This window comes from Pezoporus wallicus, unplaced genomic scaffold (assembly GCF_028554395.1).
Source record: "Pezoporus wallicus isolate ANWC-B61680 ecotype Strahan unplaced genomic scaffold, APGP_CSIRO_Pwel_v1 contig_2384, whole genome shotgun sequence".
NCBI lineage: Eukaryota > Metazoa > Chordata > Aves > Psittaciformes > Psittacidae > Pezoporus > Pezoporus wallicus.
The window spans coordinates 1-122,627 of record NW_026640488.1 but is presented as its reverse complement, the minus strand read 5'-3'; the positions used below and the strand labels follow the sequence as shown (position 1 = coordinate 122,627).

The 122,627-nt window shown below is 46.6% G+C and overlaps 6 protein-coding genes and 1 long non-coding RNA gene across 11 annotated transcripts; 2 read left to right on the top strand and 5 right to left on the bottom strand.

Annotated features, from left to right (window-relative positions):
* The first annotated feature begins 62,590 nt into the window (after positions 1-62,590).
* On the top strand, positions 62,591-65,728 carry SPINK2 (serine peptidase inhibitor Kazal type 2). Its single transcript, XM_057419124.1, has 4 exons — positions 62,591-62,718; positions 63,029-63,066; positions 63,354-63,463; positions 65,564-65,728. Exons 1-4 carry the CDS (start codon positions 62,670-62,672, stop codon positions 65,607-65,609), a joined length of 243 nt encoding a protein of 80 aa, XP_057275107.1. The 5' UTR covers positions 62,591-62,669; the 3' UTR covers positions 65,610-65,728.
* Positions 65,729-77,548: 11,820 nt separating this feature from the next.
* On the top strand, positions 77,549-86,034 carry HOPX (HOP homeobox). Of its 3 annotated transcripts, none has more exons than XM_057419100.1 (3): positions 77,549-77,980; positions 82,628-82,803; positions 85,364-86,034. In XM_057419100.1, the coding sequence occupies exons 2-3, from the start codon at positions 82,660-82,662 to the stop codon at positions 85,439-85,441; spliced, it is 222 nt and encodes a 73-aa protein (XP_057275083.1). In that variant the 5' UTR covers positions 77,549-77,980; positions 82,628-82,659; the 3' UTR covers positions 85,442-86,034. The 3 variants fall into 3 exon arrangements, with proteins under 3 accessions (XP_057275083.1, XP_057275084.1, XP_057275085.1); XM_057419101.1 differs by lacking the exon at positions 77,549-77,980 and adding an exon at positions 82,248-82,387; XM_057419102.1 differs by lacking the exon at positions 77,549-77,980 and adding an exon at positions 82,296-82,414.
* Positions 78,629-84,256, bottom strand: LOC130604528 (uncharacterized). Its single transcript, XR_008973481.1, has 3 exons — positions 84,107-84,256; positions 81,964-82,114; positions 78,629-80,142 (listed from the first exon to the last, which is right to left on the bottom strand). It is a non-coding gene; the product is annotated as an uncharacterized LOC130604528 (long non-coding RNA).
* Positions 86,035-87,216: 1,182 nt separating the features above from the next.
* On the bottom strand, positions 87,217-95,169 carry SPMAP2L (sperm microtubule associated protein 2 like). Its single transcript, XM_057419098.1, has 8 exons — positions 95,062-95,169; positions 93,105-93,155; positions 91,966-92,088; positions 90,266-90,403; positions 89,831-89,951; positions 88,600-88,731; positions 88,124-88,299; positions 87,217-87,514 (listed from the first exon to the last, which is right to left on the bottom strand). The coding sequence occupies exons 3-8, from the start codon at positions 92,037-92,039 to the stop codon at positions 87,400-87,402; spliced, it is 756 nt and encodes a 251-aa protein (XP_057275081.1). The 5' UTR covers positions 92,040-92,088; positions 93,105-93,155; positions 95,062-95,169; the 3' UTR covers positions 87,217-87,399.
* Positions 95,170-96,774: 1,605 nt separating this feature from the next.
* ARL9 (ADP ribosylation factor like GTPase 9) lies at positions 96,775-101,681 on the bottom strand. 3 transcript variants are annotated; one of them, XM_057419143.1, is made up of 4 exons: positions 101,472-101,681; positions 100,919-101,087; positions 98,049-98,224; positions 96,775-97,161 (listed from the first exon to the last, which is right to left on the bottom strand). In XM_057419143.1, the coding sequence occupies exons 1-4, from the start codon at positions 101,622-101,624 to the stop codon at positions 96,982-96,984; spliced, it is 678 nt and encodes a 225-aa protein (XP_057275126.1). In that variant the 5' UTR covers positions 101,625-101,681; the 3' UTR covers positions 96,775-96,981. The 3 variants fall into 3 exon arrangements, with proteins under 3 accessions (XP_057275126.1, XP_057275127.1, XP_057275128.1); XM_057419144.1 differs by lacking the exon at positions 101,472-101,681 and adding an exon at positions 99,765-99,839 and having other exon boundaries at positions 100,919-101,046; XM_057419145.1 differs by lacking the exon at positions 100,919-101,087 and having other exon boundaries at positions 101,472-101,590.
* A 1,427-nt stretch (positions 101,682-103,108) lies between these two features.
* Positions 103,109-117,226, bottom strand: SRP72 (signal recognition particle 72). The gene is made up of 19 exons (XM_057419071.1): positions 117,076-117,226; positions 115,972-116,092; positions 114,025-114,148; positions 113,072-113,215; positions 111,865-111,976; positions 110,684-110,715; positions 109,952-110,076; positions 109,805-109,862; positions 109,497-109,628; positions 109,004-109,132; positions 108,427-108,499; positions 107,782-107,846; positions 106,755-106,850; positions 106,217-106,320; positions 105,537-105,614; positions 104,778-104,915; positions 104,478-104,515; positions 104,010-104,169; positions 103,109-103,366 (listed from the first exon to the last, which is right to left on the bottom strand). Exons 1-19 carry the CDS (start codon positions 117,182-117,184, stop codon positions 103,192-103,194), a joined length of 2,013 nt encoding a protein of 670 aa, XP_057275054.1. The 5' UTR covers positions 117,185-117,226; the 3' UTR covers positions 103,109-103,191.
* A 2,789-nt stretch (positions 117,227-120,015) lies between these two features.
* Positions 120,016-121,864, bottom strand: LOC130604536 (leptin receptor overlapping transcript-like 1; the record flags this gene model as incomplete). Its single annotated transcript, XM_057419118.1, has 2 exons — positions 120,016-120,448; positions 121,622-121,864. Coding segments are annotated over 2 exons (360 nt in total), but the record flags the coding sequence as incomplete, so codon positions are not given.
* Positions 121,865-122,627: the final 763 nt, after the last annotated feature.

Below are 122,627 nucleotides of genomic sequence, written 5' to 3'. Positions count from 1 at the left end.
ATCCTTAAACATCCTTCTTTCCTTCACACATGTGCTATTTCACTTGCATTTCTTATGAATCTTTTCCCTTCTTTTTTTAAGACTGTTTCACTTAGCAGGGTTTATGCGGTGATATAAGCAAGGCAGAAGGTGAACACATGTAACGTAGACTGCACCGTTCAGATGACTGGGGAGATGAGAACTGGGGCTTGTTGAATTCTTTCTGGCATAATTTCACCAATTTACTGCTCATGAATTGCCTACGAACCTACTTTTAATCCAGCTGAATATCTGCTTGATGTGTATCAGCCAGTGGACCCTCAACTTCATCTGGATGTCAATGCATTTGTTATTTAGGCTGTATGACTGATCACTGAAGTCACCCATTATTTCTTCCAGCTCACTGCATAGTAATAAACCACAAATAAGACCAGTTCCTGCTGAGACAACCTGAGCTTGCCCACAGACCTGAGGTTCTTCAAATAAGACAGCCTCTCCCCAGGGGATACTTGGCAAGTTATGATCAAACCTCTGCAAGCTGAACACTGAGTGTTTTGAATTTCCACAGCAGTAATGCCATGAGCCAGAGCCACAAGATTATATAGAAGCAGGAGGAAATACTTCCTGGAGAAGTGGACTCTGAACAGATGGTAAGGAGATGAACCCATGTCATGCCCAAAATTCCCCAGTTGTTTAAAAAGGCATAGCTTTTCCTGGGCTGGTGTGTTGTATAGGTTTGGGCTTAACAGTGAAGTCTGGAGATCAAAGGGATGTTTATGGGTAGGTATTCCTTCAGTCTCTTGCTTAATAGGAAGGAAGGAAAACATTTATGTCAAGTCTGGATTTTCATATTCTTGTCACAATTGTTATTATATATAAAATAGAAGAACTGCATCATCATTTTCTTTCTGCATTGCTGTTCTTCACCACATCAAGGGCAAGCCAGAGGAAAGACATTGCAATATTGCATTGATTTGATGAATATGAAAACAAGTCAAAGTCCCTGGGACACTATGATGGCTGCCAACACTCTCGTTGCTTGATGCATGCTCTATGACATGTGCTGCCTTGAAAGCAAGATGGACTGGCCATACAGAGAGGATACAATATGTCCCAGACAAATCCAGATAAACTACCAAATTTGGGAATGCTTCATGGAGCCCAGCCCACATTCCAGGCCTTGTTGAGGTGCACTCCTCTTGACTCATAGCACCAAGTTGCAAACTACCCACAAAGGCCTTTGGATTCTCTCTGTAATTAATTACCCACAGGAAAACCTCAGAAGAGAGAAGGGAGCAATTTAATGCAGCTCTCAGAATGACACAGGATGCTGAAATGCTGAAGAGTTAAACCCTTCCCTTCTTCTCACCAACCTGCCCCTTAACGGAGCGTCCCAGAGGCCATCCCTCTGAAGGGAAAGGTTTCAGCTCCAGGACAGATGGTGATTTGGGGGTTAGTTTTCCAAGCAATGAGTCTGACTTCCTTCCACCTTGCAGGTTTTATTCAAAAGGCAATTACTCAATAGAAACCTTCCCATCAACTTCCATGGCAATTTGAAAGAGGCCTCATTCTGTTGCTGGTCTTCTTGAGATGCCAATCCTGGGACATTGTCTATTCCTCTGTTCCCCAAACACCTTCTGATGTCTTAAGATCCAGATCTAAACAATAGCATCTCTTGTGTGCAAGACTCCCTCCTTCTTCCCCCTGCCTCCATGCCATGGCTTTATTCATGTTACTAGTTTGGTACATGACAGGAGAGGTTTTCTTATACAACTCTGTATCCACAGTCATCTTTGGTCACGTCCTATTTGGTTGGTATTCCTCCCAAATACATCTGTTCAAAGGGTCTGAGAATAATTTAAGTCTGCTGAGTGAAGAGGAACTTCTGCTATGAGGGGAATTCCTCCTCCCTCCTCTAGCCTACATCTCTAGTAAGTGAGTCCATCTCATTCTGGGCTTGCATTTGTAACCATCTGTGACATTTAAGAAAAAGCTGAATGAATTCATCATCACAACATGGTATGCAGCAAAGAGCTCATAATTTCCCAGCCATTTACTTAAATTACTATAGAATAAGTGAATGAAACTAAATTACAATGGGGAAAAGGGAGAAAATGGCCTTGTTGTCTTTGATTTCAATACTCCACCTAAATGCCTAATTTACTACCTCATTACATCTGATGTGTTCAAGAAACAGGAAGAAGAGGGGCATATGTGTGCTTTAAACCACTTATCTAATAAAACCTTCTGCTGATTTTGGAGTGGGAAGACTGGGAAATAAAAGGTATATTTTTCTCTCCCAAACACATACTGCTAACTTGGCTTTTGGTGTACATTTTCCCTATTCCCCTAGCCCATCCTACTGTCACCTCAGCATAAGCTTCTTTTCGATGGGCGAGTAAGTCATGATAGAGCATATTGTCCTGCCATGATGAGAAGTCCAGTTTGGCCAGATATTGGTCTGTGCCTTGGCTGCTCTGTGAAATCAGCCTCTAGCAGAAAAGGAATCAGCCAAAGCTCAACAGTGGCCTTGCTGTCCAGGCTGTGAATATAAAAATTCCAAGCTGTGGCTCAGTTGTGGAAGTGACGGCCTGCAGCCAACTTGCTGCAGAGCAGATAGCATCAGGCCTGAGAAGACAGGGTTTTTACTCCGGATGGCTTCTTCCAGCTTTCCTGACTCAAACCACTCTGATTCTTCTGCTGTCCCGACAAACAACAGCTATGTGGACACGGCAGATTTAAAACTGGTGGATTATTCCAGACCCTTGCCAACATACTGCTCCTCGCCAACCTAGTCTCTGCTGCCTTTCTACAGACTTTTGCAATTGCTTAGCTCAGTTTAAAGGTCCAAACTGGAGGGCACACCTCCTTGTTGAGGGCTGCTCCCCCAGAGCCCTCTGGTGGCAATGAGGCAGATCCAAGTGAAGGCCTTTACCTCCCTGAAAGACGAGGATGTGCGGAGGTGCTCTGGGTAGGTTTTGCCATCCCACAACAGCACAGTAAGGGCTGAACTCGGAGCTGCCCTCACAGCAGACACATCTCTGCTTGGCCAAAGCAGAAATGTTTACAACACAGATTAGCTGATGCAAAGACCGCAAACAGTCTTCTGTTCTGAGTATTTGTTGCTGTCCTTTGCTCGGTTTGCCAGGGAAGAAGTTCTAGCAGATGCTGCCAATGTCTTTTCACGCTTCATCATCAGACAAAAGGGGAGCAATACAGTAATTTAAATGGGTTGGGAGCTGAAAAAGGCTCATAAATTTTAACAGAAATGCATTTCTGTTCAGTTAGCATGAAGGCTTGCATACGATAGAAATTCCTGTGGGAAGACCAGAATCTTAGTTGGTGCTGAACATAAGGACTGTTTGGTCTTGACTTGTCCGCTGGACAAAGTGTCCTTCAAACTGTATGGGTATGCTGTTCCTGTGACTAATTAATTATCTGTGCTGTTAAAGATGCAGATTTACATTTACTTGCACCATGCAAATTATTTACTTCATAAGAGTTCTTGTGATTTTATTTCACAGGATTGGGGAGATGTGATGACGTTCTTAGTTTACTTAGTCCAACCTCTGTTAGCCAAAGAAATTCCATCATCATCTGATCTTGGGAGGAGGGAAATGTCATATGTAATGGAGATGAGAAGATGAATTTTCCAGACAGCATCTTATATTTTTCCTCCTGAATCACAGGTTGTCTTTTGCCTCTTCAGGAACACTTACTTATTAGAAGACAGTCAACAACGCTTTTAGTGCATCTCTGAGCACACTGACAGCTCACACTTGGCCTATATTCCTCTATAACCCCCAGATGCTTTCCTGAAGAGCTGCTCAGACAGTTATTTTCCATTCATAAAAAAAAACATAGCTCACATGCTCACAAGACCTTTCATTCCATCCAGCTAGTGTGGCATTGGGAATTTAACTTCTCCTGAAGTGCAAAGTGCTACTCCTCTCTTTTATCAAATTTTACCTCATGGATTTCAGAGCTTCTCTCCAGTTCAACAGATCGTGCTGAGCTTCTGATCCTTGCTGTCAAAGTTCCTGTGATCTACCCCCACAAATTAAACAGCAAGTCCCTTGGTCCTTTGTCCAACTTATTAACAGAAATTTGAAATGTTGACTAGACTGTGATTTATCCCTTATATCCTGTAAAGCCTTTCCAGTTTGACGGTTAACTCTTTTTCTTCTTTCTTTAGTAAGGGTGGTTATAGAAGGCATGTCCAATGATGAGCAGCTGAGGACTTTGGGTTTGCCTAGTTTGGAGAAAAGGAGGCTGAGGGGTGACCCCATTGCTCTCTGCAGCTTCCTGAGGAGGAGAAGTGGAGAGGGAGGTGCTGATCTCCTCCCCTTGGTATCCAGTGACAGGATGCATGGCAGTGGCTCAAAGCTGCATCAAAGGGTTTTTAAACTTGATATTAGGAAGTGTTTCTTTACCAAGAGGGTGGTCAAACACTGGAACAGGCTTCCTCAAGAGGTGGTTAATGCGGCAAGCCTGTCAACTGTAGAACCGTTTAGGTTGGAACAAACCCTTAAGATCACCAAGTCTACCTCTTAACCTAGCACTGCCAAGTCCACCACTAAACTGTGTTCCTAAGTAAGTGCCACATCTACATGTCTCCAGGCTAGACACACAGTTTCCTCAGCTGTTCCTCATGAAACTTACGCTCTAGACACTTCATCATCTTTGTTGCTCTTCTTTGGACAGACTCCAGCACCTCAATGTCTTTCTTGTAGTGAGGCGCCCAGAACAGAACACAGTATTCAAGGTACGGCCTCACCAGTGCCAGATACAGGAGGACAATCACTTCCCTAGTCCTGCTGGCCGCGCTGTTTCTGATACAGGCCAGGATGCTGTTGGCCTTCTTGGCCACCTGGGCACACTGCTGGCTCATGTTCAGTTGGCTGTTGATCAACACCCTCAGGTCCTTTTCCACTGAGAAGCTTCCCAACCACTCTTCCCCAAGCCTGCAGTGTTGCATGGGGTTGTTGTGGCCCAAATGCGGGACACGGAACTTTGCCTGGTTGAATATTATACAGTTGTCCTTGGTTCATTGGTCCACCCTATCCAAGCCCTTGGTAAAGCCTTCATTCCCTCTAGCAGATCACACCAACCCAACTTGGTGTTGTCTGCAGACTTATTGATAGTGCACTCAACCACCTCATCCAGATGGTCAGTAAAGATGTTAAACAGAACTGGCCCCAGCACGGAGCCCTGGGGAGTACCACTTGTGAGCAGCCACTAACTCCAGTTTAAGAGGCATTTGGACAATGCCTCTTAACATGCTTTAACTTATGGTCAACCCCGAATTGGCCAGGCATTTTGACTAGATGATCATTGTTGGTCCCTTCAAACTGAAGTATTCTGTTTTGATTGTTCTGTTCTATGCCATTCTATATTTTTAACAAAAGTCTAACTTGAGCTATAATTCCTGACTTGATCTTGAGACTGTCACCTGGGGCAATCTCAAAACATCTTCTGTCAAGGCATATCGTGCTTATGACCTGCCCTGATTTCAAGGCTAACTGACTTACCATATGAGAAAATTAGGTTAACTTGATATAATCTCCCATACCAGCCATAAATGTATTGGCAGCACTGAAGTGTTTCCACAGAGTTTTGTTTTCATGCAACATTTGCTGTTAATGGCTCTTGGTAATCAGGCTGCTTTTCAGTAACTGCTTTGGTTACTGAACCAAAATCAAGCACAGGTCTTGATTATGACCATGTGCAGTTTATAGGTGCATTAAATGGTAGGACAGAGCCAGAGGAAAACCAATTATGCATTTTGGTTGCCAACATGACATCCACTGCTTCTTGCTTTCCATCCCAGAAGCCATCAAAAAGGATGTCCCTTCAGCAAAGTGTGTGGCTCTCCTTTACAACATCTATGGCTACTACAGGCCATCAATAAGCATAAGGCTTTTATCACAGCATTCTTTAACTTCACATCAAAACCCACAAAAAAATATGCCTGAAAAAAAATATAAGCGTAGGTATTTTCTTTTCCATTACAAGTGGAGATAATTCATATGTTTCCATCTGTTAGTGAGTGATATTGCCCCAGTAATGCACAAACCCACTCAAAGACAGGAATCAATCACACTGAGAAGAACTTAGGAGGAAATAAAATCTGAAAGTGTTTTCCATTTTTTATAGTAATTAAAGCACAGGGTGAAGTGATATCTAGTCCTGTTCTGTGAACTAGCTTTTTGCATTTTCTGCTATATTCGGGCAGGTTTGGGAAGCTGTTAGCATGCAGATAATAAAAAAGGAAGTAATTCCAACTAGATTCAATCTAATGCCCATGTCTCAATGAAAAGGAAGAAGCCATAAAGCACAGGGAACTACCTGAACAATTCCTTTGTCTTTTGCTGCTTAGACTTTGGGTTGCCATTTTTCCTGCCAGCTCCCCACCTACATTCAAATCTTCATGGCAACTGACTCAGCTGTTTGCAAGAGCAAAGCCAAGGGCAAATCAAGCCATTGGCCTTTCTTACAACACTCTAGTCTCTTTTCTGAGACTTCCAGCTACCCACAAGATTATACTTTTCATCCACCACACAATGTGCATTTGCCCCAGCTCATGGCAGTGTTTGTTGACAGGGGAAGGTTTGCCCACCAATCCTACATGGAAACTAGGATTAAAAAAGGTCAATCTGGGCACTTGAGCACTGAGGTCCCCCAGCAGTTTATACAGCCACCGAGTTTTGGATGTTTTTTTCTCCAACTCCCAGAGCGATTGCAAATTGCAGCACAAACCTTGGAAGGCTTGAATTTGTTTTTTATCTGGAGCAAGGGACAGATTTTCCCCCACCTTTCAGAAGCCACTGGACTTCTTTTGGCTGAAAAAAGTCAGCCCAAAGCAGAGGGTGACACTGAGAATTTCACTTCTGACATTCTAAGTTAGATGCAACCCAAATAGGTTCTTAGAAGCATCAGGCAATCATAACAAGAGGCATTGCAACCAGTACAGCCTATAATACAGCTGTAATACAATCAGTTCCCATACAGTTTGCTCTTGCAGAGTGATTGCTCAGTTATTATCTTGTCAGCTCACTAGTAAGTCAGAGCAACAGCCCACATCTAGCTAGAAAAACTTAGCATTTAAACAAAAGAAATCAGCATAGGGTTGTGCTGCACCATCTGATTTGGACAACAACCACAACATACAAAATACAGACAGGAATGATTTCCTATGCTCCAAAAGCAGTCCTGCCTCTCCATGGAGGTGTAGCAGTTTTTCTCTAACCAGCAGCTTACTGTGAAAGAAGGAGGTCTGCTCCACCTCTGTGGCCTTCAGCTGGTCTCTAAAGCACTTTGCCATTGTTATTTGATGCTCTGATTCAAGTCCCTTGCATGCCTAACATGGGACATGGCCTTGAGTAGTAGTCTTCTGCTTCTCAGCAGTCTCATGTCTCTCTCAAGTCATTTTCATTAGCAGTAATGCTGGGCTGGGCTTGGTGAAACCCAGATTCAGTCAGAGCCCCAGTGCACAGAAACTTTTAGGCAACAACTCAGGCTGGGGTTCAGTTATTAGAATTTCTTTTTAAACAAAGTGAGACCTCACCTGCAGTATTGTGTGCAGTTCTGGTGTCCTCAACATAAAAAGGACATGGAACTGTTGGAACAAGTGCAGAGGAGGGCCACGAGGATGATCAGGGGACTGGAGCACTTCCCGTATGAAGACAGGCTGAGAAAGTTGGGGCCTATAAGAGAAGGCTGCGTGGAGACCTCATAGCAGCCTTCCAGTATCTGAAGGGGGCCTATAGGGATGCTGGGGAGGGACTCTTCACTAGGGATTGTAGTGATAGGACAAGGGGTAACGGGTTAAAACTTAAACAAGAGAAGTTTAGATTGGATATAAGGAAGAAGTTCTTTACCGTGAGGGTGGTGAGGCACTGGAATGCGTTGCCCAGGGAAGTTGTGAGTGCTCCATCCCTGGCGGTGTTCAAGGCCAGGTTGGACAGAGCCTTGGGTGACATGGTTTAGTGTGAGGTGTCCCTGCCCATGGCAGGGGGCTGGAACTTGATGATCTTAAGGTCCTTTCCAACCCTAACTCTTCTATGATTCTATGACTTCCAGAAATACCCTTGAGTTGTGTTGGAACTAAAATACCTCCTTCACAGTTTCTTCTGAACATACATGTATGAGGAAGCTGAGCACCCGTTGGACTAGCTGGTGTCTTTTCAGCTTAGCCACTAATGCCTTCCTTCCCCTGTGTGCTGACACAGCTCTCCGTGGGAAGATTTCTCCCTCCAAAGGCAGTCCGGACTGATGAGAAGATCCCAAGCAGAGGTCAGGAATGAAGAGGTTTGCAGCACACAAAGTTTTTCACAAGAAGATTAGAGCAGGTTTTACAGAGGCCAAGTCACAGGGACAGTAACTGATCACACCCTGGCTACAGAAGGCTGCATGGCTGGAGGAGGACCTGTGCTCACAGGAAGCTCTGCATTCAGAGTGAACCCTGTGGGGTGGCAGATACTGAAAGGGTCTCTGGTGCTGCTCCCTAAAAAGCACTTTATCCTGATGTCAGAGTTCCTAAGGCAATGGGAAAACTGAGTCAGCACAATGGTAAAAGGAGTGGGGCTGGCATTGAATGCATCTCCATATAAGCCATATGAAGTATCCAGCTCATACTGATGCCTTCCATACCGTCGCCATGCACTTCAGGTGATCAGAAGGATTTCAGCTCTTGCCACCAACTTTTAGGGGGGGTTGTATTTCATATTTTAGCAAAAACTCTCTTTGGGGGTATTGGTTATAAAGTACTTTTCCAGTCATTTGTTCTCACTTTTTCCAAAGTGGCAGTTTAGAAAGAAGGAATTCAAGAAGCAGTACAACTCTCAGTGACTAAGGATAGCCACATCACCCCCACACTGCATTTGAATTTCATGGCTGCCACTGTTCTCCTCAAAGGACCACAGAGCTTATAGAACACCATAGGGATATTCCCTGTCGTCAAGATCTGATCCACTTGATTTGGGAAAGAGTAGCCAAAAGCATATCTTCAGTCTCAGCCAGCAGGTGCCCAGTGTCCCATCTGCTTGTGGGGCTCATTCTGTCTTCAGATGCACTACTTTTTCATCACCTGCTCTTTCAACATTGTCATTTCCATCAGCAATTTTCAGCCTTCTTGGGGGAGCTATTGGGTCTGTTTGCCATCTGTCTTTCTCCTTCCCCAGAGAACATTTGGACATCTGTCCTCCTTCTTCCCCTGAGAACACTTGGACAACATTTCATTTAGTAGTGGTGGTTTTTTAAGTAAGTTCAACATCTTTTGATAATAAATTGCTCTTGATATCCCTCGGAGACACTTCCATCTCCTTTGGTGACATCTTGCTCTTTCTGTGCATTACCATGGCTTAATTTTCATCTGCACTCTTGCCATTTCATTGGTTTGCATTTGATGACAGAACAACCCCTGAGTCATGATCCTATTACTCTTCTGGAGAGTGCTTACTATTACCCGAGATTACTTTTCCCCTTAGCACCTTAGCATTACTCTTCTCTCATTTGCATTCTAATTTTTATGTGTTCTCCAATTTATTCCTTGATTTTCACTTCAGATCTTTACTTCTGGCAATCCCCTTTCTTTTGCCCTTGTGAAATGAAGTTAATAAAACCTACCAGAGCTTTTTAGATAAGGTTTTTTTCCTGACTAACTTGTTATTGGTTTTCTTTGAGTGCATAAAAAAGATTGTGTATACTGAATACAGAAACGGACAAATACAAATAAAACCAAAGGCTCATCTAGGTTAAATAATTGGAAGAGGTGGACAAGATTGTACTGAAGGTGATATACAGAGAAGGAGAGAAGGACAGCACATGAAAGCAAAATACCAGAGCGCTTTCACTTAGCCAACTTCTACAGACAAAATAAAGTAGTTAAATTCTTCTAATCTGATAAAAATATAGAATTGGACAAACATATCACTTCATCTAAGACTCAGTTTGGCCTCTCCACCTTTTCCATGTTGGGATTGGCAGAATTTTCAAATTTACTTTAAAATATTATTTAACAACAACAACAACAACAACAAAAAAACAGCTGAGATTTCCTCCATCACATGCCTCCAAAAGCTGAAGCTTGACATAAGTACTTCTGAGCTGTCTGCTCAACTTCCGTGGTTTCTTCGGATGACACCAAAGAGAGATGTCTCCTCCTTCTATGTCCTATCTCTTTTTATTCTTTCTTCTTCTGTCACCAGTCCTTCTCAGAGTGGTGAAGTGCTCTCCATAGACAGATACTGCCAGAGCATTGAGCCTTATACACCATGGTCCTCTGCTATCATCTCTTCTCTCCCAGGTAACTTATTCCCCATACTAGGACACGGTTTGGGGTCTGCTTGATGTTTCAGTGCTTTGAAGCAAGAAGTCACAACAGACCCCTAAAAATATTTAGGTGGCTGGATGTGAAAATCATCCCTTGGACACTGTTACTTCAGTTACAGAAGGGCTGTTAGGCTTCCATTGCCTAAATGTGCTGATTTAATGCATCAAAGAAGTCATACCAGTGGCATTGCAGGAGATAGCTTTCTCTGATGATCCACAGGGCTCTAAATCAGTGTTTGATACCCTGTGGCTCTTCTGTGCTTCAGATACTCAAGATGTGTGTTGTGGTCTAGCCATGGTATGTGTTACAGCTTTTGTTGAAGTGTGGGTGCTCTACTTGCTCAAGAACTTGCAGGTTCTTTCTGCAGTCCTGTCCTTTCTAGCAGGCAGTCTGGGAGAGAAACACATTGTTAGTAGAGGAGCTCCTGAAAACAGAGTGATTTTCACTCTGCTACATCTTACAGAGAAGCCCTGCAAAAGACACATCTCTTACCCTCCCAGCGCTACTGTCATCCAGACAGCAGTGTACAAACACGAACTATTCTCCTGAGAATCCTAAACTCATCCACACCAACAGAGCCAAAACTGTTCCCCAGCTGTCACATTTCAGTAGAGAATCACAATTGTACCTTACATTTTTGTTTTGGGCTTGTGAGGGCTTTTTTCCAGGGAGAGAGAATACATTCTCTAATCGTGTATTAGTGTTCAAGCACCAAGCTGGTGAACTCCTTTTGGCTCAGGTGAGTGACAGAGAGAAATTCCGACTCATTTGCAACAAGGAAGGAAGCAGAGTGTACTGTGTGCTCAGAATTAGGGGCAGCAGGCAAGATTACAGCTGGAAAGGCTGCCTGCTGAGAGCACAGTGTATTTAGAAGCATCTAAAATTATTTGTGTGACTCAATACTGTTTTCCTAACACAGAGAACAGCATATGGTAACTCTCCCCCTTAAGATGCTCTTTTTATCCTCTTTGATTTCTTTACTTGTAGATATGGAGGAAGAAAAATAAAGAAGAGGGGGATTTTCTCTGCTGTTTACTCTAAAACAAACACCACTTTGCACTTCTGCAAATTCAAGGTGTTTTGCAGATGAGCTTGGAGATGTTGGACTTTGACCTGGGTTGGTATCACATGGTCTCTGCATTGTGTGGTTATCTCTAAGCAGTTCTGACTGAGCTGAAGGGTTTGTTTGTCCTGGAACAAACCCTTTTCTTTTTGTGAAAGACAATTTTACACAGCCAAAGCCATAGTAACATGTGGGCACCGTTACCAAACCTGGAGTGTCTAATGCAGCAATTGTGGGAGCCAGGAGGACCCAATAGCAGCAGCACTGTGAAATATTATGGTCAGACGGTAAGGACTGTACTACAATTTATTCATCTTCATTTTACAGAGACCTCTGGTGATCCAGGACTACCAAATAGCGTTTAATCTTCTTCCACTTTTCTGTCAGCTTCTGAAACCCTGTTCTCCCGTCACTCAGAACAGTGTGCCCTTTCTGACAAATCTCATCTGATGGGATCATCTAGAAAGTGACACCTTCTCTCATTGTATAGAATGCAGAAAAACTACTGGATGAGCTGCCCCAGGATTTAATCTTTCCCAGGTAATAAGGGTAGGTACATCCTGTCCTTAACCTGCTTCACATCTGATTCCAGCAGTTGCATTAGCTTCTGTCTACTGAATCACGCAGGGCTTTGCTCTCAGGAATGCTCTGAGGGTTCCCAGTGGTTGGAGCTACCTCTTTGCCAGCTCATTTGAGCCCAGAGCTTGCTGAGAAGCTTAAAGGAAAGACAGTTTTGTAGAATCATGGAATGGTTTGGGTTGGAAAGGACCTTAAAGCTCACCCAGTTCCAACTCCCCCTGCCATGGGCAGGGACACCTTCCACTAGACCAGGTTGCTCAAATCCCTGTGCAACCTGGCCTTGAACACTGTGAGTGGGCACAGACACTGCTGTGCAGTCATGATGATAACATGGCAGTGCCTGAGCCAGCTCTTCCCTTCAGTGATTCATTATTTCCCCTTTTATCTCCTTCCCTAACCAGCTTTGCTGACAAAATTAGCAGCTACCTGCTGTATGCTTAGTGCTACCATTTGCCGCACAGAAGAAAATATTAATTCATCATAAATGGAAGCAAATGGACTCACATTAAGCAGGAAGCAGCTTATACTTGCATTATTGCATTCAAAGTGGGTGGTATGCTTTGACTCATCTAATAGAGGCCATCACAGAGAAGATCCTGCTAGGAAGAACAGAGGAAGTCCAGATATGGATGAGAAAGTATCTAGTGACACCAGGAACCATCTCTAAATCTGCATGAGTATCAACCACAGTGTGTTTATTTCTTCAGATCACCTTGCACATCATGTAGCTATCTGGGACGGAGCTCCTCCTGATCCACCCAAGCCACAGAAAAAGGCAAGTGGGCCCACAGCAAGAGACATCTTAACCTTCCCCATCTCCACAACCACCTGCAGTCCCCAGCACTGGTACTCTGAAAGCTAAAACTGCAGAGAGGAGGAAAATCCAACTGAGGAGGAGCATGGATTAATGTAAAACTCATGTAGCTGGATAGCCTCCCTGAGTTTTGGATTTTGTCTGGGTACTTGTCATGTATCCAGGATCTACTGGTGGAAAGAATCTACTTTCCATTCATGGAAATGACTCACTAGCCCTAAAGGAAAGGCACCAAAATGAGAGCTATCTGCAAGCAAAGGATTGGAGGCTGTTCATGTGTGCAACTGACTGCTACCTGCTTGCAGCCCAAATATTTGCACAGAGATCATCACACCAATTAGTGAGGCCTTCATCAGGTCCTTTTCCAAATGTCTTTCAGTCATACTGAGGAGGATACAAGGGGTCACAGAAATGCTCTTCTTTGGGGGCAGACAAAACAATTGCTCCACCTCCCAGACATTGCTCCAACACTACCTTCTTCCCCTAAATTGCTTTCCCCATAATTAGAATCCCAACAGAATCACATTTCAGCCCACAAAGTAACAAGCTCCAGACGCGGCTTTTCCTTCTTGCTCATTCAAGGTCAGCTCCTGTCCTAAGGCACTAGCTTACTTTTTCCAGCAGTGTTACAAAACCATGGTAATGGGATCGACCTTTGCCTGCAAGCTGCTAATGACTTCCTGGGAGAGCACCCAGGGAATGGATCCACTCTGGTCTGCGTGCCGCTGGGGGAATTCATTCACTGGAAGAGCATTGCTTCACTGACTTTCAGCACTTCCACGGAAAAAAGGGACTCAGCAATGGCTGGGTGAAACCCACAGCTTGCCACAGGGGCCGGCTGTTGTCAGATGTTGTTATATCTCACAGCACTGCACAGCCACTGCTTGTCCCTAGCAGACAGGGTGTTTTCATTCAACAGATATTTGGGAGCAAATTACCTTAGGCAAGCATTATTATTAACTCTGGTTATTCACCACTGGTTTTGCTATTACTCTGCACCTAAGAGAGGGCACAGTGACTCAGATCCCAGGAGGCCAGCGAAGGAATGCACAGACCACAATACAAACAGGCATGACCTCACAGGCAGGAGCAGCAAGGTAGGTATGGTCCAAAGACCTTGCATGCTGCCTGCAGTCCAGAGCTGGCCATAGAACCTTCCTAGGACATATGGCAGGCATGCAAGAGGAGGCTGCATCCCTCATTTTGTGTGATTCAGATGAGGAAAAGAAAAGGAAAGGAAGAGGTTTTCCTGAGAACATCAGTCACAAATAAGACTGAGCCATACTTGGGTGTTAAGCTGCATTATGAATAAGGTCTAGCAATTGAATTGGCTCTTTTGAAAAATAAATAAACCAAAAGCACGCTGAAATCAGGCCTGTTCCTATTGACATCTTGGACCCAGCTCCTTTCTGAGCTCTGACTTGCAGAGACATTCCAGAAGTCCAGAGGATGGAAGAGATGGACTTCTCTACTTTGTTCTGATCAACCTGATCTAGCAATTAGGGTGACCCTGCAAAGTGCAGGGTTTAGAGACAACTCTCCAGAGGTTCCTTCCCACCTAAACCTCTTTCTGATGCTATGGTATTTCCTAGTGAAAACTCTATGAAGGGAAAAGAACAATGCTTTTAGTTTTGCCAGGTTTCGTCTTTGTGCACAGGTCTTTTTAGCCTCTAACAGCTAGAACAGGCCTCTCAGGAAGTGTACTCTCCTCTCCAAAGGAACAGGCATATTCACCAACTCTTCCAGTACTGCTCATTAGCACCTTTTCAGTGTCATGTATTCTGTGCAATTACTGGGTAAGCAAAACATCAATAACAGTTTCTCTTGTCCTTCCGCTGAACTTGCAGAAGGACCAGTTTACCCTGGAATGACTCAACAGGCTTGCAGCCATTCAACTGACTACGGATGCACAGGGACCTACAAAGAAGGTCCGACTTGAATAGTGCAAGTCAATAAACATGGGAAATCAGAGCACTTGTTTTTCAAGTTACCTGGTTTATTAACTCAACAGTATGGTCTGGTTGCCCAAGAAGACGGCTGTGAGCCAGGTCTCCTGAATTGTCAGGGCCCTGAGTGCACATAAACACACTCCATATGCATAGAAACATACTCCATCATAAACAGTGGCTCCATTTAAGCCCAGCCCTGGCCTTCAGCTCCTGATAGAGCTGTGCTCTGGTTTTGCTCAGCCACTGCTATGCCTGAGCCTCACCACAGACCCTATTGGTTGGGGCTTTCATCTGCAGGCTGGCTTCCTGACTTGCCCTAGGGCATGTCTTGGCACCATGAACTTGCCTGATGATCTTCATTCTTGGCTGAACCTGGCTGCTATCTAGGCCTGACTAACTGGGTACTGTGAATTGGGCCCTGGTTTGCAAAGCCCTTGCTTTGCCACCTGTGTCCATGCTTGGCTCCTGGCCTTTAGGGATGACCTAAGGCTGGCCCTCACAGCTCCTGGACACTAGCTCTGCTACTGAGATCCTTGATGCCCTTGGAGAAATTATTCCCATCCTGCTTGCTTTAGTGCTGGGGCTCTTCAATGCAGCAATTGATGATGAATGGGAACTGCAGCTCAAGCCAAGTCCAAGTCACCAAAGAAGCCACCCTGGTATGTGGTTGTCCTACGGCTGTCTTCGATTTAGCATTAGTTTCGATTCTTGTTCAGGATTAGTCCTAGACATAGCTATTGTTCATGTAGTGCAGAAAATGGTCTTGTCACATCTTGTCTCATCAGTAGAGGGGAGAATCAGGAGCATCAGAGTCAGGCTGAGCATTGTGAGCTGAGCACACAGCACCAGGAGCCTGTCAGGAGCTGAGAAGTCCTTCATGGAGGCACACAAGGTGGGCACAGGCTAAAGTGAGACTTTGATTTTACTATCTATCTTTATCTGTGGTTTGAAGATAAACAAGCAATTATTTTAGTTTTGTGAATGTGCACCAAATATATGGCTTTCTCTTAAGAAAAAGGATCACCTTTATCAAGATCACAGACCTGGTTCTAATACTGCTTCAGCTTTCAAGCTCACTTGCAATCCCTTTTCTCTATGAAGAGGTGGTGGTATTCTTGCTACGTGTCCTGTCATTGAGGTCTCCCCGTGCTGGCAGACTTTTACCTGGGCTGAGAGCTCCTTTCATTTTTCCCCCACCTATGAAACACATATTTACAGCTGGTGGAGTCTTCAAAGCCAAAAAGAAAACAGGGAAACCAAAGCCTAGACTACTGTGCCAGTGTGACACATTAGATTTGCTTATGAACCCTTTCCCTTGTGTCTGATGGATCACCTGACATGCAGGCATTCAAACTGAGCGAGCTGATGCAGTTATTTGCAGATGGGCTTCATCTCATCCTAGGGTAGGTGTATAAGCTGAGGAGATGATTCATTCTCTGCAGGTATTAGTCTTTACAGTCTTTACAGTCCTACCATAGCCTTCAGAAATTGTGCTTTGTTTTTCATCAGCACCTGCTTAAAAGAAGCAAGTGTGAAAACAGTAAAATTGATGACATTGAAACAAACTTCATGAAATTTGGAGCTGCTCATCTAATAGCAAAGGAAAGCAGATGTAGGTGTGCTATGCTACACTGCCTTCCTTCTGCCACTCAAAAAGTGGGAGAACAAATGAAATTTTAATGCTATTGTAAATAGGAAAAAAACCTGCGCTGGCAGGAAAGGGTTAAGTTCCAGTGGAGTCACCCAAAAAGCAAGACCATGGGAGCTTTTCAAACCTTTATTTTTCTTTCCATCTTCTTTCCCCAAATCTTTCTCTGAGTGGCAGTCTCTTTTTCTTCACTCCCACAATAATCTTTTTACTTGACCAAGGAAAAAATAGGTGCTTACAAAAGCAAAGAACTACCTTAAATTGCTTGGGCAGCAGGAGTGGTTCAATTAATTGCCTTAATTTAGCAGAAACATCAGGCATGCTGTTTACATCCTGTGAGATGCAGGCTGCCATTAGGAATGGAGTAAAGAAGGCGAATGATTATCTGCAAAGACTCAGCCACAGACTTCAGCAAGAGTAAGATCTTCAGCCTGTTGCGATTGAAACCACTCTGCCAAATGCATCTGCTCAGACAGTCAGAATTTCAGATTAACACAGCTTTCAGGTGCTTATAGGAGCTTTGATCTTAGGAATGGCAGCAAATGGGTATGATAAAAAGAATCTAATTATCATTATTATTACTGCAGGTAGAGTTAGACTGCCTGAAACTGGAAAGTGTTCCTGGACTTCATCCAGATATGTTTCAGCAAGGACACAAGGACCAGAGGTAACATGGTACAAACTGAAGCACAGGCTGGAGCATTCATCCAGACTCTGATTGATGGGATGCTCCAGTGAAGGTGGCTGAATGGCCTAGAGACCCCATCCTGACCCACAGCACATAAGCTGGCTCTCCTTTCTTGGAATCAGTTGTAAAATGCACATTTTCCCCAAGGCTCTGGATGGTGAAGACCTGAACCAGAATAAAGAAAGTGAATCCAAAAGTAGTACAGACACAGTGGGAGCCATTCCCAAACCTCCTGGTGGGTTAAAACGTCAAGAGGGCAAGCCGTGGGGTCCAGGAAATCTTTCCCATGTTTAACAGACACAAAGTGGCAGGGAGGGAGCAGATCTAAAAAAAATAAGTCATTTACCAGTGCAAGGACCAATTCCTTCTGTCTTCCTCTCTGCATCTGGCTTTGTTATTCTCTTGAGCAGCCCACCAGCACAGAGCAAGCAGAACTGTACAGAGTGGGTGGGTTGGTATGGGTCACCTCATACATCATCTGCAGCTAACTGCTGTGACTGTATGGAGCTTCCAGGCTGCAGGAGGTTTAATTAAGAGGAGATGTATGTTGCACTGGGGACAAGGCCCTTGCCTTGGCATGCTGTGCTTCTATGGCATGCTTTTGACACTGAACATAAATGATTTTATTTCTTCCTACCATCAATTCTTGTTCCAATAAAACCAGTGCCTGATGGGCCCTGTGAGAGCACAAGTCCCTTAATATGGTGAGGAAGCCACTTTGAGATCCTCAGCCCCACTTGTCTCTTCTTGCTTGACAGGAAGGATGTTTTTAGCCCACACCATTCTGGAGCCTGCTTCAGGACAAAGCAGCAGAGACGTGGCAAAGCCTGCTGAAGCGTGGAGCCCCAATGGGAAGCCCAGAACAGCTCCAGCTTACTGGGTCACAGCCGCCACTTGAATGCTACTCTTCTGGGAAGCATCTGCTTCCCCACGTTTCAATGTGCTGCCACACAGGAACATTCATCACATGCAGGCAGCAATGCTGAGCTAACATTAGAAAGAATAATTTCCGATAGACTAATAAATTAAGGGTGTCTTTTGCAGGACCTTCCCCTGTGCAGGTCGGGAGGTGTTTTGGCTTTAATTTAGGCATGACACACCAGTCATCTCACCTTGTGCCTTCCCTGATGTTTTCCAGCTCTCCCTTCTCTATCTTTCAGACACTTCAGACACCTTCTTTCATTGTTGTTAAAGCCTAATTAACAACAATTTCAGTCCTCTTTCTCGAGGAGGCAGCTCATGTACACAGCTACCTGATCGGGCTGCTGTAAATGAATATGCAGAAAAAAGGGTTGCTCTGCAGTGAATCAGGGGTAATGATACACTGGGAGAACTGTGCTGACACTGACCACTGAGGCCACGGCATACGCTGCTGGAGAGCATTAGCAGAGCCCATTCAGAGGTCTGCCTCTCTCACTGTTTATTGACGGTATGCTGTTTTCCAAGCTCCCCTCTGAACTGAGGAGAGATCTCTTAATTTTAAAATGATGGATTGCTTCAATGCCTCTCACTTCTGACCTTCCAAAGGAGCAGAGTGGAAGCCACAGTGAGTGCCTCTTTGAAGGCTGCGTTGCCCACCACATTAAGGTGTATCTTTATCAGGAGTGACCTCTCATTCCCTGAGTGGACAGAGATCTTCCACTGCCTGGAGTTTATTCTCAACGCCATTTTTAATGCATTCTGTGCTAAGCTAGGGTATGACAGCCATCAGCCTGAATTCAAACACTGTATGTAATGCTTCACATCACCACAATTAGAGATCTCTCAACAGCCTTGGTCCTGTCATGTTCCCATGGCCATCATGTTCCTCACTTGTAGCTCTCAGCTCTCAGCTCCCACAAAGCAGCCAGTACCACCAGCTTCTGCATCTAATAGCAGCCAAGGGGAAAACCTAAAGTAAGACTTGAGACCTCTGACAGTTCTTTCGGACTGTTTGGCCCTATGCTGCCTCAGTGCCAGAGACCGTAAAGGGTCTGTAGCCTGCTCCCCAGAAAACCAGATCCCAGAAACCTGTCCTCCTCCTGTCCAGGACCTTTGCTGCAGACAGGCTGCAGTGTTGAGTCTCACAGCCACTGCCTCATACACCATGGTGGCTGGGACCTTTCTCACCTGATTTCAGCCATCTCCTTCAAGCTCAGTATTGAGAAATCCCTGGAAAGAGACAGGCACCTCCAGCTGTGGAATTTTGTCCCCTACCCAATAGGTAGGAGGAAAGAATTAAACACATCTAAGAGATGAGGTAATTGGATTAAAAAGTTGGTCCGCATGCTTCTCCTCTAAGATGCAGACTCCATCTCTCTTGGAAGTGACCCAGCTGTAGTCAGTCCCTCCTTTCCACAGTCATCTTCTGGCAGTAGCGTAATAGATGAACTTCTCTTGGGTTCCCTCAGGCTTTCTCCAGGATAAGGCTGGGCTCTGGGACTATGTCAGGCACTGGCTCCTCACAAACAGGACACAAGGGGATCAGACAAAGCTCCACCACTGGTGGCAGTCCCAGCCCGATCCTAACTCTTTGGGCTCAGTGACCCCAGGCAGTGTTGAACTTTTGCCTCAGCCTGCTTCCCAGCAGTGTATACACATCCCCATGTGTATCCCAACTGGACTAATCTAGTTACAGAAAACGTCTTGGTAGGTACCCCTTGGCACCAGCTATGACCTCTTTAACACATTCTCGTCAACCTAAAAGCACACGCCAGAAATAGACTGTGTCAGTGACTCAGAAAGGGAAAGAAACAGAGAAGAGTCATTCTGACTCAAATACCGAGGTGGGCCTTGGGAGGATGGCACATGGGACTCTTTGCACCAGCACTCAGGGCTCTCCATGTCTCAGCTGCCAAAGCTCCCTCCCCCAAATCTGCAGCATGCTGGCAGTGTTGCTGCTTCTCTCTAGCTCGAGGTGATGCTGTGCTGACTCTGCAGTGTGACTCAATGGCATCACTTCTGCAATGGGTCTTGACCATGAGCTGAAGTCCTAGTAGCCTTATTTGGGTTGGTAAATAACATGGGTCAAGGCCCACTGCCTGTCCTAGAGGACAAGCAGCTCAACAGAGCTCACATCTGTACAACTAAACTATCTTCTGTCTACATCCTGGGAGCACTCCCTGTCCTGTTGTTTCACCTGAACTATGTCTAGGTACTGCTGCAAGATGGGACAGTTGGAGCTATAACAGAGCCGTGGATGGTCTCACAATTGAGCTTGCAACCCAGATCTAATTAGGAAAGCCAAGATAAAGAGCACTCATGTTAAACTGCTTCTCTAAGTAGGTCTGACTCTTGTTAGCACCCATCTCTCAGCTAACAAGCACCTTCTCCACATAGACTTGTGTGGATGACCCCACTGCTCCACTTGCTGAAGGCACAGCTGAATGGGAGGCTTTTCCATGGGAAAGAGGAGATAATTTGCAAAAAGATAAACAGACACGGAGACAGCAGGTCCACAGAGGATGCAAACACATCCTCACCTCTTACACAAACACATTCCACTTCCCATGCTTCCCTCACCATCTGAAGTGGAAGTCCACAGGAGTGTTAGTTCCTCTGGCTGCTTATGAAAGATCAGCAGAGCTCAGTCCAGGGGTGGCACTGAAGGAGCAGAGCGGTACTCTGGCTCTTGGATATCCACCTCGTCTATTTTAATGTCCTTCTTTTTACCATCTGGGGACCATGGCTGAGGAAGTATCTGCCTCAGCCATCACCTCCCTTCAGCTGAAGTCAGGAGAAAATTGTTCCTTTGAACTAGTTAGAGATATTCTGAGACCAGTTTCATGTCCGTGACCATGTACAGCCCCTTCCACATTCAAAATCAAGACACGTGGTTGTCTGTGACCTGAGCTGAGCAGAAGAGTTACCTGTTTTCAGACTCTATCCCAGTGCTTGATGTTTTACATCGAGAGGTTTTGACTCAAAACAACTATAGCTTTGATCAATGCAACCTCTAGCTAGAGATAGGGAAGCCTGGAACAGAACTGGCATCCTTCTACCAAATACCAGATTCTGCTTCAAAACAGGAAGGGTCTGGAAGATGTCAGAGTATTTTTAATGTATCATTTTCCCTTATCACCTTCTGGGAAACTGACAACACACCTGAGCTGCACCTTTTCTAAAAAGTTAAGCCTGGGCCAGGCAGGTACCAAAAGCATTGTTGCTTGAGTGAGTAAGGTTTTGCCTAAAGATCAACCCCACCTTTTAAATGAAAGCATCAAGGAGATCTCTCTGCACCCTTCTGCGCCTGGACCAGTACAGCTCTTTCAGGGAAGGAAGCCAAACTGCTGCCCATTTCCTCATTCTCAGGAAATCAGAGAGATTCTTGAAATTTGTTTAATTCAGCAATTTTGGAGCTTCTGGTAGTATCCCTGGTCATACAGGTAGTAGGTATGCATGTGCACAGACCCATTCCTCTGACCTGTTTCTGACCTTGATTATGCCACAGTTAATCCAAGTGAGCCCATTGCTAGCCAGGAGGCGCTTCAAACTGATGCTGAGATGACAAGTGTTTCCTCTGAGAAGCATAGCATCATGTAAGCAGCACAGAGCAAAACCAAGCACAGCAACTTTCTGCAGTGTGCGTCTGTCGCCCCTTCTTGTGACATCCCAGTTGCCGGTATGAGCCCTCATCATGAACAGTTCCTTGAGATGGACATACAATTGCTTTTGTTATTGCCATCTGCAGCTTAACCACAGCTGACTCTTAACATTCTTCACTGTCCACAAAGGAACTACAGCTTCTGCAGTCTGAAAGTGTGTCACAAAGGTTTGTTGCTAAATGGAAACTAAACCAGTCACAAGGCTCTCAGTGCCAGAGCGAGCATGTCGCTCCTTCTTACTCCCCACTGGGGTGGCTTATGATTAGCACAGCCCAACCAACAAAGCAGTGTCAGACTGCAATCACGCTTCCAGAAGTTATTTACAGGCAGGAGCAAGCACATTTTGTGTAAACTTGCATTGTGGTCTGGCAGGTTACCCCTGCTTGCATCTGCTTTGGGATGGACAAATAGTGTCCTTTGGTGAGTACTTTTTCCCATCTCAGTGCAGAGCTGCAGCCTTCCTACCTTCCTACTATTCCCTTCGCATTTTGGCCAGGCAAGAGAGTGAAGAGCAGAGAGGATCATCTAACTAACTGCTCTTCCTTCACTCAGACTGATGTGAACTTCCACTTACCCCATGCCATTTCGTATTTCAGCAGACTAATGCAAAAGACATGTTTATTACCTTAGCAAGATGCTAGAAAGAGAGGGAGGTGGAAAGAAATACACACATTTTTGCTGGGTGTCCAGAGACAACAGCAAGAGCTGTCACTTAAGCCAGCATGGGAGGGAGGGCTGAAGACGCTCTGTATCACCTCTCACAATCTGGTGTAGGACTTACGTGGGGATGGTCATTTTACGTGGGAAAGCACATCTTCCTCAGTCATCGCTCAAGCCTGACCCAGAAGGCAAGGGAACAGACTCCAGGGCAGCACATTTGCTAGGGGAAGAACCAACCCTTTGGCTATTTTAGGTCTCTTCCAAAGTTTAGGTAGCAGCTGACTACAATGGTTGAATATCTGCTTTATGGCATTTTTTTGGTGTCCAGGGAGATCACATTGCCTGTGTCCTAACTTCCCTCTTTAGGCCCTTGCCAGGTAGGAAACACTAGAAGGAGAGGCAGGGGAAGGACATTAAGGTGCTGAGCTCCCACAGTAAGTGGGGCCATGCCCATAACTCGGGAAAGCAACCTCCAAACTTCTCATGTCTGAGGAACATCCCTGAGACCTATTTATTTGCTCCTCATCCCAGACACCTGACAGAAGATTACACCTGGAAGGACCACAGGTCTTACTTGCTCTGGAAAAGCTGGTTAATCCAGTTTGTTGGTTTGAAATAACATTTCCAGCTCCTTACTAAAGGAAAGCCTAAAACAAATTATCGAAAAGAAATCAAAGGCTGAAATGTCTTATATCTCACTACCCGTATTGCAAGCTGGAAGATGTATTTAATGGGGTTTTAATATACCAGAAAAGGAAAAGCCATAGGGCTTGTATTATTAAAGGCAGCAAATCCATCCTAATAAAGACAACAGATTTAATCTGGTTCTAACATTTCTGATTAGCTTTTCTCCTTATGAACACTCTGATGATTTGAACCTTGCTCTTTTACTCACTGATTTCTTAATGCAATTAATACTCATTTCAACATTGCCACTGAGAGCATCTTTTCATTTGCTTTTACAAAAGGAAAGCTGAGGTCTGCACTCCAGACATGTGAAATACAGTACCACGATGTGCATTACAACGATCAATTGATAAATTACATCAGCTCATCTTTCCCAGGAAGGATTTATTACTGATGTAAGAGGAACAAATGGTTACAGCAAGGAATGATTTGTTTTTTCTTGCTGATCTATGCAAAAGGTCTGTTCCACCACTCACTTAAATGAAAGTGTTAAGGGAAGACTACACTGTCATATGAATTCATATAGAGAAAAGCTGTGCAGCATATAGACAAAAAGATGCTCACAATGCTCTCTTCATCATTTGGTCCAGTTAGTTGTTTGCACCAGAAACAGAAGTTGGATTGTTAAATGTGTAGGGAAATGAAAGGAATAAAATCTAATTATAATTAAAAAAATACATATAACAGATGCTTTAAAAGCAAAGGAAAAAAGAACAGCTTTAAAGTTACTGTAACAAACTTCCATCCCGTGAAGACATTTTTCACTTTGTTGTCTCAGAAGATTCTTCAAGACCTTTTCATTTTCATTCTGATCAAGCTGCAAGAAAACACCAAAACCTGGAGACTCTTTGCCTGATTTCCTCCCCTTGCCATTGCCATTCTCAACAAAGGCTTGAACAAGAGCACTGATAGATATTGTTTATAGCCTTTAATCCAACTATGGACTCAGTCTCTCTCCCAGCTGCTTTGCATATGCAGACAGTTCTTTAAGGCAGTACTTCTTGTTAGATGTGTATGCATGGACTACAACATACAGACTGTCATACATAGTAGCTAGGACATCATGACCACAAATGTGGCAGGAAATGAACATCTTGAAGGGATCACACCTACCCATAACTTTGGCTGGGGAGCAGCAAAAATCCATTCTTATTAGACTCAATAGGAGGACTGTCACATGTGGTAGGGAAAACTAGCATATAACTCCTGCTCCATCTCTCCTTGAGTCTTTCTGTGCCTTTCCAAGCCAACCTGGCTATATTTTCTGTAGTGTATATAACTCATCATTTTCTAAATACTGGGCTGGGCATTTGCCTAGGAAGCCATTCCTGGCTCCCTGCCATTATTTTGCAGTAATGAGCTCTTGCACAGGAAGTCACCTCACCCCCAGGCTGGGGTCTCTCCTGGCATAAATTCTGCCTGTCTCTTTGATGGCATCAATCATTCATAGCCTTGTCCTGCCCAGAGCATCTGCTTCCCATTCTCTTCCTTAGTTTCCTCCTGACTAATTGATGAAATTGTTGAGTGCAGTTGCCTGGGACACTGCCCTTTCCTTAAGCAGTTTTGGCCTCCTTTGTGGGAGAAAGCAGGAAATCTTCACAGAACCCCTGAAGGGACAGAGAGGTTGAACAGGACCCACCTCTCACCAGGACAACAGAGGCTAAGACAACAAAATAAAGTCAGACTGTTCCTAGGCTGTCAGTGTCTAAGGGCAGAGGTGAGAGCACAAGGAGAGGAAGGACTGTGTGCTTTTCCTGTCATACTCAGCATTCAAGTGGCAAATAAACCACTCTCCAGGCAGTTTTCCCTCAGGCAACTTCTACAATGGCTCTCAAACTTCTACCATCATATGGATAGCATGGACCTTGGAGCAAGGCAGAAGTGGGCAACCACATTTCACTACCACTGCCTGCCCTCTCCCACCTCTGCTGTTCAGCAGCTAAAACCCCTGCGTGCATGATCATGATGCTCCTGGACAGCTTGAGGTGACCAACACCTCAACCAGGGAAAGGCACCACCAGGAAACATGCAGCTGATGTGAGCACAAAAACATGGCAACTTCTCTAGAAGCCTACGGCAACCCTTCCTCATCCAAAAGAGTCCCAGGGCCAGCAGAGTAATAGTTTGCAAAGAGGAGCTGAGGGCAGAGACAACAATGATATTAAAGGTCATTTTTATCTGCAAAGCTAGGAAAGAGGCCCTGAGAGCCTGAGCCTCAGGTCTGTAGTGGTTTACTACCTCTCCATTGCCCACACATTGTGCTTACTAGGTCCACAGAGGCTGCAGTGTGAGTCAAATCCTGCCTCCCAGGGCTGCCAAGGGAGTAGTCACAAACATCCTTTGCAAAGGCACCATTCATGCCTACCCTGTGCTGAAGAATGAGTGCATGATGAGATAAGGGACAACACCACAGCTCTATCATAAGACTTGATTTATGGGAAAGACTCAATAGAAGACAGCAATTGAGATGTGATGTGGTGAAGACAGCTGCCTTGCAGCATAATTTCACAAGTCGTGAGAAGCCTCTGGTGGACCAAACTATCTTTCCTGGATGCACTCTGGCTTCATTCCTACATGGAACGGTAAAGAGTGTTGGGAACACCTTAGGGTGGGTGCAAGATGGGGGCTACCTTCTTTAGCACAAAAGGGAGGAGCTTTGATTTCAGTCTGTTCATCTCACTACCACTATTTAAAGCTATTAATGCCAGTGCTTTTTTGCCATCATTCGAGTTCAGATGGCTGACAGTGCTCATGGTATCTGCTTTTCTTAGGCTGACTCTCTCTGCTTTTGTTTGGTTGAAGTAGAGAGCAAACACTACCTCTGGTAGCACAGAGATGCTTATGGTCCCATCAGCTGTTACTCACAGCAGCATAATAATCCTGTAAAATGGGACTTGAATTCCACTTAAAAAGCAAGTAGCACAACCACTGGAGGCTGATGAGAGATGATGCAAGACAGCAAAAATACTGAATTTGGTATTAGCCAGCAGAGATGTTGCAAATGTTCCTCAGTAACTTTTCTTTCTCAAGCATGCACACAAAGTGCTGCATGCACTGGTCCAGCCGGGGGGGGCCAATGGATGGATCCCAGCAGGCACAAACCCCAATAAGTGAGATGCTTTCTGACCTGCCATGGCTGTGGTTGGAAGATGGCTCGTATCTGGGGCAAATTCAGCTATTACAGCTCCCAATACCTTTGAGTATCCCATGCTCTAGGCTGGATCCCAGAATAGATGAAATCAGTGTGTGGGAAGTTTTATGCCCCTTTCAAGGGAAGTTAAACTCAGCTGCCTGGTTTATGCAGAGGGAGTCCTGGACTGAGAACCAGGAGTTCAGATTTCTAGCTTTGCTATTCACTTTGGTAGTGTTGGTGTCTTCTCCCAGTCTCTTCCCTGACCACACAACCTTTGGGCAGGGAATGCTTCCCACTCTACGTATTTACAATCCCTAGTGTTCTGAACACTGAGCTACGAGAACTCACTGTGGACTAAAACCAAATAGGAAACACCAAGTCTTTGGCTTTGTCTCTCTGGAGCTTTTGGGTTATATTTACCATTTTTTCTGAGGCAAACAAGCTTTCACATCCAGTTACATCAATAAAAGAAGAAAGAAGGGACCAGCCTATCACTGTCCCGTCAGTCCCAGAGGCTGTCACCTCTGCTTTCCATTTATATCCCAACTTCCACCACTACATAAACAGGGGGTTGCAAGCAGAGTACTGCACAGACATTCCAAAAGGAACGAAAAGGGGAAGAAAAACAGGGCTGGTGTATATATGCTGGAGCTTCCCTAACGCCCACAGAGGCGGTGGGTACCCAGCATAGGGGACAGAGGCATGCTTTGGGAAAGAAGAACCTGTTTGGTACAGGCAGAAAACTATAAGGAAGTTTTAATGAGGATTTCAGTGGATACAAATCATTTCCTGAGCAATGGCTGATGACAGCTAATAGGAATCCCAGAAACAGTACGACAGCACCTTCTTATTTTCTGTTGCCTGCAATCACAGTGTCCAGCTGTTATTTTCATCCTCCCAGTAGTATAATGAACAGTTGCATTCACATTTCTATTCCTTTATTTTTGCCAGAGATGTCACCGTTCCTCTTTTTTCTATAAACATAGGAGTGCAATTCTTACCCTTCCCTCTGTTTCAGTACTCAACTAACGTAAGGAGGCAGAAGCCAGTAAAAAGTTTATTAGCAGACCTCTCCAGAGAATCAGTTTAACATAGTTATGTGTAATACAGCTTTATTTCTTTTATTTTTCCTTAAATTAAAGAAAAAGATAAAAAAGGGAGTTGTTTAAATTTATGAGCTGATGAGACAGTGAGTAATGGTGAATCACTGTTTAATATTTTAGTCAACCATCTGCAAGGTGAGCTGTACTCCCTTTCATATCGCTACTGCTAAGAAGTCACCTCAAGTTTCACGAATAAAATCAGTCTTGCATCAACCTGAAAGGCTGTATTCAGCACAAAAAGCAATTATTGTCCACCCAGAGATCTCAAACACACAACTTTCAATGCAGGAGGAAACAAGCACAACTATAAACTGGGGTGCGGGGTGAATAACAAAAGCTGCAAGGATGAAGGTGGCTTTTTTGTTAGCTCTCAGTGATTCTGCAGGCAGAGTTACAGGAGAGAGCAGGTATCTGGCTGTGCATGGAGGACAGTGCTTATGGTTGTCTATATGCTGCCTTGTGATCACCTCATCTTCCTGTGCTTCCAAGACAGTTACTAGCACTCCAGTGGCACTAAACCTCAGGCCAGCCTGGGATTTTCCAGCCAGTTTCCCAGAGGAAGGAGACACAAGCTTCTCTCCTGTTTCATCTTCCTCCAGACCAGTGACATGTGCGGAATACCTCTGTGTCTCAGTGTCACAGCTACCCAGAGGAAAGCACAGCAGTGCTGGCAAGGGAGGAGGATGCAGCAAAGGAGGTTTGTCAGCAGTCTGACACCTACAGATCCACAATACCAGGGGACACACACACTGTGCAGACAAGTTACCTGCCCCACCTGCAGTTGCAGTGTCTGAGCAGAGAAGGTGCAGAGCCAGCTGTATCCCTTCCAGTCTCCATGTGCTACCTCTCCCACTGGGAACAAAGACTAAAACCCCAGGTGGTTCAGGAAAGCCTCCATTAGACTTGTTGTTTCCAAATTTCCCCTTCCTACTCTTCCCAGTGCTGAAATCCTCATCAGCCTCTTGGTCTTAGCTGCTTTCATGAGAGCATGGTCTCTTCCAGACTGGCTATCTAACCATCTCTTGCCCACCGCTCATACCCACCTCCTCTGCTGCCATTGACAAGAGCTGTCTTTAGCATGTGTTACCAGCAAAAAACAGGCTCTAGGCCCAGCCTCTCTGTCTTTCTTCAAGGGTATTTTTGAATTCCTTTCCTTGATTAATGTATGTTAAAAGTGACTAATTTCATACCTTCCATCTCTTTAGCTGCTTTACAACAGGGAAAAATGCAATTTCCTCTAGCTTGTCAGGTGTCACAAGAGTTTTGTGAACCATGACAATACACATTGCTTACTGCTGCACACATCCTATCACCCCCCTGAAATCTAATGGGATATGAATAGCGGTTTTGCAATAAATGTGAGTTATGAAATTACTGTAGAGAGCCAGTGCTACAGAGAAGGGTACTGAGAGACTGTGTAACCCAGCAGAAATATGGTTTTCTGTACAGCACAGGCTACACCAAAGGAAACTACATCAGTTGCTCTGGGGCTGACTTCAATGGAGTGAGGAAAACCTTCATGACTTTTTACGCATCTTTTACACCTGGAGGATGACCACTCACGTCCATTGTCTTTACACTGCTGAAAATGACAGAAAAACTCCTGGTGCATCCAGTTCCTTCACAGTGTTTGATTTATACACATACAAACAAGCAGCTTAGTCTCCACTTTGGTTTGCAGACCCTTCTTCCACGGCAAGTGCTTCAGCCACGATGCAGTGAAATCTGATGCCAGCACTAAGTCAATAGTTGTTCCTTGTCTCCCTGAAAATAACCTACTTCAAACTGTGCAATAAGAATTTTGTGAAGCTCAGGTGAGCTGATTTGGACCAGAAACACACCTCCCTCACTTTTCACACTCACCAGTGGTTCACCACTCACCCCGTTAAATAGCACACAAACTTTATTTGCCACAGCTATTTCTCAATGTCCCTTTTTTATGGGACCCTACCAAGTGAAGTAGCCTTCTGGCATGTGGTGTCTTGTCTCTATCAAAACATGGAGGCACTGTGTTCAGGTCACCTCCTGGACTTCTTACTTAATTGAACAGATTTGGCACTAATTTAGTGGTAAAGAAGTTCTTGATATTATCAAGGATTCCTGCCTTGGAGATATTATCTGGCATAGAGAAAAGCGTAGATTTGTTTTCTGAATGCTCTATTTCCTCTGTAAAAATTCACAAAGCTTGCTCACAGCTTGAAGGACGTACCTTGAAGGACAGTGACAGAACAAAACCGACCATTCAAAGCAGTACTTCTTTTTGTCTTTTCCAGGTCTTCCAAGTGAAGCAAAACAAAGAACAAGAAATCTTTTCACCCTCTCAATTTCTCTGACATCAGAAGAGATCCCCAAGCAAATATATTTCCCTGGGTTTTCAGGGGAGAGAAGCAAGAGAAAAAGTTGGGAGAGAAAGAAAAATCTTCCCTATCCCCATAATATTTAAAGAAGGAAAATGTTACGTGTTTTTAAAAATTAACACGAAGTTCTGTTATTTTGATCCCTCCCCCAAGCTGTATGTGCCTTGATGTACTCAGGAACTCCTTTTCAGAGTCCTCTCTTGAGCCACCCTTTATTCTCCATGCATTCACCCACTCTGTGGTGCAGTGAGCATGACCTGGGTGACAGTGACCATGTGGTGAGACGAGGGCTTCCATCCCCCTGCCACACCAAGCCCCTTTTCTCAGTGGATCCACCACAAGAGAGGGTGAATGCACTATCATAATGCTCCAGCTCTGGCAGGCGAGACCAGCGGAGAATGGGAAAAGATACCCTCCTACCAGCACGTACGGTCATTTTGCTTTCCTGGATTTGTCTGAATCTCTTATTGTTCCCCTTTCTGCACTCACGCCTCGTACCACACAGAGCTGTGATCTGACAGCCTTGTGTGTATTCATCAGTGCTTCAGAGCAGATGATTCACCTACTCCTCTTTATGATTTTATCTCCCATCAACTGAGAATTCAAAGCCTGCATAATGCACCATTGTTGTATTCAGGAGCGGGCCTGTCACTGTGATACAAATGATACCATGAAAAAGGTGTGATTTTAATTGAAACAGAAGGTTGGCAGGTAGCATCCTAAAGCTCAGGAGCTCGCAGATTAAAAATAACGACAATGAGATCATGTCTTCTAACAACAGAGCGAAAATAGCAATAATAAATACAATAGCCCTGACAGGGGCACTGCATGGGAAGGTGAAGGCTAGAAGGTGTATTGTCCACCCTGGGCAGAAAGTAAACAGTGCTGCTTGTTTTACATCCTTTACAACTCATTGTATCTACATCCAAGCTCTGACTCCTGCCTGGCTCCCACCCTGTGTCTGGGAAAGCTGTACTGAGCTCCAAGAGAGGAGCTCTGAGGGAATCATCTGCCAGTGGGCCAGCAGCTATACAGCTGCAGTAGGCACCCTTGGCTGGCACACAGGTATTGAAGAGGACAGGGACAGAGAGTGCATCTGCATCAGATCCAGCTCAGGCACTAGCATAGGTAAAGCCATGGTAGAAGGGCATCAGGTAATAAGGGGTAACGGGTTAAAACTTAAACAGAGGAAGTTTAGGTTGGATATAAGGAGGAAATTCTTTCCTGTTAGGGTGGTGAGGCACTGGAATAGGTTGCCCAGGGAGGTTGTGAATGCTCCATCCCTGGCAGTGTTCAAGGCCAGGTTGGACAGAGCCTTGGGTGATATGGTTTAGTGTGAGGTGTCCCTGCCCATGGCAGGGGGGTTGGAACTAGATGATCTTAAGGTCCTTTCCAACCCTAACTATTCTATGATTCTATGATTCTAGGTAGGCATGCAGAAGAATGGATTAGCCCTTCTGGCAGGGAAATCTGACATAGCTCTGTGTGACACACTAGGGACTGATGTTTCCTGCATGATCAGCAAATGCCAGGGAAGTTTGCTCCACAACAAAGTGCTCTCATGCCATAGATGGATAAGAAGCAGCTTGGGTTGGGTAGCAACACCACCTTAACAGCTCTTTGCAGCTGAGCCATGCTCTCCCTGGAACACATATTCCACCTTCAATAAAAATGTCATGTTCTGGGAGTTCTAGGCTGGTTGTTGAAAGGCACAGCCTCCAAGCTGTGCCTTCAATTCTCTCAATTCAGTTCTTTCAACATCCGAGCACCAGATCCCAGAACAGCTGTTGCCCTCTAACCCTCAATCTGTAAGCCTGCTTCTTCCACTAATTGCATTGGTGTTATACTTAAAGCCAATGAGGTTTCATTGATAAACCCACCCCAAATACCCATTTCTGCCACATGTGAAAAGCCATGTTTCTCACCCATCCACTGGACAACATCTGAGTTGCTTCCTCAGATAAACCACAGTAAACATAATTTTAGCAGCAGAAGTTTTCGTGGCAGGTGAGTGAGTTCTAGTCCATTCCCAGTCCTCTGAGAAAAATGTTGTTAATGAAGATGACACACAAATCCCTAGATGTTATTACATAAGGCCTGGAGAGGAGCACCCCACTATTCACATCTTCCTGCTCAGAGATGTCAGGATGCCCCTCTGCTGCCCCAGCCAACAGGCTGTGAAACATCCCAACACAATGGGGGATCTCTTGTGGTTCAGCTGGCTTAACACGGAGCTTATGGCTGTGCTAGTTGCAATGCCTGGAAAAAGATGGAGTGACAGAAACCAGTGGCTCTTGCCAGCTGCTGGGATAGAGTGCCCTGACCTGAGAGTGCATCAACCACCCCAGAGTGTCCAGATGACGAAATGTGTGCTTGTTTCCTTGTTGAAAGTGTTGTCACACTCCATTCTGCTGACTGAATGGTGGGGATGGAGTCCTGAATACAGATGAATGTCCTCATCTCCTCTAAATTCTGACAGAGACAGTTTCTTAGTGAAGACAGAGCTTATTCATTCTTGCAGAAGATGCATTCACCCACTGTGCTCATGCTATCGATGCTAGGTAGGTTGTAAGGCATGCCAGAACCTCAAGGGACTCACAACAACCAGCTTTTAATGTGATGCCACACACTGGTGTACAGCAATTGCTACCCTTGGCTAAGCACACGTTGAGGATCCTACAAGTATGCCCCTCTTTCACTATGACCCTTCTTCATTTTCATGGCAATGGTTGAGGCAGCATTTTCCCCTCCATCCATCCAACTTGGCTCATCATCTTGTAATGTTTTGGGATGTAAGGTCTGACTCAACTAATGGCTTCTTTTGACAATGATGGCCATAGCCCTGAAACATCTGGTCCTGTGCACCATTTTCATTGAATCAACCCTCAAGTTTGCTGGATCAGGCACAGAGCAGGATCAGGGAAGTGATACTGCTGGGGAGGGAGGGAAAGAGAAAAAACCCATTTTGTTTTAAGGGGAATCAACTCCCCAGACAAGGGTTTGATTCAGGGAGATGGAGAGAAGCAGTAGGACATACTTATGGGAAGAAGAATCTGTGACACTTCAGGTGTCATGATTTGTCAAACTATTCCCTAAGTTAGAAAGTGGACCCTCCGCTCCAGAAATGGTCCTCTTACAGAAATGAGGAGAAAAGAATGTATAACATTCTGGAGGCAACAGATGATAAACAACTTAAAAAGACAGAGGTAGTTCAAATATCCTTCTACACTGGCAAGAGATCTTTCACTGCTCCAAGCTGTGGTCCCTCTCAGGCTGGATTGATGCTTCAGTTGCATTACCAGCACCACAGCTTTTAATCACCTCTATTACACAGTAGCCTTCAGTGACTACAAATCCTCAGCAGCTCCTCTGGGCAGCTGCATCACATCCCCCTGGCTGCTCCATGGCATGGAAGAGACAGTAACCTGAAAAGCAGTGACTCAATAACCACCTGGTGTTCTTGGAAAAGGCAAGCTTTGGAACAGGAATTGGCTGAGAAACTAACATCCCACAAGGACATCCAAGAACTGGCATGCTCCTACATGAGGCAGTCAGGATAATATAACAGCATGTCGTCCTTCTGAACACAGACCAAAATTCATCCCTAGAGCTATTCAAATAAAACAAGCCCCGAAAGCAGTGTTGCTATATGGTATATATATGGTATAACTACAGCTGCAATATAACCTTCAAAGCAGTTGTCTTCTGGCCTCTTGTGTCCATCAAGATCACATATTACCTACCCACTGATCAACAGAGCAATTCAGTGAGGTATGTGTCATGTAGACCTGGCCAAGAGAGATCTGAAACAGGCCAGGTGTATGTCCATCCACTGATGAGTGATCATTGCTTGTTCGCCCCAAAGATGGCACACCCAAGAAGTCACATCCTCATTTCCTAATGAAAGCCATCCTGAAAGGCAAATCAGAGCACAACACAGTTTTTACTACAGTCCTTCCTCCTTCTAAGAATTGCTCCCTTTGCCTTGAAACCAGCAGCAGACTCCATCTTATTCTTTGGTTGGTAAAGCCAGTATTCATTGGTCAGAAGATACTACAGCTAAAAGCCACCCTCCACTTCATCACCCGAAAAAAGCATCTCACACCACCACCATTCCAATGGACAGCCCAGCATGGTTCCCAGTGTTCCCCTGTCTTCTGGGAGAAGTCTCTGTGGCTTGGAAATCCTCCGGTATGGATAGATCCGATTCGGTTCTTGTGGCTGATGGATGTGTCACCAGCTGCAACACTTCACCTGCAGCAACAGTCTCCAAAGACTACTATTTTTGGAAACACGGTCTGCTTGGAGAAGGTAAATGGGTTAATTTTTCTCTAGAAGACCCCACCAGAAGCTAAGGACTTGCCTTGCTTTACTGTCTACTACTTCACTGCAGGTGCACAGGAAGCTCAGGTAAGAGCCAGCATGAGTAAGGGGTATATGCAGGGTTTCCAAATGATGCCGCAGAGCCTTGTGATAATTACAGAGCTGGTCTGAAAACATAAGGATTTTGCAGTTACTGAGTGAGCAGGTCAAAGCAGACCGCATCTGTGCTCCATTTTCTGCAGAGAAGCATACATACCTCTGAAACAGTGCTACTAGGTCTCAAACCTTCTCCATCTGCTGCCTGCGATGGTTGCCTGGACCATAACGAACGTGTTGCCATTTTCAGCACCCAGCAGTGATTGATGCTGTGTTAAGAGGACACCAGTGGTTCCGGTCTATTTACATTTCCAAGGAGCTTGGCTGGGTTTTGTGCTGTCATTTTCTTTTGGTATACCAGCTGTGGGAGACCAAAGGGTACAAAAATTACTGTGATGCTCAAGCGAGGAAATGCTACTGTTGAGAAAACATCCTATTTATGCCACATTTTAAAAGGAACCCATCTTTAAGAGTTCTAAAGAGCTGCTACTAGCAACAAATGAGGCTGCTAATTTGGCCTGGCAAGCCGCGTTTGCTAAACACCATTTCAGGTTTTAATTCATCACATGTAGATTTGGAATTGGAATTCTACTAGCAAAACCGTCATCAGTGCGGTTTTGCAATCCCAGCTCCCTTCCTTTTCACATCAAGCCTGTCTCCCCCTCTCCCTCTGTCTTCCACAGCTGTCAGCTGTCATCAGCCAGGAAGGCAGATGAGCCAGTCCCAGCCTTGCAGATCTGACCCAATCTCCTGCAAAACAGATGCCCAGGCCCCAGGTCCTCTTTGCTGCCCAGCCACTTGTTTGGCTGCAGGAACTGCAATGTGCTACTTGCCTCATGCAAAGGAAGGAAGAACAATTACTTCTTGGAAAGCAGGCAAGGAATAAAATGCTTTGTGCATTCGCTCACCCTGAGAACTGGCATCCAATAGCTTTCTTCAACCGCTGTATCCCCCCTTCCACCCGAGTTGTCACTCTGCAGCTCCCACAGGGAGATCTCGTCTTTCCTCTCGGTTGCACAGCTGCCACGAGGTTGCTCAGAGAAGGATGCTGCTGATGGTAGCTTGACCCTGGCCATGCCAAAGTGATGGCAATTTGTGGGGAAAACCTTGAGGATCTGATTGCCCTGCTAGCTTTCCCTGATCTGCCCTCTTAGCACTCACAAGACAGACACAGTGATGTCCTCTGTCTAGGAACTAGGTAAAGGACTCCTAATTCACCTAAACAAAAAGGGCCATCCAACGTGCCATGCTGCCAGCACCCTGCTTTCATAGCAGCCAGGAGTGCATCTGTGTATACAGAGCCTGCAATGGGACAAGCACAGAGCCACCTCTTCCCTGGTGTGTCTTGCTAGGTACCTTAGGGACATCCTGGGACAGAATTAGTATGTTTAAAGCAGGGAGCTCTATTTACAGTGAACCATTCTCCCATCTTCATATGCTGGAAATCAAATGTTCAACAAGAAAGAACTGAACCAGAAATCTCTTCTGTTTCATATTTTGATATCTAATTATTAACTATTTCACATGTCTTGCTGCTATAGAGCACTGGAGACAGACATCACATTGGACCAACTTCCAAAAACCAGCCTCCAGCTTTTTTGCAATTGTGCTTTTGAGAATTAAGCGCAGACTAAGGATTGGAGGGTGCCTGTACCAAGAGACCTAAGCTGGTGGCCAGGCAAGAAAACCAGGAAGGAGGAGGGCAGGCTTCCCACCCTGCCTTTGCTGGTCATTCCCAGGGAAAGGAACTGTCTTGAAAACTGAAAGAGTCAGGAGAGCCATCTCCCAAGGCACTGGAGCCTGCCAGAAGGAAGAGCAGATAGTTCTGTTGGTTTCATCCCTTCATCTGTTGAGGTTGATTGATTATTCACCATCTTGAGGTGCATCACCAGCCTTGGGAAGCCACTGTTTGAGCAGAATACATCTTGATTTTTCTATTTCTGTGGAAGTTTTCCAGCCTGCCCTGCTGTTGTTTTTCAGAGCAGGGCTGTGACAGCAAAGTCTGGAGGAGAAAACAGAGCAGGCCAACACATTGTCCTACAGATGGTTTGCCCTTCCAGGCAGGCAAAGCTGCAACCACTAATGTAATCTTCCTCAGAAGGGCACATTGAACCCTCTCTTCCTTCAGAGATACCACTCTCCAGCCTTCCACTTCTCTGGTCCCTCCTCTATTTCACAGCTACCAAATACTTTTTCTTTCAGAGGTGACCTCGCTGGTACACACCTAATTCAGTACTGAGCAGCTTGGATTTACCTTCAAGTCTGCTGCTTCTATTTCAGGCCTGAGGAAGGACCAAAACTGTGTCCTTTATCCAGTGACAGCAGTTGCTCTAAAAAGGATATGCTCTCTCTCACCTTGAGAGAGATACCCTAACTATGTCAGGGTAACTGACATAGTCAAAATTACTTCTAAGGGATACAGTAAGTGCTTCAGCTCTTTAAGTTCAGACTCATTCAGGTTAAAAACATTCTTGGAAGAGATGATAGCCAAAACATACTCTTCTCTATGCTGTTCCTTCATACTGGTTATGCAGATCTGACACCGTCAAAAGGCTGGCATCTCTCATCTCCACCATGGCACAGGGATACAAGGACCAACTTCCCAACCCTGGTCACATTCTGGCCTGGCTGTCATTCTCTGAACAGTTTTGAACCCAGAGCTATGCCAGGCACAAAGCCACGGTGAGAGGGAGTTTGTGAATAGCTGGTGCAGGAGGTATTGTGTTTGCACAGGCCAGGGGTACACAAAACAAGTTTGGCTATGAGATCTATGAGGTGATCCAAGCCTGACATTCTCCTGGTTCTTATGATGACAAAAGTGATAAATAAAGCTCTGCTTTATACACTCATGCAAAAAAAACCCCAAACCTATAAACTGGCTGGTCCCAGAATATATGCCGGACTTTTCTCTCAGCCTGGGTACAGGGACTGGGTCTCCTGGAGCACAAATACTTAGAAGCAACACTAATACTCCATGCATCCACCAGCACTAGCATGGAGCAGGCAGCAGCCAGGAGAAACAGCATCTCCACTGTATATGTTACCACAAGGCAAAGTATAAGTTCTTGATGAGCCCAAAATCTAAAAATCATACGCCCCCACCCAACATCTAAAGCCTTAGACACAACCAGAGATTTTTATTTCAATCTTCCGCACCTCCTCTTCTTCTCCCATTGCAAACCAAGTCAATTGCTAGCCTCTCTCTCTTCACAAAAAAAAGATGGATAATTCTTCATCCTGCATCCTTATCCCTCTAATTGCTTGATTGATTAGCATAATTATGTTGAACCTAGAGTAATTGCTCTGGACCTGCCTCTGCTTGGAAAGAGCAGCTTTCATTCCCAACCTGGGAATGGACTTGTGTGCTGGCAAGCATGTCTGCCTCCTCCCCTGGTGTATGTGTCAGCCTGGTAAAAGCTGTGAGCTCTTCCTCCACACCACACTCCACCGGCTTCCTAAGGCAGGACACTAGGCTGCTTTTTGTAGCCCCTTTGCCATGAATAAGTGTACATCACTAAGAAAGCTTGATAGTCAAATGGTCAGGACAGCAATATATGAAAATCAGTGTCTGGCTGCACTTGGCTAGGATTATCTCCGTCAGATGAAGCACAATTAATGCTAATTTGCTGCTGCTGCAGCCAGCTTCCCTCCTTCTGATGTCTTATGGGAACAGGGATTACCACTGAGCTAATAAGATTGCCTCAAAACACTTGTGGTCTACTCCTGGAGACAAGTTTTACACCCAATTCTTTATAGTCCAGTGCCTCTTTTTTGTGATTTCTTTTCCTAAAGCCGAGCAGAATCACTGTGATCCCTTATTCTGAGCTGCGTAACACAAGGCCAGGTAATTTTCACCAGCAATTTCTGCCCTGACTTTGTTTACAGTCACTTTGGAAAGCCATCCTGTATCACGTTATTCCCTGCAAATGACTTTTTTCCACACAGATCAATTACCGGGGTGTCAAATGCTCTGTGCTATCACACTCAGAGGCTCTGACTTTAATTTATACTCAGACCACCTTATTTTAGTGTGGAAAACCAGCTGAAGCTGTACTTTATCCAGGTCCCTGGGCTCAAGGCACCTGCAGCAAACAAGCACCAGAAACAATAGATGGGCTAGAAATATCCAAATACCATTCAAACAGAAGGCTCCTGTGTGCCTTTTACAAGTTAGTATGCAGTAGGAGCTAAGAGACAAAATCTTTAAAAACCCCAGCTAATGCATCCTGTGGGCCACAGAAGAGGGTTCAGGGTGCACTGGTGTATCTCAGAGGTTTTTTGTGGGTGGGTTTTTTTTAGTCTCTCCTTCCTGTGATAACCTTTCACCCCACGCTTTGTGCTCTTTGTGTGTTTATCAGCAAAGCACATCCAGATGCCCTTCAAGGGAGAAATGACTCATACCTGACTCACAATCCCTCAAGCAAAGCTGCAACCTTTAGTTCCATTTCCTGGGAGAAGCATCTGTTAGATTCATCTTGGAAGATTAAGCATTTCTCACTGTCATTTTACAGATGGAGGCATTTGTGACTTGCTGAGGAAGGGTCAACAGATTCTCTGCAGTGGATGGAAAACAAACTTCTTTGGGCATATGAAGCGAGGCACTGAGGACCGTGAAGATGCTCTTCAGCAAGTGCGGTCAGCCCCCTCCCTGTACACAGCTCTTGCCTTGTAGAAGGACCTCTAGTTTCACAGTAAGCTTTCAAAAAGAAATCACGCTTCCTATGCTAAGCGTGCGACTGCGAGAAGCAGGCAGCCAGCACGCTCCCTGCCCACATTATCCCTGCGCTGCCGTGATGAACTGCCACTCAATGCAAATCACCCTCCAGTCCCTGCTCCCCTCACGGTAGTCACAGCCCTTCAGTTGCCTATCTGGCAAGAAACAAACACACTGGGAGGCTGCTGCAGAAACCGCTTTGTTTCACAGAGATGGCAACTTTTCACCCCAAAAGGTTTCCCAGCTGTTTTTGCACAGCCAAGGAGCCTCTTCCTAATGTGACCTTTCATTCCCAGAGGATGAAAATGAACAGATCCACTAAGCACATCAAACAAGGGCAGTGCTGGAAATCCTGGCATTTTTTCCTTCTATCTTCCCTCAAAGAAGCCTTAGTTCCTCTTAGGTTAACACCCCATATACAGAATTTGCTTCACATAACTTTAGAACTCTGAAAGATACTTGTTATCTATGCTGTATCCTTTTGTTATGTTCTGTTTTTTAGAAATAGATTTAGCAAGGCCACTGCCCCATCCTTTGGATACCCAGAGAAAGATCACCCGTTCCTCCCTATGGGGACTTGATCACATGGATGTTTATTCACAGACATCCCAATAAGACCAGCCCTGACATGGTGTATGGCTTCGCTTTCCTCCTTATGCTTCTCAATAGTATGGAAATGTTAATAATGATGTGTAGCCCTTGGTGCGCACATTCCTCTGCTTACCACAGTCTCCCTTCTTGGCTGAATAATCACAGATAATTCACTTGTCTGAATATGACTCAGAGCTACTTTATTTCACACAAAGCAATTTCTAATTGCATGTTGTATGTCTGTGTTACGAAACCCAGCGCTAACTGTTATTACAAAATTAGTGCAGACAACTCAAGGGGAAGGAAAACCACAGTGAGAAACCAAGTAAGAACCCACAGAGGGGCAGGCCAAAACTGTGTCAGGTTTCCCATCTCCAGTACAAGAAGCCTTTCCACACAGAGCCAATCATTTCCTAACTGCTCACACAGTGACTTAGAGGCAATGAGACAGTTGGGGTACCTCTTCCTTTACCCTCAGATGGGCTGAAAGTATTTTGGGGCCAGAATACAACGAGTCTGGCTCTGCTTGTCCTTGTATCTGTGTTCAATAAGCTTTACAGCAACACCAATGCAGAGCCATGCATGGCAGCTGTGAGCTGAGGGAGGCAGGTTCTGTCCTTTGCCATGCGTCCCATTTCCATGGCACTCTCACAGTTCCATGGACCTCCAAAAGGGCAGGTATCATGGCTGGAGAAAACACAGCTGATGCCATAGACCTGACAGTTTTTCATACTTCTGGGTAGGGACAATTGAGGAAGATGTAGCTTTTCAATGTTACTCAGCCCCTGGCTCCCTCTGCTCCAGTGACCTCCTTCAGGGCATCACCATTGCCAGACACTTCAGACAAAGTTGGGTGAATACCAGTAGCAGGCAGACAAGGGATTATCCATCCCAAGGGCTAAATTTTATCCCTACTTGTAATGTCCGGATTGTTAAATAAAACAGAGCCATGGAAAAAGATGATCTCCAGAACCTGATTGTCCAAACTACCTAACAATCCATACACAGAACATGGCTCAAAGGACAGCACACATCAGTGACTACCCCCAGCAGGTCAGTCTGGGCTCTGTGACCCTGTGTGTTCCTCTGACACCGTCCCAGCAAACTGTACTGCCTCACAGTCCTGCATACCACACGCTCTTAATTTGGGGCTATGAAAGCATTGTTCTCAGGTACTGAAACACATCCCTGTCATTACTTTGACTACTTTGAACTTGAGAAACATTCTTACAAAATGAATTCAGGCATGTCTTGCTATCCACTGAGGATGTATTTCTTCTCTGAATATCTACAGCGAGACGTGGGCAGAATGATGAGCTCAGGACAAATCATCAACCATCCATCTGCATCTATGGGGATTAGAAAGGATCCCAATTCTGTGTGAAGAAGGGAGCTGCTAGATGCTGTGAGGAAGCACCCACAGGCAAAGACCATGAAAAGGAGAAGTAATGCCAAATAAGACTCCCCATGCATGCTGGGGAGGCAGATTCTTAGCAGCGAGGAGTGCTTAGACACCTGGACAGATTGCCACAGGGCACAGTGTTTTCCATCACTATCAATATTTGTACAAAGATGAGACCTCTTCTGACAAGGAAATCAGCTTAGCCAGAAGCTTTCACGCACAAAGCAGTAAGCATTGGGTGGGAGTCAGCGATCTGTGCTATGCAGGTGGCCAGCCTAGAAGAGTTAATGGCCCTTTCTGGCTTCAGAGCCAGAGGAAATATTGTGATTTAATCAAGCACAGAAAACCCACACGGGCAAAGGCTCAGCTCTGGAAGACTGCCAACCCTCCGCAGTTGGGCTGCAAATGAAGTGCCCTGTCCTTCACTTGCACCGCTGGCAATCAGAGCAGCTGGTCCCAGGACCACAGAGTAACACAGGTGCTCGAGATTTGAGCTGTAAGCAACCAGTGAAAACAAACAGATGGATGTGAGGCAGACTTTGTGTACCTGAGGAAAGCAAACACAGGGACAGGGCTGAGTGATCATTCACACCCACAAGGGGACAGGCATGGTGGGGAAAGAGGCATCATTTTTTGTTCAAGTGCTTCCTCTCCTAGCCCCGTGATCCCCTCTGGCTTCATTCATGTAAAACACAAGAATATGAATGAGAAACCCTGTGAAGCGGAGAGGAGGAGGGGGAGAGGAGAAGAAAGGATTTCATGCTACCAGGGCAACCGTCACCATGGCAACTATTTAATTAATGAGCTGCTGATGGGCCCTACCAATATGGTTCTAGTGAAGTCATGCTGTAGTAATTACCAGAGTTTCATTCATCCTGTCCTGGCAGGGGCTGCACAGGCAAGCTCCGACAGACGGGAGAAAACAGCTTGCTGAATCAATGGAAGGAGAGCGCGTGCCTGAGAGCGTGCTCCATGGCTCCTCCGAGCCAGCTCCCCGGGCACTCGAGCATGGAGACCGCATGCCGTCCAATCCATCTTACAGTCCCACACCGCCAAAGGGCAACCCAGCTGGCCTCCTGCCACCCACCGACACAGGCAGCATTCACAAGCAGTCTGCAGAGCCAGCTCTCTCTCTCCCTGCTATGCCTTCAACCTCCGGAAGATGAAAGGAAAAGTAAGCAAATGAGCCACCGATTTGCCTTCTCTGGCTGAAGGATTTCTCTTTTCACCCAGCAGCATAACAGCTGCATGGGCATCCCACGTGGAAAAGGAGCTCCTAATAAACACAGTGAGGTCTTGAGGGGTGCGTATGTATCAAGAACTCTGAGGAGATGGGGACTATTAAGTACAGAAAGAGGATACATAAAACACCACAGATGAGCTACATAAAAAAAAAAAAAATTACTAAAGGAATTACTAAAGGTGAGCACCAGGTCAGCTAATTTACCTGTTCTCATGAAATGAGAAGATGCTCCGTAATACTGCAAGAGTTGAAAACACATCACACCACTACCCTGCATCTTTACTTGCTCCGCAAAAATCGCCAGGCTTTGTAGGATGTGGACATGATTTACACCAGTCATAAAGATAGAACATCTTACAGTTGTATTGCATTGAAAGATGTGGAAGTGTACAAACTCGGAAGTTGCAGGATATACCCGTCTTTAACACTTGCTGTCGAACACAAATTAACCTGCCAAATATTTTCATCACAACTGAGAGAAATCACAAGGATACACATCCAATTTACCTAAATCTCAGCCCACAGGATTAGCTTTGCACCCTGGAGCTGCCACCACAGTAAGAATAGCCATACATTGTAGAGAATTCACTGTACACCACTCTCACCATCCTGAAGATCAAAGATCAGGGGCAGAAGTGGTGGGGTTTATTTTTGTAGCCTTTAAACAAGCACACCTACATCTGAATTGATCATCTAGACTCCCTTTATAATCAACAGAGACAAATAAGCCCCTTTTATTAGTAGTTTCAGGTGTCTATCCATGGATAATTTCCTTCGAGAAGCACTCAGGTCTCCTCCCAGAGGACACAGCATCTATCAAATCGGTGAGTATGGTTGGAAACATGATGGACCTTTGTACCTGGAGGACCCTGTTCTTACACAGCATCCTCATTCCTATTCTCCATATGAGCACTAGGTTGGCCTGAAACAGCAGTTAAATATAGGAGCATGGTTAAGTATATGCCAGGAAACAGTTCTTGTGCTCGTATGAAATACCAGCATCATCCAGGCTGAGTTGTCTCTGAGATCATATTGGCTAATTTTCAATTGTGTGCTACTTCAGGAGCACAGCAGTAGAGAAGAGGAGGAGTAGTCTAGATCACAACCACCTTCTGGAGTATCACATCCTGTCTGTACCCTGAAAGAACACATTTATATCATAGCCTGTCTGTGAGTGACCAGATGCACACCTGAAAACAAGGTGCTTTTCTAGATGATATGCTGAAAGATGTGGGTAGGGAAGAGCCCTAGAAGTCTCTCTTCCAGGGTGCCTCTCTTCTGTTAATATTGCACAGTGATGATGCTTATATGCGATTCTGCTTGCAGTATTGTTCAAATCCCATCAAATCTAAATTCAGTTTCCTTAAAACTTCATTATGGGGCTCTAAGTGCAAACAACTCAGTCACTCTGATCCTTTTCTGGCACCACGGAATCAGTCTTTATTTCTCTGAGGAAAAAAAACTAATCAGGAGAAACCTTTGCACAGCTTCCAGCCTTACTCTTTACAACATTTAAAAATGAGATCAGCAGCAGCCTCATCATTTTTTCTTAGGAAAAGTAAACTTTATTTATTCATTTATTTACTTATTTATTTACAGAAAAAGAAAACTTTCTCACCCATGCCAGTACTAAAACATCGATAGCAAATCAGTTCTAAAGCAAGAGCCGCCAGGACCCCACAGCACGTACAGGGCCTGCAGTGGAGGTCTGCCATTTTTTCCCCTAAAAGCTCTTCTATTTATACTCATCTTGGCAGGCTTAAAAGTACCTGCCAGATGGACAGATAACTGACATCCAGAAAAGACACTCCACCAGCTGCTCTTAGCAGGGGTTGGGAAGCGTGGGGGCTGGTTAATAAGAAACCACTTACTTCCTCACGGCTGCTAGCTGCCCGCTCCCTTCCTAGGGCTTAATGGAATTTGGAGAGAGTATTTCAAGTCAGACCATCTGTCAGCACACATATGTATCAGAGCACCTTGTTTGCAAAGCACAAGTTTTGCTTCTTCACAGGAATCTTTGTTGGTATACTCTCCCTCATCACTCTGACTACCACAGTGATTCCCACAGGACAGGGTTTGACCTGGATGGTACTTAGCGCTGATGAGATGGTGAGCTGAAACCCGTGCCAGTGGACAGAGGGCTCCCTGGATAGTTGTTAGCTGCAAGTCAAGAGGTAGCCATGCCCAGCAGAGGGGTAAGAGAAGAGAACTAGCTTTCACACCATTTGGAAGCTGTCAGCCAACAGGCAGTCCTGGGTGGAAAGGCCCTGGGGGTGATGCTAGAAGCCAAGCTGAAGGACCTGGCAGAGCACTTGCTTTGAAAACAGAGCAAACCACATCCTGGCCTACATTGGATGCGTGGTCAGCAGAGCAAGAGGAGTTGTTAAAAAATCATGACATCTCTTACCCACTGCAAGAATCACAGGGGTTTTCTAAATGCACCCATATTTGTGACTTTTCTAACAGTATTCCTGATTTTATGCTCTTTACCACTTCTTAGCTTTGCTAAGATTTTCCCAGGAGGCAACGTACCAACGGTGTTTATTAACATCCTGAAAGAAGATTCTTATACCTTTCTGTGTTTAGCTTTTCCTCTGTGATTTCAAAAACCAAACACACTCTTTTCCTTTCATTGCAAGCAGGGAGCCTGGCATAATCATGGGACTCCAGAAACAGGGGCTTTAGATCAACTGCAACTTGGATGAGCCCTGAAATTCACAGGCATTTCCCACACATTTCTCTGAAACAGTGCTGTGGTTTATTCTCCTTTATAACACAAAGCAACGAGTAGGCTCCCATGACAGGTAACAGCTGAGCCCATGCGGGCAAGCTGAACAACCAGGCAAAAAGCTACAAGCATTTTTGCAGCCTATCGATCAAGAGAACTGCTGGAATAAAGCCACATACTCCTTTACACTGCACCAGTACCTGTAGTTGATAAAATCCCCTCTGTTCTCCCTCTGCTTCACAGCCCCATTTGTAAAACAGCAGTGTGATGCCATTCTCCTTCGTGAGCTCCTGAGAAGCATGATTTATAAGAGCAAGGGACTCTTATCCTTCTGCTTAGAAGTAAAGACCCCGGCCTGCACACAGAGCATTAACGTGAGTTTGACTGATGGATTAGTTTGCAGCTGGTTTTGTTCTCAAGAAAACCTAGACATCGGGCAAGTACCTGCTCTGATGTGTTAACATGGCACTTACCTGTAGTTCATTCAGTTCATGCATTTCTACCTCATTAGTACATTTGCCTGCAGAAGAACAATAAATTGAAAAAATTGTTTGGATCTTTCTTCTTCTGGGCCATGTTATTTCAGAGATCTGCCTCATACTAATAAGATATATGTGACAAACACTACAGCTCCTCCATGTCTATGATCTCATTTATAACTAGAATAATCTTCACTATGCTGAAATTAAAGGAGCTACTTATAATTTAAGGGCTGGTACTCAAATCAGCATCCACCTAATGCAATACCAGCTACAGATTCCACCTCTCCTCGAGAGTTTTGCAGACACATGAAATTTCACCCAGGAGTGCCATTTTTCTTAGAACACCAGATCTTGGAGCCTTAATTTGCTTTTTTTGTTCTCCTTTCTTTTTGTTTTCCTTTTTGGGGTTCGTTTTTATTCTAACCCTTTTCAGTATGTTGCTGTCCAGCAATATGTTGCTGCCTGCTTGCTAGGGAAGTTGTAGTAATATGTGGGTGATCATTAGCAATGAGTGCATGATACTCTAGAGGTAGAAGTCAGATGAATGAAATGGAAAAAGGCAAATCCTGCCTCCCACAGAGCTGCAGGGATGGTCTCAAATAGGGATGGTAGCGCAAGCCTCAGTTGCACTGATGTCACAAGCAGAATGGGAGGAACTGTGTGATGCAGATAGAAACAGCTCTGGAGGAGGTCAGGACTTTTTCCATGACAGCATTCAGATATCTTGCCTGAAAAAGTCAGGAAATAGCTGCTTTTTTACTGGGACAATTTGCGTTTTTTAATGGGACAAAAATCATAGGTTTGTTTTTGCATTCTTCTCATGCTTCACAGCTGTCAGCACCACAAAGGCATGCTTCTAACCCCTCAGTCCTATTGCCAACAGCCAGGGCAGTGGCAGCCTTCCACTGTAGTGTCTGTCTGGGAATGATGAAACAAGAGCAATAGGTTGTCACTAGGAGTAGGACATAACTATTAAAAGTTGCCAGCTCATGTAAGTACTCCATTGTCACTCATTTCAGCATGAAATTCGCTGTAAGGGCACAACTCAAGTGTTCTGGAACAATAATCTACAGTATTGCAATTCTTGAAGACCTCTTAATGAAGAGAAACACTTAAAATTAATACTTGGCTACTAAAGGAATTGGCTGGTTCATCAGGACTTTATTACTGTTAACATATTATCTTTCCCACATGAAGTTTAATTAATGCAATAGGAGAATACAGAGTGACACAAGCAGCAGAAAGCCCAGAAATGTCAGAAGGGGCAGCAAGTCACCCCAGACTGGTCCTGGACAGGGACAGCTCATAGAAGGCAATGCCACAAATAGAGTCAAATAGCTATTTTTAAAATGGTTGGAGTCTCATAGGTAATGTCCCTTACAGTGAGAGTTACTGTTTCCAAACAGCCCAGTAGAAACTAGGCCACATTGAAGATACTGAGAGATTAGATATCAGTTCTGGAACATTTGTTCATTTTCAGTAGATGGATCATCATACAATGGAGTGAAAAGAATCTGGAAACCTCTGAGTTCAGGATTTGGGCATTCTGGTGAATTCCAGTCTTCTTGAATTCCCTAAACTTCTGGAATCCAAAGTGGAAGGATGTTCAACAGCAAAATTTTTTGTAGCAGTTGCTAATTTATTTATGAAGGGATTTTTTGCATTATTTTACCTATTTGGGGGGGGGGGGGGGGGCAGTTTGTCAATTTTGTTATATTTTGTTGAACATTTTAATACTAGATCTGTATGTGCTCAATACAGTTAATTTCATCGCAGAGTACAGAAGTTTCTTTAAAAGTCTGCTCCTAATTGTGTATCTTGGGTTCAGCAGTAGCAGTCATTTTTCTCCTTCTTAATAGCTGGTGCAGTGCTGTGTTTTTGACTTTCAGCCTGGGAACAGCGCTGATAACATCGATGTTTTTAGTTGCTGCTCAGTAATGTTTACTCTGACCAAGGACTTTGTGAGCCTCATGCTCTGCCAGGTAGGAGGGGAAGCCGGGAGGAAGCAGAAACAGGACACCTGACCCAAACTAACCAAAGAGGTATTCCATACCACAGCACGTCATGCCCAGCATATAAACTGGGGGCAGCTACTCAGAAGGGCTAGATCGCTGCTCAGTCGGGCTGGGTATCGGTTGGAGGGTGGTGAGCGGTTGTATTCTCTTCCCTTGTTATTTCCCTTATCCTTATTGTTATTGGTGGCAGCAGTAGTGGTTTGTGTTATACCTTAGTTACTGGCCTGTTCTTATCTCAACCCGTGGGAGTTACATTCTTTCCATTCTCCTCCCCATCCCTCCGGGAGTGGGGGGCAAGGGAGAAAGAGGGGGAAGTGAGAGAGCTGTTGCATGGCTCTGAGTTATGGCTGAGCTTAAACCACACATTGTGAAGGAAGCAACATTTCCTAACAGTCTCCCAGAAAGAGCTTCACATCCAAAATAATTTCTTTGTTTCTGCAGCAACACTTGAAGCTAGGAAGGAACCCCTCAATATATCTTCACCTTTGCTTCGAGAAAAGGACCCTGGCAGGTCCAATTTCTTTTTCTTGAGCATGTACTTCTCCCAGTTTGTCAGTAAACATGGGTGATCAAAAGAGAACATTGCTTACAACTGCCATTCAACTTAATTTGGTTACTCCCTTTGTATGAAGAGAGTGAAAAGGCTGTTTCATATTTGCATAGAGCCATAAGAGGGAAATAAGGACCAAGATAAAATCATGTATGCACAGAGATATGGCAGGACAGCATGTTAAATGGAACTGCTGTGGACAGTTGCATGCTTCCTTCCTGAGCACTGCACTGAACAACAACGCTTGATGAGGGTTATGAGCAGAGGTGGTGCCTAGATCCTACAGAGGCTTCTGCCTACGATGGATCAAGTTCTAAAGTTCTACCAAAGTCAGTGCACCAATCTACTAGGAAATGAGTTGTACGCTGTGTTCAAATAAAATCGAGTCTCCTTTATCTTCCCCTGGACAGGATTGACACAAAAAGTAATTCTTTCTGATGACAAACTCTTAATTTGGTTCAATTACTTGCTGTATTAAATTGCTGAATCCAGTGATTTATTGAACTAGTCTTAATTGTGACCTTATTTTCATCCTTGTCTTGTTCCTCTTTAATTAGTTTCATGAAACTGTAATAAATTAGCTTAATAATGTGCTTGATAAGCACATACTTGCTCACTTTTTTCTTTTAGTAAAATCCATAAAGAGCATATGGGGCTGGTCTACCCCTTCAAGTCATATGAACATTTGATTCTACCCCTTCAAGTCATATGAACATTTGTTTCTGCCTAAGATCTAAAGCCCAGATTCACAGAGGCAAGTAGGAGCCTAAACTCCATGTTAATAGAACCTGCTCTCATTTTGTTATTTGATTATTTATTTTAATGAATTGATGCCTTTTGCGGCCTTCCCTGCACAAGTGAGAGGCCTTTCCTTGCTGAAGGTCCAGTGAGCCAAGCACGAAAAAATGAGTGCTGCTTTATTCTACGCAGGACCTAGGCCTGTAGGTCAGTTGTGTTGGCATTTGTCTGGTTCCCAGGCACCATATAGGCCACCACACAGAAAATAATGTCCATGGCTATCGCATGCTCTCCACAATCACACGCTACTCTAGGAAATGTGCAAGTTGTGTGGGGAAACAGTCTAAGCACTCATGCCAGAAACAAGTCTGAACTTTATAGATGGACTCATTATCAGAGCAAACCAAAATGCTCAGTCTGAAAGGTCTCCAATCCCTAATCTGTAAGAACCCATTCCTATGTCTATGCTGGACTTTCTGCACCAAATCACAATGACTTCCAGTAAGCAGGGTTCATGAATAGCTTGTCTTCTTTCCCCTTTACCGCTATTCACCAAAAAGGTTGGCTCCAGTGCCTCTTGCCAAATACCTTATCACTGTATTGCAGAAGCACTACATACCAAGACTGGGCATCCAAAAGGGTGGGGACTGACTAGGACTTACACTGTGTACTCCCAGAAGGCACTGGGACCTTCAAAGACAGCCTGGAACAGCAAAGTCCTGAAAACATCCTGTGCCTCCTGCCCCCTGAAACCCACACTTCCTATGCTGCAAGAAGGGGAGAATGCAAATGGATGTCTGTGCAGACATGCAGCCTAACTCCAGGTGCACAAAAAGAAATGTTAAGTGAAGAGCAGTGCCCACAAGCATCCTTTATTCTTTGACTGTGTTAGCCTCTGACATGGGCTGTTTTCTGTGTCCAGAACAAACAAACTAAATCCATTAAAAAAAGAAGGGAAGAATTAAAATAGGAGAGAATAAGATTCTTAAGGAGCTTCTTGAAAGAGAAATCTATCAATTGCTGCCAGAAGAGCTGCGTTATCATAGCAATGTGTGTCTAACTATGGAGTTTAAGTCATTCTTCAAAAAGGGAGGGTGTTCATTAGCTTTTGTTCCAATTTGTTGTTTTCCAGTCCCTGGAGGAACCTTGTGTCATATATGCCAGAAATAAAACCAGAGAGTCAATGTCCCCTCTTTTTCTATTAGTGTAATTCCACTACCATGCGCTCCTCAGGCTAAATTCCAGTTAGATCTTCCTCTTCCCCCACCCCAAATGAGCCCTTAGCCTCACTCAATTTTCTCTCTGTCTGACTGCCAAGTGAAAGAACAATTATTAGCAGAATGATCCTCAAATGAGTACTGAACAGGAAACAGAGCCAAACAACCAAGGCAGAAAACTGTCCAAACTACAGACAGGGTTTTCTGCTCACTTACAATTCTGCCTGGCACTGCTGGGAGCAGCCCAAACACATTCACATCACCCTGGTGCAGAAAGGACCTCTGCTTAGCAGAAGAGAGTAAAAGAGGGTCAAACAGTGCGAAGTTGATCCCTGATGCAGGCACAAAATACGAGACGTGTTTGTGACAGTCTGCAAATGCACAGGTGGATCCATACAGCCTGAGACCCATCACTTGGAGGTTTTAAATCCAGATTGAGCCAGCACACACCCCTTAGGAAAACGTCAGATAAGGAAGTCTCATGGTCCAGACCACTACAGTTGTCTCAGGTGTTCCAATCTCTTTCTATACAGCCCTCACAAAGCACTATGGCCATTTTTCTTCTTTTGAAAACTGTGTTTCTCATCTACATGATATTCCTTTGTGATGAGAGAACTCCTGAGGTCCCTGGGCAGTGACCACAGTCAACCCTGGGAACTGGATGCAAAGGCTCAGCCACAGTCAGGAGTTTTGCCTTCCAGGCAGAGAGTCACGGACAATTTAGCCCTTTATTACCATAAGCAAATGGTCATCTCCAGCAACAGAAAGATCATGCCAAACACCATATTCAATTTGTGAGCCTCCCCAACAAACAAATCAATTACCGCTCCTAGCTGGGATCATTACACAGCCTCATTCCCTTCTGCATTGTTTGCTCAGTAATATTGCTCTGTGTCTTCATTAAATAGCAGTGATTTGGAAAGAAACAACCATAATTCATATTTCGAAAGTCGCCCTCCCATGTACCCATTCATTCACCATTCCTAATTAAGTTCATGAAAGATTAATTCCTTAATGATTATGATTTGTAATGTTAATTAATTAGCTGCTTTTCCATTAAGCATTCAGAGGTTTCCAGCATTACATTGATTCCTTAATTAGCCTGTGGCAAAAAAAAAAAGTGAGTAGTGTGCTTCATTCTCTTTGTCCCTGAGGCAAATTATCTGCTGCTTGGTCTTCCAGTCCATCTCCTTTCTCATTCCATGCAGAAACCTTTTCCTCTACTGCTGCAAATGTACCTGCTTTGCTCACTCATCTTTCTAAGAGGATAACATAACCCAGGAACAGGCGCAGTTGACTCACTAAGGAAGGTGAGTCAACTACTTCCCTGGGGAGAAAGTACTTTGATATGAATCCTGCCTCTTTTCATGCTCCCCAAAGTGGATAGACCTGCAACTGAAGAGCTGCCTAGCATCCTGCTACACCAGGATGTCTCTTTCTAACATTCAGCCTGAGATAAGAATCCCCATGAGTGCTGAGATCTGCCTGATACCAGTATCAGGGATGGTATCTATATTGCAGTTCCACTTAGTCTGCCAGGAGCTCCCAGCAACTTCAGCTTCATCACAGTTTCCAAGGCAACTTCTTTGGCTCCTGGTGTTGGTGCGCTTTGGAGGATGCCCACAGTTGGTTTGCAAGCTCAGCCTGTCCTCTCTGCCCTGATGGCAGTGATAGAAGCTCCATTAGACACAAGGCTGAGGCTGCACTTCAAAGTGAAAGTTTTCAATTTCTCCAAAACTTCCAGGCAAAGCTCTAGTTCTCAGCCATGCTCTTGGTTGGGTGCATGCTCCAGGTCTGGCACCAAATGAGCACACAGCACAGGGATTCCCCTTCTAGCCCTTATTGCTTTTGGGGAGACTGAAACCAATGCCTAAGCTGCTCTGAGCAGTAGTCCCAGGCCCAAATTCCTGCTGCACTATCTGCTCCACGTCTGGTCACTAGCTGTCTGTGAAATAAGCTTGCTGATATCTCCTAGAGACTGCAGAGGTTTCCATGTGGCCTTGCCAAGGATGGTCACCGTGCGAATGGGCATGTAGAACACAGATAGAGATGGGAGTGAAAAGACAACTGAAACAGAGCATAAGTTCACATTTGAGGACTGCTGCACATCCAGTTCACCCACAAAGATTACCCTGAGATGCACAGAGAAGAGACCTTCCTTTCCTACACCACCCTGGAAGTATAGCAGAGCTTGGGACTTCCATCCAGCCCTTCTTGGTCCCCTTCATGTGGCATGTGAGACTTTGCAGCGACTGGTCACCACCTGACCAGACTCAGAGCTGGGAGTAACCAAAGAAAGTCAGAGTTGAGTTGTTCAGCTGTATCCCTGATGCTTCTCAATTGTCACTTTTACAGGTACCCCTAAGCCGCATTTCTTTCATACCACCATTCCCCAAACATAACACTTGGAGGGAATATCAGTAACTTTGGCCACCCCAAATGCAGCACCCCTGACCCAAGGTTGAAGGCCTTTTTAAGAGGTCAGAGCATATAGCCATGGAAGGGTGCAATCTAGGGACCTTGGCTTCAGCTCCACATTTCTCCACACCCCTACTCATCATCCACATGATGGATGCACCCAAGGGTGCTGCTTCACAGGCCAGATCACTCCTTGTTTCTCTACAGGCAGTATAGCAGCAGCCCTCTGGGCAACCTCAGCATTAGCCACCAGTTTGCTTCCAGAGTCTGATATATAAACCTAGTAATGTGCAAGGAGCTATTGGGAATCACAGTAAAACAGGGTCCTCCTGGACCAATGCAAGTGTGTGAGGAGCTTGCACAGTACCACTTACAGCAGGAAAAGCTCCATGCTAAAGTAGTAGCAAATACATTAGTAAGAAGACACAACTTCTTTGTCCTTTGCACATGAAAAGACTGCCATCAGCAGTTGTAGCTCCTCCCAAAGCACCATACTGTTATTATCCTGCCATTAGTTACACTTGGTTCCTACAATAAATCCATCTCATAACTCCAAGCCCTCCACCTGGAGCCCAAAGCTATCTGCACCAAGCAGATCTGTTGCAAAGGGTCCCCCTGTGCGATAAGCTAAAAAGGAAACTCACCAGCTCAGATTCCGTTCTCCAAATAATTTAAATGCATGTTTAAGAAACATGCTGTGAGACCAACACCTATTTTCCCCCTGCCGTCTTTTCTGTGGGTTTTTCTACTATGCTCATTACCATGGGGTTAGTGCCTGCAAGCAACAGGGTCCCTAAATGTAGGAAAACTGCAATTTGCAGGACCCCAGGGTAATGGCAATGTGGCCACAGGGTACAATTCCCCAGTGTGTCACATATCAGAAGCACAACAAACGTGGAGGGAACAGAGCTCTCTCATTTAGGCCACCTGGACAGCATTTATTGCAGAGGGAAAACACCAGCAGTAATCTTGCATTTGCTAAAATGCAGCTTAAGAAATATTTCCTACCTGATTACTGTCCTATACATGCGTCTCTGATCACAAACACCAGCGAAAGCCAAAATCAAGGGGATAAAACAATACTGCAAACCACACACATTGTTCCTGCTGGTGCTCAGCGAAGAGCAAACCAGTTGCAGCACACTGCAATCTCTGTGCCGGCACTTTTATTACAGCAGTAAGTGCTTCCCAGTTTAAATATTAGGTGTTTGGATGATTCCTAGTAAAGCCAGCCTGTACGGAATCATGAGTGCCTTAGGACAGCCACATCAGCCTGGTGAGGTTCTTGGTGGCTAGGGAAGCTGACAGGCAGAAAGTTCTCCTGTCAACATCATACGCATCTGTCAGGAATTCTGCACATCGGCTGGTGACAGGAACACACAAGGATCTGAGCTGAGCCACCTCTCCAGATCACCTCAGGTGACCTTTCAGTTTAGATGCTCTCTGTCACTCCAAGTGAACCTTGCCCCTGTGCCTGGTTCCTATCAGGAAAAGCTGAACAACTCAAAGCATTTATGTTCTCCTCTTCCTACCGTCATTACTGCCTGGTGACTCACTTCAAAGTATGCCCACAACCTGCTAAGCCACTGCTGCTGGAAAGCCCTGCCAAACACAACACTGCAGCTCAATCAAAATAAATACCACCTGTCTCCTTCCTCCCCTCAAGCACCAGCACAGGCAAACCTGTGAGCAGGGGAGACCCCAGCCCTCCAAAACAGAGCTTAGAATGAGACGTAACACGGAGCAGACAAATCCTGTATAAATCAGCAGGGGAAAAGAGAAGGGAGGCAGCTAGGAATGGCCCTTGCTGCCTGCTACCAGTCCTTGCTCACAGGGATCTGAAAGGCTGAGTGAGGTCTCGCATGCTCCTGACATCCTCACTCCTGCACAGCCCTGTCACTCAAGAGGCACTGACAATGTATGTTGGAGCACCCAGTCCAGTGGAATGGACAGATTCATACTGAATTATAGCTGTCTCCAGCACGGCAAGTAAAGGAAGCAGTTGTACGTTGCTGATGCTGCAGGGATGAACACGCTACATTGCAGTACAGTATTATCCAGCTGATGGCATATATGGTCCATTCATCCTAACGGATGAATGGTATGAACGCAAAATGTTGCGGACAAAACCAGTCATTCGAGCAGGGAACACAGAGCACATACTGTGAGCAAGGCTGCCACCACATGGTACAAGGACAAGCTTGTAGATTCCTTGAGCCAGAGCAGGATCAGGGGAAGCCATCCTCACGCCTCCAACCAGCCCTGACCTCATTAACCAGCCGTGGCCAAATCTTGATGTCTTAGCTGGACCAATTCATTTGGTCAGGAACTGTCGCTCTTGCACCCTTGTCTCCTCCACAACTCATTAAAATCTCTTGAGAAGAAACCACCAGATTGTGCAAAGCAGGGATTCCTAAGGCACTAAAGAGATCTGGTTGTTCTCACTAAGGAATTAAGTGAACCAGGTCAAAAGTGCCCCACAGATCAGAAAAGTCCAGGCTCAGCTGAGCCTGAGAGCACGAATAGACAAAAATATGCAAAGCTCTTGCAGTTCCAGAGCTCATATTTCTTGTGAGCATGGAACTAACCTAAAAGCATGATGCTTCAAATAACAGCTGGGGAGCCTTGGCCTCTCGTGTTGAAGCTTAGAGCAGTTCATGTAACTGTGATTCTGCTCTGCAATAACAGGACCACCTGCAAAAGAGAGAAAATATTATTTCTACATCCTTCAGCCCCTCAAAATATCCCCCAAACACATAGGGGAGAGAGGAGCTGAAAATCTAGAGGAAAACTGAGATTTTTCTATTACACGAGAATTGCCTTTGTTGTTGGAAAAGAGATCATGCAGCTAAAAACCCACTATTTCTAACACTACTTAAAAACAAGCTTTGTCTAGAATGCAGGCCTAACAAGACAAATCTCATATGCAAGATACTGCTCCAAACGTAGAGGCAATAAGAGCAAAAGAAGTCACAGCTTTGTGATGGAGGAGTATGGGCCAGGTCAGGCTGTAAGAGGGTGAGAGGAAAACAAAGCTGAGATTTACCTCCATCACCCTCAAGTGCAGGCAGTATTTTGGACATTCCTGCCTTTTGCAGGTCTTCCATCCAGCAGCATCACTCAGAAATGCCTCCAACAAGCCCCAGGCTTTGACACCTCCTCCTTTTGCTGTTCTCCTCCCTTGACCAGTGGCAGGTTTCTAGTGAAAATACAGACCCCACAGCAATGGCTGACAGTGGTGCAGGCAGTAAGATGCACACACACTGTGAGAGAGAGGTGGACATTAAAGAAGATCCTCTGACTTTTCAAAGTGTCTTTCCATACAGAAATAAGACAAGTATTGCTTGTATTATTATTAGTATTGGACCAACTCAATTTCAAGCACTGTGATGATTAAGTAACAGCTTTCCTCCCATCCCCATGGACAATTTCACAGCTGAAAACAGCTGTCGCTACCCAGCAGCCTGGCTGTTACTCTATAGCTGCAGATCATCTACAGGGTTTAGCCTTAGCACCCAGGAAAAGGTGAGCAGCATTCTTGGCAGGTTCTCTTAACCCTGTCTCCTTCTGCAGCTTAAGCAATTAAAAGATGTTTTTACAGCCTTGAGAGTCAGTATTGACAGTTTCAGCTCTTTGACAAAGCTTTTGACACAAGAAATGCCACTGGGACCAGCCACCTCCCATCAAACTGGTTATGATCCCAGGGCAAATCACTAAGACAAAGTGATCCTCTCTAGCAGGATGTGTGACCCTGCTCTGCAATGCATCATTAGAACTAGCACACACACAGACAGCAGAAGTCAAAGCAAGCACCTGTAAATCTGTCCACAACAGATCAAGTAGGCAGATGTGCTTAGCTGAGCTCAAAACTACAGCAGAAAATAAAAACTTCGGGAGGAGGAAGAAAGGGAAAACTATGTTCACTTCTGTCCATCAGGACACCCCTTCAGGAGTTTTCTGGAGGCTCCAGGGGCTACTAGAGCCCTTGTTCAAGACTCAGGTATCACAGCAATCCACATACCTTTCTTTGCCAGGCAGAAGGCAGAGAGAGATGGAGAGACATGGATTTGATGGATGGACTAATCAGTGGATAAGGAATGGGCTGGATGGTCACACTCAGATAGTTGTGATCAGCAGCTCGATGTCCAAATGGAAACCAGTGACAAGCGACGTTCCTCAGGGGTCAGTACTGGGACTGGTGCTGTTTGTCGGCGACCTGGACAGTGGGACTGAGTGCACCCTCAGCAAGTTTGTCAGCAACACCAAGCTTTGTGATGCAGTCGACACACTGGAGGGAAGGGATGTCATCCAGAGGGGCTTTGACCAGGTGGAGAGATGGGCCCATGCAAACATGAGTAGCAACAAAGTTCAACAAGGCCAAGTGCAAGGATCAGGGCAATCCCAAGCACAAATACAGGCTGGGCAGAGAATGGACTGAGAGCAAGATGGAGCTTTGAGCAACCTGGGCTAGTGGAAAGTGTCCCTGCCTGTGGCAGGGGGTTGGAACTGGATGAGCTTTGAGGTCCCTTCCAACTCAAACCATTCTATGAAGGATGCTGCTTTGTTCTGTAATGACGACTGACAGCATGAGCAGATCCTCCAGAAGTATATGGGTAACTCACAACAGCCTTTTCCCCACTTTAGGGATTGCACTCCCTAAAAGTCAGCAACACTCCTTGAGGCCATAGTATGCTGCAACACATGCAACCACCATGAGATGCTCACCCTCCCCTCCAGAGAGCACCCCCCATATTACATACAGATGGGAGGGAGCCAGGGGGATGTAAAGTGGGCAGTTGGCCAGCCAGTAAATGAATTTCAAAGGCAGGCAGGTGATAGATGGGGTTCATGTGGGAAACAGGCAAGGATAAATTGCCCATCTGTGACTGATACAGCAGAGAACAGCACAGGATGGAGCAAAATGAATGGGTGCGGAGGGATCAAGGAAAGAGAGACTGAGCTGTGTGTACATAATTGAATCCCTGAGGCCTGGATCCTGTCTTTTGGGCTACGTGGGATTGCAAATGTATGAGCACAGCTCAGCTGAATGATTCATGGGCTCTGTGTGACAGATAGGACCCCCAGAGCAATCACTTATTGCTGTGGGGGTGGGATTGCCACTGACAGGATGGTGAGGGAGTATGATGAGATGAGAAGCTTCCTACACATCTTTCTGTGCACATTTGAACCCAGCCTTTACAAAAACAGCCTGGAGGAGTCTACCAAAATTAGAGGTGATGCCACAGCTCGGTGCCTGGGACTTGGCCAGGGCTGCAGCTTGCCAACGGGAAGCAACCCCCCCTGCATAACAAACCCAGACTTGAACCAACAGCTTATTAACCTGCTTGGTGCTCACTTCTTCCCCCATTGCTAAGGAGACTAAAATGGTAGGAAAACCAGCTCTTTGCCCTCTGTTCTTCTCTGCCTTGCTGCTGTACTAGGTTCAAGTTGGCAGAAATGGCTAATTAGCAAGTGCCCACCCTTTTTAAGGCATTCCCAGTCTCACCAGAAGCAGGAGCCCTCCAGTGCCTTAGGAAAGAAGCTTTCAGTAGTGGTGTACTGAAAAGCACCTCAGAAGCACTTTTGATTGTCCTCTGCTATGTTCCTTCAAGGGTGTTGCTTGCTTTTACCCCAGTAATTACTCAGGTGGAAAGACAAGCTCCTATACTTATAGCAAGAGATTCACATGCATGGCACGAGTACAGGTGGGATGTGCCCAGTCACCATGCCCCAGACTGCCTGAAGCAACACAGGCAAGCTGCTGCTTCCTTCAGTGGATGCAAACATCCTCCCCATATGACTGGGGACTGCAGGATGTGCATGCCTGTAGCATCCTTCTCACTGGCCTCTGCTCTCCAAGAGTCATGGCCAAGAGAAAACTAGAGCAAACGCATAACCAGACTTCTCGTGTGCCACCTTCCTGCCTGCAGCAGCCTGCAGGAACCTATTCAAGTGGGAATTTTCATGCTCTGAAACTCTATTTTTTTTTCCTTTCACTTTAAAACTTTCAGCATCCATCACAACCTGTGGCAAAGTGGATATTCCACTGCTGAATCCTCCAGTTTAAGGTAGCAAGCAATCCAGTCCCTTAGCCCCAACCTTCCTGGCACCTGGACCTTTCCCTATATCTGCTTTAAGCAGCTGAGGTGATAGATCAGCTTTCTTTTGAGACTGTAAACTAAATTTATACTGAGAACTGATGTCTCTTTGCTTCTTCCCAACTTGCCCTGCCACCTAAGCCCATGGTGCTCTAGTGATTGAGCAAAGCTATCAGCAGCCTGACTCCCTCTTGGCAAAGAGACTCCATTTCGTTTAATGGTGAAAAATAGCTCTCCACTTGTCCCATCTTCATGAAATAATGCGGGTTTTTATTAGGCTCAGTGGCCTTACTCTCTGAGGTGTTGGGAGAGGCCCAAAGTAGATTTTAATCCACTAATGCAAATGTTTTCCATGAATCAGAGAATGACAGAGAATACACTAAGGTTTATAACCCAGATCCGCACCCAATTTTTCCAGAAGGTAGAAGAGGAAGGAACATATTGAAGCCCTTCCTACTGTTCCTGAGGACCCAACAAATAACAAACTGTTGTCTCTTCAGCTTTGGCATACCCATCCTGGCAGAGGTGTGCCAGCCAATCCCTTTTTCCCAACAAAAGGTGGTACTTTTCAAATAACAGGAACAAATGGCACCATCAAACACATCTTTAATACCTGTGTTAAGCTGTTTTGTTGGTATTGACATGTTGCAAAATGGTAGTAGCAAAAGCTCCTGGACCGTCTTTCACTGGAAGTCTTCATCCTTCCAGTGCCTGATACCCACTGATTTCAGGAGGATAGGCAACATAAGTAAATGTGATATGAATCAGCAGATGAAAGCTCTTGAATGTATTTCATGGACATGGACACAGAGTTATAGCAGTGATGGCTGGAAGATAATTTTGGGTCTCCGGCCCAGGGAAAGGACCACAGCCAGCAGTAGATCACCCAAGTTGTAACATTATCTAGCTGAGTCTTGGAAATTCCCAAAGACAAAGATGTCAGAGTCCACATTTTCTTTCCAAGTCTTGGACACATTTTCTTTTCAAGAAACACCAAGAGTGGGGCAAATTCCATTTTTCGCAAGGGGGCTCAATCACTTAAAATGAACATCAGAGAGGGATGAAGGGACTGAGAGCAGCCCTGAGGAGAAGGGGTACTGGTGAATGAAAAGCTGGACATGAACCAGCAACATGTGCTCACAGCCCAGAAAGCCAGCTGTATGCCAACTGCAGCTCGAGTCCTCAGCACAGAAAGACACCGACCTGTTGGAGTGGATCCAGAGGTGGACCACAAAGATGATCAGAGGGCTGGAGCACCTCTCCTGTGAGGAAAGGCTGAGAGAGTTGGGCTTGCTCAGCCTGGAGAAGACTCCAGGAACATGTTATTGCAGCCTTTAAACACTTAAAGGGGGCTTATAAGAAGGACGGGGACAATCTTTTTAATAGGGCCTCTTAGAATAGGACACAGAGCAACAGTTTTAAAATAAAAGAGGGTAGATTTAGACTAGATATAAGGAAAGAATTTTTTACAAGTAGGGTGGTGAGACACTGGCACAGGCTGCCCAGAGAGGTGGTAAATATCCCATCCCTGGAAATATTCAAGATCAGGTTGGATGGGGCTCTGAGCAATCTGGTCTAGCTGAAGATGTCCCTGCCCATTGCAGGGGACTTGGGATGATGGGGATGCAGGGGACTAGGTGACCTTTAAAGGTCCCTTCCAACCCAAGCCATTCTATGACTCTATGTAATGGCATTTATCATTCTTTGCCTAAAAGCTTTTCATTGAACCATAGAATCATAAAATGGTGACTGAAGTTCCAACAAATTACAGCTTCCAAGCACAGAGGGTTATTCCACTAAGCACAAGGCAGAAATGGATCTTCTCTGTAGGGATGTAACCTCTAATTATATATTGCTCCCTGCAGCCTATACGCTAGGATCATTATTATTTTCCATGTTTGTTAATCAACTACCTGATGTTAACAAGAAGATAACTTCTAGGAGATATGCAAATAATGCTGCAATTTTCTTTTCCGGTGACTCAGCATTCATATCAGAAATGTGTCAACAGGATACAAACGCTATTAAGAAGACCTCTGCGTAATTACCTTCTTCCTCGCCTCCAGTTCTTAATAATTTATGGAAGAAAATGTGCATTTTCTAATAGCTATTCCATCTTGCCAGAAGAAAAGCTCTTTAAGTTATCTTTTCGTCTGTTTCAAATCTCATTTCTTTCATTTTCCCCTCTCTAAAGACCTGTCTCTAAAATTTTATTCAAATCAAATAAGGCAAAGTTAAATGCTCTCAGTGGAAAGAACTCAAACAAATGAAACGAAATGCTTTCAGCACTGAGGAGGTCGAATTGGCACCAAGTTAAGATACGAGTGTCATGCTGAGAGTTAATAAAGCACCTGCAGATTACTTTTCCATATTTTCTCTGCAGTATCAAGGGGAAGCATCCAGGACGGAACACAGGGCTGAGAATGAGTTCCTGTTACTGTCATAGAGTGACAACTGAAGCAACGTTAAAACAAAGTGGTCCCATAAACCCCGTTTGCCTGGGATCAAGTGCAACAAATTGATAAGCATGTAATTAGCTCATTGGAAAATTCATCAGTGTGGAGAATGTTTTATTAGGGAGGCAGCCATTCTCTCAGGTGACATGGTGACAGTTCACATCCATCTTGTGCTTGTTGTGTTGGGGTTGCTCAGGAGAAAGCTTGTCTGGGCTATCAACAGCTGGGGCATTGAGCTTTTCCTTGGCTTGTTGTGGTTGGGGTTTTTTGACGTGCAAACACTGCTTTAAGCAAGAGCTTTGCACTTAGCTGTTTAGTAAAACGAACTTAAACAAACAACTTAAGAGATAACTCCTACTCTTGGTTTTGCTTTCCTAACCTTCAGCTGGCACCTTTTCCTTTGAACATCACACCTTCAAGAAGCAAGGAAACCCACCCATCTAATTCTCCAGTATTTAACCTCAGATGCTTCTTCCTGCTTGGAAAACTCCCTCGGAGATAAAGGTCTCCCAAGGTTGGCAAACCGATCATGCTCCCCACCAATAACAAGGAAACAGAAAAGTGCCCTTAATAGGCAAAGCTAGAGAGGGAGATCAAGCAGAGAGAAATACCTCTCTGCGTGCTTCACCAGCCACAAAACATTCTGACTGGGCATCTTGCTTAAAACAGCCAAGCCAAACGCTTTTGCTTGAAACATCTCTTGTGATGGGTAGCAATTTCAGAGGTGTGCTCTGAATGGGAATCTAGCACTGCAATCCATTTGCAGAGGTTACCTGCAGGAATAAGCACATATTCAGCATATAATACAATAACCTCCCTATGAGGTCGTGTAGGCAGGGCACACTCAGAAACACACAGGAGAAGTACATGCCAGGTTGGATGGGACTTTGACCAACCTGGTCTAGCGGAAGTTGTCCCTGCCCATGGCAGGGGAGTTGAAACTGGATGATCTGTGAGGTCCCTTCCAACTCAAACCGTTCTGTGATTCTGTGACGATTTGGAGGCTGACACAGAGGTGAGAAGGATGTGTGATGCCTGCACATATACCCATACAGGACGCATATATATATCAAAACACCTGATGGGTCCAAACCCCAGCCCACATATACAAGTATAAGCTATTTTACAAGAAACCCATACTCTAGATTTTAGGAAACTGCATGAAAACAATTCCAAAACCAGTCTCTGTACAAAGCTAACCACTCTTATAAGGGACTAACAGATGAGATGCTCTTGGAAGAGCAGTGCAACCGAGACACCCAGCCATGACAGCAGGACAGCATGCTGAGCCCTTCCAGCCCCCACTGGCCTGGATTCCCATGACTCTGGATGAAGGCCGGTCGGCATTGTTACTGGGGCTGTATCAACTTTCTCTTCTTCTTGACAGAAGACTCTCAAAGCTCAGCACAAGCCATCCCATGCCACTTTACAAGACAGGGCTTATGACCTTAACAGCTACATGGCACTGCACAAGTATATCCAACTTCCCCATGTTGCCCGTGACACCCTGCAATCAGCACGCAGTTCTAATGAGGTGAAGTCAACCAAGGAAGCCTAGGGAATGCTGGAATCCCAAACTTTTCACGCAGTGAGCGTGGTCCCAGCAAGGTTTCTGTGCTGCTCTCTCTGTTCATCGCAGCAGCAGAGCTTGATTAGTTGCTGACTACTGGTTATTTTGGGGGTCCCCCATGGAAATGACAGGGACAAGTGACCCCATGGGGACCCACTAGCAGGGCAGGCACAGACCTCTTGCGGAGGACAGCATTCGAGCACCTTAATCCCGCATCCCCAAACCAAAACAGAGGGTCCTTATCCCTTCTCCACCCCCCTGGTGGCGCCTGCGCCCTCCACAGGCCCACCAGTGGGACCACGGCCCACCCCAGCCCCACAGTACCCGCTCTCCACCCTCAGCCCATCGTGGCCCCTCAGCCCCAGGGCCTGATGCTCCCGCGCTGCCCCCGCGCTCCGCCGCGGCCGTTGCTCCCCGCGGCGCCGCCCAGTGCCGTTAGTCCGTCCGCGGCCATGGAGGTGCCGGTGCCGCTCCTGGTGCTGCTGCCCGCCCTCCTCGCCGGTACAGGGCGCACGGCGCCGGGCAGGGGCTGCCGGGGGGGAGCCGGTGCTGGGGAAGCGGGCTTGTTCTGTGCCCCGTCCAAGGGAAGGGGAAACTTGGCCCGGTACCGGGCACCAACCGGTTTGGGGGCGCAGCAACGGTGCCTAAGCGGGTATCAGCCATCGGGGCAGGGTGGAGAACCGGCGCAGGACGGTGCTGGGCACAGGCCGGTCGGGACGGGACCGGTGGCGGACACCGGCTGGCCCCGGGGGAGGTCGGGGGTGACGCGGGCGGGAGCAGAAGCCGTTAACGCCGTTCTCCCTCTCCGCAGGGCTCCTGTCGTGTCCCGGCGCCGTCGCCAGCGTCCCGGTGAGTGCCGTCCCCAGGAAGGGCGATCCCACCCGCCTCCCCCTGGGCCGCCAGGGCAGGGCGGTCCTTACCCAGAGCCCCGGGCTAGGACCGGGAAGCCGGCACCCGCCTGCCCTGGAGAGCCCCATCTCCTTCCTATCAGCCCCGCCTGCGGTGCCGCTCGGGACGGTTCCTCGCCGCCCGTGCGTCCCGCTGCCTCCCGTGAAGTGCCGGTGTTTTTCAGACGCGGATGGGTGACCTGTTTCAAATGGTGTGTCTTAATCTCCTTACGTACCTGTCTTCCCTAGCCTGACTGCGAAAAGTACGGCGTGATTGGATGCCCAAGGCACTACAATCCTGTTTGTGGGACCGATGGAGAAACCTACTCAAATGAGTGTGTGCTCTGCCTTTCAAACAGGTAGCCACCTAATTGACACCCTAACCTAGCCTAACGTAACCTTCCCTTCCCTCTATGTGAGCCGCATGCTCACATTATCCACCTGACAGCCAGTTAACTGGTAGATTACTGACATTAGCTGTGTCCCCTCAACTGCTGATCCCTCGCAAGAGCTTTTATCCTGATACTTGCAAATGGCTTATATTGGATTCAGTTAGCTGGGAGTACTCAACATTCAATTCTGTAGTTCCTAAGGAGAAGCATTTCAGAGGGTGTTTGTCTGTAGTGTTCATACAGTGCCACTGCATGAACCATTAAATGTAAGGCTGGACTATCCACACCCTCCACCGAAACCCATGGAAGATCCCACCCAAAAGGCAGCTTTTACTACAAAAATGTTTTATGTTCCAATCTCCTGTACTTCCTTTCACATGTCAAATGTTAGGAGAAAATACTACTTTGCCACTCAAATTGTCTAAATATGAAGAAAAATCTCACCTGTTATTTGATAGAGGGTATTTTATTCTTTAATAATTCAATAATTCTTTTAAAAAAATTAAAAAAAAATGCAGCTTTGAAAGAGTGTTCATAGTTATAAGCAATGGTCATTTCACTTCAGGGATTCTAAGGTACATTCCATCGCACTCCTTAGGAGGGGAGAGCAAAGAGATCTTGCTGCCCTTCTAAACAAGCTGCATAACCAGTAATTGCTGAGATAAATAGTGTCATGTGGTGATGCAGGAACAGATGTAGGGGCAGATAGTGAATAACAACACAGTCATTTCTAGATAAACTTGAGTGATTCTCAACAGTCAACTTGCAGGTCACTTCCAGCCATGTTTAAACCAATTAAAGGACTTTTTAGAAGGCATTGTGGCCATCATTCAATGATGACCAAGAGAGGACTGTTTATGGGCTTTGTTAGCCTTGCAAGACCATTTGGGCACGTGGAGAGTCCCACACACATCCAGAGTACTGCAGGAGAGGTCACTGTGGCTGATCTGTGATGAGACACCTGAAGCAAAGGTGCAGCACAAACCTTGCCCATCCTGGTTCTCCGTGCAGCCTGTATAGACCAAAGCTGGTCTTCCTCTCTGCCTTTTGGGTTGGTTTTTTTTTTGAAGCTTAGATATAATCCATCCTGAAGTGCTCAATTGCAAATCCCAGGTCTCTTCCATACTCAGTGTTCAGTAGCAGTGAGAACAACTGACCTTAATTTAAGCCTAGCCTGGCAGCACCACAAGCTCTTTGGAAACAGACACAGCAGCTTGAGCTCTGAACCTCTGCAGGGTTTAGTGCAAGGGCTGTCCTTCAGACAAGATTTTTCCTGACATTTTTACGTGTGTTTTACATCCACTGGGCTTGGTTTTTCCTTTCATATTCCTAATTCACTGCTTTCTGGTAAAAATATTCCTGATACAACTATTAGTACAGCTTCTGGGTAACCATAAGCCTCTTGAATTTCATGAGGAATAAAACAGCTTGATTCTATTAAGATAGGGAAGTGAACCGGAGATCTAGGGCAGTTCGCATTCCATCACTTTCTTTTTGTATCTGCACTTGCCTGGTAAACTGAGATTTGCAAATGGAGCACCCCAAAATATCTTGTACAGAACTTCAAAAATAAACAAAATCTAACTAAAACCAAAGAAAGCTTGGCTAAAATTTCCTTAAAGACTCCAGCATTCAGAGAAACACACATTCAAACTTTAGTGAAGCCTGGGATTCCAGGGGGAAAACTTGCAAGCATTAGAACTGGTTCCTACTTCAGGGACTGGGAATTTTGACTTGCTTTAGTGCTTTGTAACAGACACCTTACTCCTCATGGTGAGATTTGTCTTGTGGTTTGAACCTTCTGATTTGCAGATGGCTTTATCAGGTTTTTACAGGTAGCAAAGTCTGAAGTGAGTCTGTTTCTGGTAAGTTACTCACTCTGTGTGTGTGACACATAGATCATTGCAATTTGGTTACTTTGTGGTGGTTTGCCATAGGTGATGCAATTAAATGCATCATTGCATTTAATTGAACACATAGAAAAACATAAGAGATTTGCTCTATAAAATGTCTGTGTACATTCAAGTGTAGTCCTTCTCTTCTAAAATGTTTTTCTTCTACTTGCAGAGAAAATAAAAAGGATGTCCAAATTTCCAAGAAAGGAAAATGCTGATCTGGCAGGTGGTCACTCTTCAAAAAAATGAAGACACAGTCCTCAGTGCTTTGAGGAAACAATGCTTTAAATGTACCTTCCGTGTAGCCTGTCTTAATAAATAATCTTACCTGTTAAAAGCACTGTTACTGTATTAAAACCAATTTTGATAAACATAGCCATAGTACACTAGTAACCTGAAGCCCGATTTATTTTCCCATGCAAGGCAGACCATAGGGTAAGAAAGAGATGTGCTGGCTGTATACCAGCAGCTCAGTTGTTTGGAGAGGGAAACGGACGGATACCCAGTGCCATTCCCACAGCACCATCTGGGAGCAAGGAGGTCCCAGCACCTCTGTCACGGGCAGTGCTGGCAGCAACAGCTGCTCTTTGCTTCCGGGAGGGTCTGAGCCCTCAGGTGCCAGCAACCCCAGGGAAGCCACTGGAGGGGTTTCATGTGGTGGCTAGCAAACTGGAGACAGCAGCCTCTGCCCAGGGCTCCCTACTGGCAGAGGGCAGTGATCAGGGCACCTTCTGCCACAAGTAAGGGCTGATTCAGAGCGCAAGGGGCATTGGCAGGGGACACAGGCTGCCATGGGGCCCACAACCCTCTGAGCTCTGCTCCCTGGGGCACTGGTGTCACCACCCCGGGGCTGGCATCCAAGAGCTACTTCCCATGGCAAACATTAAAGCAAAACCTGAAAAGTCAAGACTCATGTAAAAGGGTGTACCCCAGAGCAGGTCTGGTGTGCCCTCCTCCAGGGCGGGTGTGCAAGCACTGGGGTTTGGTTCTTTCCTAGCACTTGTGCACATGGGCACGTAGTCTTTCTCATGTTTGTTCCCTTCTGTTCTGCTAGACATGTGTTTTCTGCATGTTGCTTGAAATGAATTTTATTTGTGTTGTCTTACCATGTAATACACAGATGGCTTCTACCTTTGATTGAAGCCAAATGGCACCTGCTGTAGCCCTGACCACAGACAAATGGCTTTGTCAGGCTTTGCTGGGCAGCAGCAGCTCAGGCAGAGATGTACAACACACTTCATAGCTGATGAACATTCACAGGTCAGTGACTTTGGGTTTGAAAAAAAACAGTGCTTTAGTTTTCTAAGTTTAAGCACTAAGTGCTTTAGTTTCTCTAAGGGGCTGAAGCTACCCTTATGTTCCAGCACATGGCTGCTTTCATTTCCTTCATGCAAAGACTAATCTTTGATAGAGAGATGTCCTGTGTGGCACAACTGGAGGGCTGGAAGCTTAGGGTAAAGCAGTCACGTGAAGACATGAAGATGAGGATGGAAAAGAAAGATGACCAGTGCCTCCTAACAAGGTATCAGTTGTGGATAGAAAATCAATTTCTCTATTGGTGGCAAATCCATTTGAGAAAGTTGCTGTGTGCTCCCAGCTATTGTTTACACATCCAGATGTGGAAATCTTCGCCTTTTCAAATCGCAACAGATGCCACAGCAGTTGTGTACTATGCTATGAGTTAACAACTGGATGGAAACGATAAGTTGTTTCTTTTATTTCTATGTTGATGACTAGTTGTGCTTACAAGGAAACTTTAACAACTCCAGTTGTAGAAATATTTTCAGTATTTGACAAACGTGTGCATTGCCTTGCTTTTTACTTTCTTTCGAAACTCAGGAAAAAATATCTGGTTTTGTAAACACCACTTAATGAAACAAATGCAAATAAAAAAATAGTATGTAGGACAATTCTAATCACACTGTTCCTAGCATATGAATGCTTAAGATATACTTTAGAGCTGGCTTTAAAATCTTTCTGGTTTTATGCATATTAGAAAAGTGGTGAATTCAGTACCTTGTGTAATTACTCACCAAATCTGCCCCAGCATTTTTAGTTCATTTTCTATACATTAAAAAATTCAGGCAATTCCCACAGATAAATATTGACAGCGAGATTTTTGAAGAAATGCAGGTGTATGTCACAGACCCTACTTCTTTCTAGTCTTACCACAAACAAGATACCTCTCATTCAGCAGAGTCACTGGATTCTGGAGGTGTGCTGCTTGGAGGGAAAGGTGATCAGGCAGGCTCAGAGCCTGCCGAAGCACCCAAGCTATAGCCATAGCAAGCAATGCTGCTATGGCCGCATTGCACTGGGTCTAACAACCCTCCAAGTAACGGTACCCAGGGCTCCTTGGGGCCGGTGGCATTAACTTTTTCACTAAGCCAAGGTAGAAGTATTTCTTTTCTCTTGAGGTTATTTCTCTTTTAAACCTTTTACATTGCTCTTCTTACAATAATAAATAAAATCACCAAAAGCAGGACTTGCCCAGAATCGGCTTGGTTTTGTAAGCCTCTTTCAACCTGACTTCTGGTTTCATGTACGTTACTGTTACTCGCCTTCCATGCAAACTGTTTTTTGGGTGGAACAATGCTGAAATTTGTTACAACTGCTGTGGCTATGTTGCCCAACTTCCCTTTTGCTCTCTCTTGTAATATTTTAAACAGTTCTTTATAATAAGTACTTCCTCAATTGATTAAATTCCTGACTCTCCCACACATGGAAATATAAAAGAAATCTGTCCAGAAAATGTACCTAAACAAGATGTTCCCTGGCCTGCACTCACCGCTGCTCAGCAGAGACTGCAGGGGGGAGCTGGGGCAGCTGGGATCCAGCTCCCAGCTTAGCTGTGGGTAGTTTGGGAGTGCTCAGCCTCTTTGCTTCAGGCACTCTTTTGAGGGTTTGCAGAGGTGGTAACACACTTTGATTTGAAGGAGGAAAGCATCTCTCTATGAACTGCTGGCAGTCTTTCAGGACTGGGGATCCTCAAGTTCTCTTGGGTTTGATAAAAACATAGCAAACCCATCATGTTTCCACTGAACATTTAAGGCTCAAAATATATTGCTAGCTGTTGAAAACCTTTGTCTATAGGAGAACATCTATCCAAAGGTGTTGGCTATTAATGGTTACAGAGGACAGACTTCTCTCTTCCTCTTTGGTATCAGTGTAGTGTTAGCCTGTACTCGTATACAGCCCCTCCGTTTGTCCTGGGTGGCACAGAGCCATGAGCAAGATCATTAGGGAGAGGTCTAACTGGGGGAGCCATGGTCTGAATCCGGTGGCAGGTAAACCAAAGGGTTTGAACTTGTGAATTCCCATCTTGCTCCCTAGGCGGCAGCATTTATTTTCTTTTAAACCACATTTTATTCCGTGTTCTCGCAAGTGTAGGAACGACTTTTTATTGCCAATTTGTATGCATAAACGTTCTGTTAGGAGCTCTTTCTTTTCATCTGTGTTATTAGTGTCATTGATACACGATCTCATGGAATTGGCAAAGTTAACTTGCTTTTTTCCTGATCATTGAACCCACCTATGTTTGCTAAAAGAGACTCTGCAGCACGCCGTGTTGTAAAAACTATTCTATGGGCAGATGCCTCATAGGTGAGACTGTGGCATTCATTGCCATGCACAGGGTTGCAATGGGTTCTGTCTTAGCTTTATGATTTTCTAGCTGGTCATTTAGCAGTCACTCCATTTTCTAAACCCTAAACATTTACAGAAGCAGCATAGCATTCTGCACAGAGCATTCATAGCTCAGGGAAAAAAAAAGGAATATTCCTCTGTGACTGAGTCTTATCTTTGCATTGAGGAAAAATTAACCCCTTTTAAGTGGGTTGTTGGGTGTTGGTTTTCTTTTTGTCAGTTGGTGAGATATTACATAAGATTTTGATACGCTTGTTTTATTTCACCTTTTAAGAAGATCTGAATTCTTCTTCCTGACATTAGTTGCACAAGCATTTAGAGTTGACCTAGAACTGTTCCTGCTTAAGCTAGTTTGTTCCAGCTTCCCCAGTGACAAAGGGGCTGAAAAATCCTGCCGTGGAGAAGAGAACATGGCTGGGACTGAGGTGTTGAACTCATCTAGTAACAGGCCAGTGTCAATATAGGTTCTGTGGGATACTGCAGCAAGCCTCAGACTGCTGCCCTGGAATGGTCTGAGTTTTCTGGAAGTCCTTTTTCTTATCTGCCAGTCCCTTCTAATTGTTTTGGGTGCCCAGCAAGCTGCAGATGTCTGTAAATGGACACCTGAAGTGAGCTCTCTGTCTTCATCTCTGTTGGGAAAGTATCTGTCAAAGCAAGGAGAGGATCCTTTAGCAATCTATCTGCATCCACCTCAATTATTCTGTAATTTATAACACAAGAGGGTAATGCATTTGCAACAGGCACCTACACTGTCCAAAACTGGGTGTTATCAGAACCACCAGAACAACCCTGGCAGGCCTGACTACCTATGGGAGGGCACCTAAGTCATCTGGAGTGTTGTGTGTAGGTACACAGCAGAGAAACGTCTCTGAACTTACTGCTTTATTTCCCATCTCTTGGATTCAAGTTCCTTGGGTGCAAACTTCATAAAATGAATGCTTAGGTTCAGCAGCCAGCCAGCAGGAGTGATAAAATCATGTTCTTCAGAAGAAATAGCACAGTCTTGGAGGACAGCCCCCAGATTTTCAGAAAGGCAGGCCTGCACTGCAGTTGACAGAACACAGCACATTGTGAATAGTCCCTGGCTGACACCAGGTCTCTCAGGCAGGGTACATAGTCGCCTGTATGTTCCCACCTCCAGGTAACCCAGATTCCCAGCGCAACAGCAGACTTGGCATGGAGAGCAGAGCTGGCACTTCTTGTATTGTGTGCTCCCCATGGCTCATATTTGCAACAATCAGGTTCAGTGTCATTCCTGCTCACCCACCTGAGCTGTGGGAATGCAGCTGAGCCCACGGCAGCCCCTAGATGTATCCAGAGCCCTGATCCATTGTGGTGCTCAGTAACATGGGATACGTCAGGGGGTTGGGTGGCCAGGCTGAAAGCAGATGCTGGTTAAAAGTAATGGGGGTACATCCAAAACATGGTACAAAGGGTACATCACCCAGCCAAGCTGACACCCTGCTGCAGAGCTAGTGCTCTAACTCGGCAATTACACATCACAACAAAGAAGAGAGAACACTCTCAGCTCAGTAATGAGCAGGCACAAATGAGCTACTTGCACCCATCCTGTTCCTTTTGCTTACTGTATTATCGTAACATCCAGTCCCTGTAGCACAGTTGTGTCTGTAAAGGTGGGGTCACTCTGGGACTCCATTGCTTCATCTGAAGTCACCAGGTTTCTGTACCGCCTGTTTGTAAAATCCAGACACTTCAACAAATTCCTTCTGGAATTTGAGCTTTGCTTCAATGCACACCTCTTTTTCTCTTTTTCAGCAAATGAGACGCAGGGGGCAAAGGAAGATGATTTATGAAGAGGTGGCACATGCAGAAAACTCCCCAAGGGCTGAATCCAGAAAGGCAGCTCAAGTGGGCTGCTGGTTGAGGGTCTCACCAAGACAAACATTTCCCTGCTTCTTCCTCTTCCTAGAAGAGTTAATGCTGAGAGGTGCATTATTATTATTCCAATAATAATAATGCCAAGAAGTGCTGCCAGAATGGGCAGTGGCTGGGAGCACCTGGGAAAGAGTCAGTGCATTGTCAGGCCTGTGGGTTACAAGCTCCTAAAAACCAGGGGAGCTTGCAGAGCAGAGAGAGCAGGTCCCTGAGCTCTACTGTGTCCATTTATGGCCTGGGTATAAAGCACAGCAGTGACCCCAGTATGAAGGGTTCTTCTGTGTCCTTGTCATCTCTCCAGCTTCCCTTTGGCTTTCAAACAGGAGGGACAATGACTGCAATCTCCCCCTGGCAGGTGAAGAGTTCAGCTCCAATGTCCAGGGTTGTTCAGCATGGAATATGGGGATGCACATCTTCAGTGAGTTCATCCAGGCCTCCAGCAGACTGGTAAGAATAGAGCATAAACCTTTGGGCTTCACTCTGTGCCCTGGGAGCTCCTGCAGTCATCCCTGCAAATGGGGAGCTACAGGCACCAGGGCTGCATATCAGGAGAATAGCAACAGGGCTCAATTGCGTAAGTTCCCCTGGGAGGACCCTGGTCATCCCAAGGAATAATGTGCCTGGGAAGAGTGGCACAACTCTTCCTCAGGCATGCAGGGTTGCTCTCTATATGTGCAATTACTTTTTGAGTCTGAGGAGGATCCAGAAATATGTTGCTATAAACATCAGGATGAGTGTGGCCAAGCTCCAAACCTCTGCATCAGGGTGAGGTATACAACCTGCAGGGACCTCCTTCCGTGGCACCAAGGGATACAGCATGGAGTGACAAGCTAAGGAAAGCACAATCCAATATTGGAATAGATGCAGCTTGAGCTGCTGCCTTCAGGGAAACATCCAAAACAAAACAAATTCTGGGGTTTATACCCTTACATGCTATGCACTCAACCATCACACACTGCTCAGGTGCCTTGCATGTGCCTCTTGGTCCAATGGTGAATTTTGGTCTGGGGTCTCCTCATCCATCATTAGGTGCTTTTGTTGCCTGGAGGTGGCTGGAAATTTCTTATCACTCCAGTTGTTTCTCCTTGCTAATTCCTTTATCTTCCAATTTGCATTGGTCTCAAGGCTTTCATTTACATAACTAAGCACAGGTTGTAAATTAAGTTCATCTTTCTCCACTTGTGGCCTTAGGCTCCAGCAACTGCAGCTACCCATGCTAAGTGACTACTCATGCTAAACAAAACCACCCAGTCAAAAGAAATCAGCTAAAGGAATCCAGCTAATTAAACTTAATTCACAGCAACAGCATAGCAGTATGATGCCTCAGACAAATCCTGCCACCCTGGCTGGTGCAAGCTTTTCCCTTGACTTTTGGCAGATTTTTCAGTGCCACAACCCAGTAAGGGGATAGAAGGTGGGAGAGAAATCAAGTTGAGAGAAATCAAGTTAGTAAAACTCAAGACTACCTTTCCCTGACTTAAAACCAGCTTAGTCTCACAAGCCGGCGAAGCACGTCTATGGGCAGCAGAGGCTAGAATCAGTGTCTTGCTAAAAACCCCCAGTGCTCCCTCCCATGCAGACAGGCCAGAGCTGGACATCAGGAGCAGCACAATGGTGGGTACACAGCTCTCCAGTGGGCTCTCTCAGTCCACCCCCCTGAGGAGGGTTCCCTGTGTCCAGGCCATACGCTTAAGAAACGGGAGACACAGCCCTACACCAAGCCCTCTCTGGAAAAGATCTCACTGACCAAGACTAGGTCTGAGCCAAGAAATAGTCTTTAAAGAAGGCAGGAAAGCCTACCTAGGGAAGGCAGGCACAGGCTGTGCGTAGCACCAGCCAGCCAAGAGGCAGGCAGGCAGGCACTCAGAACATGAAGGCAATCCCACGCCAGTACCAGAAGCTCTCCTTCTGGTCCAAACAGCCTCAGTTTGGCAGTGAGCCCCCCAGACCTTACCTCACTGCTGGTGGGAACTGGCACCACCAGCCACTTGTGTCCCCCAAACCACTTCCCTGCAGCAGGACCAGGAGCAAAACCACACGCCACAGACAGGAGTGGGACTTCCTTAAGCAGTGGCACAGGTACAGCTTCTTTAGGTCAGGTCTGTTGGGGAGTTTGTGCTTGTTTGAGCCCGCTGGGCTCTGCCATGGGTTGAACACTCTCCAGCTGCTTGCCTGTGCAGCACAGCACCCTGCTGCCACTGCTCCTCCCTGGAAAGCACCCCCATCCACCAGCCTAGTCACTGCATCCCTGGGAGAGTCTGCAAGGAACATCCTTCTCCAGCCTGGATCCTGTCTGCCAGACATGCTGGACACAATCGGCCCTCTGACAGCACAGCGCTACAGCCCCAAAAGCTGGAGCAAGGGGAGCTGCCAGAACAACAAGGAAGCCAAACGTGCATCCCTATGGTGCTCACCCAGCTGTCCCCATAACCAGCCACACAGAGAAGACTGCTGGCAGCTAGTACCCAGGTAGCTGCAGCACCTTTGTCATTGTCAACTTTCCAAGAGCAGCAAAACCCAGCCTTCTAAAATGGAAAACACTTTAATTGCACAGGGACCCTGGGGCAGTTCCCCGACACCAGGCAGCCAGAGCAGAGGGACAGTCTCCACTACATCCCTTCCCTGTTCAGTCACTCTGCAAGCCACCTTGGTCACCTGCCAGTGCCACAGCGGCCTCATGGAGGCCCCAAAGGCCTCACCAGGCACCCACCATGGCCCTGTGCCACCCGCCCAAACTGGTCGGACAGAAACCACAGGGACCACTGCCAGCTGTATGCCACCGCTGCTGCAGGGCAGGCACAGGGACCAGGCACCTCCCTCTCCCTGCCCCTCACAGTGAGCAGCACCCATGGGCTGCCCGGCCTGGGACAGCACAGGGGACAGCATGGTCCTTGTCCCTCATGGAGAAGGTTGAGGAATGGCACAGATACAAGCTGTTCTGCACCCATGCCCAACCCACTGATGCCACCCATTCTCCCTAGGGTAGGGCTCTGGGACAACATGCTGCAGCCAGGAGGGCTATCCATGTTAGTGAAATGAAAGGGGTTTGACAGAGCTCATCCCTGCTCCCGGGAGGGATAAAGTCCTTACATTGACCCGTGTATGAGGTTTTGAGTCAGGACTTCAAAAAGCAGGCAGCTTCAGCCTAGAGGGTCAGGCCAGGACAGATGCTCTACAGACTCCTGGTTCCCTGACTTACTCGCTAGAAAACGCACGGCCACCCAAATCTCTGGAGGGGCACTCACTCCTCTTCCCATCCCTGTGATACTCCAGGAGCAGAGAGCAGATTCACCTGTCTCCTCTAGCCTCCTCCCTGCCTCTCACCAGTGCAGGAGCCCAGTACAACTCCTGTGCTGTGCCCGGTGGGCAGCTCAGACATGTGATGCTGTGCTGGCTCTCTCTGCATGCTAGGGCATGCTCTGCCTACAAGCAATGGCAGCACTGCTGAAAAGCCTCCTGGCAGGGAACTGCATGTATCATCGCCTGGTTTAGTCACTTCAAAACAATCTGGTTAGTAAGAGGGAGAGGAGGGAGGAAGACTGTACCCCGGGCAGGGATTGCATATGGAAATACCGATGAGATGACACTGTTCTCTGAGAAGTTTTGGAACAACTGGAGGAACAATAAAACATTGCAGTTTCCATCCACACAGCTGTATCCCATGGATAAAGGAAAGCAGGAATCTTACTGGAAGTCACATCTGATTCCTATCTGTCTATCCCAGATCAGTTGTGATGCTGAGGAGAGACAGGCTGAACCCTGCCCACTAGAACAAAAGGAGAATGCACGAAGCAGAGTGCAGCCAAGGCAGTTGCTGAACCCCAGTGGGCAGCAGGCAGCCCTGCCCCAGCAAGGAGCTGGCAGCAAGGAGCTGCCTGTGCCGACGTCCTCCTCTTCCCCCTGCCCAGGGTATGGTGTGAGCCAGAGCTGTGTGCTGCTGGCTCTTGGGCTGCAGCTAGTGTTACTGCTCTCCCAAGGAAATCCTGATCAAAAGACCAATGATTCAGTAAGGTTCTTGTGTTTTGGAGTATTTGAAAAGGCAGTTCTTTGCTGTACCCTGTGGAGCAGCTGATCTCTTACACTATTCTGGGGCAAGTGAGTTTTGCAAGTAGAAATCTCATCTAATTAGTTGCAAGAGTTGGACTCTGAGTCAGTACTGGCTGGTTAGGATACTCTCCTCTAACTGAATGGAAGCCAAAAATTTCTGTAAAGCCTCGTTTCCAGCCACATTTTTGGGGTTAGTAGCCAGAAAACCCAAGGACATCAGGAAAAACCCTCTAGAAAACAAAACAGAAGATGGCTTTTGTGGTTGTCCTTTGCACTGGTGCGTTCTGGGGAAGAAGGGAAGGTTTTGCTCTAACATTTGCCGGGGGTGGATGTCTCTGGAAAGCACACGTTTTTAAACTCACATACTTAGAAAAAGAAAAAATGACTGCTTAATGCTCAGACCAGAGGTGCTGGTACTAAGACTCATTTGCAGGAAGGAAAACATGGCAAAATTGAGGAGAGACACATGTGTGCAAAGAAAGCAGTATGAATGAGCCAGAAAACCTGAACTATATCCCATTGTCTCATGATGGATTGACAAGCTGCTTCCCACCTCTCCTCTTTGTTTCTTTCCCATCCTGTCTCCATGCAGCATTAAAAAGACAACACTTGGCCAGGATAGCCATGAGCTATGTGTCCAGTGCCCCCAACAAAGTGACTGCAGCCAACATGTTGCCACAGTGCAAGCACTGGATGATGTTCCAGCCTCTGTGAGAGGGGTGCAGAGGAGTGGGATACTGAACACAATGCCAGAGTGTCATGGAAAATTGTCATATGGACATCACAGCAGCTGAATTTCTTCCCCTGTCAAGAAGAAAACTCTGGGATGGGCCTGGATACACCCTGCATTTTATTTCTATTTAGTCTACCTCCTTGGACAAAGGGACATGATCTGGGGCCAGGGGAAACATAACTCCAGCAGTACTATGACCCTCTCCCAGGAAGAGAAATGGGATTAAAGATTTCAGGGTCAGGAAAGCATTAGCATTTGCCAGCCAGACACGGGCAGATTCACAACGTGACTTTCGCACTGTCACTGCAGGGCTCCCAGCACTTCTGAAGCCATTTCAGTGGCGTGTCTCAACCTGAAACACGTCGCTGCCAGCGCTCTCAGTGCAAGTCCGGACTGGGTTCACAGGCTAAGGGAAAGGGTTTTTTCCACATTAAAGACCTTCTCCCTGTTGACAGTAATAAACAAGGGAAGAGAGGAGCCGATCCTGTTCCTGCGGGCCAGGTTACTCACATCATGCAGTACTTGGGGCACGCGCATGGGAGAAAATAGTAGACAGCATACAAACACAAGAAAATGTTTCTGCACCAGAATATCTCCCCATCTATCCTGTCTCCAAGGGTGGCCAAGAGCAGGTGCCAGAGCAGAGCACAGGCATGGGGCAGGCAAGTAGCAGTACTCACCAGAGCCCCACTAAGCACATAGTGCAGGGCCTCTGCCTGGACCTCCAACACTGGTTGGACAGGGCTGTGTCCTGCTCCAGCCCCATTGCATGCACCCTGATCCCTCCAGCCACTGCTACTGGAGCCATCCCATCAGACACGTCTTCCAACTTGCTTGCCCACACCCATTGCTACCCATGCTTCAGTCGCTAAGCACCAGTGATAAACAGGACATATCCCTTTGGCCAGGTGCCTGCCCAAGGCATGCAGGATCAAGTCTTCTCCTGAAAACCTCCTCTGGCAGCCGCTGAGCAGCATCACTTGGTTTATCATGCAGTGAGGCTTATCCCTGTGAAAAAAAAAAAGCACTCTCGCTTGATCAGCGTCATCCTCCAAGGAAAATTGGCACAGGTCTGCTTGCCCTTTGGTGCAGGTCTCTTCACAATACCCTTGGCTAGGCCCATGTTTCCCCCACACCACATTACAAAACCACTAAATCTTGAGGACAGCTTTGGCACATTGCTAAACATATGGTAGGTTTCTTGCTTGGGTTAGTCCAGCCACTTCTCCCCAGGGACTGGGCTCCCTGCCCCTGGCTCCAGCCAGCTTTACAGCTCTTTACATCCAGTTTGTCTTTTTCTCTGTCAGATAATCTCAGACACTGCAATCCATACTCAGTTTCTCATGAACCCTTTCTGCAGCCCCTCTGATTTTTCCAACATCCCCTTCCAGCTATCTGTGAGCTGACAGAAAATCAGCTCCTCCCCACTGCACCCCACCCCACAAAATTCCTCCTTTTAAGCTGCTATATAACGCTTCCAGCCCACCCCACTGGAAACTGCAGGCTCCCGGCCACTTAAATTGAGGAAAGTATAGGACTTTGGCAGAAGAGGATGTCCTGCCCTCCTCCCCATCTCCTGCCCTGTGTATCTGAAGGCACTTAGGATGCAGCAGCAGGTTGGATCCAGGACCCGGTCCTGCTCCCTTCACCCAGCCTCACAGGACCATAGCGCTGACTAAAGTGACAGCAGGGTCAGGAGAGTTAAACCTGGACAAGGGGGGGTTGAAGTGAGGTGAGAAACCAGCCCTGCACAGCAGTGACTGCCGCCGGGCTTCATCAGGGCTCCCCACAGCAGGGGGGCTGGTGGCAGCCCTGCCAAGGGGGCAGCAGTGGGGCAGAGGGCCCCCAGAGGGGCACGCAGGCTCTGTTGGCATGCAGATGAAGGGCTGAGCACAGTTTCCGCCGCACCCTGTCTTCACCCTTCCTGTACCCCTGCAGGAAACAGCCCCACAGCTGCCCTCACCCGGGGCCGGCAGGACAGCGTCCACCGGCCCAGAGCGTAGTGGGACGAGCCCCGACGGCTCCCTGTGCCACCCGTCCGCGGAGCCCCGCAGCACGTACAACCATGCGTTGAGCCCTGCCAAGGAGAGTGGATGCCAAACCTGAATTACCAGCCCAGAGAGTGACTGTGGAACCCGGGAGCTCCTGTGATTTGCGGCAGGTTTTTCAGGTCCCCGCCTGTCACACACGCTCGCAGATACTTAAGCAGTCACCCCGAGGACCTGCAGGGTTCTTGTTTTACTCACTTCTGGTCCCTGACAGCTCCAGGTAAGCACAGGCTTTGAGCTGGGGGAGCTGGGGTGGATTCACAGGTGTGGATGTTGGAGGGGGGTGATGCAGGGAGGAGCTGACCTGATCTTAGGGATGCTGGGGAGGTTGGAGCAGCATCCAGCGGGGCAGTGGTGGTAATAAATCTTCATGACTGGGGAAGGGAGAGAGGAATGCAGGCAGGCGGAGACCCCGGGGTGTAGGTGCTATGGGGACTTGCCTCTGCTTCAGCAGCTGCTGTGCTCTTGTTTGCTTTGTTCCTGTTGGATATTATCTTCTAAGAGGCTGAACGGGTAGTTTACAGGATGCATGACAGGTGGTTTTTCCTTATTTATGGCAGGGTCTGTTTTATTTTTAAAGCCTCCGTCCCACCTTATCCTGTGCACCATGCCGGCTGATGTTATCCACAGCCACCCCACAGCAGGAGCCCGAGCAAAATGAGGGACAGGACACAGCTCTGCAGCAGAGCAAGGGAGGGCTCGTTTGCATTGAGAACTGCTATTTTGATTTCCTGCCAGTGTCAGGAAATAGCTGCAAGCAAAAACCAGGAGCAGATGATGCCTCCAGTCGCATCCCAGCCCTGACAGCGGAGAGAGCAGTGGGGAAAGGGTCAAGAAACCCACCATCTGGGCAGGAGCTGCTCAGATTGTTTTCCAGGGTCTTCGGTGCAGTAAATCCTTAGAAAGCTGCACAGCCAGCTAGCTATTGTGTCTGCTGTTCAAAAAGCAAAGCTGAGCAAACAGAGATCATGTCTTTTCTGGAAAAGTGTCTGCTTTCTGCCAGGAGAATAAATGCTGACTGCACTAGCAGCACTGGGCAGGCTTGCTGGGAGACAGTGGGGTGTCCTCTCCCATCCCAGGCCAGAGCTAGGAGCCCTGCTAGTAACCCCAGGGTATCTTTGGGGAGCAGGGACATGGGCAGAGGAAGGTCTCTCTCCACACCACTGCTCCTACCTCACATCTGGGTCAGGTCACTCAGGGCCTTGTCCAGCTGAGTGTTAGGGATCACCAAGAACAGAGGTGCCCCCACCTCTCTGATCCCTATCCCCACATTGGTCCTGACATACAAGACTTGTTTCCCAATATCTACTAAGATTTTCTCTTGCTGCAACTCATTCCTATCAGCCATTGCCTTTTGTGTGCTCCCTTCAAAATGGCCCTGGAGGTGCATTTAAACACCACATCAGCCACACTAAGAGCACTAAGTTGTGCACAGCAATGCTGGCTGGAGCCAAGCAACCAATGAACCCCTTGCATGCTGCAGCTAGTGGCTGCTTTCACACTGCTCCACCTAAAACCAAGACAGACAGACCCAAGTGTGAATTCCTCGAGGCTTTTTAGCTTGATGTGTAGGACAGAGCAAGTGTCACCAGTGCTGTGGTTTCACAGTGATAGTGCATCTGGCACTGTCATTTCCGCCAGGGTGAGTAGCTCTCTGCTACCAAACTCTCATCCTTGTGCCACCCAGGGGTGGCAGCAGTAGGCATGGAACTGCTCACAGGGGTAAATGATGACCACAGCTCCCCACCCTTTCTGAAAGCTGAACAGATGGTTTAGATAACTTGCACTGGAAAAGCCTTTTTTTTATTTCACCATGCCTGCAAAAGTTTGAGCAGAAAAAAGGCAGTGAGCGGTGGTCCTTTCCAGCAGCTGAGCAGAGCAGCTATGACTCTCTGTACTTCTCCCAGGCCTAAAGAAGCGTAAGCAAGAAAATCACCTCTCCTGTACAGGGAAGAGGTCCTGTGTAGCCTGAAGGCCAGGTCCCAGGCCTGGGCTTAAGCAGGGCTCCATTTAAATAGGAGGTAGGTGAGTAGTGGTCAAGGTACAGGCAGTCAGGACATTTAGGGACTCATAGTGCCCTCAGGTCCTGTCATTTACTCCCAGTTTTTAGCACCCAAGAGCTGCCAAGTGCTGGGTGCCACATGCTGCATAGTGTCACATGGCTCCTGAAGATCTCCAGGACCTCATGGAGTGATGTGGAGCTCCAGACACACCCAGGCTTTTGAACTTTTCCTGAAAGCCATCTCACAGCCTTGAGAGGTGGGAGCAGGAGCAGAGTGGAGACAAGGAAAAACTGTCAAGTATCACATCCTATGTGCTGGGGCATCCTGAGCTGCCAGCAGGTAGAAGATACTGTGTCCTACGGGGAAGTGCCTCAGGAACCTGGAGATTATCAGAAATAAACAGCTGTGTAGATGAAACATGAAAGCTGAAGCACACGTTCCCTATGCAAATCAATGCACACACATTAATGTACGTTAATGCAGCAGTCTGCAAGTGATGCTTTATGAACTGCCAGGACTTGTTGCTGCTGGTGTCCCATGAGCCAAAGGTGATGAGGAGCCCTGTGGTGACTGGGCTTTCTAGGAGAAGGGCAAATGGCTCAGTGGGGTGTTGATCAAGGAGGAGAGGAAAGAACTGTGGCCTGAGCTTGGCCTCATCTGCACTTTCACCTCATGGGGAGTCTGGCAGCCACAGTGCTGAGAGCAGCACCTCAAGTCCAGGGGATCTCTTTCTGCCCCTGTGTCTTTTCCAGAGGTCTCCAAATGCCCAAGGCAGGTGAGCAGCATTCACCTGGCCCCCACCAGCTCACACACACAAAGGAATGGACTTTGTTGTTGTGCCTCTTCTGATACGGATGTCTCTGAACTGAGTTGACCCCAGGAAAACTCAGGCAGCTGCTGCCACATACCTGTGCTGCAACACTCTGCTGACAAGGCCAGCTCAGTTTGCAGCCCCTGGGGTTAAAGGTGGTCTTTCCCCAGTCCATCCCGGTGTGGCGGATGATGCCCTCTACCAGCCTGCTCCATCCCACTCAGAGGTGTTCTGACCTTTCATAACCACTGTGTTACAATTGGTATTTACCAAGTGACTCAAACAGACAGGGCTGTTTCACAACCAGCCCTGGTCTATTTATAAGCCCCTACTCAAATGCCAAAGGATCCTTTTATTAGACAAAGTACATTACTCAAAGCACCTCCTGCAGACAAGGCTCAGTGGGACCTTTGCTTTTTGAGGTAAAGCTGAAAGAGGAGCTCTCCAGCCTCTCACGAATAGCAGAGCTGGCTCTCTGAAGCTGCAAGGCAGTTTTGGAGCTGAGCGCCAGCAGCAGCAGTGCTGTCAGCAAGTGAGAGCCCTGGGGTATTCGCTACACCCCAGGGTACTGAGTGGGCAAAGGTCAGTTATCTGTCAACCAGAAAAGCAGTTGGGTTTAAAGCCACACAGTAGGGTGCAGCATGCTGGAGGTGCCTGAGTTCCATCCCAGAGCCAAAGGGAAGGGGAAGCTGGACTGCAAGGTGAAGACAAGGCAGGTCTGCAGCAAAGAGCCCAGAGGAGTTCCAAGGTGGCCAAGAACCACCTTGGCAGCATAGGAGAGGGCACAGCACAGCCTCATAGAGACATGCCAGGCAACTCGGGTAGCAGGACAGCAGATCAAGAAAGGCCACATTTTTGCACCCAGCTTCTACCCGCCAACACCCCACAGCTTGGTTTCGGAAACACCAAAATGATTCAGCACCAGGGACTTCTGCATGCTTTGTGGGGACAACGCCTCACGGTGTACTTGACCGCACTGGCAGGCTCGACCCCCTGCCATGCGGAGGCAAACTTGGAGCCCTGCAGAAGAGAGGTGTGGGGTTTACCCAAGGCATACCATCTTGTTTTGCTTGCGCTTTTGTGCCAAGTCTGCCAGAGATATGGGCAAAGCACAAGTGGGACAAACGTTACTTGGAGAGAGAATGTGGGCTCCTTGCTTGAGTGCCTGGGCAACAGATGTGAATGAGATACCATCCTCCAAGGACTGACCCTTCACTTACACACCAAAACCATACAAACAGTTCCTTGGTGCTCAGGAACAACATCACTGTTTATGCCCATGCCTTAAATACCATTAAATATTAGCAAACATTACATAGATAGATAAATAGATAACACTAAATATTAACATAGATAACATTAAATATTAGTAAAACCAAAGCAGCTCACCTACTCATCACCAGCTTTGTGTGGTTTGGCCATGCTGCTAGGATGAGGACCAGGACACTGCTCAGGAGGGAAAACGGGGTGATTGCTGGGTCCAGACCCACACTCCCAAAGATCCTCTGGTTTATGATTCCCTTGCAAACTTGCCTGGTCACTGGGAAGAAGGGAAAAAAGAATAGAGATAATCTAGGCTGGATGCCAGGCACTGTCCCCTCACCCAGAGCATAAGTAGTGCTTTTTTCAATTAATGTCTTTAAATTAACCCCTTCAACAAGCCCGCTGCTGTGACATCACTCCCAAGCGACGCCCAGGCCTAAATACGGTTGTAAACAGGAATCGTCCCCACGGGAGTCACACTGGCTATAAATACAGCAAGAGGGGAGCGCTGAGCAGAGGACGGGCTGCAGTTCCCCACCAGCTAAGGATGGTGAGACAGCTCAGCTGGGCACTGGTGGTGTGTGGTCACCATGGTGGGGAAATTGTGTGTGTGTCCCAGGACGTGCCGGGGGCCTGGAGCTCCCGGTTGAGCTCCCTGGCATGCCTTTGGGAAGGGAGCTGTGCCCTGCCATGGCAAGCAGGGAGACAGTGGGGATAGGGATGGCAAACCTGGGGCTCAGCAAATGAGCTTGGTGTCACCCTGGGCAATGACACTGGCCCCTCTCCGCAGCGCCTGGCCCCATAGCCCTACCCAAGGAGGAGATGGCCACAGAGAAGCCAGTGACTCCCACTGAGGAGCAGCTGGAGATCCTGGAGTACAACTTCTGCAAGGTGAACAAACACCCTGACCCCACCACGCTGTGCCTCATTGCGGCCGAGACTGGGCTCTCCGAGGAGCAGACCCTGGTGAGTGCGTGCCCTTTGCCCCTACTTTGGCACCAGCTCTGCTCCCCCTGCATGCCTCTGTATCCCACAAACTTCCCCCACATCTCCTGCTTGTCCTATCTCCAGCTCTCTGTCATACTCCCTGCACCCTTCTATTCACCTACATGCTTCTTACTGTACTTCCTGCACCTCTCATGCTTCCCAACTCTCCTGCACTCCTCTGTGCCCCATATGCACCCTATTTCACTCCCTGCACCAGTCTGCACCCTGCATACTCCTTACTGCACCCCACACCATCCCCACAAGTCTTCTCTGCATCTCTGCAACCTCCAGTGCACCCCTAACCCCACACTGCACCCACAGGACTCTACTGTACCCACAGAACTCTACTGTACTGCCACCTCTCCCTGCACCCCACATGTTCCTGCCCCTGCATCCCCAAAGCCCCTTCCCCTGTAATCACAGCCCCTTCATTCCCAGCCATGGCATCCCACTGAGATCTCTGTGCTCCCCTCACACACCCAGGAGCACCATCCCTATCCTGGGCTTGGATACCAGGCTAGCAATTCCCACAGCCAGAACAAGGGCACACCCTGAGGGTCACTGGCTGGCTGTGAACCCCTGAATATACAAGCCGCATGTGCTGTCCTTTCCTTTCAACCTATTTCTAATAGTCTTGGGTACCCAAACCGCTGCTGGCTTTGCTGTCTGAAGAAAATAGTTATTTTACAACAGACAGATAAAACTGCTGCAGGATGTGCTGAGGGACATGCTCAGGCTGTGCACACTCCCCCTCACTGCAGTTTGCCACTTTAGTGTTCCCAAGCCTGCATGTCAGGCAAGTCTGTCAACCTTTTGAGGAGACACAGAGGCTTCCAAATGTCCCTTCACAGGGACAGGCTGCCACTGCCTCAGACTTACAATGAGTTCTGTGCTCCATTTGACTACCTGCAGGCTATCCTGGGCTTCAGAAACAAATGGCTCCTACACAATTCCTTCAGGTTGCAGTGCAGCCAGTTTAAATGCAGGTATTTTATAAGCTACTAGACCCATAGCAGCATTGATGGGTATAGAAAGGAAATTCAACTCACTGAAAAGCTAGCAGCAGAGAGCTGCCAAGCCTGGCTCTATCTGGGCAAAGACAAAGGGATATGAGAGCTGAGCAGGCAATGCCAGTACTTAGCCTGTCCCAGGGAAGGATGCTGGTACAACATCCATTACCCATGATAGCCCTTGGCTGGAGTGGAAAAGGAGACCCCTCCTTTACTGTGCTTTAATGACAGACAGGTACCACTGCTTATTTGAGGCCGCACCCTTGAAATACCTTTTCCTCCTTAGAAATGGCACTGCTCCCTTTCTCTTTTTCTTAAAGCAAGTTGTAAACATAGGCCAGATATGCCCAGGACACATCTGGAGAAGTCTTAAAAATCTTCCCTGATAGCCATCTTTTTCCACAAATCCAGGGTGCTCCTAGGGATCTGAAGATGAAGGACATATTAATGACAGGATCAAGACTGGGATGGTGAGCTGTGAAGTGCTTGTATTGCATATAACACAGAGAATTATCACTGTTGTCATCTGGAGTGCTTTATTGGCTAGATATAGCAGCCATTTTAATAAAAAAATCAGTAAAAATGAGATGCAAAGAGGTGGTGAGTCAACGGGAGATGATGGTTGAGGGCAGGAAGTGAAATTTTTGGGAGGAGGCGAGGCAAGCAATCATCTGACTGGATGCAGTCCAAGGCAGTGCTGGTGCAAGAGCCACTTTGTAGAGAGCATCGTGGTTGTGTCATTACGAACCACAATAGCTTCAGAAATAGCCATGAACAAATATAGCAACAGAGTGAACAGCAACAAAGCAAATCACAGGCGCATTCCCAAACAAAAGGCTGAGCTGTGCTTCCGGGACATGAGTTATCTCTCTCTTCTTACGCAGGTAGCGTGGCTTTATCCAGCTGCATTTTAGCTAACATTCAAAATTGCAGCTGTGTTCAAGTGGCGTCAGCAGCTCTGGGAGTTGGCCTAGGGATGCTAAGCTACTGCACAGTAAGATAGCCATGCACATTGCTTGAAGACTAAGATCACAGTAACCCATTTTTTAAATTTATTTGATCTTAAATTTGCTGAGAGCCACTGCATTGTCCCTGTCATCCTTTCTGACACAGGTCAGCTTGTGATTCCTGTCTGTTTTGGACCTGCAGTGATTGTTTCATTGCTCCAGCCATTTAAGCAGATGCCATCCAGCAGCTCCTTAGCCAATTTCTTACTCTGTTTGCAAGAAAAACTTGGACTCACAGAAATAAAACAAGAACTTACCCATGCTGTCAAGGTCTGAAGTGAGCAAGAGAAATGAGTTTGAAAGCAGTGAACACACCAGTAACAAGACCATTCATTCAGTCAGAAGCAGCTCTCTTGATGCCTGTACTGCCTAGAAACAGTGCAGCACCTTGCTTCAGATAGCAGAACCATGAGTTTCCCTCACCTGGTCCCATGTACTGACCACATCTGCACCTTTAGCAAGGTTATTTAGAGGTTCACTCAGCCCAGTGCACTCAATCTCTTTCTCTTTTCTTTCCTCCAGAAATGGTTCAAGCAGCGCCTGGCAGAGTGGAGGAAGTCTGAAGGGCTGCCCTCACAAAGCGGATCTGTCAGGGACTAGAGGACGCTGCTCCAACCCCCAAGGCTGCTGATAATGATGGTGAAGCTCTTCAGAGTGGGTTTCCTTGGAGTTCTTCTGTTGCAATAGGTTTTGAGATACAAAGTAATACCCTGCTATTTAACATAAGTTTTATTTAAAGTGTACATAACCAGGAAAAAGTATTATATATATGTGTGTGTATACAGCTTCCGATGGCTGCATAACCTATCTAGTGATTCCCACCCATTAATAATGCCCTTGTGCCAGGCTTACAGAAAAGCTGCCATGAAAGGTTCAAACATAGAAGGGGTGGGAAAGATTTATTTTGCTTATGCTCCCCAAAGGCAAAGTATACATTCTAGCTTTAATATGCACACCATCCAGAGAGGGGGGCACCTGGAAAACAGATGTGTTGCTCAGATGATCTTAGTTAGCTCAAGATGCTGAGTCAGCTCTGGATATCAGCAAACTGAGTACCTACACAGTCATCAGACCAAGGCAAGCCTCTCTTGAATGTATTTCTCACACTGCTGTTAAAGGTCATCAAAGGGAAAGAATTGGCATTTTGGTTTTTTGGGTGTTTTTTTCCAATGCATTAATAAAAAAAACAGAGTTTTTTGATGAGAGGAGCTGTGTTACGTCCCTGCTTGTGCTCCTTGCCCCGATGGCAGGAGACAGACTTCTTCCTCTGGGAGAGCAACATTTCTCTAAAGACAGCCTCAGTGGGCATTGTGGGGTATCCCTCTTGCCACAGGGATAGCACACCGACATGGGCAACCTCCATGGGTCCACCCATGGCAGCCCACACAGCCTCATCCCTGAGGTGGCAGAGGCTGGTAGCACTGGGATTCCCCCACGGGTGGGGGCATCAGACTTCACCCTCCATCTGGCCATTTTAAAGCTTAAGGGATGCAGTTGCACTCAGGCTTTTGCAGAGAACCCAAACTCTGGTACATTGACCTGGTACAGGACAATGTATGGGATAAAAAATAACCAGCGCAGTTGCTCAGTGACCTTACCTTGTTCAAAAGGGTTCAAAAATCCTCTGCTTAGTGGATTATTGAATCAATTACTGGATCCTCTGAATAATCCTCTTGTGGTTTGTGGTGACCTGCCTCTATTCCTTTGGAAGGAGAATCGGCTTAACACAGGGAAGATCAAGATACACTGCCAGTGAAACTGCCACATGCTTTGTTTTATAACTTTTGTCCCTCCATTATTCTGCCTAGGGTTACACAACCAAGTATCTGAACCGCAGACATATAACCCACCTGTGTAACTTGTACCAAAGATGCATGCAAAGCAAAAGGCTGCTTGCCCATTCTCTGACCATTCTCCAGGCATTTGAGAGAAGGGGCCCCAAACTCAAGCCAACTCAAGGTACATTCCACCCCAGCATTTCCGAAGTCTGTACTAAAGCTGCATGCCTTATCAAATCCAGCCCTGGATCTGGAATTTTGCAGCCTTTTGTGTTTCTATTTCTGTCACAACCACAAAACTTTGAGTGTCACTGAGAAGATCTCTAAACTTTAGCAAAAGTTTTAAAAACCCCAAGGTCAGGAGTTGCACTGCATCAACGTGCTGCGTGCCGTTGGCTGTGGTTTGCCACACTTACTTATGATGTGAAAAAACAGTTACTGTGCTGGCTTCCCCCAGCAGTTGTTTCATCACTTCTTTAACTATTAGAGCTAAAAAATAAGAAGAGATATAAAATCCAGACATAATTCATCCTAGGGAGAAAGGCTTCCCACATTAGGTCAAATCCTGCTTTTTTCCCCTGGTCACTATTTTTGTGCTTATGGAATGACTGTTTTATTTAACTCCCCAGATTAGCCCAGTAAAAGTGGCAGCTCGTAAGAAGTGTTCTTGGTGGGTGCTGCTGTGTTCAAGTAGGTTTTCCAGTCTCAGCACAGCCTGAACAGAGTGATGTTCCAAGAGGGACACCTGGCACGAGCAGAGGGCTGTGCTTCTGAGGGAGCTCAGCGCTTAATCGGACAAGCCAGTTCCTTGATCCGAGCAGAACAAATTGCCTTCTTAGCAGACTCCTTCACAGCAAAGGCATTTGGGTTGAATTGAGTCAAGTTCATAGGAAGCCTGGGGGAGTAAGGACAGAGCCGGTTAATTCCAACTGGAGCAGAGCCAGCTGTCAAAGCTGCCTGCCAGTTGACACACCTCCACCTGCTCCCTGCCCCGTCCTGGGCGGACAAAAGCAGTCATGCCTCGGCTGCTGTCACCAGGACGCTAGTGAGAGCGGATGCCCCATCTCTCACTGCAGCTGCCACAGCCACTACCACCAGGCATTCCCTCCCTCTCTGTGAAACACCATACCCAACACTTCCTGCAGCCCAGGTTGAGGCCAGCTGTATCATGCTGGGCAGCATGAATTTGCTACACTGCGCCATGTGTCAGCTGGTTGCTTTTTGTAATTGCAGCTAATAATTACAAAGTCCCAGCCAATAGTTCCCACTGGAATTAGAAAGCTCCTATTTCCCCTCTTTTGATTCTTCTTCCACCTGAAAAATGCTGTTTAAACCACAGCCCATGTAGCAGTAACACACCCAGCCATACAAAACCCATACATTTTGGAAGTGAAAAAGCAGTGGCTTAATCACACTCCATAAATCCAAATCAACAAGGTACCATGGCCTGCATGAAATGGGCTGACAGCTGATCATTTCTGCATAGGAGAGAAGCAGCACCTACCTTTTGCAAGGCTGGGCCAGTTCCACAAACCTTGGTGTAGCCACTGCCTGCTTTGCAGCCTTTGTCACTGACCATGCAGCATCCCGCATAGGCATATAATCAGGATGCAATCTTTTTGCCATAGCCAGCTCCAGGGTTCGAGGGCTAGCAACTGCCTCCTGAGCAAACTTGGAAACCTGTGGAAGAATGGGGAGGAAGGTCCCTACAGATATGTTCCTGGTATTCGATGGTGACCAGCCTGCAACTCAGTGTACCCAGGTTCACAGCTACTGACCACACACAGGTGGAACATGATCCTGTCCATGCTCTGCACGGAGGACAAGTCCGGCTCTCCAGCCCCGGAAGCAGCTACATCAGCGTCACGGACAGCAGCACATCCAGGGCTGCCATGAAGAGAGCCCCAGTGACTGAGCCCCTGTACTCTCCCCTCTGCCCAGCATCCCTGCCATGCACAGCCCCAGGTGACGCTGCCTTACCGGGCGAATGGCAGATTCAAAAGGGCCGTACTCATAGCAGCAGGTCACCTTCTTGACCCAGGGCTCTGCCAGCTGCTGTATCCGTGAGGATGCTCTGGCCAAGGCTGCAGCATTTGTAACCTGTGTTGGCACCTGAATGGGTTCAGAATGGGGGAGGGATGTGCAGACACACAGCTTGTCCACAGCAGCTCAGAGGGACACACTCCCTTCTCCAGAGGGATAAGCACCCAGCACTCTTCCTCTGCAGACATGGTTACAAGAAGAAGCACTCTCACTTTCTCAACATGCATTAGTTTTCTTTCACCTGAACTGGAAGGTAATTTTGGCACTATTGGGATTTGCACATCTTATCCAGTATTACTTTTTTCCCCAGCTGTCACCCACTCATAGGCAGGAGAGGAATGTCTGTAACCAGAGCCTCTGCAGCCAGGTGAGAGTGCAGAGAGATTTCTTCCAGAGTGATGTTTTTCATATTTGTCTTCCTGGCTGAATCAAATAATTTCCCCTCCTAAGGAGAAACACTCAGATTTCAGGGTAAAAATACTGGTGCAGTTAACTGCATTCCTACAGCAAAAGTGATTACTGCTCCAGCATGGGACATCTTCCCTATTTTTCACAGGGTTACTGATGCCAAGTCCTGCTCCAGCAGAGCCCCCCTTATGTCCCAGCCCAGAGACTTCATCCAGAAAACTTAGCCTTTGCCATGGAATGAGTGTAATCTGAGATTGCCCTTTCACCCCTGCCAAAGCAATGACTCACCTAAAATGAGCAAGTTCAGAAATATGTCTCTAAATCAGGCTAATCTGGTAAAACACTGTTAAAATCTATATATTGTTTGCAGGCTCATGCATCCTATATACACAGCACAACTACTCAACTGAAAACAGAACAGTATTCCCTAGGAGCTGAACAGGCCGTTCCCATCAGGTTTCTCCACTTTCCCAGGCTGCTTTATCAGGGGATATGCAGCCCAGATGCCTTCCTTGGCTCCCCTACTATTCTAGGCTGCTCCAGCCTGGCTGTTCTCTGTCCCTCAGCAGTGAGATTTTCAAAGACAGCATCTCATTCCAAAAAGGCAATTTCTCTCAGCATCACAAACCCCAGCAGAACCACAGTTTCTCCCCGCCATAGCACATGCTGGGCACATCCAGGGGCAGGATACAGGGTTTAAAAACTCAGGACAGTTTTCTGCATCACTGTCCCATCCAATCTCACTCAAACAGCTCCTCACCTTTTTGGCCGGCAGGAACTCTGGGTGTAGCACCTTCGGCTGGGCAAGCTCCAAAATCCGTGGGGAGGCCTTACAGCTCAGTGCCGCCGGTGACACAGGCCATTCAGGGGACGTGCGAGGTCTAGAAGCAGAGAGTCACAGCACCACCACTCATGGATATTTCCCCACACTGGTTAAACCAGGCAGCAGCAGGGATGTTTAAGTCTCACATTTGCTGCACTAGAAGGAAGCTTTGTCTTGTGGCTATTTCCAGTGCAGAACCCACACATACTATGACAAAGACCAGATGTCCTAATCTCAGCAGAGTCCCTGCTCTGCATTTTGCCCTCTGTTATACCCATCCTCTGTTCCTGTATTTGTTACTTTAAGGCTGGACTAATGCTGTAAGACCCAAGGGCCTTCCTATAGAACCCTACAGTCTTTCTGTCCTCTCACCTTTGCAGCAGGTAAGCAGCCTGGTATTGTTTAGGTTCAGCCAACTTCATCAGCCGATCAGAAGGGAAGCGAAAATCCACTGGTGAGGGATGCTCCCAGATTGTTGATTCCCGTCCACGGCCATACAAGCAGAGGGGCCTGAAGGAACAGCACAGAAAAGTTAGTAAACTGACAGAGAACTTGGTTCTGGTAGATGGCATCCTAAGTTTGGTTAAACAACCATGCCTGTTACATGTACAAAAGATGGCATCAGTGCACATGGTAAAGCCATGAACAAACGGGCGTTTACACTTGAGATTTCCTGGTAAATGCTGTTTGCATATGCAGAGTCCTCTTTTAAGCATCGTCAGTGCATTGCTTTCAAAGTCTAGGCCTTTCCCCGGCCCATTACTCCACAACACAAACCCAGCAGCATCTCTTGTTCAGGTCTGACAATTTAGAAACCACTTTGTTGCAATGGGTTAATAGCCATTGCAGCTCCTTTCATCTTGGGATCTCCCCACACTTGCCTAGTGCATGCTCATCCAGCTTTCCTTCAGCCACAACCATTGAAGATGCCTGTCATCCCCAGAGAAGAGGTGAGCAAAAAGGCAGGAAGGGCTGTCAGGTAGACACCATTAGTCAGAGGCAGAAGATCTCAGGAGGATGAAGGCCCTTGAACTGATGACAGTGGCAGAGGAGAGAATAATACAGACACACATGCCCTGACATCACTCCAGGTAGAGGAAAGCCAGGAGTACAACACAGTTTAATATGCATTCTTCTTGCTCAGACTTCTTACAGACTAGCAACCACCATCTTGTCTCCAAAAGAGCTTCATTCCCTCCAGCCAAGCTACAGAAGATACAGATCAGCTGCTTCAAGTAATGCAGCATCACCCAGCACCACCAAAGCTTACATTTTTCACATTGTTCTTCACTCCTATAACCCAAACATGGACTAGTTTTTTTACCATGTAGTGACAGCAGAGTTTTAATTCAAGGCAAGAGACCTCGATTTCTACCAGCCAGCAAGATGCTACAAGATTTCTCTGTTCATAGCACTTCCTAACCTTTAGCCTCAAGATTTAGGCCAAGTTCCAAGAGGATGCAGGGGATCACTAATTGTGCCCAGGTGCCTGGCTGGGCTGCATCAGCCCCAGTACAGACAGGGAACCCTCTAGGGACAGATAGTCCCTCTGTACACACAGGTGTGACACAGATGTTTCCATTAAAGCATGCACACATGCACATGATGTCTCTGCTTCCATGCCAAAGCAGAGCTGTTGACTGGGGGTTTTGTTACAGCAGAGGAATATGTTCCCAAGTGCTTGGAAACTGAGATCAAGGCTGGCTCTTACGGCAGTTGATCCAAACCCAGAGCAACCACCACATGTTGGAGAGGCCCTTTTCACAGCCAGGAAGCAGGTACAAGGAAATAAAAGGGCACCAAAACTCAGCACCCCTCAGTTCCTCCTCATTTTGGAAGTCAAGCACTCAGGGTGATTATACTCCCATAGCGCTTTCTTCCCTGCTACAGATGGCCCCTGTTCCAAGCACCAGTACAGCCTGGTGGTTGTCAGTGGCATGGAAATCGCTGTGGGGCAGCAATGGCAGGAAAAGAGATGGCATCTCCCTTTCCCTGGACCTACTAAGTCCCTTTGCTTAGTCAGCACCCTCTGAGCTGCCTCCTTCCCCAGGATGTGCTATCACATTACTGACCTGTACGGGTTCTTGCCAAAATCTTGCTTGGGCTTGGCCAATTCCAGTATCCTTGCGGATGGTCTAGCTGTCATAGCACGCCGTGAAGTGGTCCATATCGTCTCTTGGTTTCCCCAAACAAGCCTAGCAAGAACAGCAAGGGTGTGAAATTTTAGGAACATGCCCAAGTGTGAACTGTGCTTGATGGGGTTATCCTTCCCTGCCTGGGATGGAATACACATACAGTCCCTATGGCTACCGTCACCTGTAAAGTGCTGCTGCTGTTTCCTGAGCACTCACTTTCTCTGGCACACTGTCCAGAGTTAGGAAATGTTACCAACTCAAAAAGAAAAAAGCCTTCAAGGGATGAGTCTGGTTTTACAACTACCAGTAGATGTGCAGAAAGGGTCATTTCATTACATCTCTGAAACCCCTGGGGGAGTTTCATGATTGCATTTTTCTTGCCTCACTGTTACCACCTAGCTATACCACAAGTATGGCAGTAAAAATAATAATAATGTTATGGTCAGGGTGTGCCATGGAAAGTGGGTGAGGTTTTGCAGCACGTTAGTGTTTACTCTCCTGTGCCCAGGGCAAATCTGGAGTTGCTCATTCCCCATTGAGAGAGAGGCCATGACGGGAGAGGGTACCAGGGTAGTCAGGACAGGGAACAGCTGGGCAATGGGTTTGTGGAACCTTTTCCAAGCACAGTGACACCCATACAGACAGTGGAGAAGAGACATTATCTTCTCAGTGGAGAAGAGACTGTTGCCCTGGCTTGTCAAGCCATAGCTTGACCACATAATGCTGACAGCATCTCTGCTTCTAAAGCTGGACTGTGCTCTCCAGGATGCAGCAGCCTGTGACTCCAATGAGGTCCAATCTCCTTGCACCACTACGCCATCCTATCCTGCAACATCTCAGTGCAGCAACTCAGAGAGGACAGCAAAGGCAAGACTGGATCAAGCCCAGTTTTTTGATTGAAAGCAAGAAAGAGCAAGTCAAAGAGAGACCCTCATGCACTGAACATCTCCACCTGGATTTTTGGAGCCACTCCTGCTCTTGAGAGAGAAGCAGTAGCAAGACAAAAGCAAAGGGTCTGTACTGGCTGAGGTCCCATCCATCCCCAGCCCTTGAGCAGGGCTGCATTACCTCCTTACCTGAGGTCATTTGCACAAGCTGCTTTCTTGGGTTCTGCAAGTTCCCATATCCTGCCAAAATTGCAGAAAAGGACAAACATGCCATTTAACATACAGTTAAACCAACAAAGCACAAAGAAGCTACTGCTGTACTCAAAACCACATAACACACTCTCGAACTCCTCTGCCTTTTCCTCCATCTCTTGCAAGAGTGCGTTTAAGGGATCTCTCTCTCCTAGTAGTTTTCCATCCATTTAATCTAGTGAACTCATCAACCCATGGATTTTTGTGCTATTTCTTAGATTGCAGAGAGACAAATTTGCAATTCTGCCCTCATTGCAGAGTCCCTGTGGGACATTGCAGGGAGAGGGGGAAGGTATTTTCTGGTTAAAAACACAACATACAACCCCAGCAGGTAGGAGATGGATGATGTCTTCAGCCTACAGGAGACCAGATGAACAGAAACACTCCTGTGGTTTGCTCAAAGTCACCATGGAGACTTCCCACAGGGCTTTAGGAGCACAGGTGAAGCCATATTTTTTTATCGTTTTATTTCAGTCTGTTTAGCACAAGAGTCTCAGATGCTACAGAGACTCAGGAACATACATGGTCTGTGCCCTAGCAAAATCATAGTCATCATATAGTTTGGGTTGGAAGGGACCTTCAAATGTCACCTAGTCCAACCCCCCTGCAATGAACAGGGACATCTTCAACTAGGTTAGGTTGCTCAGAACTACATCCAGCCTGGCCTTGAATGCCAGCTATGGAAGTGCCTCATCATGGAAAAAGCACAGAAAGTGAAAGCCTGAGGCATTGCTTCCCTTGCTTAGTACCATCTGGCAATAAGGCAGCATAGAGCTAGAGAGGAGTGGGGACACAGAGAGAAGTGTTTGCTGACAGAAAACAGTCTGCATTGTGGGGACTCATCTGTGGTTCCTCTGATGAGGCTGATACCCCTTCCTGAGATGCCAAGCCCCAGCAAACGTTTGCCAGAGACCTCAGGACCACAGAGACCCTTGCAATGGCAGGCTGCTGTTAGAGCATCAGATGCCTGCTGATTTATCTCCCTGTCATGCTTAATAGACGGTCACAGCACTGCAAACAAGGGATCCCACAGAGGAAACTGCCTGTAGGACTTTGGCCCCCTGCCGCCGGTTCAAGACAGGACATGCTCAGGACAGCAGCCCTCATGTCAAGAGCTAAAACCAATTTTCAGCTGTTCATTCCTAAGCAGCTCCCCAGAGTCTTTTCCAAAGGTGCGAGGGGGTGAAGGATTACCACACAGATTTCCCCCCAGCCTAGCTACATTGCAGAGCTGGCACTATCCCTGCAGGCAGGCTCCTCGCTTCTCCTCCAGCAATGGCACAGACCCACCACATAGGCACAGCCAAGCCCAGCACAAAGTGTACATGGCCTTACTGACCCATATGACACTGCTGTGCAAAGCTTGCATCATGACCCAGCCAAGGAACAAGTCACACGTACATCCAGACCAGGTCTCTCAATTCACTTGGCAATTGTCTAGTATATTGGGGTTTTCCAATTACAAAAAAAAAGCTATTATTTTCTACTCTTTTATCATGGCAAAAGCTCTGGACACACAGGCATCCTCGCACAGGATGCACCTGCAGCAGTTCTGCAACTTGGCTGATAAACGGACTGCCCTTGCTCTTTGGTCCCGCTCCTGCTTTCCAGCAGGGAAAAAAAGGCTTTGCTGCAGGCAGGCATAGAAACACCTCCCCTCCTTGCCTGAGCTCACATGGACTAACTGCTCAGCCATCAGACCCATCAGATGTTGTTGGTCATGAGAAGCAGGCAGAACAGCAAACCCAGGCATCGTTTCCTCTGCATGTTTATCACAGTGTCATCTGAGATACTGACTTGCTGCCTGGTGTAAACCCCCGACCCAGCCCTCCTCGAGAGACACAGGGCTTGGCCTGGATGCTCAGCCAGGAGGTCAGGTCTGAGGGGTTCTTACCTGTCATGGGAGCATGCAGACAGGTAACAAGGAACTGCAAAGACAAGAAGAGGTGAATTTAAAAGCTTGGTAACACCCGCAGCTTGGACTGCCTGCTCTTCAATGTTAAACAATTGCAGGGTGGGTGGAGTCTCTGCATCTTCTCAGGATAGACTAGACTCCCTGGCAGCTATTTGTAAGGCTTTTCCCTGGTACCTTCCCGGGCAGCTGCACAGCAATGCATTTGCACGCGAAGTGTTCCCCAGCGGATGGGGAGTCTGGGAGCACCGCGTCTCCTCATCAGCATCCTCCTCTTGGGATGAGCAACAGGTACTGCTGACCCGCAGGCTGTCCCCAGCTCACCCCTTACCACTGCCCTCAGCCTGGGGGGGCTCGGTGGGCAGCGGCTGTATTAAACTGGGACTCTGCTGCAGCACAGAACAAGCCGCCATGCTTTGAAAGCGGGGACAGGAAAATACAGACGCGGTGGGGAAGCCAGGCACGGTTTCGAGGCTCAACCTGCGCGGTGGCAGCAACGGCCGGGCTGGCATGGCGCTGCCCAGCAGACGCTCCGGTGGCGCTGTGGTGCCAGGGCCCCGCCGCTCCCGCCCTCCCTCCCTCCATGCCGTGCCGCCCCGCGGCATCCCCCGAGCCCCGCCGCGGCTGGCTGAGGGGCCGGGTCACAGGGTCTCCGACCGGGAGGGGCTAACCCCCGCCACCCCACACGGCCCCGTCCCCACACACCGGCGCGCGGCCCGGCCGGCGCCATGGTGCGCGCTCCCGTCGCCACGGCAACGGCTGCTGAGGGAAGCGCTCCTGAGGAGAGATCCCTTCGTCCGGCGGGCCCCGGAACGGGAACCCGGTCGGCAGCAGAGGGCTGCGAGGGTCCGTCCTGCGGGAGGCTGGCCTCCAGGGTCTCTAGCCTCACGCCCTGCCCGGGTAAATGAGGCCCGGACCGCTGGTTTGGGTGAAGTTTTCTGCTTTATGCATCTGTTCAAAGGATGAAACCACACAACATTCATACAGTAATGCAGCCGCAGAACAGGCCCGTTACAGAACTTGCTCCTGGATCGCATTCTTGGAGTGTAATTCCAAGGACAATAGGAGAGTGACACTCATCAGGTACCCTTCCTCTCCCGCTGTGTAACACAAATCGCTTTCAAAAATCAACGTTTTTCACACGTAAGACTGCTTGCTTGAGAACAACCGGGACTAAATTGAAACAAGCCACTCAGCCCGATGGAGGAGTCTCCCACCTTCGGTGCCAATTTAACTTAAATGCTTCCAGTTACCACCTTAAATTACACCATTCTGTTTTTTCCCTGTAGGCAAAGAAACACTTAATGTCTTACTGCGATTGTCTTCTTGTTCTTACCTACTAAAGAAACAATAACCTACTCAATTTCCAGAGATTACTAATCTACCACTCCCTTAAAGGCTGGCTCCAACACAGCAACAACAAAAACTGTCAAAGATACTAACCACAGCACTTTAAATTTCTGACAGCATCAAGAAGTGAGGTCTGTTTTTCAACAGAACAACACTGGTAAGAGGGCTCTGTAAAACCTGAGGAGTACACATGTTTCAGTTTAAACCTGAGACACCAAGCCAGGTTAAATTCATTGGATGCAGCCTTGTTCCACTGGAGTGGATGCTTGATTCCCACCTGGCAAGAAGCCAGCTCAGCTGCCTAAGCTACACATCCTCTTAACTCTGCTATCTGGGAGACTACAAATACGCTAAATATTAGACTTACTTCTCAAATGTATTTTCAAACCACTACAAATCGGATTTTGTTACCAACTAGACACCATTTTCAGGGGAATCCCACACTCAGAAGGAAAAGATACCTGTACATTTCAGTTGCCACATGACAAACTGACCATACACTAACACTCTGTCTCCCTCAGCTGCACAGATCACATCGTAGGAAAAGAGCTGTCACTGTGCTTCCAAAACCAGCTGTGCTATCAGCTCCTTGGCATCCTTCATGTTGGAGGAGATCTCGGAGCCATCTTCTGCCACATGGGTGCCAATCAAGAACATCTTCCTGTTGTCCCCAATATCAGACAGTGCCAGAGCATCATGGATATCGGTGATGCAATATGCACCTTCAAGGTCCTGATACACAAAACAGAAACAAGACCATTAGTTGCAAGAGGTAGCAGCACTATTCCCATGTTGCTGTTCTGTTTCTAGACATTTCAGTGTTAATGACACCAGTGTAACACTACCCATATGAGCCAGACAAAAGTCTTGCTGCCCAAAGTGCCCAGCAAAGAGCTACAAGAACAAGGCAAACACGCTCTGCATGCCTTCTCAGCTACCACTGTGGGACCTAGAGTAACAGCAGTAGCACCTGTGTTTGATGAAGCCAAAGCACTCAAGAGTAACACTACTAGAAACATGCCCAAGTTACCAGAAATTTAGGAGGTAACAAGGCAGAGTGAACCGAGCGCACAGCTCTCATAACAGAAAATCTGGGCTTAAAACCCCTGGGCTGTTCTGCCATCTAACATTGTACCACAGGCACAATCCTGCCCCAGGTACAGCACCACTCTTGGGAGAAAGCACTGCCTTATGAGGAAAGCTGCTCTTCTCTCATGCTTCAGCAGCAGCCTTAGAAGCAACCAACCTGACAACCTGAATGCTAACAACGGTGCTTCACTTTTTGGCTCCTGCTAGGTAAAGTGGTACTTCTAGACAGACATTCAGAACAGAAACTTAACTCCAGGTCTGACTATAGTCTCTCCTGCAGCTCTCAAACCTTGCAACTCTACAGTAGTTTCTACCATGATTTCCACCCACAGTTCTGACTGCACCATCTCCAAGCACAGGACCTGCATTTTGTAGATCCAAAACACAACCTCAGACTATTTTCTTTTGTAGTCAACAGGTGTCCCAGAAAGACCCCCAGCTCCCAGTCATAAGGCCTGCTTTGAAAGGCTCTGCTGCTGTTTTCAGAGCTGCTGCCAGCCCAAGCTCAGCTAGCAGCAGGGAACTCTTACCTGCTTGTTGGCCAGAACCACCACCGGCAGGGTGGAGTTGCTCTGGATCAGTTGATGAAGCAGCTGTTTTGCCACAGGCAGTCGGGCATGATCAGCCGAGTCCACGACATAGATTAGCAACAGCACTTTGGGCAAGTACATCTTCCAGTATGAACGCAGAGATTCACTGCCCCCGACTGGAAGAGAAGAGAGCAGCACAGGGTTCACCAAGTAATCCAAGCAGCACTGCTCCCTCAACCGCAGATAGCAGGCTTTGGGCTGAAAACCCATGGTGTCTGGGTTTTCAGTATTTGAGCTACTATATATAAGACTGGAAATAGCTTTATTTTCCCCAGTCAAGTTACATGCAGACATATGTGTACACTCTGGGAACAAAAAAACAAAATCATTTTAAGCTCTTATTGTGAGAGGACTCTGGGTTCAGTTTCTTATGCTTGCTTCCTGCCTTGTTGTTTCTTGCTCTCATGCAAGTAGAAAGAGGTCCATAAACACCACGGGATAATGTCCCCACATAACCCACCTACACATGCCTGCCTCATCTTCAGACAAAGCAGGCCTACAATTTCCAAAGAAGAAATTTAGGTCTGAGGCAGGGAGGGCTTTCATTGGGTTTGTATGACACTGGGGACTAGTTCAGAACTCCCACAGCTTTCATACTGTCAATAACCAGAGGTGTTTAGGAGGTGAGAAAACTCAAGCCTCAGCAAACCCTTCAGGCAATCCTTGGAAGAAATCTTTGCACAGGTTACATTTTTACATGAGCTCTTCACTGCTGGATACAGAGGAAAACTGTCCACCTTCAAAAGCAATTGCTTTTGCACATGCAGCAAGTTGTTCGAGATTGTTATTCCCATCTGGGGACAAAAAGAGTTTGGTGAGATTAGTAGGAGTAGGAAGAGTTAACAGTATATTAAGCATTTCAGATGTGTTTTCCACTCTTCAGGTCTTCTCCCAGGTATACTGCAGAAAGACACCTTCAAGAGTACTGAGGTACAAAAAAGGTCTAGGTGACTCTCCCAAAGGTAAAGTTTTCAGAACAATACAACTGCAGTTCCCTATAATGTTCTCCTGCCTTACATGGGAGCTCTTTTCAAAACTGACTTGCTAGTCAGCTGTCTTTTACTGCCCTTTTGCTGCGACTTTTACTGTGACTTTTTTCAGTTTCAAAACAATTTTACTTTCACTAAAATAAAAATGATCCAGTAGCTTCAAGAACATAGAAAGGGAAACATCATTTCCTGCTAGGGCATGCCTGCCTCTTCTTCAAGAGCCCCAGCATATCTGCAGGCAGTATTGCGAGTCTGTTGCTGTGGAAAGGAGCCAAAGGGCTGTGACTGATCCATCACACTTGGGACAGATGCCTGTGATTCTGTACTGTGATGTTGTGGGGCTTACCACCGCTCCCTTTGTTAAGTGCATTCATGCATAGCATAACCCAGGGGTCAGCAGCTCTCACAGAGAACGCTTTTTTATCCTGCAAACAAGTGGGAACCCAGCAGAAGCCAGAGGCAAGACATCACCCACTTTTTCTGTATGATGGTACAAATAAAAAGATAGAATGTTGATTTTCTATCCATCTAAGCCAGCAAAATAAAACCCCTGCTGTCTGCTGATCACCTTGTGCCATGTGATCACAGCACAGGCTGCTAACCCCTGGACTAGGCGATGGTATAGACTGGATAAGTAACCAGATTAAAGAGCCATGCACGGATTTACCTGGCTGAAACTGGACTGAGATATTTCACTTCCCATGGGTCAGATCGCAGACAGCACATCTCAGTGACTACCAACCTGGACCAGAGAGGGAAGGACGACTCAGAAACAACAGGCTCTGCCGTGGGGTACATGGCTCTGGGCCCAGGCCATCCCCAGGCAGGAGCAGAGATACATTAGGTTCCTCTGGGCTCAGCTAGACAAAACACCTCCCAGTAGGAGACACAAGTATCCCAGACCTACTATGACAGGGGCACAGAATACAAGCGTTTCTGGAGAGACTGTTTCCCCAAGACATGACAGACACGCCTGTGGTAGTACTACTTGGAATGAGACTGCCTTGGTGGCCTCATCCTCACATCCCAGAAACTTACCTGGGAACAGCACAACTCCTTTAGACCTGCTGACAAAGGTACAGAGGCATCTATGGGCTAGCTGTCAACTGAGCCAGTTGAGCACTGGTACAGTACAGTGCAGAAGTAGCAGGAAGCAAAGGGCAGCTTTTGCCTCCACAGAAGGCAAGTACTCTCTATACCAGGGACTGACCTGAATCCAGGGCCTCCACTTTGCCCTCAGCTAGCTGCACCTAGTACAGCTCTGACACCCCAAAAGCACCACAGGAGATGTTCTCTGCAGGCACAGGCAATACCCAAAAATCAGTGCTAAGGACAACACAAAACTTAGTACGTACCTGCAGACATTAAAAAGTCATTAAAGACTAAAAAACACCACTTAAGAGTCTTTTGAACAAAAAGGTACAAAGTTTTTCTACCTCTCTTCTTTCAACTTATTATTTATTCCTCTTTGTCTCTTGCCCTTTGCCAGGCATAAGCACCAAGGCAAAGCTGTACAACACACAATGGCTATGAATCACAACACAGGCCTTACTGGGGACACCTCTGCTCTGGGCTGGTTTCATACCATTAGGCTTGTTATCCTTCTCTCTCTGGGAACTGAACTCCCTGGAGGACAGGGCTGAATGAACCTCCTCTAACTCCGGTGCATCATTTCCTTCAAGAAATGGGGTGGGAAAGCAGAATCTCCAAGGAGAAAATAATCACAACTTCATGTTATCAGCGCAGGCACAAGGGAACCCGATCCTGAGGGCACAGGATAGGAACATATTTTATGCCCAGTACTAAAACACGTTCACTCACTCTCCAGGAACTCCATCTGTAACTCTTCGGTGTTAACGCAGATGGCGTTGAAGCCCTCGGTGGGAGCCACGCTGCGCTTGACATGGTTAGTTGCCAGGGAGTGGAGAACACTGGTCTTCCCAGCCCCATCCAGGCCCAGCACAAGTATCTGCTTACCGTGTCCTGTACCCTGCAAAGCAAGTGGCAGCACGCTTAGCCAGGCACCCCGGGCATGTGCAACGCTCAGCAGGCCTGGGGCAATAAGGGAGCTTAACACGGGGTCGGGGGAGAGAAGCGCAAAAGACACTTCACAGTGGAGACAGTGCTAGGCTCCTGCGGCACAAGTAGAGGGCCGCAGCGCCGGTCGGGCCATGGGACGCCGGCGACATCCCCCGGCCCGCCCGCTGCCTGGGGAGGGAAAGCGGAGAGTGCGGTCCGGGCTCCGCCGCGCTGCCGAGCAGGACGCCAGGGCCAAGCGGCCCGGTATCGCATCCCCGCCAAGAGGCTCCGTGCGGCCCCGTTAGCGTTGCCCGGCTCAGCGGCCTCGCCCGCTGCCCCAACCCAGCCCCGGTACCTGATCGGCGGCGGCTGTGGCGGCAACAGGGCAGTCGGGAGTCGGCGCTGCCCGGCCCCGCAAGCGGACCCAGAGCCAGGCCGCCACGGCAGCGCCCCCGGTCGCGGCCAGCGCCGCCCCCCACAGCGCAGCGGGCCGCAGACGGGCGCCCATGGCCGCCCCGCTCCAGGCACAGACAGGCGCAGGGACGCACAGCGCTCCCCCTGCAGCCCTACGTGCGCACGGCTCCCCCTGCAGCCCTGAACGCACGGCCTCTCCCCCCCATCCCCGGTCAGCTGGGCTGTCAGGCTGAGAACTTACCCGTGTCGGTAAAGCCGAGAGCGAACGGCGTCACTGGCGGCCCTCTGCTGTCAGAGGAAGGCGGGCGTGCCCCACAGCTGCTGCCGCCCGCATAACAGCATTTGCTTCATGGGCACCCATCTCCGGGGGAGGCCCATACAGGGTACTGTCCAAGCAGCCTGGACAGGGTTCCAGCAGTGCGACAGGGCAGCGTTTCCATCTGGTCGGTTCCAGCCAGGTTTGACCAGAGAAAATACCTGGAGAACGCAGAGTTGCATTCTCCCCCACTATCTCCTCTCCCTAAATCACGTCCTCTCACTGCAGGGTAGCACTCATTCTCCTGCAGTCACCAGCTGCTGGCTAGGAAGATGCACAGGACTCAGACAAGTCACTTAATCCAAGTGGCTGCTAGCCATTCAGAAAGCTGTTTTCTGTTCTCCCTTCTCACTTAGAGCACTATACATTTAGCCCCCCTTTCCCGATGCTCCCAGTGTACAGTCAAGGTAGTAAAGACTGTTTTCTATTCAGTAGATTTTTACCCCACAGGGACTCAGGGCTGTTTTTTTAAGCCACAGTTAACATTTTCCTTGCTCTCCCCCTCTTCAGTCCTTTGCTTTAAATTCTTTCAGAGACAGAAGCCTTTGCCTTTTGGTCTGACATAAGACAACACTCCCACTGAAAGTCCATGTATGAGAAAACGGTTTTGCTACATTCTGACCAAACCAGAAGTTTACAGAGGCGTGAGAGCTGCCTGTAGGGTGTTAGGAAAGCAGACACACCTTCCACCAGACCACCAGATTCCACCTGAGAAGCACAATGCCTCTTCCACTTAGCCCACCACCACTAGCCACTTCAGTTTAACTGACTCTTGTTTTGCGAAGCCTGCTAGAGTAAGGGTTGCAGAAAAGGGACACCGAGTCAGCTGCCACATATTTTGCCATGCTTTAAGAGCCCTGTTCTCCCCCTCACATTATCTTCTGTATCATGTAGCCCAGATGTTGTTTCCCAAGACCCCTTTGTGCCTGTGCTCTTTGGTGATCAGAGACTGACTGCAATGAGACATACTGAATTATGCAGTCGGACACACTGTCAAATAAATTTGCTAAAGGCCTCAACATATACAGGAGGAGCACAAAACTACATTTCAAGAAGTTCTTGATTATTCCACATCTTTTAAATGTTTGGCAACATGGACAGATTTTTTCCTAGAGGCTGCATTTCAGTTTAATGGCAACACGAAGTCACAGTGGGGAGCAAGCGTAAGGAAGGTGACTGAGCAGACTGACCCATCTGAGTGCCTACCCCAGCCCATCTTCCCCCAGACACCCCACTGACAGGACAGAGATCCAGATGCCAAGTGTCTTTCTCCAGCACTTGCTTTCGACCTTTATTCTTCAGCCAGCATCACCTACTGAAGGAGGGAGGTTACATGTCCTGCTTTCTACCACCCTCCTTTAGACCCTTTCTTTTTCTTCTGCTGCTGTTTCTTCTTGGTAGCTGGAGCACCAGCTGGTTTTTGGTGCCTGGGAGGGATGACGTTACTTGTGGCCGACACAGCTGTACCGCTGCCAGGCCGAGGGGAGGTAGGTGGGCTGCTGGCAGTCCTACTGGCGTCCCTGCAGGGAAATGAAAGAGACACCACGTGGGTTCACAGCCACCCACAAGATGTAGCACTACTGCAGGAAGCTGACAGCAAAAAACAGCAGCTGCCCAGTAAGGTATGGGAGGGCACTCATGCAAGGAGATCTTAAATAAGCTTCAACATACGTCGAAGGGCTGGATGATGGGAACATAACTCAAAGGGCAGGCAATCACCTTCTAACTGATGTTTACTACATAGTGTAAGTCCTCAACAATGAAAGCAAGGCTGATTTTTGAACAGATGTGTGACAGCTCACACAACATGAGAAGCCTTTCAGCTCCCCACACTTAGGCAGAGCAAATCCAACACCCTTTCTCTCTCGTTAAGCACAAAGGCACCTTTGTGCCAGCCCTCCTCAAAAACACTGCTCAAGCCAACCCTGCCACAAAAGGCTTCTCATGCTTCTGTTCTGAGACAGCTGTATAAAGAGAAACTATCAGACAGCACTGGACCCTGCATTGCTATTATTTTAGAAGTACTTCCTTCTCTCAGATGCTAGTAAGTGACCATCTTGCTGTCAGGCCTCATATACATTGGGAAACCCTGATTCCAGCTTCAATAATCAGCATCAACTTAGAAGGAAGTGTTTTCCCACATCATGACTAATGGGTACTTACAGTTCAGAGGAGCCAGCTGTAGTTGAACCCTGAGTCCCCTTGCCAACCTGATCCTTCTTCTTGCCCTTCTTTCGGCCACGATAGTAGGAACGCTCTCGCATTGGAAGCCACCGCTCAGGGTCAGGAGTCACCTTAGGGTCATAGTTCTTAGGCAGCTTTCCTGCACAACACAGTGCCAGGAAATGAGACTGGGGTCAACACACTAGAGAGGCATCACCAAGGGATACATATAGCAGTCAGTAGCCAGGAAGTGCAAAGAGCCCAGCAACCCACACCATCCTATCAGAGTGCTGCTCTCACTTCAGTGGAAAAATGCCTCATCCAAACAAGCTGTCACAAAGATCTAAGCTCACATGAGCCCAGTCTTAGCAAAGAGCTCCAGCTCCTGGGGAGCTCAAAGCTGGCTATTTGAAGAAACAATCTGGTGAGCTCCATGGAGCTGTGTTGTGTCAACAGCTAGCAACTTACCCTTCTTTTTTTTCTTCTTCTTCTTCACATCCCCTTGTCTGAAAAGCAAGAAGAGAAACAGCTGCTGTGACACAGCATGGACACAGCAGACAAGCCAAATGAAAACTAGCTGTGGATAAAGCTGAACCATTCCCAGCTCTCTCAAAACTTGGTCTACTGCTACCTCACACTCCTTGCAGCCAGACATCGGGGGCCCTTTCTACCAGCCTGCTTTCCACAGCAATGCCCCCACCACACTAGGAGTGGTTCTTGTGCCACACCAAAGGATGACTGCACCAGAGGTACAGCAGACCGCTTTACCCTTGCTCTTTCTGCTGGTTGTCTCCAGTGAGCTTCCCAGCTTTCTTCCGAATGTAGGTTGCTCCGTGGGAGTTCTCCAGCGCATCGACATCTACTTTCAGTGATAGGGTATCCGAGGAAGGCAAGTGTTTGCTAAGACTGCAAGGGAAGAGTTCAGGGATGCAAACCGGCAAGCAAGAAGATAAACACCCAGGTTTGGCCAGATAGCAACACGCAACATCAGCTTAACAAATTCAGCCTGTTAGCAATGCAGACACCAGACAGGCTCATGGGGCTAGTTCCAGCTCTGTCACCAGTTTCTTATACAAGCTGGGATAAGCTGCTTAATCACCACCTGCCTCACTTTTCTTTATTACAGAGAAAGAAGCAGCAATTTCCTTTGAAAGCTGCTCAGGATGACAGTATGTGAACCTGATATTTTGGGTAACTGAGAGCTTCGCCACATTTTATAGGGCACAGTCAGGCGTTACAACCACAGGTTTCATATTCCAACAGAAAATACAGAACCTATTTTTGGTTCCATTATCAATTCTCAGAGAGAAGAAGGCCAAAGATAAAAGGATCCCGGAACCCACAGTAATCAAACCAACTAAGGAAATAATAGAGCTCCAGACAGCTTGACCTGGATATGTAGCTGTTCTGGAGAAACTGACTGCCTTCAGGTGAGAATGGGTCTGAATTGTCCACACAGCTGAAATAGAAGGGACCAATGCCCAAATAACCCTTTTTCTTTGCTCTGATACCACCTCAAAAGGATACACTTTAGCTTTTTCAGGGTCCACCAGGGAGTAGGCAGAGATTAGCTGCGCCAGAGTATGCACATCTTTTGGGTTTTGCCTTTGTAAGGGGAAAAAAAAGGACCAAGTTACCAAGGTACACATTCATCCCAAAGACCAGCATCATCACGCAGTGCTTCTTGCTGCAGCATAGTTGTTGTCTGTGCAGACAGGCATGTCAGTCTGTGGTCTCCTCCAGAGCATGTCACCAAACATCACTTGTGGACAAAGGGAGGTGCACACTTCTCCACAGTATTATGAAGCAGGCAAAGAAAGGGAAAAAATCCCTCAGGTCCCAGCAGCAAAGACAAGTTAACAGTGTGCTGTCCCCCCAGTCTCAACAAGTGCATAATAAACACTAAAACTTAAGACATCCATGGTTTATATAGCACTAGAAAAACTGATGCATCCCTGTCCCCAAAGCAATCTTCAATGCACACAAGAGGCTTCTGGGACAGGTCAGCCAGGTTTTCAAGTATCAGCTTTGATCAAATGAACTATCCCCCCTCCTTCCAAAGCATGGCTTTGCACTGGAGCTCCTGTGTGACAGCAACTCTAAAGCATGGCTACCAGTCAACCAACGCTGTCAGGTGCTGCCTGGCACAGGGCAGATTGCAGACGTCTCTGGGTGGAGATCTCCTGTTCAGCAACCACCCAACTCACTTCCAGAGCTCCTCCAAGTCGCTGATTGCTTCCTTCTTCCTGCCATGTTTTAGTTTAAAGTTGGCAGCTTCCCTTATCAACGACAAATGGACAGGAGACTTTGGCTGAAAGACACAGCAGCCATAATTAGCTCCTCATTATCACAGCACAGTGCCCACCTCTAGCTGAGACCTGGCCCCAGAGAACTGAGCTAGCACCCTGTCACACTGAAAGCAGGCCACCTTTGCTCACCACGATATGAGGCAGAACTGCATGGGACAAGGCAGCTTGGTGGTCCACAACGTGTTCTAATCAGGGAGAAGAACTGATTGCTACATTTGAGCACCCACTGCCACCACTCTTGTAATCTGACTGGAGCTCCCCGTTTGCAATACATCTAAAATAATGAAAGTGTGATAAAACAAATGCTCCGAAAACAGCTCACTGGTCCCCAAATTCCCAACTGGATGAGTTGCTGTGGCTATGCATCAACAGGAAAAGCTAATCTGAACTGGCTAGAAAAACCTAGAGAAGACTAGCTCCTCTGGTTCCGACTTACCTGGAATTGCTGATACCACTGGATAGCCTGTGCGAAAACTTCAATTGCACTGTCAATGTCCTCTTCATGACTGTACATTGTCACCAACGCAGACACCTGCAAACAAATATTCAAGAGCAGCTTATAGCACATCTTCAAACAAGCTGTACACCCAGAGAGTCAGAAGTTAAATGATGATATTTCCTAAAATCAGCACTAATGTGAGCTTCCTGCTCCATCCCTAAAAGCCAGCTGTGGCAACAGACAGGATACCCAGGCAAGACCTTCCTACCTAGGTTCCTCCCAAAGAAATGTCCCCACCAGTCTTCCTCTTACAGTACAAGCTCAAGACTGCATTCACAGAAAGAACTTCCTTGTCTGAGCACTTTCTTTGCTTGCACTGGACACAGTGAGATGATACAGACACCACCTGTGTGTCTGCACCCCAGCTGTAACTAGAGATGAGGCAGGGTAAGGAGCTACTAATGCTGAACTGCCCCTATAAATTACTTTGATCATTAGCACTTGCAGTTGGAACAGACCCATAACTGCCAGCCTCTGCTCAAGATGCTTAGGTTGTACACTTCAGCATCTTCAAGGTCAAAAAGCTTTTTGGAATGCCAGATGGAGACATGCGTGCAGACCAGGGTGATGCTGTGGGGTTGGAACATGTGGCACTGTCTTCCCTAATGCCTGTTGTCCTAGAGCTGCTTCAGAAACTTCCAACAGTACATACCAGGGAAGCAGCTGCTCCAGTCATGTTATGCAAGTAAATCCAGGCAACATGCAGGTCTGAGCGATTACAAGAGAGCAGGAATATAGGCAGAAAGCATCTATGCTGACAGGCAGAGTACTTCTATGGCTAAATTCATGCCACCTGATGCAAATTATAATCCCACCTTTGTCCAAAACAAGGAAGATGGGCTCAAAATCCCTGCAGACACTCAGGTCAAATGAAAACCACAGCGAAGAGGCAACAAGGAGCAGGCAGCACAAAGCTGTGCTACCTGAGAAAAACCTCACACAGTTCAGGCTGAGTTTTGCTTACCATACCAGGCTTGTGCTGAAGTTCTTCTATGCTCCTCAGGATCATGCAGGCTTTGGTAACACTGCCTACAAGACACACAGGGAGGAACAAGTTCTGAGGGACACAGTAACACTTCAACCGGCCAGTGAACTTCCAGCCAAAGGTAAACAACGGGAACATAACAATTCTCCTCTTGGAACACCTCCCCCATTTCCAGGAATAAAGGACAAGCCTCCACACACACAAAAAAAAAAGAAAAAACAACTTTCTGCCCTTGCCACATCCTGCAAGGATTCAGGAGCAAGCTTTTGCAAGCAGGGTCTTGTCTTCCAGGAGGAACTCTGGACTGCCTGACTATATACAGGAATGGTACCAGCAGGGAGCCACATACTACTCCCAAGACCCTCCTGCCCAGAACAGATTCAGCCCTATTACAAAGGCTGTGGGCATCTCTGCCAGGAGCCTCTGAAGCCTGGACATCCAGACATTAAGCTATAAGCGTTATCCTGCCATAGCCATATATAGAGAATACCCAACTGAAAGTATCTCTGCTTGCGACCTGTCACAACAGTGATTGCAGCAAAGACTGCCCTAAAATCTGTTTTTATCATCCCTCGTACCATTACCATGTGCAGACACTTCCCAACAAAGTAGGACACTGGATACCTTGTGCAATTTTTAGCTGGGCCATCGTCAGCTTGATCTCAGCTGCATTGGCAGGGTGCTGGTCTGCAAAGTCCTGAGAGTCAGAAGAAAGAACAATTCAACATGTGTGTGGGCACCAGGCTGCTGCTTGTGCTCAGTCACAGCAAGCTGGCAAGAGCCAAAGGAAGCCTTCCAGCACAGGCAGGCTTCAGCACAAAGTTGAGGTGGGCCCCAAAATGTGCCAGAGGCCCATCACCCTCTCAGATTTCTGTCCCAGGCCACTCACTCTCCCCAAAAAGGAAGCTGTTGCAAACTGCTTGCAAGCAGAGCAGGACAGCACCAGAGCTCACTGCTTACCCTACATGTCTGCTACAGCTTCCCAAGCATAAAAATCAGAGATGCAAGAGAATGATTCCCATTTAAAGCAGCATCCTTCAGCTGGGTGTAAATGCTTTCCAGCAGCATTAAACCAAACCAAAATAAGTATAGTCAGACACTCTTGGGAATTTAACGCAGACAAAATAAACTAAGAGGAACAGCACAAGAGAATACAAAGCACAAGTTTAAATGGAGCTTGTCCAACTTTTTCTTAACCTACCTGCAGAAGCCCTACAGCCTTTGCATGCTGCTTCTCACGACACAGTTGGGCAGCCTGGATCAGTACAGGGAGAAGATGCTCAGGGCTCTGTGACTGCAGGCTTGCTGACAGCTTGCGGCACTGATCTGCCTGAGGAGTGGGAAGAGAGAATACACTTTTCTCAACCTCTGTAAGCAACTAATACAGGGCTAACATACCAGTTGTATCTGAGAAGTGATGGTTTCCCTGAAGTGGGACACAGAACCAAGAAGAAGGCCTCTTAGCAGCACTTCAGATGCAGCTAAGAACCCCACACACCCCTTCTGTCTTTTAATAATTTCCAACCATCCTTCCTACAGCCACATTCAAGTCACTACGTAACTGTCTGTTCTTTTAGGGACCTAAACAAAGTGGTCTTATCTTTTGCCACAGAACAACTACGTATCCATTTTTGCCTAGTCAAACTCATGTGGAGTAAATCTGCAGCTACTTACTGCAGATAAGTCTCTCCTACCTGGTTAGTGTACATTGCCAGCAAAGCTTTGTTGAATTCAATCGCCTGGAGCTGTTTCTTGGAGAGTTTGTGTTCAACACCTTCTGCATTGGTCAGCTTCACCTTTTTCTTTGAGTCAAAGACATTTTGGTCCTGGGGAAATTACACATCATGAGAAGATTTCACTACGTTCTTTGAAAATGAAAAAGTCTCTAGGCCTGTGATTTAACTACTGTTTAGGAAGAAGTCTTTCCTGGTTATTGCCCTTCTCTCCACAAAAGTAGAGATGCAGGCTCAGTAACTACATTGAAAGCAAGTTAATTCTATACCTTGTTAATTGTGATGATGTTATTTGCAATGACAGCAAGGAGTCCTACATCTGTTGGCCTGCAGATACGAAAAGTAGAAAGCACATTATTAAACAATGGTCTCTCTACAGATGGAAGACTGAGCATTTGTTCTAGAAAAAACCTTACTTCAACTTGATTATTTGATTGTAGAGCTGTAGAGCATCCTCTGTACGACCCTGCAGTTGCATGATATAAGCCATCTGACCATGAATAATGGCTAGTTCAGCTTCAATGTCTTCCTCTGTCACATCCTGAAGGAAAATCAAGGCAAAAAGAAAAAAAGCTGCCATCTCACTTCTCTTTCCCTGGCTTCAGCATTCGGCTAGCAAATGTCTATAAGCTCTTTTGGGTAGCAAAGTAACCCAGCTATTACAGATGAAGGTTGTAGCCACAGCACAAATACAAGCACATCTGGGTTAAACCACGGGAAAAGAAAGCTTCACCTTCTTCTGCAAGAATCTGAAGATACCCTTAAATTGTGCCCTGAATCTACCCCTCAGTTCGAAGTGACAGTGATTACAAATCTCCTGTTTCCCACAACCCACTCAGCATGTCTATCCACAGTAGAGTGGGTCCCAGAGTGGTTTCACACAACCTTTACCCATTTTGCCTGCACCAGCACAGGCAACTGTGCAGAGTACAGCAGCAAACAGCTAACAGTATTAGCTACCCTTCTGCAACAACTATGACTGCTGCCCCGACCTCACAGCAGGTACCAGCAACAGCAGCAAGTTGTGCTGGGTAATAACTGCACAGCAGCTTTGGCCACCCTCTGCTACCTGCAGTACACTTCATGACTGCACCCCTGTTCACACTGGTGCAAAGCAAACGCTTTCCAGAACAACATTAAGAACTTACAGAGTCTTCCGACAGCGACTGGCGGCACAGCTCTAGAAGGAAAAGCAAAATGAAGAACAGAATTTAGAAGGCTTTAGAGACAAAAAAACCACCTAGAAGTATGGGGGAACATAACATTTTTTTCATGTATCCCTGAAACTTCTGCAGTGTTACAAGGGCACATCAGACAGGTCTGACGATGGATGGAAATAAGCATGAGGGAGAAGACTACAAGATATGGAAGAAACATCAAATGCACAGGAGATACTGTGCCTCCCAGAGCTGCCTTCTGAGAGCAGTCACACACTCATTTTCTCTCCCGAGTGTATTTCCTTAAACACAGCTCCTGATCTTTTATGTAGTGATCACTCAGCTGCAACTGCTCACCACCTTGGGAGTTATTTTAGAGTGCTGCAAGCCTGCAATATTCAGATTACATTTCCCTTTATGGGGAACAATTCCATCAGTTTTCAATACACATACCAGTCACTTCTTAATGTTCTCATACACCTCACCAGAACATCAGTTGCTTTGCTCTCCAAAGGACTATGATCACACTACATAGGCCTAAATTACACATACTTAATAAATCAGTTGTACGAAAGAGCTGCTATTCTATCATCAAAATTGGGAGAGAACTGACCTATTTATCTGCAAAAGCAATCAGAACAGAGAGAAGCTAAGTCTTCCTAAGGCTCCCCTAGTCCAGCCTGCTTTTTCTGTTTTCAAACACACACAAACCCCGCTTCTACTCCATATAAAGAGTCCTCTTTGCAAAAAAGCTCATTTATCGGCTTATACTAATTTGATACCTAATTCGGACTATTAAGTATTTTTATTTTTTAAAGTGTATGTTTATATATATACATATATCTAACAAAACCAGCAGTTAGAGTATATTAAATATCATGCTTATGAGAAGAGATTACATTCCTGACTACTTCCTACTTCAAAAAAGGCACTGCACACCAAGCAAGGCTGTAGGAGACCCAGGAGATAGCACATGCCACATAGCTCTGGAAAAGAGCTGCGGAGCAACGTGTCTACAGAAACACAAGTTCTGTAAGGAACTGTCAAAAACTTACAGCTCCTGCTGCTGGTCAGTTTGTAAGTTTTGAAAACCTCTTTCCAACTCTGTCTATAGAGAGCAAGTAACTACTTCTATCACACAAAGCTTCCCTCTCACCTCACCATGTTTTTACCTTCCGCTCTCTGTAGTTTTTTCATTGCTTCATTCAGCTTTCCTTGCCCAATCAATGCACATGCACTGTTATAACACAGCTCATAGGTAGCTTCTCGAAGGCCCAAATCCTCCTAGCACGAAAAGCAAAATGTAACTGCATTAACACCAACCGAGCTATACAGTTTTGACAGATAATGGACACAAACTATAGTTTTCATGCACATTCAAACTATTCCTCTCAAAGTAAATTCAGAGGCAGTTTTAAAAGCGCAAACAAGTCACTGCAAAGGATCTTCCCTCACACTGCACAACCAAGTCGGAGGCAATTGACAGGGCAGCAATGAAACTCTAGCCCAAGTTTAGGGACTACTTAGGATACTGAAAGAGGGAAGGTTATGAACCACTACTCTAGAGAACCAGAAAGCATATCCACAGAGCTGAACACAACGCTGAGCATGCTGTGCACACCTCCAAGGACAAAGATCTCTGAATAAATGAGAGCACTAAGATCTGCACTTGGTCATGAACCAAAATATTCCCAACCATAGCTAGGTGATCCAGGCAGTTAGCTTTAACCTGGGCAAGAGGGTAAAGAGACACAGGGAAGTGCTAGTCACAAGTGTTCTGCCTAATGCAAGCTCAGAGAAATGTACTTCCTGCTCAGTTGTGACATCTACTAACAGGCTTCCAGTATCTGAAGGGGGATTATAGGGATGCTGGGGAGGGACTCTTCATTAGGGACTGTAGTGACTGGACAAGGGGTAACAGGTTAAAACTTAAAGAGGGGAAGTTTAGACTGGATATAAGGAAGAAGTTCTTTACTGTAAGGGTGGTGAGGCACTGGAATGGGTTGCCCAGGGAGGTTGTGAATGCTCCATCCCTGGCAGTGTTCAAGGCCAGGTTGGACAGACCCTTGGGTGACATGGTTTAGTGTGAGGTGTCGCTGCCCATGGCAGGGGGGTTGGAACTAGATGATCTTAAGGTCCTTTCCAACCCTAACTATTCTATGATTCTATGAGTTTCCTAGAGATCAAAGGTGAAGTACAATTCATGAACAATAACAGCGTTATTCCCTCCATACAGGGAAAGCTGCTAGGTGATCTTCAATGCACTCAAAAGTCGTTAAGAGACAGGAACACATTTCTATCCTATTAAATATCTACAATTCCATATCCTATACTCCTTGGATCTCACTCTTACACATATACATGCACCCACTTACTTACTGGCATCACCTTCTCCCACGTGCTTTGCGCTGCCACAACAGCAGAGAGGTTGGTTTTTCTCTCTTCCTCATACTCATCCTGGGAGTTGCGGATGAGATCCCTGTATGCAGCCAGACAATCGTCATAACGCTCCAGCCTGTACAGCTGAGAAGTGGAAGGGATTAGCCTTCAGGACAGTATTTCCCTGCATATGTCAGTAACTACAGTCTCCTCCCTTCCTCCCCATGGGCTGTGGGCTGCAGAGCATCATACATTTTAAAACTACTAATATTTGCATCTATCTTTAAGAGCAAACTCTACAGATTAGACTTGCAAGGACTCAAACAATGACACCACATACCTGCGCACAAACAGCATAGTTCTTACTCCTAAAACAGCTTTTTTAAAAGCAGCAGTTTACACAGTTTTGTCATCAAATAGCCCTTTTCCAGCTTAGATAACCTCTCTATTTTTATTTTTTTTCAAGGAAAGGTTAAATGGCGTTTCATGCAGCTGAGAGAAGATAGCCAATTCTTCACAAAACTATTCTGATCTACCAGGGAGAAACTAGAGAAGATACACAACTTCCTTTCTGCTTTACTTCTAATGCCTGAGATGGCAGCCCCTGCAAACCATTCCTGGACAGGTATCTAATGCAAGCAGGGGTCTCAGCCTCAAATAAACTTTATCAGCTCTCTTCCATCTTCCATCACCTCAGCCAGATGACTATTACCAGGCCAGACCCAAGGACAGCAAGTTACAAATGTATTGCTTTGGTTGAGTGGCAGTAAGGTGACAATGCTGCCTTCAGTGACAAGAGTCTGAAGCTCCACAGAAGCTGAAGCAGTTGGGAACTGTACCTCTCCTTACTTCCCAGACAGAGAAGGAAACTCTGTCCCCACACTTGCTCCACGTTAGAGGGGCAAGGTATCCAGCATATGAAAATCCCACCAGGAAGAAAAGCTCATAATTACCACTTGTCCATAAAGCTCCTTCAGTTTGTCTGTCTGCTGACTGGCACTCTGAATGGTCTTGAGAGCATTTTCAATACGATTGAGCCTGTATTCGCAGTAGGCCTTCTCAAAAGCAATAATATCACTGCAAGAACAAGACAAAGGTTGACAGCATGCGCTGTAGTCTTCATTCAACAGCATTCAGCCACCTGAACACACTTGTTTAAGCAGCCCTAATTAGTCACAGACTGCTACATAACCGAAGAGCCAAACACCAGAGGTGAGCACACGATCCCAGGTTACTGAATTATGTATCTCTTGAGTGCTGAAAATATCTTAAACCTACTTTGTGTTCAAAAGAGAAGGAATATCAAAGCTCCACCTAAACAGGAGATTCTTTTTTTCCAGTGTTTCCAGACACATGGCATTTCAAAACCCTGTTTCATACTGATTATGAGAATCAAATGCTGAAAGGTAAAATGATACCAAACTTCATTATGTGACTCCTTCTTAAGGAGAAAGCATATCATTACAGCAAAAGATTGCTTCTGTAAAGTTTCAAAGACAGTCGACTAAGAGAAATGAAATGGTATGAAATACAGTCCCTCTTACAGCCTGATACTAAGCCAACGGTAACATTAACCTGCTTTGAAATATCAGCCCAGCAGAACTGCAGCAAAAGAGTTTGCTGATGCTAAGATAAAATTGGCTTCAAAGGAAGCTCACACCAGCAGGGAAACATTATCAAACAAGCAGAGCCTTGAATACTCTGTGCCACTTATCCCCGAGTTACCACTTAAGCCAAAGGAAAATTAATCGGTGATTCCCTTAGTCTGTAGTAGTTACCAGCTATTCCTTTGCCTATTTAAAACTATCTGTCTAGCTGAGTATTCAGGGAGTCTGAAAATGAACAATTAAGAATTAAAACAAAGCAGTGGCTCAGTCTCACTGCAGAACAGGACAACTTTAAGACAGAGCAAGAACCACCACTTCCCCTGCTCTGCAGGATGCAAAGACAGGCACACAGTAGAGCCAAGCTAAAGAAATTAGAGGGAAAACTCTGAAGCCAGTTGAATTTTGAGAAATTACTCCTCCTTCTCCTCACCATATACTAAAAAGATAAGTTAAAAAAAATACATCGATATATACAAATAATCCCCTTCCATCCCAGGAAAAACTGAATGAATAAGGTAATTAAGTTTTATCCAGATGGGAACACAAACGTGTATGTTTTATTGCACTAATATTACAACGCACTTTTCTGGAAGTATCTGAAATACAGATGTTGTCTTTCAGGACTAAACTATCTGTATTACAGAGCATTATCTGAAATACAAAAAGTTTGCTGCAAGGCAGTTCTGGGGTAGCAATTTTCACCCTAGCTATTGCACAAAGTGCCTCTTTATCAGGAAAGATAAATATATGTCTGCTTAATGACACAAATTGAAAGCCTGGCTTATTCTCAAACAGAAGTTGTCCTCAAGGTCCTGATTTGAGAACATGTACAAAGGGCTTGCACCACCACAAAAGCTGAAGCATCACCTTCCGGCTGGCAAAGAAAAGGAGCCCAGGGAGCAGTATGAAGAAATGGCCAAGCAAAGCCAACAGCTAGCTGCCACTAGCAAGGGTTTTTCCTTTCTCTCTTCACTCCCCACGAGATCTGTCCTCTCCCCTTGTACCACCTATGGTGCACAACATCAACAAGCAGAATTAGGTCATGAAGATGACTGGAAACTAGATTAGCGACAATCCCTTCAACAGCAAGATGTTAGACTGTCTTAAACTTAATCAAACCACCTCTGACACCCAGAACAAATTGGTGCTTCACTGAGAAGCCCAATCCCAATGGCTCTAAGCACCTCCCACCCTTTATTTTGTTGCCTATTAGTTTCCCCCCCACAAAAGCTGCAGTAGGTTCTCAAAGATGCGTGGTTTCATATTTCTAGAGTACAGCAAGACACAACTCACTTGGTTAACACTTTCGTATGGGTGTTGATTACACTGAGGGCTTCCTTGAAGTTCCCGTTCTGGATAAGACACACTACTTTACACTGAAGTGCAGTCACATCATCTTTGCTGATCTGCAGTACTGGAGAGGAAAACAGTTTCAACACAGCAATCTAACTCATTATCACACACACTAAGGCTTTGCAAAAGCCAAATGCTGTTACAGTTGCAAAACCCCATCACTGAGATCAGTTATGCCAATTTAAACAGGTCCTGGCATGGCTCGCCTTGGCTCAGATCGTGAAACAAATCCTGTCAGGATAAAGGATCCAGTATAAATACTGAACTTACCCAAAGTGATTGCTGTGCTTTGGAACACAGATGCACCAAAAGAGCTGTACACACCTGGACAAACCTTTCATTGGCATTTGACTACCAGGCAGAGAACATAGTGCCAACACCTGAGTGCCACGTAAAGCGTACACAGGAAGAAAGAGGCCTGACATACAAGAACGACACGGCCCGACACAGGCAGTCATTTTATATGCTAATACTTTCTGCCAAAGGAGGCAGTGAGGGAGAACTAGGAGAGAGAAACTCGGCCACAGCGTGCTTTATACTGCAATCTCGCTCCGGATACCAAACTATCACAACGAGAGCAGACTTACTTCCGAGCATTGCCACTCCGAGTGAGTGGGTCCCTGCTCACACCACCTCCCCTCCTGCTCCCAGGAGAAATCCCTCCTTCCTCCCGCCAGCGACACCGAAGGAAACCCCGCCGGTAACCCCGAGAGCTCGGCACACCGCAGCGGCTGCGTCACGCTACCGCCGCTCCCGGGGCCCGGGTGGCTGTCCCGGTCACCTCCCCCGGCACGGTAAGAGCTACCGGGAGCGGAGCGCGCCGGAGCGCTGCTTGCTCGCAGCCCTGCAGGCGGAAGCCACCCGTTCCGCACCGCGGCCGCGCCCCCATCACACCGACCCTTGCAAAAGGCCAAGCGCACCGCGAGGAGCAACACCGGCCTGCAGAGACGTGAGGCGGGGGCGGGAACGGCTCCGTGCCTGGCCCGCTCCCGGGAACAGGCAGTCCCGCAGCGCACACACTGGCTGACTCACTCACTCACTCACTCTTGTTAACGGATTTGAGCGCGCGGGCGAAGTCGCCATTCTGCCCGCAGCGGTTCACCTCGCTCCACAGCGCCGCCGCAGCTCCCGGGCCACCCGCCGCCGCCGCCATCTTGGAACCGGGAGGAGAAACACGTCGGGAGGGGAGGCACCGGCGGCTGCCCCGGAAGCGGAAGGACCTCCCTGGGCTCCTCCCACAGCTCGGTCCCTCACACCGCCGTCAGCAGCGCTCTGTCAGCATCTCTCCGGCGGGCCTGGGCCAGGGCCCGGCCCCGGCCCCTCACAGTCCCGTAAGCCGCCTTTCTCCGCACAAGCACCCGACAGCAGTATGCGACGTTGTGAGAGAGCTGTGTGCAGCTGTGACGCCCTGGTTATTGCCACATTACTCAGCTCAGCTCCCCTTCCCGTGTTACAACTGAAGAGCTTTTTTTTTTTTTAATGCTTTAATCAACTTTTCCCCCCTTCTAAGAATAAACTGAAGAAAAAAGTCGACCGACGTGACCGGGGAGAGAGCATGTGGGGAGAGTGAAGGAGGTGATTGCCCTCCTCAAGGGGTTTTCCGCCATTTCCCCTCACTTTCTTCTTCTGAGACTCCCATCCGTCTTCAAATTTCAGAAATTATTACAAATATTAAAGGCTTGTTTTTTTCCTAATAAAAATTTACGATGTTCTCAATACATCAGAAGGTGCCTATCTACCACTTTGTGTAACAACACCAACAAACCAGAATAATTCAAACAAACAGAAGATAAAGTGCAGATGTGGAAAACAACCAACAAAGTCAGCTCAGTGCAACTAGTGCAGCACAGGGTAATCAAGCTTCTTTATACATTTTATAGAGTAATCCAAGTTAAATTACATGAATACTCTCCCGGAAGAACTACAGAGTTATCTGACAATGACATTAAAGAAAGAAAAAAGCAATTGGTACTTTAAACAAAATACTCATTTATTAGAGTATTTTTGATGAAACATACAGAACTCAAGATTGCTATTTAAAACTTCGATCAAAGTTTTTCTCTATAGAGGATGGTAACGCCATCTCAGTGCATTTTATATGGAAGCTTTGTACCTCTCAAGTGTCTAGCTCTTAAACCAAAGCAACACTGCACATACACAGTGTGCAAGCAAACGAAGGTAACACTGTAATGCTGTTAACATACAAAAAACGCATGGCCAATACATACAGTGTCAGCTCTATGGCCAGTGATCTGTAGAGTAGCATTATGTGGAGAAGTCTGCTTAGCAGTACAAGAATGAGAAAGAAAACACAGTTCCTGACCACAGAAAAAGTGACAGATTCAATTTATACAAATCCTGTGCATTCCTTCTTCACAAGGACTGCAAATGTAGCCACTGGTTTGGAAGATTTTCCAAAGCGTCCATTCTGCTGGGGGCAGGGATGCAGAAGTCTCACTGGAAAAGGTGACGAAATAAACGTTTCTACAGCCCTCCAAACATCACCATCACAGGCAGCCTGGTGAAGTGTTTGCATGTGGCAGAGAGACCCATCTGCTACAGACTGGCTCCTACACTAATTTCTTGGCACCTATTTGTTCCTCTACCAGCACAAACTGAGCTCTTATACACAGGACAACATTAACAAAGCACAACATGTAGGTAGCTACACCCCTGCTGCCCTACCTGCTGATTTCAGTTCCTTAAATGTGTCATCTGTATCTTACTATCAGACTTCAAATAGCCAAGCTTTATATTTTGTTTACATCCGCAAATACTACACCTAAAACCTGTGCCTTTTCATACTGCTCAGTTGTTAAACTAAACCATAGCAATTGTCAGCTTTTAATTATGCGAAGTAAGTTTTGTAGATGTTTTAAGAACTGAAAAAATATATACTTTAGAAGTAGGTTTGGTCAAGTGTATCCCTGCATGTGGTACACTCAAACCTGATTACCTGGCACTCATCAACCATCTTGTCATGGAATGTCTAATGGAAGATTTTTTTCAAATGAAAAATCCAGACAATTTGAGAGGTATACAGAAAACTTGTCTTAAATATTTGAAGCTACATGTGCAATCTTACAGAACACAAGCTACAGTTACAGACATAACATTAAATCTTACTAACCAATAGTGCAGAAGAACTTAAAAAGTCAGTGAACTCACAGTACAGACAGTGACTTCCAAAAAAGTCATGTCTCAGATGCACTGTGTGAAAGGAAATAAAATTTAAAGGGAAAATTATTCTTAGGCAAGTTAACACAAAGTTTTAATCTACATTTGAAAAGCTGTTTTATTTTATATATATATATATACTATGTATAAAATAAATTAAAAAGGGCAAGGAGGAAATAGCCTTGTATATGCTTCAAATTGACACAGACCAGTAGTTCCATAAATGAACACTTTACCATCTTTGTGGTAAGAAGTTGACATAAAAGTTCAAAACCATACAATACTTATAAATAGAAAGAGTTCAAAAGATATTTTTTTAAAAAATGGAATTTAAACATCATTTTCCCTTCCCCCACAATACACTTTAGTTTTGTATGTCATAACATCAATACATTTAGAGAGTATGTGAGTATCACATCCCCTCAAGAAGTGATAATGAAGCAGGTAAAAGTGCTAGCGGTGTTAAAATTGAAGACTTCTCCCAAAGAACTCCACCTGCTCCTCAGCCTTCTCCTGAAATGAAGGCTATCAACATTCATCACCCAGTCTGAGGTATGGGCTGAATTAAAACCTGCAACTGGCACTCCTCACCCCTTTGCTATGTTTTGCCTCTGCTAAAACATAGCAAAGATCTGTTGATCTGGTAATTGACAACCGTGGTGCACAATCTCTTACCTCCGTTCAGCTTGGATATAATTTCATCACAATATAAAAAAAAGTTATTTTGAAACACAGTATTAATGCTTAATTTCTTACAGAAAAAAAACAACAAACCACCAAAACCAAAACCAACCAAACTACTTTAAATCCTCTTTGAAACCATGTTTAAATGTTCTTGTTCCAGATTTAAAGCTTCACATAAACACCGGACAGAAGTATGACAGTTTTAAACCAAGAGAGCACCTAAAAAACATACCATAGGTAAAAATGAAATGAATCATCTCTCCACTTCATGAAAAATGTAGGAACCCTGTCAGCAACAGTAGTACACTCAGAACGAACAAGGTGAAAAGGAGCATCTAGAATACTCAAGAGGCTTGCTACGCTACTTCTCTTTATTGCCCATTCTCTCATTTGTATGGATGGCCACTGCATGACAAGATGTCTGTGATAGTTCTTCCTTTCACCACTGCTGCCAGCTGAAGTCGTCATTGCTGCCAAAGACCAAGAAAAATCCTAGGATGGTGGCAAAGATGACTGTATTCCCCGTAAGAACAAGTGCACATGCACCCCAGTAGATCTGTGAACAAGGGGAATTTTGTTAGACATGTTTTGAACTGAACGCTGACAAGAAAAAAAGTAATGTTTTAATGTCATGCTCTAGACAAAGTTCATCAACAGGTCCATGATGCAAGAAGGTGGTATCTCATTATTTGGGGCTACAAAAAGAAGGCTGAGTTCATCCAGAATGACTCAATCAATTCACAACTAGCCAAGCAGCACTGGTTCTTTTAGCCATGCTCAAAGTGCTGGCTAACAGGCACAGCTGTTTCACTGCAGCATCCAAAAACTGTAAGGTAAGGCTATGTAGCAGCATCAAACATATCTGCAGCCCAGGTAGACTTGCTGACCATGCTGTAAGACTTTTATTAAACCTGCAAGTATCATAGAATCACAGAATCAGAGAAATGTCTGGGTTGGAAGGGACCTTCAAAAGTTCATCCAGTTCCAACCCCCTGCCACAGGCCGGGACACCTTCCACTAGACCAGGTCTCTCACAGCCCCATCCAGCCTGGCCTTGAACACTTCTATAATATCCCAGTAACAAAACAGGAGGTGACTGTTTTCCAAAGACAGTAAGTGATTACTCGAAGGCATTCAAACTGACCCTCTGAGCTGTTCTTGCCTGAAGAGATTTTGTAAGAGAGCACTCCATGATGTTTGGACTTAGTAGTGCTCTCTGAAATTCACACAAACAAGGTCATCTTTTAAAGGATTTCAGTGAAAAGCCATATATTGGGAAAGATGTAATGACAACTCAGAAGTTTAAAAAAAAACAACACCCCAACATCAATATAACGTACATTGAGTGCAAAAAAGGCATTGTATATTCATGCTTCTTTAGCCCAACTGTTCCACAAACTGCCTTCAAAGTATTCTACACACTTTGATGTTTCTTTACTTGCCTGTTAAGTTTCCACTCTATTTTCTAGCCCCTTTTCTCTGCATTGCATATAGGCTGTTATGGCTTATTCAACGGCCAGGTGAAGCTACTGGCAATCATGACATTCTGTCATGCTTCCATGTTAAGTATTAGGTTTTTTTTGCAGGCAAGAAATCCTGTTCTGTTTCCACAGCAGGCATCTTAAGTATGTATTTATAAGAATTGCTTAGCGCATGAGAGCTTTACCTTGAGTAATAAACAGAACAAGATTTCTAGTAAAAACAAAGAATAGATTGAAATATTACTAACCAGTTCTGCTCTGGCAAACACTACTGGTAGCCCAAACGCTGAGACGACAATGCCTGTTGTAAGAAATATTGCTAGCTCCTTGCAGGCATTACTTGTAGCATCTGTGTCATCTACTAATCTTCTTGCTATGCAGTATGGGATAGGAGACAGGATGTAAAAAAACAGAACAAACAGTGGCCAGTACTGACTGAAAAAGAAAGGAGAAGAAAAGTTAAGATTAACTTGATTTACTTCACATTCTCCCTAAAAATCAGTGCAAGACATTTTCCCTATCCAGCACCCACATTCAGGACAGGAGGCACATGCCCAGAGAAAGCAAATCCTCTTTGGAAGCAGCTGACATTAACCAGTTTGTGAGCAGCTTCAGCTGACCTCAGCAGCAGAGAGCTCACTAACAGGATATTCACGAAGCGTGACTTCACTAAGCAAGCCTACATCTAACGCCACATAACAACACAAGCTGAGCTCTGAAGTTTAACCTGCACATCCACAGAACAAAGCACTGTTCTCAGCCCCAACACTCCGCTGCCATGGGGTACCAAGGCTTTTCTTTAATCTGAATGTAACCAACAATAACCTACAAAAATTGTACCATCAAATTTGGCAACGTTTTCTTTCATTGCTTACAGCTCACCATACTAGATTTCTCAGACACAGTAATGCAGTTGCTCACTGTTTCAATAAAACCTTATGGCATTGTTTGGAGTGTGGCTGCATAGCTGCATAATGATCTCCTTACCTGGGGGCTGTGTCACTAACCCTGGTTTTGGAGCATAAACAAGCTGGTGTAAGAAAGTGAGTCATGTGTAAAGAACTGCGATGCATAGCCACTAAAAGGGCCACTAACAGAATATTTAACATTAAGTAAGTCAATTTAAAAGATTTTCTGTTAAAGTCAGCATTCACTTGCAAAGGGTCAGAGCCACAGGCCTAATTTTCTCAACTTCTGGTCTACTACTTTGTATATCCTGGCAAGGGGGAGACAGAAATGAGCAGACCAAACGCA

Excerpts from the sequence above, each read along its gene's own strand:
- SPINK2 (XM_057419124.1), top strand. The coding sequence starts at position 62,670 with ATGGAGGTGCCGGTGCCGCTCCTGGTGCTGCTGCCCGCCCTCCTCGCC. Across the intron at positions 62,719-63,028 it reads GCTGCCCGCCCTCCTCGCCG|GGCTCCTGTCGTGTCCCGGC; the intron begins GTACAGGGCGCA and ends CCCTCTCCGCAG. Across the intron at positions 63,067-63,353 it reads GCGCCGTCGCCAGCGTCCCG|CCTGACTGCGAAAAGTACGG; the intron begins GTGAGTGCCGTC and ends TGTCTTCCCTAG.
- HOPX (XM_057419100.1), top strand. The coding sequence starts at position 82,660 with ATGGCCACAGAGAAGCCAGTGACTCCCACTGAGGAGCAGCTGGAGATC. Across the intron at positions 82,804-85,363 it reads TCTCCGAGGAGCAGACCCTG|AAATGGTTCAAGCAGCGCCT; the intron begins GTGAGTGCGTGC and ends TCTTTCCTCCAG.
- SPMAP2L (XM_057419098.1), bottom strand. The coding sequence starts at position 92,039 with ATGACAGCTAGACCATCCGCAAGGATACTGGAATTGGCCAAGCCCAAG. Across the intron at positions 90,404-91,965 it reads TTTGGCAAGAACCCGTACAG|GCCCCTCTGCTTGTATGGCC; the intron begins GTCAGTAATGTG and ends CTGTTCCTTCAG. Across the intron at positions 88,300-88,599 it reads TTGAATCTGCCATTCGCCCG|GTTTCCAAGTTTGCTCAGGA; the intron begins GTAAGGCAGCGT and ends ATTCTTCCACAG.
- ARL9 (XM_057419143.1), bottom strand. The coding sequence starts at position 101,624 with ATGGGCGCCCGTCTGCGGCCCGCTGCGCTGTGGGGGGCGGCGCTGGCC. Across the intron at positions 101,088-101,471 it reads CCACAGCCGCCGCCGATCAG|GGTACAGGACACGGTAAGCA; the intron begins GTACCGGGGCTG and ends CTTGCTTTGCAG. Across the intron at positions 98,225-100,918 it reads ACAGATGGAGTTCCTGGAGA|TCGGGGGCAGTGAATCTCTG; the intron begins GTGAGTGAACGT and ends CTTCTCTTCCAG.
- SRP72 (XM_057419071.1), bottom strand. The coding sequence starts at position 117,184 with ATGGCGGCGGCGGCGGGTGGCCCGGGAGCTGCGGCGGCGCTGTGGAGC. Across the intron at positions 116,093-117,075 it reads GCTCAAATCCGTTAACAAGA|TACTGCAGATCAGCAAAGAT; the intron begins GTGAGTGAGTGA and ends TTTCCTCTCCAG. Across the intron at positions 103,367-104,009 it reads ACAGCTGGCTCCTCTGAACT|GGACGCCAGTAGGACTGCCA; the intron begins GTAAGTACCCAT and ends ATTTCCCTGCAG.